General features: G+C 40.2%; 1 protein-coding gene across 2 annotated transcripts; it reads left to right on the top strand.

Annotated features, from left to right (window-relative positions):
* Nucleotides 1–26190: 26190 nt before the first annotated feature.
* LOC136874822 (phenoloxidase-activating factor 2) lies at nt 26191–114490 on the top strand. Of its 2 annotated transcripts, none has more exons than XM_067148500.2 (5): nt 26191–26416; nt 62896–63258; nt 84475–84743; nt 100987–101150; nt 114248–114490. In XM_067148500.2, exons 1-5 carry the CDS (start codon nt 26223–26225, stop codon nt 114440–114442), a joined length of 1185 nt encoding a protein of 394 aa, XP_067004601.2. In that variant the 5' UTR covers nt 26191–26222; the 3' UTR covers nt 114443–114490. The 2 variants fall into 2 exon arrangements, with proteins under 2 accessions (XP_067004601.2, XP_067004600.2); XM_067148499.2 differs by having other exon boundaries at nt 84469–84743.
* Nucleotides 114491–144179: the final 29689 nt, after the last annotated feature.

The following is a 144179-nucleotide window of genomic DNA, read 5'->3' as shown; positions in this document are numbered from 1 at the left end:
CCAGACATAACATGATAAAACGAGAAATACCTTAAAAACCATAAATAACAGGTAATAACCAGAATTAACAGGAAATAACCGAATACAACCAGAAATAACCGAATATTAATAGATACGGTATAACTGAATACAACCAGATAAACCGGAAATAACCAGAAATAAATAAATACACACCGAAATAACTTGAAATAACCGGACTTAACTTGAAATATTCAGGAATAACCAAAATTCAACCAGTGATAAAAGATACAGCCATAAATACACATAAAACACTATTCATAAATGAATACAAACAGAAATAACCGAAAATGATCAGATGCAATCGGAATTGATCGGATATAACAAAGAAATAACCAGCTCCAACCGGAAATAACTTGAAATAAACGGAAAAAACAGAAATAACAAAAATCATAAATGACAGAAATAATCCAAAGTACCGGTATCCACAATTTAAACAGAAATAATCAGATACAACCAGAAATGCAGAATGGAAAAAGAAATAACCAGGAATAACCAGAAATAACCAGATGTCCGACTCATTGGCTGAATGGTAAGCGTTGAGGCATTCGGTTCAGAGGGTCCCGGGTTCGATTCCTGGCCGGGTCTGGGATTTTAATCGACTCTGATCAATTCTTCTGGCCCGGGCCTGGATGTTTGTGTTTGTCCCAACACTTTCATTTTCATACAACGCATTACACTACCAACCATAACAGAAATAAGCAAGAGTTATTACATGCCTCCATATAGGGTTGACATCAGGAAGGGCATCCTGCCGTAAAACAGGGCCAAATTCACATCTGCCATACAGTTCGCACCCGCGACCCCACAGATTGTGAAAAAGCGGTAGAAAATGAAGAAAATCCAGATATTACCAGAAATGATTGAAAATAATCCAAATAACCGAATACAAACAGAAATAACAAGAAAAACAGAAATAACCAAATACGTCCGCATATACCCGGAAAGAAAGAGATACAACCAGTGAGTCACACCTCGTAACCTGCTTGTCTTATTTTCATATTATTCAGGTACCGCATTTTATGCGATGTTTTATGTCAGTATGCCGTGGCTGCTTGGCATCATGTATGCCGTGCCCGATGTGCAATTTATCTCTATGACAGATTGCAGCTCATGCTATGAGGATTGTCAAAGCATTTCTTTCTATCTTATCTGCATGTTGTGTGATGTTTGACAGTCGGACTGTGAGAAAGAAAAAGAAGTTGGAGACGGTGTTTTGTGATGTGGCTTTCGTCCCTTACAGATGGTGTTATAAACGTTTTAAAACGTTATCCTGTACGACTCTCAGAGTTTGGAATCGGAACTATGACTACTTCTTCTTGAGGTAATGTTTGTTCCTATCATTCTCGGTTTGCCATAGTTATATTAGACTGTTTATAAGGAGGTTCCTCGTTTTGTTTGTTATTTCTTTTATATCTCGTTGCAGACTTATTTTCCGTTACCTCCCTTTCTTTAAAGCCTGCTTATGTGTGCTCATTTCGGCTAAGAGCGAAAGGTGGCACCGGCCCTATTGTTCACGTGCGTGGTGGGTTTGCTTGCTGTGTGTGTTTGAAGACCTTAAATTTTTCTTTATCTTCGATGTCTTGGCTCGAGTTCGTGCTCTACATTGTGTTTTGCCGCTGATACTATATGATTCATGTTCGTCTTTCTGCACGATTGCGAGTAAGTTGTTTACGTTATAAGTTGTTTGCCCTTTTGCGGCAATCCAGGTTTCTGATCTGTGCTTTCAGATCGAACTCACGAACCGTTGACCAAAGTATTTTATACTGCACGATTCTCGTCGTTGTGTGTCTTGCCATTTGTACTCTAGTACTTTGTATTTCGTATGCTGGTCTCTAAGTGTGTGCGTGAGTGTGGTGTGATTTCCGGGCCTATGCCACTTTTGAGTGCCTAGTTATTTGTTATTGTTATTATTGTTCCCATTTTGTCTTACTTTCATTTCTGGCCTTCCTAGCCGATTTATCTGTTTGTTTTGGATCTTAACCCCATCTCTGCGTCTTTCTGCCGCGTGTTTGTTTATTTCTTGTAGCTATGGAAACCCTTTCCTTTACTATTTTATGTTCCATGATTGTACTTTTCAGCCGGTCTTGATTTCGCTGGCATCTGCGATTTTATCGGGGATTTAATTTCCGTGGGGATTGTCAAAAAAGAGAGTAGAGATTCTGATAATGTAAAGTGGAATGTAATCTTAAGCACTGTGCTCACTATGTGGTGAGAGTAATATTATATGGCAAAACAGATTCCTCCTCGTGCTTTCTAAAGGTATGCAAAGGAATTATGAGATTGAAAAACACTCCCTTGGCATGGACCGTTGTTGAACAACATGTATGCGAGTAACTGACATTCATGTCCCTAATTATTTGTTCTTTTATGCCAGTCCTGGACTGATTTCTTCCAGGTTTGTGTTAATGAATGTTTTTCATTTAAATTAACCCCAGATCTGCGTTATTTTGTTATTATTTTTGTGACGTGACTCTTTCACTATAAGTCTAAGAAGCCTGGATTCAGCTCCTGGCGATTTTCTTAGTCATTGTCGGCCTATCCAGTGAAAATATGTAGTAGTAAGTTTGTTCATGCTAAGCAGAGCGTGGTTGGTCGAAATGTTTCACTATAAATTTGAATTTTTGTAAGGCAGAGCTGAATTCGTTCGTAACCCAGAATTCTCTCGCGTTGTATCTGCGCGTCGTCATCTGCTATTTACATACTTCTAACTGCTATCGTCTCTCTGTTGTTATTTTGTTACATCCTAGGCGTAAACTTCGTGTGCCCTTACTTTTAGTTTCTTTTATTGTTTTGTCAGATTTCCCTTGTGTTGCCACGCTTATTCTAACTGTGAATTATGGAGAATGAAAGTGGAACTGTGCCGAGTACTCCTCCCAGTGTTGAATTATGTAAGAATGATGATATGTCATCCAGTATAAATCGCAGTGATGCTGATATTAGAGTTAACTATGACTGTAATGAACTCATCCCCGATTCGCATAATAAGGCAATTGTCACAGAACAATACTTACCCATGACAGAATTCAAAGTGGAAGGGAGAAGCCCACTCCAAAAGTAGAATCATTAAAAGGCCAGGAACAAATTCTTACCTAAAGCTTTAACCCTCCTTACCATGTCATGTGAAATGAGCCACAACATTAAGGTTAAAATTTTTTAATTAATGCATTTATGCCTACAGATGCAGTTAAATTTTACTAAGTAAATGAAGAACTTATTATTATCACAATTATTATTGAAGTGTGAACCGTATCTGGAACCTCAAAATTAGACCAGGCCTTGGTTAACTAGGCAGGGAATACAGTTAATAATAAAAAATAATTTTGGTACTTGACATGCACAATCAACTGGCAATACCAACAAATTGACTAGCACGAATAATTCAATAAAAGGGATATCCACATTTAACTGACTAGCTAGCAGAATAAATGACATAGTCATTAAGCACAATTACAACCATCAGAGACATTCGAAGACAGTCATCTATCTCTCAACAACAGAGAGGGCAAAAGAACAAATCATCATCAAACAAACTCGTAACCGGGCAACCAGCCATAATAATAGGCAAGGCAATAAGCTTAGAGAAATCTAGCCTTACGGCCACTAATAATTTTGAGGTTTCGTTTACATTAGAGAAGAATGCCTCGAAATGCGGTTTTAAATTTTTAGGCCTACACTCGGTATGCGATGTTCACATAACACCTTGAACAAACCTTAACCACGGATTAGAACCATAATATAGTCTTGAAAACTTACTAGAAGGGTAGATTACTAATTTAGATTATCATTTTTCCATATTAAGGATTTTAACCAGGATAATTTGAATAACAGGTGCAGTTCATTTGCCAATCATACGGCTACCAGAATCAGATACACATATAATTTAGATTTACAGCATCCTAAAGAGTTACATATATATATATATTGCACCGATCCTCGGAGAATCATTTTCTTGAACCATGTTGGGCGATCAGTCAAATACTCCGGCTTTTCCCCTCCTTCGACTATCATGTCATTGGATCAGTTGAATAGATCAATGCAATAAAGTAAGTGATGCTAAATGTCGGTAGCTATAAATGATTCCCTAAATCATAGAGTGGTTAACTCACTACGCCAAAATAGTTTTCAGCTGACGCAATTTACTCTATTTTACATCTCACTGTAATCGTCGAAATACTTTTCAAGTTGCTACGCGACATCTCTCAGGACTACTTAATATGCATCAATAACAAAAAAAAAAATAAAAAAAAAATAATAAAAAAAAAATGTTTACGTGAGTCCAACTGGGAACCCTCATTTCTTTCCGTAAAGTTTACAAGCAACGTTACTCATCTGTCAATAACGGTTCTAAATTATCGTCCAGGATCACCCATTCAAGATACATATTTTCCATACGAGTCCAATATACACTTATCTGCTATGATTAAGTAAATTAATCTCAATAATATTAATTGTATAAATCCCTGATTTATTCATGAACATTAATTAATAAAATAAAATGCAAAGTTCAATAACATCATTCGTCATGCCATTCTTGAAATATAAACCATAATCGCCTTTTTAATGGATTCTATCTGTCTTCTTGCTGGATAAATATCTTATTCGCCTCATAAGAACAAAGAAAAGTTTGCATAAATTTGAAAAAGTGGTACGAGGGCTGGAACGGGGACCACTCAGGCTCGGGAGGTCAACTGAGTAGAGGTGGGTTCGATTCCCATCTCAGCCATCCTGGAAGTGGTTTCCCGTGGTTTCTCACTTCTCCTCCAGGCAAATGCCGGAATGGTACCTAACTTCAGGCCACGGCCGCTTCCTTCCCTCTTCCTTGTCTATCCCTTCCAGTCTTCCCATCCCCCCACAAGGCCCCTGTTCAGCATAGCAGGTGAGGCCGCCTGGGCGAGGTACTGGTCATTCTCTCCAGTTGTATCCTCGACCCACTGTCTCATGCTCCAGGACACTGCCCTTGAGGCGGTAGAGGAGGGATCCCTCGCCGAGTCCGAGGGAAAAGCCAACCCTGGAGGGTAAACAGATTAAGAAGAATAAATAAATAAATAAATAAATAAATAAATAAATAAATAAATAAATAAATAAATAAATAAATAAATAAATAAATAAATAATAATGAGTCGAAAAAGTAGAAAAGCCGAATTAAATTATGGCTCCATGATTGCCAAACAAGTCTCACAAGTGGCTGCTAAAATCACATTTTCCCTGGAGCTGAGTTCCTAGTTTACCTGTATGTTGAAATCGCCAGTCGCGTGGAAGTACAGTACGAGGAAAGTGGCTTTCTTCTTCAAATGATTTCCTCACAATCTTCTAGTTCCTTGTATATTCAAACTAATCTCTATGATGTGACTGTAAGCCTAGTGTTCAAAGGAAGTGCAAGATGTAAAGGAAAATTGTTAAAGCCACCTAAATCATAGGTAATATCTACATTGACGTCTAAACCATAGGCGAAATGAAAATAAAATGACCCGAAAGAAATGTTTCTAACAGGTCAGCCAATTACTTGCTAGCTCGAAACGATCTTGCAACGGAATTGTTTGGTTGAACTAGATCGACTCCATTGGAACTTGGTATGATGATCATTTAAGACATCCGATAATCCCTGAACGCCTGTCATTGTTACATAGGCTGTCCGTAACATGACAAAATGAGTTATTCTGAACAGCAATCCGACACTCTCATCGTTTGTGCTAATAAAAATAACAGTACTGTATTGAAATGACAAACATGCTTTGAACATCCAGATACGTCATTATAACAGGAAAGATGACGACGGTAACACGTATCTAACTACGTCGGTACAGCATGTTTGTGTTTAAAATGTGCGCTCGCACGTCTCATGCATTGTTCATAACGGTCCTGTAGCTACTACTACTATAAACGTTTTCATTCCTCCCCTGAAGGGGGAGGCGGGCCTCTTTGACGGTTACGCCGTCTCTTAGGCCGGGGTATTTGTTGCGGTGAAGGAGATGTGCGGAGAAGGTGAGGGGGTGGGCGGCCTACACTACGAACTATCCCGGCATTCGCCTTAGTGCAGGAGAATGGAAAACCACGGAAAACCATTCTCAGGACAGCCGACGGGTGGGGCGAGGCGTGAAGTCCAGCCCTGTGCCCCAGGCCCGTCTCCCGAATGCAGAGGCGTAGAGCCACGGGAGAGCCGTGGCCAACTTTCCTCTGCTCGGTTGGCCGGTCAGAGTACAGAGCTGCTGGACCACGGACAAGCCGTGGTCTCTTAAGGGACGAAACCCACTCTGCATCCACCGACCCGGTCCTGTAGATTGTTTTGAGCATGTTGGTGAACACAGGTTGCTAAAAGGTCATACAAATAACTGTATCTTCTCTTGTAATTCGGAACTATTCCTAGGTGGGTCATCTGACTGAAAAACAGATTCATTCAGCATGCGCCGCACTTAGGTGTCTGGGGGTGTGAGATCTGCGGAGTGGGAAGGGTACGGGAATTTAAGCGATCTCCAAAGTGTGGCTCCATCTTGCGGCATCCATTGTTCTTGCAATGAGAGGTTTGTGGCAACATGTTTGATGTTCAGAGTATGTTTTTAATTTAAGCACAGATTGTTTTGTAGCATGCATGTGCATTCATAGATGACAAACATATACTTCATAATATTTTAGCTTCCATCGTAAACGATACAGAGGTATTAAAACCCTAATATTTTGATATATTCATAAACTGTACCTGTTTAGTAAAATATGTTTGTAGAGTGTGAAATTCCGTTCTTGTCAACAAAATCTCATTTTCGGTACCTATACAGTTGTTATTTAACTTTAAATCTAATTATTGGTATATTTCTACAGTGCATACGCAAGATGGCTTACACCCAGTTGTTCCACAGCAATTAATTATAACACTACAGTTTATTTACGGCAAATTGATTATAATAATTAAATGTACGATATATTCATCGATAATTCACCTAGGTTTTATTGAAATCGGACTGGTCCAACCCATACAGTTCCCTTGTACTGTAAGTCAAATGATTAAGCAAAAATGTGATAGATTAAACGCTGAACGAAGATTAAGAAAATGCATGAATATCGCTTCCTCTCTCTTCCACGTCAACAGAGAAGAGAAAAATAAACAACGTGATACACACATATATTATTACGACTTACTAAAGGTGTAACAATAATATCTATAATTATAACACCCCATCAACTGCAATAGATTTTAAGAGATTACCGGATGTTCAATTTTTTCTCCTTTAAGATCTTTGACGTGCTGGAAGCCAACGAAACGGGGTTTTCACATTTGTACACCTTCATCTTCAGCCAGGTTTAAATCTGCAATCTTGGGAAAGATTAGCAAAACTAACTAATTACGCCAATGGGGTTGGCAGCACGAAGTGTGGAGTTCGGATCGTCTACAAACTCTCTTCTACTAAGTCCTGCTAGCTGGTTCGTTACTACTTTCGTCTGATACCTACTCTATTTAAGTAAAATATTGATATTACGATTTCATTATACTGAGCTGGAGATTAAAATTAAACATTTTGATCAGAATATTTTATATGTCTACAAATATGTACCAATTATATTTGAGATAGCATATTAAATTAAAAACAAACGAAAATCGGCTTCTTTCTGTCTTTCTTCCATTTTTCTTGGAATTGAGACTTCATGTAGATTTGGCCTAGTTTTACGGCCGGATACTATTTCTGAAGCCAATCCTTCGAGATAGGAAGTATTCTCTATTATGTGTTTCTGTGGTAGTTGATAGTGTGGTGTCTTGGGCGTAACTGAACAGATATTGTGTATTGAGACAAACAAAACCAGTCTGTCCCTGCGTCCATAACAATTCACAGTTAAAATCCCTGTCTCTGCCTGGAATAGAACCTGGGGCCAACTGAACCGACGGCCTCTATGCTGACCATTTGACCAAGGAGCCGAACCAAACCCACATTTATGTCACATTTATCGCCTACGTTAATGTAAAACTAAACCGCAACGATACCTACACCCATCTATGTAAATAAAGCATATTATTTTATCTGTACATTTAATATGTTTGCACCATACTTCGTTTATGTCAAGGTTAGGTATATAAAATTCTGAAATAGGTTCATTTTAATAAATGTTTATTCGTTCGTTCGATTGTTCGTTCGTTTTTTGTTTAGTTTGTGGCGACATCACGGGAAAACGGCTGATCAGAATTTCTTGAAACTTCATATTTAAGTTGAGGGAGAGCCGGGTTGTGCACTACGTTATAAATTAATTGATTAGCATACAGTGGCGTAACAGTATTAAAAGGACCACGTAGGAAATAATCAAATTTCTCTGTTAATATTAGCTGTATCGAAGAAAATGTACAGTCGCTCAAGCAAACGGACGAGTTCGTAGAACTGTGTGCTCCCCGAATTTAATATTTTATAAGACATAATTTTAAGTAATCTTATTATCAAAACATAATTCACATCCAGTGTAAATAAAGACCCTGTGTATACTCCGTGATAGTACATATATCACCCTCACACTATATTCAGAAGTGAGAGATATTATTGTCAGTATTCAATTTATTATTATCATTATTATTATCATTACTTTGTTATTAATTTTATTCTTCATATCTTATGCTGGAAGTTCTCTGTACGTGGTATGAATAATTTGTTTTGTTCAACGGCTGGGAAAACATTGCTATTGTCAACTCGGGAACTTTGCGCGAGTCATGCAGGTATAGCCCAGAGTCTGATGAGGTGGACATGATGTAGTCGGGAAGTTCTATGACTCATGTGAAACACCCCAGAGTCTGTTGATGTTGTTATTGTCATGTGATCCGGGAGAGGTTCAGGGCGTGGTCTTGACAAGAGGACCTACTCATGATTGGCTGGCCAGGATGAATTTCGACGTATCATGTGAGAGCTGAGGTCTATATATGCATCTGATCAAACGGCGAAAAAAGACACACGGGAATGAACTTCTAAACACACTGGACTGGACTTCAAACGTTTGTGGAACGTAGTATTATTATGTTTGTGGAAAGTGGCTGACCTACTAATTGTGGAGTGCTTAGGCACTGGGTATTGTATCACTTGTGGCGGCTTGGTATTATATGTTGGTGAAAGCTATCTCAGACTTTCCATAATTTATGTTCAGGAACGACAAGCATGTGTTGCTCAAGTGAATGTGTCTTTGAAGTAAGTGTCAGAGTCAGTGAACACAGTATTATAAAGGTGCAGTATCTGTGTGATATAATGAAGTGCCAATTATGAGAATCTGTAAGCCGTATTAATACAGAGACAGTGAAGGATACTTATCTATGCGCATTGTTCAACGGACTAACTGCAAATGGTAGCTTGGTCCTTGCTTTTGTTTCCCACTGTTCGTTGTTGTTGTTGTTGTTGTTGTTGTTGTTGTTGTTGTTGTAAATATGGAGTCTTCCAGCGGTAGTTTGTGAGTGTATTTTATGTATATTTTTGTGTGTTGATGAAGTGCTCATGCGCGGATGTTATTCAAAATATAGTCAGTTATTTTGGAATCAGTGGAGTTATTGATGAGCCTAGCTATCTCAGCTATCTACCTATTTAGTCGTTTTCAGAAGGTTAGGTAAGGCCTGAAGAAGATGTACCAGTACGCAGCTTTTATGTACACGAACTGGTAGAGAAAGATTTATTATCATGCTCTACCAAAATTCGAGGGATCCATCCTGGTGAACTCTGGTGCTCATACTACGTATATTTCGAAAAATTATTTTTATTAATTTATTTCGATTATTTGATTAAGTTTTGAGTAATTTCTTTTTATTCATATTTGATTATTTTAATCATATTGCAATGGTTATTAATTATGATATTATTATTGGTATTCAGATATATATTACAACCCACAACAAGCATTGTGTTTATAGGTTCAATTGATTTTGAGAGACGTTTACCATGCACTCATTTTTTCTTTGAGCGACTGTGAATAATAAAAGTTCTGTGAAAATATAATTTACGGTCTCGTATTCTTCATGCGTTTTGCCGTATGACATCGCGATTACCACACTCAAGAAGTCCATCATGATCTTCAAGAACCATGCTTGCGGACCTCAAATAAATGTTTGACATGCCTCACTCGATTGCCTACATTTAACATCATACGACCACATTATCTATTGTATCCACATCTATTATTGTTGTTAAGGTACTCTTTGTTTTTGGGCAACCTGCAGCTGTTGCAGGAAGATTGTATAATAATATATAAAACATAGATATTTCTGATTATTACATTTCTCACAAACTTCGAAATATCGTCGTAAGTTTTAGTTCTAATTAATTCTAGTTACTCAAGGCAGTCATATATCCCCTTGTCTGTTAAATCTGGCTATTTATAATACGTCGAAGGAACTTTCTGAGCAATGTGCTCCATTAACTAAACTCAAACATAACTTTTTGGAAGTTGATAAGCTGTTAAAAGACACAGTCAAATAAATTATTGGTCTCCCTCATGGCTGTCCAGATGGAATGATCTATGCTCCAACACATTTCCGAGGCTTAAGTCATAAGCGAAGCAAGTGAGAACCTCTTATACACAACTTCAATACCTGCAGCCGTCTTCTTCTTCTTAGAGATAATCACCGTTTACGCTATCAGAGACTTACGGGGAAAAAAGTGAGCATTGGAGAAGTTAGATATTTATGAAACTAATAATCCATTGACTGGTCGGCGAATTCGTAAACTATTACGAGAACAAAGCTTCCTCACTTGGACTCTGTAGTCTTTAAGAGGAAAAGGCGTTGAAGTTCATGCCGATCACCCTAAAGCAAACTTGTGGATAAGTAACCGAAAACTCCGAATGGGCAAACGCGCTCAAAATGTCGAGCAGTTCCTGGTAGATGTCCTGGTACAATCCGCTGTCATCATGCAGATTGTGGCGAGAATGACACTTTTGGTCATGTGTTAAGATATTGCCCAGAAGAGAATTATTGCTAAGGAACACGCGTCATCACAGAGGGAGCGCAACCTTAGCCTCTGCACTGAGAAATTTGAAGTGGAGTGTTTATGAAGAAGTACGCTGTAGGCCTATCTGTTCCACGAGATCCAACAGAAGAACAGATATTATTGCCATCCACCAGCAGACTTGAACAACTGTTATTTTTGATCCAACCATCCGGTTCGAAATAGAGTTATCCCGGGCCATCGAAGTTGATCAGGAAAAGAAGAGCATTTATGAACCGTGCATCCCATATCTGAGTGAGAGACATAACATTCGCTCAGAAAACTGGTCCGTGAGGGGTCTGCTATTTGGGAGTGTACCTAAACATACGTGGGAAATATTGAAAAAGCTTGGAATTCAGCACACGACTTTGGAGAAAATTGTAGTGGACATTTTAAAATATTCGGTGGCAATTTTCAATCATCACTTACACTACTCCTAAATGATAAATCGTTTAGTGTTTTCTTTCTGTACAACAGTTTTAATATTTTCGGCTATCATCGTCTAAATTATAAAAATTCAGGATCCTTGTGGTCATTCACGGTTTGTGAACTGATGATTTTTGAAAAAATATAGGCCTCTAGCAAAAATTACAGAAAATCCAATTTCCATTATTTTACATCAGATATACTTTTACCACATGTCTGATGGCTCCTTGGCTGAATGGTAAGCGTTGAAGCTTGCGGTTAAGAGGATCCCGGGTTTGACTCCCGGCCGGGTCGGTTAATTCTTCTGGCTTGGGGACTGGGTGTTTGTGTTTGTACCAACACTCTCCTCTTCATATTCAGACAACACGCCACACTACCAACCACCACATAAATACGCGATAGTGATTACATCCCTCCATATAGGGTTGTGTCGGGAAGGGCAGTCGGTCGTAAAACAGGGCGAAATCTACATATGCGACACAGTTAAATGAGTCAAACCGCGCAGCCACTCGCTTGATCTGGTCCACCAGTGTTGGTGACTCTCAGGCATATGGTCCAGAGTATTCATCCACTAAGCTTAAAAACTGACTCACCTCGATTCCTGGAACTCATTAAACAAAATGCAAATGCATATAGTATAGTGAATGCATCTGTGGTTGTTGAGTCATATTAGTGTAAAGTTAATTCAACTTCCACTATAACAACCTTCTCAGATAATATTCTATATCCTCACATTTTAAAAAGTCAGAGGGAATATTTAGTCTTAACTAGGGTGACCAACCGTCCCGCATTTTTATGTACCGTATTATGTAAAAGGTTCCGCGCGGAACGTCATTTGTCCCGCAATTGTCCCGTTTACTGTCTCAACAAGTGTTCGTGTTATTGTCATCGGTACGAATTGATTTTCACAGTACGCAACTGTCCTGCCATCTAGCTTCAACTAAACATAGCGTAACCGTTTCCAGAAGTATGATCACTGAAAGTGCAAAGAAGCAGATTATAGCGCCTTTGGAGAAGTATTCCGGATCTACTGAATGGCAAAGAAATTTTGGCTTGTGCAAGAAGTGCGGATAAATACAGTCTCAAGCAAGAAAAATGACGAAATAGTTGGTTACGGTACACAAGTCGGCCATAGCCCATTTACTTGTAGACACCGAAGTGCTGTTAGAAAGCATTTCATACATTCATACGTTCATACGTACATACATACAACTTCGACATCCTTCGCCGTCCGACTGCTTGCAACACCGAACGCAGCCACGGAGGTTTATTGCTTCTTAAAAATTGTGGACTAGCCAGGTGGACGAACGCAAACCAGTGAGGTCTCACGTCAGGACGTGCCCATAGCACTGCACAATAGGAGAATCGTCAGCAGCTTAGCCTTCATCCGTGTCTAGCAATTCTTTCTTATTTACATCGCTCCGGGGTCTGAAGTAAATCACAATCATATACCCCTACAAGCCATATTCTCCTGCTACTACCACAGCTGCCAGCTGAACCACCATCACTTCCATCTCCAGCTTCAGACAATTCGCCATAGACACCGCCGCCGTAGCCTTCCACACGGCTCTCATGTCCAGCTACGCAAATCCGAATTACGACGCACGCTTTCTGCCAGCAAATCCAGCTACGCATCCGGACAACCTGCGAACTCAGTACCAGAGGATGACGCATCAACCGGCCCTCGAGGGAGCGCATGCTCCGCATTGCCTGGCAGTGGACTCGGCACCTGTGCCACAGACGCCTACAGCAGCCGTAACATCTCTTCCAATAGACACCACTATACAGCATATATCCCCATCTACTACCACCACTACCCCCACCTCCTCTCGACTCGAATATTCCTCCACTTCTGGCACTAGACGACCCATCAACCGTCTCCGTTTTCTCCAGCAAACCCCTTCCGGCACACATGCATTTCTCCACCTTAACCCTTCTCCAGATTTTCTGACACCTCAAGCCATCTTCTGCACGCTTCTTCCCTACAACATGCGCCGAGAGGACATCGCTGTTATCAGGAAGACTTCAAAAGGAATCATCATTCAAATCAACGGGGAAATAGCAGCAAACCAAATCGCCACCACAATCGGGTCAACTCCGTTCGGATCAGCTATCCCTCTTCAGCACCTCTCACCACCACCCACTCCTCCACCACCAAGTTGTAATCTCCTAAGTTGCGTCATCCGTGGTGTGGATCCTTCACAATCAGAAGAGACGATTCTCGCCGAGCTCAGTGCGGAGGGAGTGCCTGCTCGGAAGGCCTTTCGCATCCGGAATGCGGAGGGTCCAACATTGCGGGTGCGGATTCTTCTGCCAACACCAGCCGACGTGGACAGACTGCTTGCCAGTGGTGTATCGATACACCGCCACCATCACAAAGTCGAACCTTCTCGTGCTCCACTTCCACAGTCAATCAGATGTGAAAGATGCCTCCTCTATAACAATCACGGCACAGTGCAAAGCAAATCATCCAATCTGCGGTCATTGCACTCAGCATCATGTCACCACCAAGTGCCCCAACACCCTACACCCCACCCGCTGTAACACTTGCGGGGCCAGCCATCCAGTCTATTCTCGCCGCTGTCGAGGACGTCCGACACCTCCCTCAAATCACCCAGAATTCATAGCCCGGATTCGCACTATTGACCCACCAACCAGCCCACCTGTTCACTTTTTCCCCACCCTACAATTGAAGATCTTGTCAGATTTGTTACAATCTCCTTGCTAAACATCCATCCATACAATAAACACCTGGTTCTCACACACCTCCAGCCTGCAGCTAATCAGACACTCAATCTCCATTTTCTCGCTACTCATTCAGGCTTAAATACTCATTCTAACTTTACACTCCTAGAAACTCTAGTAAAATCCCCCTCAACCTCCTCTCAGCATCAAGAAATGGACAATAGCATAATATCTTAATGACGCATTGTAATGCACAAGATTCAGAATCACTTCACAACGGTATGCTATTAGAACCACCTAATTCTTGCATTGCAAACGTCCTTGTACTTAGATGTATTTATAGCACAATATTTTTGTATATCATTTGGCGTAGGAGGAAAAAAAATACAGAAAAAAGTAAAAGAAAAAGAAACAAAAAATACACCCTTCTTATGTTATCGTGTGATACTCTTTAAAATTATCTAATAATGAAAGTATTGTTTATATTTATAAATTCTTCTCTGTAAGTAACTTTTGGAAATGCACATTCAATAAAGTTTAGTAAAGAGGCCCAACCCCCTACCATCTCCTCTATTTCTCACATCCTCCTACCCACCTCCCTCATCCATCAAACCTCCCCAACCCGCCCGCATCTCTTGGCCAGAGAGAGGGCGTTATCCTCTATTATTCTCTACGATTCTACCAGTGGAAGCTTCCAGTATGAGTCAGCAAGGTTCTCCTCCACCACTTCGTGACATGGACTCTGAAACGGTGAAACAGGCCTGGACAATCACTCCTGAACATTCCGGCGACAGAAGAAACTCTGTGCTGGAGAACAGTCTTCCCCACCACCATCACCAGGACCTTGCTGCACATCTCCGAGATCCCTTCTTCGTCAAGCTTCGCCGACCTCGGCATTTCTCCGCTGATAAAGCTGAACGATGCCAACATCGTGGCACCTTTCCATCTGCCACATCGGTCGCCGTCCGCTAGTACTCCATATATGCCTACCAATGTGCGCAGCTACGCTGCAGCGGCGAAAAATCCAGCTTTACATCCTACTATTCGTCAGTGGAGTGTTATCAGCCCAGCAGCGTTGCCACCAGCGCCTTTCTACGTCATTAAACTCATGCACGTCGATCCTCACAAGGCCAATACTCGCTCCATTTACACCATTCTCTCTAGATTCACGCCAGACTTCAGCTCCTATCATCTCGAACTTCAACGAACCCGGGACGGCTATTTTCATCAAAACTTCCAAGCCATATTTTAATCATCTCATCATTATCATCGGCTTGGCATACTTTGGGAGGCACGCTGCTACTGCCAACATCACGCAGCAAACACCCGCTCGACGTTCTGCTCCTCCATCTCGCCCTACGCCTATCCTCTCTGTAGTCACCTTCAGGATGGACAGAGACTGGACGGATGACGAAATCACGGCCCAAATCCAGCTTGAGGGTTATTCCATCTACAAGGTCGCCCGCATTCGCAACGCCCAGGGTCCCACCTCCCTCATCAGAGTGCTGTCGAGGGACGTAGATACACTGGACGCCCTGCTTCGAGACGGCGTCGTCATCGGGTCGAACCGCTGCTCTGCACCACCCCAACAGATCAAATGTGAGCGGTGTCACCGGTACAACCATGCCCCAGATGCTCCCTGTGTGAATGATGAGGTATGTGGTATCTGTAGCCAGGAGCATCCTACTTCTCAGTGTACTAATAAGGCTTCTCCAAAGTGTGTAAACTGTGAACAACCCCACCCTTCCCATTCGTACAAGTATCTTTCCCGCCCTGCACCTGATCCTACTCAACCTGACCGTTTCATCCCTGTCATTTCACAAGATCTTTCCACACCTGCCGCTTCCTCTTCCCTTCCCACATCCTGTTCTGAGAACATAATCCGGTTTCTTACCATGGTTCTTCAGAACATTCTCCCATTCAACCGACCCCATATCCTCTCCCAAGTCCAGTTGGCAGCGCGGTTGGTTTTCAGTACTCATATGAATGTCGCGTATTCGAGGAATAAGATGCATTTCGCATTTTCCCCTTAACGCGGATCCCCTAATGAGATAATATGTTTCAGGTATATTTTGTTAATCTTCAACCTCTCAAACCAGCCGTGCTCTCCTGGACTCCTGTTTATATTAACGAAACTCTTTTGACTTACAAACAACAGCCACATTTTCCGACATACAGTTTTTATCATGCTGATAGGCTTTATAAACCTCGAGGTGACGTGGCTGTTGGAGTAAAACACGGTATTACTATCAAACGTCATTATTTTACTTTCAATAACAACTTCTCTGTATACCTTATTCTTGAAACGTTTCTCCCGAACAATTCTTCTATTACTTTCATTACTCTTTACCTTCCTCCTTAAAGAACTGGACACCCTACCGCACGTAAACTCCGGCTCAGGAACACCTCTGGGGAGGTTCGGACCTGCCTTCAGGCAGAATAACCCTTACCTTAGCGAACGGCCTTAGCCGTGTTGAAACACCGGATCCCGTGAGATCTCCGAAGTTAAGCAACAATGGGTGTGGTCAGGAGTTGGATGGTTTGCCACGCGCTGTTGGTGGGGGCCGGGGGGTAAGGGAATGGAGGAGCGGAAAGGAACTGGCCACCCTACCGCACGTAAACTCCGGCTCAGGAACACCTCTGCGGAGGTTCGGACCTACCTTCGGGCAGAATAACCCTTACCTTACCTTCCTCCTCGTACTCCTCCTCCTATCGACCTCATTCGATATATCTATATCACTTTCTCCCATTACATTTTTGTAGCTGATATCAATGTTACTTCGTATACTGCAATTGAACTCAATACCTTTAATACGCTGCTTACTGAAATCGGGGGCGTGCAGATTCCTTTCCCTTTTCCCACCCGCCCAATTTCCAAATCTACCCCTGATGCCCTCATAGTTTCCCCTTCCCTTACTACCCTCACCACTGATAAGCTTCTCCCTATCAATTCCGATCTTAAACCAGCCCTTATTACGGTCCCTCACTTTTCATATGCTACTCGTCCTCTCCCTCCTCGCCCTCCCCCTACCCATCGTTTTTTCCAGACAAACTGGACTAACTATCGTACGACATTCACTGACTTACTTCAGGATTCCCCTCCCCTACCTCCTTTCCTAATCTTCTTGCCTTAATCTCCCAAGTAGAACATGCCCTTTATGTCGCTGATCAACTTCATATTCCTCGCCATTCTTATCACCCCTCCAAACCTCCCATCCCCTACCCCTCCCCAAAGCTCTATCCTTACTTCAACTTGCCCATGACTATTACCGTTCCTATTTACGTACTCGTGACCCTGTGACTTTACGTAATCATCGACGTCATTTATGCACGCCCGGTCTTACATTAAAGCACTTAAAAAGCGACAATGGATGACAGCTTGTACTAACCTCAAAGACGTACACGAGCCTCATAAATTCTGGACAACTTTTCGCCGTTTTACTCAAACGAAAAAATCTCTCCCTACTTATCCTCTTCATTTTGGTCCTTCCCCATCTATTACTGACAAAGATAAAGCAGATGTTTTTGCCGATCACTATTCACGTCCTTTCTCCACTCCTTCCCTCCCACACTATTCCCATCCTGACGAGCCGCTTATATTACAATATGCTAACCCCGATCAACAACATTTGCAACCTTACTTTTTACACTTTCGAGATATTGATCTTTCCCATCCTCTTAATTCTCCTATTATCCCTACTGAAATCCTGAACTTCTTCCGATACAAACGAAACACCCCTCCTGGACATGATCACCTCACCTACCGTCATATCCGCGAAGCCCCTCTACTTCTCTTTCATCTCCTTTGCTCAATATATAATACAATGCCATATACCGGTCTGTATCCCACGCACTGGGGCCATGCTATTATTCTTCTCTTCCTCAAACCACATAAACTTCCCTCTGGTATTAAATCCTATTGCCCTATCTCCCTCCTCACCGTCCTCTCTAAAATCTTTAAAGGCATACTTTGCAAACGCCTATCCCGTTATTTACACCCCCTTAATCTCTTACCTTCTTCCCAAGCCGGTTTCCGTTCCCATATTTCATATTACTGCTTCTCTGTCCACTTATTTAAAATCCCATAAACCTGCCGCCTTAATTTGCCTCGACGTAGATAAAGCTTTCGATTCTGTTTGGTATGCCGGCCTACTATTTAAACTCAGTCATCTTCTTATCCCCACCACTTTCATTCGACTCCTTTCCAACTATCTCCACTCTCGGACTGCAACTATCAATATTCGTGGTACCAATTCCTATACCTTCCCTATCACCTCTGGCCTTGCTCAAGGTTCCTCCCTTTCTCCGCTCCAGTATATTCTTTTTACACATGATATTCCCCACCCCTAGCCTCCGTCTCTACCAATATGCTGATGACCTCACTTTTCTCGCTTTCAGACCCACCCACACTACACTTACCCGGCGCACACAACACTACCTCAATACTCTTGAATCCTGGTTGAATAAATGGCATCTTTCTGTTATTCCCACCAAAACCCAGTTCGTCGTCTTCCGTGCTAAATCCCGCATCTGTCCCCTACGTCATAAAATCCACCTCACAATGTATAACACCCCCTTTCCCCGAAACTCAAATATTAACTTATCTCGGGATTCAAATCCAAAATAATTTACGCTGGAATCACCACTTAACAACCCTTTATAAAAAAGCCTTACAGCGCTTCCGAGCCCTTCGATTCCTGACCAGTTCCACGTGGGGTCTTTCTCCCGCTCAGATACTCCATCTTCACAAGTCCTTTATTCGACCTCTTATTACATATACCTCATTGACTTGGATCGATGTCCACCCAACTGAGTACTCGCGACTGACTCGACTAGACAGACATGCAAATCGTAGAGCCTATCATCTCCCCTATAACACTCCCTCCGCCCACTTCCGTCCTTATTACAGTTTTCCTGGCCTTTTCACTCATCTCCATACTCTCCGCCTCCAATACCTCACTCGTGCTATTTCACATCGAAATCCTGTCGTCACTGAAGCCCTTACCTTATCCCCTTTAGCCACCGTCATTCTTACCGATACTCGAACATCTCAATATTCCCATCTCTTTCCACCCCCCCCCCCCTATTACTTAGCTTCCACTTCCTTTCCAGTCTTACCGCCCCACCTCAATACTACTACTACTACTACTACTACTACTACTACTACTACTACTACTACTACTACTACTACTACTAACAAAAAATTAAATGGCTTATGGCTTTTAGTGCCGGGAGTCTCGGAGGACAAGTTCGGCTCGCCAGGTGCAGGTCTTTTGATATGACTCCCGTAGGCGACCTGCGCGTCGTGATGATGATGATGATGATGATGATGATGATGCATGATGATGAAGACCATACATACACCCAGCCCCCGCCCGTGTCAGCGAAATTAACCAATTATGGTTAAAATTCCCAACCCTGCTGGGAATCTAACCCGGGACTCCTGTCACCAAAGGTCAGCATGCTAACCATTTAGCCATGGAGCCGGTCTAATAATAATAATAATAATAATAATAATAATAATAATAATAATAATAATAATAATAATAATGTTTAGTTATTCACGATGCTCCTGGTTGTGGTACTGCCCCTCCTGTCCACCACCGACGATCTGGTGCCTCAATCGCCCTCGCTTATTGTTCTCCGTGTGAAGTGAAGTGAAGTGAAGTTCACGCATGTTTCCTTCCTTCCATATGATTGCTCGCTTTTAGTTACGTCTCTTAGGTTTCTTTCAGTGTAACTCAATTCCCTTATCATGTATCTCTGTGTGTATCTTATGTTCTCACGTAATCACTGAGTTCTTTCTTACCGCACTCGCTATACAAGTACTCTGTAAGACATTTGAACATTTTCTTCCTAGTGTCACTCACGTTTTTCTGTATTTTGTGTCTCCTTTATTATGATTTTTACTTTGTATTCTTCTTTGTTTATTCTTTCCAATACCTGTGTCAAATGTTTTACATAGCAGCGCAAGATGAGCTGCAGAACAGTTCTGGGGCCTGTTCCACGAACGAACTTCGCAACTTTTCACTTTGCACTTTGTACTTTTCAGTTCAGATTTTGTTCCACCATCACTTTTCAGATTTAGCTTGCAGAGTGAAAAGTTAGGAATCTTTTCATTTTTCAAGCCTGTTATGTTCCTCCATTGGTACAGAAGTGCAAAGTGCAAAGAAATGAAGTGAAAAGTTTTCATAAATCTTGCAAAGAGATGATTCCCTTTTCGTATGTTAATTAACAAGTATGTACACTAGTTTCTTGGCGTAGAATTTGGTTTAGTGATATAAACACGTTACGACGTGATATTTTGTTAACATCAAGTAAGGACAGTGATGAGGAATCCGATATGAGAACGTACAAAGACAGGATTAATTTTCATAATCTCACTTCGACGGAATTTCGCGAGTGATTTCATATTATCCCAATAGAGGCTGACTATATTCTTGAAATGATCGGTCATTTATTGAAACATAAAGAAGTAAATTCCTTTCCGAAAAAAGAACAAATTCATATAAGCTTACATTGGTTAGTAAATGGTGCCCAGCTGTACTGTGTAGCAGCAATGCATGGGGCATCAAAATCAATTATTTGCAGAACTGTTTCCAAAGTCGTAGGTGTTATAGTAAATGTAATATTTCCTAACAGTACGCTGGCCTGATAATCCACTTAATATAGCGACGGGATTTCTAATGAAGGGTGAATTTCCTTCTCTCGTTAACATTAATGTGTGTCATCACTTGAGAGGTTATCTTTAAAGTTGTAAAAAAAGGATGCCACGTTTCTCCTTGACAACTTCCAGCACAGCCAGCTTCTTGTAATAACCTTTCTTTCCCATGATACAAACTTTAACGGTACGACAATTATACCGCCAAGTTCGCCGCGAAAAGTAAAGCATTAAAATCATAGAGTATTAGGCCTATACAGTTTGCTCATGGAATAAACTCGATCGGATCACTCATTCGCAAAGACTTTTCACTTTGCGAAGTAATTGAAAAGTACAACCTACTGTAGTTCATGGTGAAACAGAAAGACTTTGCACTTTGCAAGAACTGAAAAGTGAAAAGTGCAAAGTTGAAAAGTTGCAAAGTTCGTTCGTGGAACAGGCCCCTGTTGCTATTTTTGTCTTGTTATTGATTGCGCAGTGTAAGAAGCGCTGCAGGACTTCCACTTGTTTTCTTTCTGTTCCAATATAAATACTGCTAGGTTGCACCAAAGACTTTCTTATCACAGTGTACGTACGAGGTACATCTTGCACATATGATTGTAACTCATTGTAACACCGTGTATCTTTTTCTGAAAATAAACGTGGTCTAGCGGGGGTTGACTATGGGGAGGGGGCTGGTGCGATGCGGGTCTCTCTCCTGTGGGCCTCTTGTGACCGCGGTATCCCCTGCGCGAGGAAATTCTATAAATAACCCTACGTATGTGCAATACATACCCGCCAGTTTCTCTATCTCTCTCTCTTTTTTCTCCTCTAGGGGCCGATGACCTTCGATGTTAGGCCCCTTAAAACAACAAGCATCATCATCATCTTCTCCTCTATTTCACAAGGCCTAAGAGCCGTTTGTTCGGCTGACGGCCCGCCCGCCGCACTCGCGGTGGGAATGAAATAACTTATATTATGTTGTACAACATCATTATAGACCGTTATGCCTTTCAGCGTTCAGTCTGTGAGCCTCCGTGAATTTACTAAATGTCGCCACAATCCTATACTTATAACTAGTGCTGTGGCCTCATTTAGTTCTATAGCTCTTATCTTTAAATCGTTAGGAACTAAGTCTAACCATCGTCGTCTTGGTCTCCCTCTACTTCTCTTACCCTCCATAACAGACTCCAGTATCCTCCTCCATTCGCCTCACATGACCACACCACCTAAGACGGGTTATGCGCACAGCTTCATCCATCGAATTAATTACTAACTTAGCCTTAATCTCATTCCGAGTACCCTCCTGCCATTGTTCCCACCTGTTTGTACTAGCAATCATTCTCGCAACTTTCATGTCTGTTACTTCTAACTTATGAATAAGATATCCTGAGTCCACCCAGCTTTCGTTCCCGTAAAGCAAAGTTGGTCTGAAAACAGACCAATGTAAAAATAGTTTCGTCCGGCAGCTGAGTTCCTTCTTACAGAGTACTGTTGATCGCAACTGTGAGCTCAATGCATTAGCTTTACTACACATTAATTCAATCTCACTATATTACCATCCTGGGAGAATGAAAATGAAAACCTACAACCTGTTTTCCAGTCATTGACCGGGTCAGGGATGTAGCCTAATGAATGAATCATATATAGGCGGTTTGTACGATGGGGTCGCCACTCCCAAAGTGATTTATTCATGACTGATAGATGCTATGAAATGAGAATGGAGAGTGTTGCTGGAATGAATGATGACAGGGAAAACCGGAGTACCCGGAGAAAAACCTGTCCCGCCTTTGCTTTGTCCAGCACAAATCTCACATGGAGTGACCGGGGTTTGAACCACGGTATCAAGTGGTGAGAGGCCGACGCGCTGCCGTCTGAGCCACGGAGGCTCACCATCTTGGGAGAATACACATCCTAAATACTTGAAATTATCTACCTGTTCCAGCTTTGTATCACCAATCAGATTTCTTACCTACTGACATCAATTTAGTTTTCGAAAGGCTAATTTTCACCATTCTCATTGCACCTATTTTCGAGATCCTAGATATTAGACTGCAGACTTTCGGCACAATCTGCCATTAAGACCAAGTCGTCAGCATAGGCCAGACTGCTTACTACATTTCCACCTAACTGAATCCCTCCCTGCCATTTTATACCTTTCAGCAGATGATCCATGTAAACTACGAACAGCAAAGGTGAAAGATTACAGCCTTGTCTAACCCCTGTAAGTATCCTGATCCCATTCTACCATCAATTCTCACCGAAGCTCAATTGTCAACATAAATGCCTTTGACCCCCTCACCTTCTCTGCACATCTCCTTCACCGTAACAAATCTGACTGATTTTGATCCCATAGTCCCCAAGTATGGTGAACACCTTTTCCCTCGGTGTCCTCTCATATGCTTTCTCTAGATCTACGAAACATAAATGCAACTGTCTATTCCTCTTGTAGCATTTTTTAATTACCTGGCGCATACTAAAATCTGATCCTGACAGCCTCTCTGTGATCTGAAACCACACTGGTTTTCATCCAACTTCCTCTCAACCACCGACCGCACCCTCCATTCCAAGATGCCAGTGAATACTTTGCCTGGTACACTAATCAATGAGATGCCTCGATAGTTGTTGCGATCCTTCCTGTTCCCTTACTTATAGATAGGTGCAATTACTGCTTTTGTCCCATATAAATGTATCTTACCAACACTCAATGCTAATCTTATTATTCTTATTATTCTGTGAATGCATTTCATCCCTGCCTTTCCACTATACTTCAACATTTCAGGTCTAATTTCATCTATTCCTGTTGCTTTATGACACAGGTCGGTAGATGCAGAGTGGGTTTCGTCCTTTAAGAGGCCACGGCTCTACCGTGGCTCTACGCCTCTGCATTCGGGAGACGGACCTGGGGCACAGTGCTGGACTTCACGCCTCGCCCCACCGTCGGCTGTCCTGAGAATGGTTTTCCGTGGTTTTCCATTCTCCTGCACTAAGGCGAATGCCGGGACAGTTCGTAGTATAGGCCACGGCCGCCCACCCCCTCACCTTCTCCGCACATCTCCTTCACGGTAACAAATCTCCCGGCCTGAGAGACGGCGTAACCGTCTAAGCATAATTTCACCAACATGATTTTCCTCCTTCCCATGAGCTTGGTTGTTCGCGATACCCCCAGGAAGATTTCATTTTACGTTGAGAAGATTTTCAAAATATTCCCTCCACCTGTCCAGTGATTCCCTGGGATCTATTATGAGTTCACCTGAATTACCAAAAACATTGTTCATTTCCTTTTCCCCTCCCTTCCTAAGATTCTTTATTACTGTCTAGAAAGGCTTCCCTGCAGCTTGACCTAGCCTTTCCAGGTTGTTACCAAAATCTTCCCACAACTTCTTTTCGGATTCACCAACTATTGTTTCCCTGTCTGCCTCGGCCCTTGTTTGGAGCCATTTCTGATAAGGCTACTTTTTACATTTACAAGCTGTTCTCACTTAATCATTCCACCAAGCTGTTTCTCTTTTTCCCATCTTTACACACAGTTGTTCCTGGGCATTCCCTTGCTGTTGCTATTACAGCATCCCTGTATGCCAACCATTCTCTTTCTATATCCTGAACCTGCTTACTGTCTACTGTTCGGAACTTCTCACTAATTATATCCATGGTCTTCTGTCTAATTTCCTCGTCCTGGAGATTTTCTACCCTTATTCGTTTGCAGACAGATTTCGCTTTATCTATCCTTGGCCTAGAGATACTTTCACTACAGTTCTGTTTCATCGAAAAATCCCCGAGAAACCCGTACATTCCTGATTCCTAACAGATTTCCTGAATTTCCTTATGCTTGAAGGATGTATTCGTAACTGTTAAACCCATACTAGCAGAGAAGTCCAGCAAACGCTTCCCATTCCCATTAGCTGCTATATCTTCCCTACATTTACCAATCACCCTTTCGTATGCAATTGATAAAACTAAGATGTGCCACGAATATGAAATTTGTCCACTATTTCCAATTCTAAAAACTTGTTATAACATTTAGACTATAAAACGTTGAATATTTATTTTATTATTTCAGAATTTGTTACTTTTACATGTTTTCATTTAGATGAAGGTCTTCAACCCTCAGACTGGAAAACAAATTGTGCAATAAAGACGGGTGAATTGTGTTTGTCTATGTTATTACTTCAGTAAGAGTACTCTAGGTAAAAAGAAACATTCTGAATATGTTAACATTTTTGTCGTTTTAAAACCTTTTGTTTCTTAAATTGTTTGATAGATAGATAGATAGATAGATAGATAGATAGATAGATAGATAGATAGATAGATAGATATATAGATAGATAGATAGATAGATAGATAGATAGATAGATAGATAGATTAGATAGATGGATAGATAAAAGCCTTTATTTTCTGTGGCGAAGTTAGGGCTCTTGGTCCTTTCTTACACTTAACCACACGCATATTATTTGTTAATACAATGACACTGATTAACTTAAAATACTATAAATAACACTAATTTTTAAGACAAAAATATGAATATATACACGCAAACAAGAAAGAAAGGAAAAGGAACTGCCTACATAATACAGATTTGAAAACATACTCATTTCAATACACAACCAAAGGAATACGAACGTAAAAATACTAGTAAGATTAATAAAAATATTAAATGAAATTTAACTAATTGTATCCTTGCAATACTAGATCTAAGTTAAATACTGTAGTTACTACTAGCTATGTTTAGGCTACCCTCCATGGTTGGTTTTTACCTCGGACTCAGCGAGGGGTCCCACCTCTACCTCCTTAAGGGCAGTGTCCTGGAGAGTGAGGCTTTGGTTCGGGGATACAATTGGGGAGGAGGACCATTACCTCGCCCAGGTGGCATCACCTGCTATGCTGAACAGGAGACTTGTGGGGGTATGGGAAGATTGGAAGGGACCGGCAAGGAAGATGGAAGGAAGAGGCCGTAGCCTTAAGTTAGGTACCATCCCGACATTTGCCTGGAGGAGGAGTGGGAATCCACGGAAAACCACTTCGAGGATGACTGAGGTGAGAATCGAACCCACCTCCAACTCAGTTGACCTCCTGAGGCTGAGTGGACCGCGTTCCAGGCCTCGTACCACTTTTCAAATTTTGTGGCAGAGCCGGGAATTGAACCCGGGCCTCCGGGGGGGTGTCAGCTAACAATGTAGCTGCCCACCCAAATTGTGGAATGTCTCCCTTTTTCGACTGTCTTGCCCGCTCATTCCTTCCTTCAACAGTTGGTCACTCTAGTATTAACTCTGTTCCTAGCATTCAAATGTTCACAGCCAACCGTGTCTTCTCTCTCATTTCGGGACACAAACTACCACTGGATAAGCCTGGGTCATGTCAGCGAATTGTTCCCAAGATCTCTGCAGTAACATTTCCGAGACTGTCCACTTGATGGCACTGATGACTCGATCGAGTAACACGGTGACTTAAACGCTAGGAATATACGGTAACCTTCCTCGCTACGTCCTCTAAACCCAGCAGTCCAGTAGCGTCTTGGCACGATGCGGTACCGCCTGTTGTATTCCGTGGTGGTGGTGCTCTTTCAACATGCTGCCAGCCAGGACTTGAGTTTCGACGAAGAAAGTACTTGGCAGTCTTGTGCTTGCAATGAAGAGCCTTGCTCATGTGTGGTGTTCTACTTGTGTGGAAGAGATGGACACATTATCACGACCGGTTTCGAACTTGTAGACGAAAGGTAAGATCTTATATCGTAAGATGAATTTATTGCTTTGTTCTTCGGGTAGAATTGATTCTCGTTACCAAAGGATAATCAACGTTCAAGATACAGCAGAATTGTTTCCAAAAATAATATATAGTTGTTAGTAAAAGAAAGGGTGCTGCCATGCCTAAGAGGTTTTAAAGGCATAATAAGTTCAGCCTGAAGGGCGTAGGTTTGATTCCGCGTCAGGTTATCACAACATTTACAGATGAAACTTTCATTTCTACGGGTTCATATGGCCTTAGGTTTCATTTAACCTACAGTAGAAATGAATACCAGGATAATCCATAGGAGTAAAGGGATCCGGAAAGAGAGCTCATCAAGCAATGTTACGGATGCTATATTACCGACTTTAGAACCCTTTACCTGCAAGACTGCTGGGGTCTATATCACCCAGGGTTGCCAAACTTCCCGGATTTTACGGGAGAGTACAGTTCCTATCCGGGACGGCAATTGTTTCGTATTTTGAACCTCAAGAGAAATACGTCAATATTTCCACCTCTGATAAAAACCAAGAGCTTTCTTTCAAAGAGAATAGATTTCTTCACTCCTTGGTTTCTTTATCTGGTGTGATTTCGTGGATTTTTAGAATTGTTTTTTATTTTATTGTTTGCAATCGTCGGGTTGTCCGTTCTGGTGAATAAGACGCGTAATAGTGCATATCTAGATGTGGTAGTTCGAAGCCACCGCATGTTCGTGTGAAATTGTCATCTGTGAGAAATATTCTATTCTATTGACTTGATTAGGTCTGAGCTGTTCATTCCTGTAAATTTTTCTTCAATTTCTTGCAGAGAATTTTGTGAAATTGCTAAGAATGACAAAACATTGTTTACAGCACTTCAGAGAAATGAAAATATATTGAAATTGAAAGAAATGGTATGAATAAGTAAATAAACGATTTTTCCCCGTTTTTTTACGTCGCACCGACAGAGGCAGATCTTACGGTAACGATGGGGTAGAAAAGGGCTAGGACTGGGATCGACCGTGGCCTTAAGACAGGCTATTGTATGGTGTACAATGGGAAATCTCGGAAGACCATCTGTAAGGCTGCCGACAGTGAGTTCGAACCCATCCTCCCGCGAATACAAGCTCATAGCTACATGATCCAAACCGCGCGGCCAACTTGCTCGGTACTGTAAGTTTCAGTCTGTGTATACATATAAATACATGCGTTAACGAACTGCACTTTTTAAAAAAACGAAGTTTATAACTTGTAGAATACGAGCCCGTTGATTTCCCTAGATCGCACATCTGTCCCGTGTTTTTATTTCAGTTATCTGACAACCCTGATATCACCTGTAGGGATATTGTTTCTGTGAGTAACCTTCTTCGGTGATTATTGTCCATTGGTAACTACAAAACGTTTACGTTTTGGCTGTTCTTTGGTAAATTCTATAGCACTTACTGATACGTCTCATTTAAGGTTGAATTAATGCTATTTTTATTTATTTTACTTGTCTTTAGTCATAGAAACCCGGTCAAGAAAGCCAAGAATAACGGCCGAGAGGATTCGTCGTGCTGACCGCACGACACCTCGCAATCTGCAGGGCTTCGTGCTGAGCAGCGGTCGCTTGGCAGGCCAAGGCCCCTCAAGGACTGTAGTGCCATGGGGTTAGTTTAGTTAGTCATAGAAATGTTACAATTCGCGATCCTCTATTAATTTACCATACTAAAATATTATTATTCTTCTCCTCCTCCTTCGTCTTCTTCTTCTACTTTCCCATCCCTAGCAGGGTCGCTGGTGCGATTTGTTTGGTACTGGCTTACGGCTCGATGTCCTGAGACAACCATATGTGGATTTTATTTATTTAGCTTATGGCTTCTAGTACCGAGAGTGTCGGAGGTCATGTCCGGCTCGCTCGGGGGAAGTCTTCCTAGTTGACGCCCATGAGCGAAATGGCGTCTGGGTGTGAGCTGGTGATGATAATTAGGTAGGGAGAGGTTGAAACCCGGTGTCGACACATAGCCTTCTTCTGTTAAATATCACCAAGAGGTCAGTTCAGAGCTTATCGAATCACCATCAACAGTGTGGTATACCCTCATTCTATATGAACATTGTGGACAGGTTTGGCATTGAACCCAGACTTTCGGCACTCAGCCTAGGGATTAGAAACTGCATACCACCACCTCTCCTAGACCAGCGTTCTGACGGTGAACTATTTCCCCCAACGAGTCTCGAACCGGCTAACAACGCTATCACACCATGCCTTAACGATCATGGTCACCATGCAATCTAACCTATGTATTCACTATTGCGTGTTTCTGTGGAGGTTGGTAGTGTGGTGTGTTGTATGTGCAGTAGAGGGAGATGTGTATGATGACAATCACAAACGCCCAGTACCTGAGCCAGAATAATTGACCATACGCAGTTAAAATCGTCGACCGGGTCGGGAATCGAATCCGGTATCCTGTGAACGGGAGACCAGTGCCCTAACCAATCAACCAAGGAGCCGGAGAATTTTGTAATTATTTTTGTTTATTATTTTTAAAAATATATGCCCTTACTGGCGAGACCTAGTGTTTACAGTGCAGTATGCCTTCTGGTATGGGCTAGAGCATTTTCGTTACTCTCATTGATCTGTCACAGACTTATCCTCGGCTGTGACAATATGAAAGTGACTGAGGTATGAGCGTTGCTAGTAATGCCATTCCTTCTGCAGCCAGTCCCTGCTATGAATGGTGTGAAAATGTTGCTCATAGGATCGTGGTGCATGTATTTCAGTGGGCTTGGCAGACTGATATCTAATCGCAACTTCTGGTTCGGTGAGGAAAGCAACGGGAAACTACCTCACACCTCATTTCCCTAGTACACCTCTTCAGTAATGCCTAGGCCATCTATGACAGCTGATGGTGAAGATGTTGAGGATCCAACCAGCCTTAGGGCTGTGGACTGAACATACATACACAAATCGCCGATCAGAAATCCGTTTCTCTGCCATCTGGTAGAGTAAACTGGAACTCGAAATCGACAAGCAAGCACCTCAAATAGCGTCAAACAAAATGTCTACAAAGAGTAGCTGAGGCCGCATCAATATTATTATTATTATTATTATTATTATTATTATTATTATTATTAGAGTAAACACATTAATTACTTTCAACAGTAGGCATATTATACTACATAAACAACCAATAAGAGAAAATATCGAATATTATATCTCAGAATGGAAATGTTTTTGAATTGTGTATTACGTCACTGCCTTCGTGATATACAGGCCGTACTGTAGCTGGGAGGTGAACAGTTTCCCCCGTCCGATCCGCGTAATGCAAGTCTGTATCTTTTCGAAATATTCCCAAATGTTGAGTTAATATAACGAGTGAGATCATTAACACTGTGATTGTTTGATATCTAGTAAATTAGGCCTATGCAATTTTAGGAGAACTGGGTTTAAAATGTTATCACATCAAAGCGATCAAAGCATAACGATTGTCTTATTCGTTAATGTACCTAACAAATCATAATTATTATGCATTAATAAAATAAGGAGACAACGCACGTACAAACATAAATATACTGCTACTACTACTACTACTACTACTACTACTACTACTACTACTACTAATAATAATAATAATAATAATAATAATAATAATAATAATAACAAAAGCTTTAATTCCATTCTTCTAGATGATCATAAATACTGCAGCTTTCGTGTTATTTTCTTTTTCTTACGACTTCTTGCATTGTATGTATGTTTTGTGATCAGCCCGAAGCCTGGTTGGATCCTCAACAGTTCCACCATGAGCTGTCATAAATGGCCTAGGCATCACTGAAGAGGCGTACTAGGAAAATGGGGAGTGAGGTAGTTTCCCGTTGCTTTCCTCACTGAGCCAGAAGTTGCTATTACATATCAGTCTGCCAAGCCCAATGAAATGCATGCACCAACCGACCCTATGAGCAACAGTTTCACACCATTCATAGCAGGGACTGGCTGCGTAAGGAATTGCGTTACTAGCATCCCTCATACCTCAGTCACTTTCATATTGTCAAAGCCAAGGATAAGACAGAGACAGATGAATGTAAGCAACAAAATTGCTCTAGCCCATACCAGAAGACATAGTGCAGTGTAAACACTAAGTCCCGCCAGCAAAGGCATTCTTGCATTATGCTTCCAATATATTTTTCAGACCCTTTCTTCTTCACAAACATTTAATGAATTTATTTATAGTTGTTTAGGTATAGCCTATGTTTAGCCAAATGTTAATGCACTGGCCAGCAATATCTGTTAGTTTCTTCCCACATTCACGGAAATTACTGCGGAGTTAAGTTGCATTGCTTCTAATACCGTTCCTAAATGTTATCTGCTAGCAACAGTTTAATTTGTAAGAGTGTAAAACGTATAATTATGCCAAATTATTTAACAGAAGATTAAGATTTTTAATCTGAATTTAGTTTTACATTTCAGGCTGTTTTTTTTTTTTTTTTTTTTTTTTTACTTTCACTTCACATTAACTTTCTGGGAGAAAGTCAGCGCGTTCTCAATATTACCTAACCCAAGAAATATCACAAATGGAGGTTCATTTGGTTACTGACCATTTATGTTACTGTTAGTCTTGTTCGAAGTCGACAATAAAACGCACTATTATAAAGACATAGGCCTATACCAAGAAGAAAGTACTGTAAGTAAAAAGCAGAGCTCACCACCAGCACGGGTTGCTCCAGTTTCCTTCGCAATTTTTCTCCATGAAAATAAGAATGTCACTACCACTATTTCGCCGACAGGGCAATGAACTTCGCGGTGTCCTCTTTGATATATCTAAGCAAGGATTTACAGGATTATCCCTTACGTTCATTGGGTGGGGCATCTTGTGCTTGTTCTATTCCGGTTGACTCATTCTTTCTACGCAATTAATTTGCTGCATTATGACAGCTAAATGCACATTTTTCAGTACTTCAATTCCAGAAGGGATCGTAGGAAATAACGTTGGAATTGTTCTCAAAATTCTCAAATATTTCATAAATTTTCACGAACCTAGTCAAATTTTCTCACTAATATTATTACAGATAATGGTTTATTTCGCGTAGACAAAACGAGCGGTAGGCGCCATCACATTGTGGTCCCGAGTTATACTAATCTTATTGCATGCTCCGATTTCTCTACAAAGTGTCCTATACGCGTGCCACTCGCTGTCACGCTAGTTCAGCAGATTTTGGACATCCCACTTTTCAACTCAGTTATTATATTTTTGCTAGCTTTATAGTTCTGCAATCATTGAAGTTAGTCTGATCGACACATTTCTGGGATACATGGATTTTTACCGAGGGACCAGGACTGGAATGACAACGAAATAACATACGTTTTCTACATAAAAAATATTGCAAGTTTTTCGTGATTTCTGAAGTTTCTACAATATTTTATTAATTTGTGCGGGATAATGCAGCAAGTAACTTAATTGATAACGGGTCCCTGACTTGCTAAAGATTGGTGACAGAAAGTTTTATGATAGTGAAAGGAAATAGGAGGGATAATGGATAATTCTCTCGATTAGAGATCTAAATACCAAAACCAGAAAACCATGAATGGTCTTGGCCTATCAAGCGACGGCTGCTCAACCCAAAGGCCTTGAATATTATGAGATGTCGTGTGGTCAGCACAATGTGCCCCTCGGCCGTTATTCTTGGCTTTTTGGATCGGAGCCGCTATATCCTCAATTGTAATGATGTAGGCTGAGTGAACCTCGAACCAACCCTCAGATCCAGGTAAGAATCATTAACCTGGCCGGGAATCGAACCCAGGGCTTCCAGGTAAGAGGCAGGCACCCTAATCCTTCACCACGGGGCCGGCGATCTAAACATCAAGACAGCTAAATACATATTTTTCAGTTGTTCATTTCCAGAAGGGATCGTTGTTTGTAAGAGAGTGATATACCTACATATTGCCTTATGGCTATCGCAGTCGGATGCAGCCCTTGTAAGGCAGATCCTCCTGTGAGGGTATGAGGCGAGTCATGTGTGGGAAGCTGGGTGTTATTGTGGTATATGAGTTGCAAGGATATCGGGTACAAATACTCAATCCCCTAGATAATAGAATTCATCGTTTAGATAGAAGTTCCAAACCAGGAATCGAACCTGGGGACCTTAGGTCCGAAGGCCAAGACGCTAACTACTCAGCCATGGAGCCCGACTGTAATAGCGGTGGTGAGTAGTTCCCGGATCTTTAAGCACTAAATATGCTACAAATGTGTATGCTATTATGCAATAAAAAGTTGAGAGTTTGCACAAAAAAAAAACAATAATAATAATGTTTATTTTACGTCCAATTACCTTTTACGGTATTCGTAGCCGCCCCGAGGTGCCGAAAATTTGTCCCGCAGGAGTTTTTTTCATGATGGAAAATATACCGCACTTGAGTGCCCTCAAATAACACCGGACTGAGATGGAATTGAACCTGCCAACTTTAGCTAAGAAGACCAGCGCTCTAACGCCTCGGCTGCTCAACCCGGAGAAGAAAATGCAGTTAAAATCGTATAATTTTATTTTCTCACCTGTTTACATGTAAGTACCATTTGCTGCAAAACAAAGTTTCATAATAGACAACCCGAACGAGTGGGCCGTGTGGCTAGGGTGCGCAGTTGCGAGCTTACATTCGGGAGATAGTGCGTTCGAACCTCACTGTTGGCAGCTCTGAAGGTGGTTTTCTGTGATATCCCATTTTCACAGCTGGCGCTGTACCTTAATTTAAGACCACGTAAACAAGTTGTAAAAGTCAATCAAAATCAATTTAAAGGTTGAGAATGATCTTTCTATTGAATCGTACAGGCGGTAGGGCTCACTACATCAACTGATGTGACTGGACAGTATTTATACGCTGTTTTCGTTTTTGTCACATATATTGAACACACTTGACAGGACACATCGGGTCGGCGCCATCTGGTTGAACGGTTACTCTTACTTCGACATCCACTGAATTAATAAATAGGCCTATTTCATGCTATTCTTTTGTATGGACATTTTCACCAAATTAACATTTAAAAGTAAAATGAAGACTACCGAAGTAAGAAGTAACACATTAAATGAAGCGACTCCTCGTATGAATGATCCTTTGACGTGGTGAAAGGAATACAGGAAAGTTCACCCCTTCTTTTCTCTCTAGCTCTCTGCTTGTAAAGTATGTAGTCAAAGGAATGTAACACTGCTCAGATTTGAAAATTCAGGCAAGAGATGTCAAAAAGGTGGTTAAACCGATTTTGTTCAAGATTATTGAAATTAACATTAATTTCAGACGTATTTCTTAAAATAGGTTATGTTTAAAATTTGCAATAACGCAAAAAAACCTCGGAATATGCATCAGCTATATAATTATGTGCATATGCATTTTCAGAAAGTTTCAGCACTAGTGATGAGTGTATAATAGCAAGAGAAAAACACGAATCTCATGCAAGAATTTATGGCTTGCTTCCTGCTTCGTTCGTTGAATGTTTACTTGGTTATAGTATGTTGAAGTTGCTGAGGAATGCGGTGTTTTCTTTCATGGAAGGGAAAGTGCCTGCAGATATTTGGAAATAATAATGATATTTTCTTGAGAACATTCAATTGCTGTGCAATTAAAGAGAAGTCTGGGTGTCAGAAATGTGTCCCTTAGGAATTCTTTAAGGTATGAGAAATTGATGAACCGGCTGCTTCACTTCGAAACACCGTCTACTACCACTGATCTGAAACAAGGGCGAACTTGTAATCTTGGCAAATGAAGACATTTCGTGAGTGATGCTAGAGTGATCTACAACATATCGACATGTATTTAATAATTGCACGTACAATGAGTACCTGTTATGAATGGTGTGAAAGTGTCACTTGCAGGATCCGTTGGTGTGTAAATTTCATTGGGATTGGAAAACTGACATGTAATAGGTCTTTCTGGCTCTGAGAGAAAAGCAACGGGATACTAACTCAATCTTCATTTCCATGTAAACCTGATTGACGACACTTAGGCTGTCGGTGCCAGTTGATGACGGAGGTCTTTGAGGAACAAGCAGCTTTCGGTATGAGAAATCAACAAACAAACATACAAACAAACAAACAAACAAACAAACAAACAAACAATCAAACAATCAAACAAACAAACAAACAAGCAAGCAAGCAAAATCTACTCTGTTGAAGGTCCTGGTCGATACAGTGTACTTGTCACTAACTGCAGAAAAAGAAAATTGTTGTGTACAGTGCATGTTGGTGAACGTAAACTCTGTCAGTCACCACTAATCTACATTTAAGAATGTCGCTCAGATGGCAGATTTCCTAACAGTTGTTTACCTAGTCTATTCTTTAATGATATCAAAGAAGTTGGAAATTTATCAAACATCTTCCTTGGTAAATTATTCCAATCATTATTCCTGTTTCTAAAAATGATTATTTGCCTGAATTTGTCCTCTCGAATTCCAGTTTAATCATCTTTCCTACTTTTAGAATAACCTACTAAGGTCATTCCACACCATCTCTCCACTGACAGATTTATTTATTTATTTATTTATTTATTTATTTATTTATTTATTTACTTTATTGTGAACATAACAGGTCATTAGTCCCAATTACAATGTTCACGAAAATTGTTATTCAGACGTTAAAAATACAAATTAAAAACTAAAACACTGCATAGCTAGAGTAATCTTAAAACTTGATTCCTCTGACACACAAGTCACATTACTAAAAAAAAAAAAAAAAAAAAAAAAAAAAACGGTTAATGTACCTAACATTACATTACAGTACTAATACATTCTAATTAAAATTAGTATAATATTTAGAGTCCGCCTCTGTGGTGTAGTGGTTAGCGTGATTAGCTGCCACCCCCGGAGGCCCGGGTTCGATTCCCGGCTCTGCCACGAAATTTGAAAAGTGGTATGAGGGCTGGAACGGGGTCCACTCAGCCTCGGGAGGTCAACTGAGTAGAGGTGGGTTCGATTCCCACCTCAGCCATCCTGGAAGTGGTTTTCCGTGGTTTCCCACTTCTCCTCTAGGCGAATGCCGGGATGGTACCTAACATAAGGCCACGGCCGCTTCCTTCCCTCTTCCTTGCCTATCCCTTCCAATCTTCCCATCCCTCCACCAGGCCCCTGTTGAGCATAACAGGTGAGGCCGCCTGGGCGAGGTACTGGTCATTCTCCCCAGTTGTATCCCCGACCAAGAGTCTGAAGCTCCAGGACACTGCCCTTGAGGCGGTAGAGGTGGGATCCCTCGCTGCGTCCGAGGGAAAAGCCGACCCTGGAGGGTAAACAGATGATGATGATGATAATATTTAGAACAATTACTTTTAACAGGATTTCCACATGGAATGTAATACATTTAAAAACATGGTTTACAACATTTATACTAGTTTATACTAGTTTTCCTTTAAAAAAATCATAATCTATTAATTATGTTCAGAAGTACAGTGTTACATGTCGAAATGAATGTAGCTTCAGTCATACTAAAAATGTCAACATAGGGATGAATATTATTATAGTCTCTCATTGCTCTGTTAATTGAGGAGTTCTTATGCATTTCAGTCTTAGCCTTTGATAGAAAGAATATATTTCCAGGACGACTTAGTTTATGTGGCACATGAAATGTTATTGACTTCAATATGTTTGAGTCATCAATTACAGAATTAATTATTTTATACAGGAAAGTCAAATCTTTGCAACTTCGTCTGTGGCGCAAGCTATTCACACCATGTTCCTTCAGTATACCTGAATAATTTATGAAGGTTGGGTAATTTCCTGTGATTTTATAAGTCATGAATTTTGAAAACTTGTTTTGAGTACTCTCGATAAGATTGGTACTTTTTGTGGTCATTGGGAACATTCCGCTCAGTCGAGCTGTCCCAAATCTTTCCAGTCCGAAGTTTGCAACAATTTCGTGATACTACTATTTTATCGGAAATCACGCAGAACAAATCCGTTGATTTCCTCTGGATCTTTTTCACTTCTCGAATCAAGTAATCCTGGTGAGGGTTACATACATTGGAACCATTGACAGTGGAGGAGGAAAGGAAATGCTTTCCCTGTCCCATTTACTTCTTCTACTTCTTGCAGTGTCTTATCCGCTCCGAATGTTGTCCTTCATCATGGTGATCTCACACTTGTTAGTGGCGATAGGAACAGTTCTGTTGAAGACATTTGGTATCTCAATGATAGATTCCTCAAGCATAATGTCTGTTGGCGTCCTCGACGTCTCTCTTAGAATAACGAATACTACCATAGGTACCATTCATTCTTGAGGACAAGTCCAGAGTACTCCAGTTTCAGTTGCTTAATGGTGTTAGGTAGCTCTTTATTCTATCATTTCGGCTGAGTGCTTTTTGGTTAGTCACAGCCGTCAATGAATCATACCTTTCAATACTTTGGTCAATGACCAAACTGAATTCCATACATCGTTTGGTTCATTATTCTATTTTCCTTCAAAGACCGTTTTCCTTGACTGCTCCAAATATATACTTCTTAATATCCTCCTTTCAAGTGTACAAAGTGCCCTCTCATGATTGTACACATTCCCTAAAATACCATTTTCCTTGACTGCTCCAAGTATGTGCTTCTTAATATCCTCCTTTCACATGTATTAAGAACCATCTATTTTTACTAAGATGCAAGTTTCACAAAAACATTTGCGAATTTTCTGGCGGGTATTTACTTTATCTCTCGTAAATAAGCATACATGATCCACTAAATGGCAGTAATGCAAGTTATAGCTGAACATACTGACTCATTCATGTTTACGCAATCAACAAAATCTCTTCGTAATTCCGGATAAACACATATGCGTAACAACCATTCCATCTGGTGCAACTTCCCTTGTTACCAAGCTCGATAGCTGCGGTCGCTTAAGTGCGGCCAGTATCCAGTATTCGGAAGATAGTGAGTTCGAACCCCACTGTCGGCAGCCCTGAAAATGATTTTCCGTGGTTTTCCATTTTTACATCAGGTAAATGCTCCGGCTGTATCTCAATTAAGGCCACGGTCGCTTCCTTCCCATTCCTAGCCCCTTCCTGTCCCATCGTCGCCATGAGGCCTGTCTGTGTCGGTGCGACGTATTTTTTTTATTTTAAAAAGTGCTATTTATTCGGGGCTTCGACCTAAGATCTTTTGTCCCTACTTTGCACCATATGTTGTGAACCTGCGTGTATTTTGGAAATGGCGGAAGTGTAAAGTGTTGAATGTGAGGAAAGGAACATTAAGGACGACACAAACACCCCGTCCCTAGGCCAGGGATATTCATCATTTACAATTAAAAAGCCCTGACCCGGCCGGCCGGGGCCGCCGGGTGACAGGCGGACGCGTTGCCCCCTACACCTCGGTGCCGGACTCCATGCGACGTAAAGCAACTTAAAAAAAAACTTCCCTTGTTCAACCTTCGAATGTGTACGTCAATGGAAGAAGTTCAGCAAACGTTTTCGTGAGCGAGTTTTACTCTACAACATTAATAATAATGTTATTCGCTTTACGTCCCACTAACTACTTTTTAAGGTCTGCGGAGACGCCGAGGTGCCGGAATTTAGTCCCGCAGGAGTTCTTTTACGTGCCAGTAAATCTACCGACACGGGGCTGTCGTATTTGAGCACCTTCAAATACCGCCGGTCTGAGCCAGGATCGAACCTGCCAAGTTGGGATTAGAAGGCCAGCGCCTTAACCGTCTGAGCCACTCAGCCCGGCACTCTACAACATTGATATGACCTCGAAAGTGGTAATGCGCTTCTCTACAGGCTGGTCGGAAACAACGTGAACCGGTTATGTGAGCGCTAGAGTGTTGGTCATACTGATAATCAATTTGAAAAAGTAATTCGATATCTCGCACCGTCGTCGTTTTTGTCAGCTGCTGAAGTCAACCAATCAGATCGCTTCGAGGGTGAATTTAACTGGGCTCTGTGAGGCGGTGTCGCTAAATCTGCACGTGACTTGAGACTGGCACGAGAGAAATCAGCATCAGACACAAACACATCGTGGGTTTCACCGTAGCGCACTTGCTGTGGCGCGATCGTGTCAGCTCGGAGGTCCGCGTTTACCGGGGCGAAGTTTTATATTTTCGTTTGGTGCTACACCGCCTCACAAAGCCCATTTGAATTCACTCACGAAGCGATCTGGTTGGCTAACCTGAACAGCTGATAAAATGAGAACGGCATGTGATATCGAATTACTTTTTAAAAATTATTTATCAGTATGACCAACCCTCTAACGTGGATATACCCGGCTCTCGTTGCTTCCATATAATCAGTTGTTACTCCATATTCAATAATATGGTTAAGCATGTCTGGAAGAAAACTGCATTTCCACCTCAAAGTCGTATTTTGTTGCTAAGAAAACTAATACTTTGTAGTATAAATTATACGTGAGAGCAGAATTAGCATACATACATACATACATACATACATACATACATACATACATACATACATACATACATACATACATACATTATCATTATAGACTGTTATGCCTTTCAGCGTTCAGTCTGCAGGCCTCTGTGAATTTACTAAACGTCGCTAGAATCCTCGATTTACAACTAGTGTTGTGGCCTCATTTAGTTCCATACCTCTTATCTTTAAATCGTTAGAAACAGAGTCTAGCCATCGTCGTCTTGGTCTACCTCTACTTCTCTTACCCTCCATAACAAAGTCCATTATTCTCCTAGTTAAGCTATCCTCCTCCATTCGCCTCACATGACCCCACCACCGAAGCCGGTTTATGCGTACAGCTTCATCCATAGAGTTCATGCCTAAATTAGCCTTTATATTTTCATTCCGAGTACCCTCCTGCCATTGTTCCCACTTGTTTGTACCAGCAATCATTCTTGCTACTTTCATGTCTGTTACTTCTAACTTATGAATAAGATATCCTGAGTCCACCCAGCTTTCACTCCCGTAAAGCAAAGTTGGTCTGAAAACAGACCGATGTAAAGGTAGTTTCGTCTGGGATGTTGCTAAAAAAAAAAACACTCGACTGATAATGGTATAAAATCAAATATATCGAAAGTTCAGATGTAATCAGTGCTTATTGTGCCAATTTAGCTGCGCATGGCGTTACTTTTACATTTTCAAATTCAAAATCAAATCAAAATCACTTTATTTTGCAAATAAGGTGTCCACCTCGGTGGCAAATGATACACAAAAATACATTGTTCATAAGCACTAAATTTTAAATTAACAACAAAGAAGACGTTTTCCTAAAATACAATAGTATACAATTTACATTAACAATTGTTCTATTAAACACATAGCTCGTCCTTTGTTGCTCCTCGTAATGTTATCGTTGAGTTTCTCAATTTCAAACATTAACCCAATGTTTATATTGTCATTTGCATTTGTACGTAACAGATTTCTACATCATGAGCCACTATGTATGGCAGCTAAAATTACTGGAATAATAATTATTTATCGCTAAATTTCCTGTCGTATTCATTATTATACCTATATCTATCAAGACTCATGGCGGAAGTATTTGTTCCTTTTCCAAAATCTGTACAGATATTCAAGAAAAGAATAAACAGCAACAGAGAAAAGAAATGTTAGAGAACATTCGACCTGTGCAGGTTATTGTAAATAAAGAATTTTTGTAAATAAATTAATTCCATCCCCTTGTCTATGGAGATTGGACAGCTGAAGTAGGGGACTGCCTGTAGGGGTGAAATACAGTGGGGACTTCGAGGGCCCTGGGGCCACTACGGTAGCCGTGAAGACCCTTTAGGAACTCTGAAGAGCGGTGGCAAAAGGGGCGCTGGCTAAGACGCAGCAGGTCGTTGTGCACGTTAAGTGCCAAAATGCATATATATAATAAAAAAGCAATGTAAATTTAAATATCATAACAGTTGTATAGTATTATTTGAAGTGATTCCACATACTGTACACGAGTTGATTATCTGTGTAGTACAGAAGATATTATGAGGAGAATTTTGTAAATAATGTAAATTTATTAAGGATGAGCTATGTGTTTAATAAAAAAAATGTTAATGTAAATTGTATTAATACTGTATTTAGGAAAATGTATTCTTTTCTTTTTAATTTAAAATTTAGTGCTTGAGAACAATGCATTTTTGTGTATCATTTGCCACCGATGTGGAGACCTTATTTGCAAAATGAAATGATTTTGATTTGATTTTCATTTTCAAAATGTAAAAGTAACGCCATGTGCAGCTAAATTGAAACAATAAGCACTGATTACATCTGAACTTTCGATCGTATTTGATTTTATACTATTATCAGTCGATTGTTTCTTTTCAGCAATATATGCTAATTCTGCTCCCACGTATAATTCGTACTACAAAGTTTTAAATTTCTTAGCAACAAAATATGACTTGAGGTGAATCCTGAGTCCATGGGAGCATTTATTTGTTGACATAATACGTCTTTGAATTTCAGTACTAATATTATTTACCACGTGAGTAGGCTGCGTGGTTCGGGCTTTGTAGCTGTTAGCTTGCATTCGGAAGATAATGGGTTCGAACCCTACTATCGCAGCCTTGAAAACGGATTTTTTGTGGTTTCTTATTTTCTCACAAAGCTATACTTTGTACTTTGGATACACGGCGCAGCCGCTACCTTCCCAGTCCTAGCTCTTTACTATCACAACGTTTCCAAATAACCTATCAGCGTTGGCGTGGCACTCAATCCCTAGCAATAAATAAATAAATAAATAAATAAATAAATAAATAAATAAATAAATAAATAAATAAATAAATAAATAAATAAATAAATAATATTGCTTCTGCAGTTAACCTCAGATTTCAAATATGTAGAACTGGATATAAATACATTGAGAATGTCGACTGTCGAAATGGCTGAAATATACTCAATGTCAGACAAGAGTGGCTATGGATGAAATACATAAAAATACCACAAATCCCATGGCACATCTGTCCCGAAGGGCCACGACCTACCAACCAACTGCTGCTCTGACCGAAGGCCAGCAGATTACGAGGTGTCGTGTGGTCAGCACGACGAATTCTCTCGGCCGTTATTCTTGGTTTTCTAGACCGGGGCCACCTCTCACCGTCAGATAGCTCCTCAATGGTAATCACGCAGGCTGAGTGGACCTGGAAACAGCCCTCAGATAAGGTAAAAATCCCTGACCTGGCCGGGAATCGAACTCGAGGCCTCCGGATAAGAGACAGGCACGCTACCCCTTCACCGCGGGGCTGGCTGGTCAAACACGTAGGTTGGTTAAACAGTAATGGCAACGGTGCTATAATTTATACCATGTATTATTGGCAGAAAGAATAACGGCCGAGATGATTCGTCGTGTTGACCACACGTCACCTCGTAATTTGAAGACCTTCGGGCTGAGCAGCGGTCGCTTTGTAAACCATGGCCCTTCGGTGCTGTTGTACCATGGGGTTTGGGTTTTATTATTGGCAGAAGAAACCCTAGTTTCACTGTGCTTTCCCCGCTCCCGTGTCTACCGTCTTCTGCCACACGCGTAGAAGACGTCGTGCCCCGCAGTCATCACCCTACGTCACGAATGATGGTTTCTCTTATATCATAATGCTTCCGGCGAACAGGCTCTTTAATATGAAAAAGAGGACCGATGACCTTAGATGTTATTCTCCTTTAAACAACAAGCATCATCATCATCAATATGAAAATGTGGTAATCGCAAGGACTCACTCATATCGGGTGAATACAGCGACCGAAAGTGTGCCCTCCATACGGTGGTGGTGTGAGGCCATGTTCACTGTGGCTTAAGACATTCATAGGGTCATACTACACTATGCTACGCCTCTCTAGAAGACGGTCGATGAAACGTACTTATCGATATTGCACCTAGAAGAACGGCTATGTGATAATATTTCAGCTTAGAACTCTGACCAGAAGGTTCTTTCTGTATTCTAAGGCTCAGTACGGCATGAACTACGTGAACGAATTTTCCTGTTTTACATGTGCTGCGGGTCAGTATTTCCCCCTCAACATTGTCAAATAGCGGTATTTCGAGGCGTAACGACGTTGTGTTATTCTTAGAACACCGCCTTCGTCCAGTACTCAGGAGAAATAAACGGCAGTAACTGTCCAGTATTCCCATCAGTCTTCAGGACAATGCACGGTTTGACTCTGCTAACGTCATCATTAGGGCCCGGATTCGTATGCACTAAAAACTCCGAAAATATGCATGCTCATATGCACTAAAAATGTTTTAAATATGCACGAAAATCATCATCATCATCATCATCTGTTTACCCTCCAGGTTCGGTTTTTCCCTCGGACTTAGCGAGGGATCCCACCTCTACCGCCTCAAGGGCAGTGTCCTGGAGCTTCAGACTCTTGGTCAGGAGATACAACTGGGGAGTATGACCAGTACCTCGCCCAGGCGGCCTCACCTGCTATGCTGAACAGGGGCCTTGTGGAGGGATGGGAAGATTGGAAGGGATAGGCAAGGAAGAGGGAAGGAAGCGGCCGTGGCCTTAAGTTAGGAACCATCCCGGCATTCGCCTGGAGGAGAAGTGGGAAACCACGGAAAACCACTTCCAGGATGGCTGAGGTGGGAATCGAACCCACCTCTACTCAGTTGACCTCCCGAGGCTGAGTGGACCCCGTTCCAGCCCTCGTACCACTTTTCAAATTTCGTGGCAGAGCCGGGAATCGAACCCGGACCTCCGGGGGTGGCAGCTAATCACGCTAACCACTACACCACAGAGGCGGACATGCACGAAAATATGCACTAAAAATAAAATAAAATACAATTACCAGACACATTATTTAATTTTAACTCTGTGTTAAGTTGATAAACATGTTTTAATTCCTTGCAAAATGATGCATGTCAGTAAGTTCCAACAGTTTTTCAATGTTTTCAGGAGTCAATAAATTTCTGTTGTCGGCCAGAATTAATTTACGCTGAAAATTATCGTTCTACGTCGACGGACGTAAATGGGTAATACTTGAGCATTGGCACTGATTGCTCAGAACATTCTTCTGGTAAAAATTTGGGCATTTTTACAGTTTGATCAGGTGAAACACTGCAGCAGACGAAGAGCAAGTTAACAGATGAACGCACTTGTTTAAGCAAATCTCGGGTGGCTACTGTAAGGAGAAGGAAAGAGTAATGTCAGAAAGAAGGAAATAGCTATTGTGAAAAGCGTCATTATCCGTCTACCAGCTTGTATTGCGACACTGAAAGCGTTTTCCTTGATCAGGGAAGGCTTCTCATGTTGTCAAAGGATGTACAACATACAAAGGTTTTTCAATTTTTCATTTCTTTCAGAAATCTTAGGTAATCGAGCACACATAAGAGAAAAATATGTCCGTATATGTACTGACGCTCAAAATATGCAGTAACGTTCGAAATATGCATTTGCATATGCGCATATGCATTTTTTTAATCTGGGCCCTAGTCATCATAGATCTCCTGCGTGACTGGCAATGGAAGCTACTGGAATTATAACCGTGTTGCCATTTTTTTGTATCGACCGGCTCCTTATTTGAATGGTCTGCAGTGAAACTTTCGGCTCAGAGGGTCCCGGGTTCAATATACGGCCGGGTTGGTAATTTTAATTGCGTCTGGTTAATTCCTTTGATTCAGTGACTGTGTACTTTTCTCAACACACTTCTCTTCACGATACAAAAATGGTGAGGATCTGAAAGAGATTAGGTGAGTGTCACAGGTATTTTAGAGGATGCAAGATGTTATATTGCGATATGAATTATTGCTATATTCTCTGGTATAATATTGATATTCCCATTTCGTCAATCTTGAGGTAGAAAGTTGAAGCTTATTAGTTACTGCGTCATTACTTTCATCATGCGCACTCTCTTATGTTACTCATAGTAGTTCCTGGTCAGATATTTAAACGCAGTGACGTCATTAATTTGTATCCAGTATTTTACACTGTTGAACCTGATTGTCCACCCAAACTAATTTGGATTTTTAAAACGTAGTATTTAATCGTTCAGCATAGGCACAAGCTATCTCAGATTAATGTTGACAAAAAAAAAAACACAATCGAATGAATCTAGTTACCTAAAATACAGGAGAAAATAAATTCTTCCTAGTGACGTGATTTGAAATAAACCTCCTACACGCCGTTCTCTAACGATACACGAGGACACAGTTTAGGAACAGAAAATAGCTGAAAAAAGATAGAAAAAGTCCATTGTTCACATGCACGAACAGAAACAATATCGAATTTCCAGTTTCTGGTTAACCGATTTCCTGTAATACTTGTTATCTTGAATAAATTATTAATATGGTATTTAATAATAATGTTATGGGCTTGATGTCCCACTAACTACTTGAAAGGTTTTCGTAGACTCCAAAGTGTCGGAATTTAGTCCCACAGGAGTTCTTTTGCGTGCCAGTAAATCTACCAAAATGAGGCTGCTAGTATCCAGTATTGGGGAGATAGTGGGTTCGAACCCCACTGTCGGCAGCCCTGAAGATGGTTTTCCGTGGTTTCCCATTTTCACACCAGTCAAATGCTGGGGCTGTTTGTTAATTAAGGCCACGGCCGCTTCCTTCCCACTCCTAGCCATTTCCTGTCCCATCGTCGCCTAAGACCTATTTGTGTCGGTGCAACTTGTGAGAAAACACGAGGCTAACGTATTTAAGCACCTTCAAATACCACCGGACCGAGCCAGGATCGAGCCTGCCAAGTTGGGGGCAGAAGACCAGTGCCTCAACCGTCTGAGCCACTCAGCCCGGCTTAATATCGTATTTAACCTGGCAGTTGATTAAATGAATCGCTAAGCAATAGCACACGAGTTCAAATACATAAACTGATTTACAAGAACATTCACTGATCTTTCGATTCTTCCCTTGGAGGAAGTCAAGTATCTTGTAAAAGAGACTTTTAATCCGGCGTGGAAGTAATGACCGTTTCTCAAGGGCGAAGAACACAGCACCAGGCACTTTGTTTAGCTTCTTGAAGAACGTCTTGTCCTACGTCGTGATCACGAGTTTCCGTGTGAGGTAATTATTTACTTCGAACGTGACGATACGGAGAAATTTATGTTGGAATGATTGTGGTCGTCTAATAGTGGTTCGAGTCACCCCTCCCGAGACTGGGGAGGCGTAGGTGAATAAAGAACGTATTCCAGATTAAAGTTTGAGGGACGATTTCCTGTTTTAGGAGTGGATATAGTTTTGCTAGTATTGCGTAACATACATGTAGTTTCTGATTTATGCGGTACTTCCATGTTAAACGATGGTCAAGGAATACTCCCGGATACTTCACTGCCTTCGTATTAGGTGTGGCTGTTCTATTTAGAATTATTGGTGGTGTAAGTAGTGGACGTTGAATGGTAAATATCATGGTTTCAGAGTTCGGTTCATTCAGTGAAATTCTCCAGTCCTCTAACCAAGCTGGTATTGTTTGCAGGGATTCTTGCAGGCGGCGAGTGGTAGTTAAGATGTCATAGGGTGATGTGAAAAATTATAAATGTATTCTTTATGTAATTTCTTTACGTCGCATCGACAAAGATATGTGTTAACGGCGACGATGCGATAGGAGAGGGGATGAAGGGGCAGTGGCTTTAATTAAGGTACAGCCTCAGCATTTTCCTGTTGTAAAAATGAACAATCACTGAACCGATAATGGGGTTCGAACCCACTACCTCCAGAATGTAAGCTGATAGCTACATGACCCAATCCAGGCGGCCGCTTGCTCGGTGATGCGAAAACAGCTGTGTCATCTGCATACATTGCGATGTTGATGAATGGAGGCGATAGAATGCCGTATGTATAAATGTTGAAGAGTGTTCAATTTGGAAATTTAACACGTGTTCACCCCTTGGAAACCACCGTAACTAATTAGTTTCTTTAGACTGTTCTACATTGAGGAACAAATAATGGACTTGGCAACGTTGCACAGTACCTACACGTGGCGGTGTTGTAAGCAAAAAGCAAATGCGCGCGTGTAGTGTGTAAGCCATTTGCTGGCTTCTTGTGCATTTGCGTGGTGTGAAAATGGGAAACCGACTGTGGGATTCGAACTCGCCATCTCCCGAATGCAAGTTCACAACTACGCGACCCTAACCGTACGATCGTTATTAGTATTACATGTGCAATTACTTTTCCAAGTTTTTTTCTATTGGCCATAACTTAATTTCTGAATTTACTTTGCTCTTTTTTTCCATTCTTCTTTATTGCAGAAATACTCGTATTGCTGCATTAGTAGGACGTATAGTCACTTGCCCAAACGAATACTTTTCGTCAGTTTCTTTGTTGCAACACTTTGTCACATTCCGTAGTATTACGCTATGAATGGTAGACCCCCGCCCCACATTCTTCCTGAAGCTGTTATCGTCACTTCACTTGCAACACGTATCACTGATCTCACAATCAGTAATACGTAGAATGTAATAATAACTCTGATACCTTTAACTACAACCGCCACGAGTCCGATCACAAGTTGGAGCGGGGCTAATGATTGCGTGCGAGGAAAGTAATGTAGCCTATATCCTACGCGTGCACACGAGCGATCATCAGGTCTCCGACTCAACTCTTAAAAGCTGCGTTTACACTAGCGAAACTCCTTCGCGGAAGTCGCTCGGGCGAAACTTACTCGCTTCGAGTGAAATTTCGCACTACCCAAAACAGAGCGCAATTCATAGCGAAAAATAGCGCGAGTGGGGCGAGCCGCCTTCGACAAGCCTGAAAGCTTCAGTTCTGGTTTTGCAGCCAACATGGAAACTTGTTTTGTCCCTACAGCTGCTACATTATTTCATCATCATCATCATATAGTAGATTAGTGTCATGAAAGTGTCATAAAGTTAAAATAAATTTCAGTTTTTCTAAGAAATTGAAGTGTTGCGTTATTCGTGCCGGTCAGTGTAAGTTCTTCACAATGACCCAAGAATGCTTCAAAATAGGTACCGGTAGGCTCAAAAAAGTAATGAAATGACACAATTTTGCATTTTAAACCAATAGTAATTGCTTACCTGATCCAGTGACTCTGCTCTTATTTTCTTTCGATCTTTCGCTTCGATATGATCCCAGTAGAGCTTTCATCTTCCCTTTCACTGTAGAAATAAGAAAGTTTAGTTGGGAATTAATTTCCTTCCACGCATCTTCTCTTTTATTGCGATTGAAATAGTTTTCGTTTTTCGGATTCCACATAAAATCTCGATTTTTATAGAGCTCGATGAGCTGCAAGCCCTGTTCTTGATTAATCCCACGAGCAACTTTGGGGACCACGTTTACACTAAGCGAAATTCGATGAGCGAAACCGTTTGATGCGCGGACAAAAACCGACAAGGCTCCGGCTCGCAGCGAGGGCCTTCACTCCGTAATTACTCAGGGGTGAGGGAGCGTCTACACTACGCTCAATTCCCTCGCGAAATTGCGCTTAGTGTAAACGCAGCTTTAAGTTTGGACAGAAACGCAGCAGTGTTATTATACAGTAGAACCCCGTTTATCCGAAATAAAGGGGGCGGAGCAATTTCGGTTAACGCGTTTTTCCGGATGACACATGGCAAATATTTTTGAAAGTTAAATGTCGAAATAAAAATTCATGAACTCTGTTAAGGAACATTAAAATGTTTGCATAATGTCACTCATTGTATAAAATCAGTGATTTTCTTCTGAATTTTCTTGGTGCAGCGCTGTCGTGCAGCTATATCGCGCCACCGTTTAACCAACAATACATCAACTGGTGCAGATTTATTGCTTTGTTCAACAAAGCTCAAAGCGATCTGAAATAATGAAACATATTTTTGTTACTTCTGAACTGAATACTGTACACAGTAGTTTTATTACAGTAGTGTAATTAAAGCGTGTGGTACTGTATTTTAATAAAAATTCGAAGTGCATTAAATCCATCATCTGCTGCAACTCGATTCTCAGAACTGCTATTATCAAAGTCGGAGTCGTCTGCATAATATTCTTGACGAATAATACAGTAATAATAATAATAATAATAATAATAATAATAATAATAATAATAATAATAATAATAATAATAATAATTCCTGCTTGTTCAAGAAAAAATGTATCATGGAACGAACTAGGGGGTAAGAAACTTTTTTTGTTTTATGCTACATGTGCATTCTGGCATAAGTCATAATATATAAAAATAGAGTTTGCCTAGTAGCTCTCAAGACGTTTAACAAGATAATTACTGACATCGACGGCTAAGAACGGGAGGGTAAAAATAAAATATTAAAATACAGTTTTGCCAGAGCATTTCGGTTAATCCGGGTTTCGGTTAAGTGAAGATCGGTTAAGCGGGGTTCTCCTGTAGTTAAAAAGTCTTCTTTTCATCCGGGAACTGTTGTAAATTATATGCTGATCTGAAGTTGCATACGTCACAATGTTTTATCTTTTTAAAGTATAATGCAGTGTGTAGTGTTTACCCTCTGTTTAGGCAACTGAAATATGCCAGTATGTCGAATTTTCCTCTCGCGGTTGATCTTTAACTTTTCGGAAGTCAGTGAAACGGAGGTTTTGCATTTTGGTCAGACAAACACTGGGACGTAGGCTACACCCGTAGGGCAAAACAGAACCTCCGCACACAATAAATAAATAAATAAATAAATAAATAAATAAATAAATAAATAAATAAATAAATAAATAAATAAATAAATAAATAAATAAATAAATAAATAAATAAATAAATAAAAAACATACACATCTGTGAAACGCAGTGCAGTGTTCCCTTTGGAGAGAGCTGGTGGTATCGTTCTGGTATCGTGGCTGTGTCGTTCGATCTCAGCTCCGAATCTGATTGGGATGTAGATATGGATTTGGACTTATGGTTATTGTACCTTGAATCGAAAAAGAAAACGAAGTCGTTTTGGAAAAGCAATTACACGGAGAGGATAGAAATTACCGTCGTTGATTCGAAGTACAGATTAACTGCTTTGACGGAGGGTCAATGAGAAGATTTAACGAGATCCTACTCGAGAAATAGTGTTACGAAGATTTATAAAAGTCAAGTATTTAATTACAGACTGTCGCGAGCATGACGACCCGCTGAGTGCGCTTTTGGTACACACGATTCCATGTGTGCAGGAAACCATTTGAAAATAAAATTGATAGCGTTGTCGATGTAATGAAAGCAGTGTGTGTGTTGCACAATTATTTGAGAAGTATCGCAAGAACAAGTAATGCTGAATATGACGCTGTTGAATACGTGACGCCAATGCGTAGGTTCCTTTCTTTCAGCCGGACCAATACTAGCAATGCCCTCAGAGAAGCTCACTAAGTACTTCCGCTCAGGAGGACGTGTGGTATGGCAAGCCCAAAGCGTTAAAAGAAGAACACATTAGACAACTAATGAAGATTCATTTACAATAAGCCAAGTTATTTCCTGGTAAGCTGAGGGTACTGAACGAGAGGAGATAAAGACGTAACCAAACCATTGTGATCTGTGAATTGTGAGGAAATGGACAGACTTCGCTGTTCTCGGAACACTTTTGATACGAAACAAGTCTTTAGAATTGTTCGAAACAATTTGTCCTACTTAATTTCCGGGCAAATGCCGGCATGGTACCTAACTTAAGGCCACGGCCGCTTCTTCCCTCTTCCTTGCCTATCCCTTCCAATCTTCCCATCCCCCAAAGGCCTCTATTCAGCACAGCAGGTGATGGCACCTGGACGAGGTACTGGTCCTCTTCCCTAGCTGTATCCCCGACCCAATATCTCGCGCTCCAGGACACTGCCTTCAGGCGCTAGTAGTGGGATTTCGTGCTGAATCCGGAGAAAAACCAATCCTCGGGGGTAAACGGATTAAATAAATAAATAAATAAATAAATAAATAAATAAATAAATAAATAAATAAATAAATAAATAAATAAATAAATCAAATAAATCAAATAATAGCACTTGATTGTAGTAACTAGTCGCGTTACTGCATTTCCCATTTAAATAGTGTATTATAACGGTTATACCCGAAATTGTAGGGAAGCGGGTTAAAAACTGTCCTGTTTTCGTGATCAGCAGGTTTTTGAACAGCCCCATATTTCTAACCGATTTTAATGATGTTTTCACGTCAAAAATGTGGAATATTCGGAACAGGATTGTTAAACAGCCCAAGGTAGGTCTTTGTGAAGAAAAAAAGTATTGCAACAAATTTAGTGTAGAACTACGTCCTTGAGGAGGAATGGCATAAGTTGACGTCGCGTTTTCTATCACTTGTGGTACTTGGTGACTTTACAAGAATAGAACACTCCCGCTAGATCCGGATCACCAGAAACAAAGAGGAAACCTAGTATTCGCTTAATGTAATCCAAATATACTGTACATGCACATTACATAATCCTTAGTACAGCCAGTTTGCCTGTACGTTAGGCTCCTTCGTTGAATGGTCAGTGTTTAAGCCTTCGGATTAGCGGGCCCCGGTTTCGATTCCCCGTCGGGTCAGAGATTTTAACAGCGTCTGGTTAATTCCTCTGACTCAGGGACTGGGTATTTTAATTTGACTCAACAAACGTCTCTTCATATTCACACAACACACTACTACCAATCACCACAAAAACAGGCAATAGTAAATACACATAGGGTTGACGTGATGAAGGGCATCTGACCGTAAAACAAAGCCAAATGCACATATGCAGCGATCCCACAAGAATGTGGTGGAAAAGGCAGTAGGAAAACAAAGACAGTTTGCCTCTAACTACATTTTATACCCGCCTCCGTAGCGTAACGGTTAGCGTTATTAGCTGCCGTCCTCGGGGGCCCGGGTTCGATTCCCAGTACTGCCAGAAATTTAAGAATGGCAGGAGGGCTGGTGTGTGGTTGAAATGGTACATGCAGCTCGCCTCCATTGGGGGTGTGTCTGAAAAGAGCTGCATCACCTCGGGATGAGGATACGAGTTTGCTTACTTACCCATTATTATTAGGGAGCGGATTTTTATGTAATTACATATTTTTTTTGCGTAAGTTTTAACGCAAGTTACGAAGTTCATTATTCCTATTGTGCATCCCCAAGTGTAAAAACTGAATCTTATTTCACATAAAAACACATATTTTCACATTTTTAAAATGTAAATACATATTTTAAGAAAATCTATAATAAGCACATAAATCGGCAATATTTGTTGATCAATAAAATTTAAAATGCTTCTGTGTTATAAAACAATGCTCATATTTTCATTTTACGATTACGGTATTGTTTTTAACAGTGTATTTAACATAATGTATCTGAATGTTTCGGCTATTTATGGACTTCCCTCCATAAGTTCTAAAACTTGCTGGTCACTGGTTACGTCGTTACATTTAGACAGCGATTTGATTTGCTGCACAAGATGTTTCTTTGCATGATGTCATTCCAACTCTTTATGAGTCAGCCCTCTCGGGTTTTGTTTATAGAATATCAGCGAAAGGCAATCACGGAGAGATAAGGTGACGTAATTTCGTTACGACATGGGAGACTCGGAAGAATATTGCCCCACCATTAGGTAGTGGAATTTCATCACTCCTAAGAGTAAGGTTAGCTGTTCGGGTCCATATATCATTCCCGTAGTCGTGTGATTTTGTATGGATTTATAAGAAATATTTCCTTCAGTGTCCGCTGCTATTCTTTTTATTGAAACAGTGATTCACCGTAAATGCGTGTGTCGTAAACTGAAAAATAATGCCAAAAGAGAAGTCGAGTACAAGGTCGCATCTTCAACAATATGTAGTGGAATTTAAAAGCATTTTCACTACCGATGGAAAAGTATTTATTTTGCCAACCTTGTGGCAAAACAGTACGTGAAGATCAACGTTCTCAAGTAATCCAGCATTTGTCTGGAAATAAGCATACTGCGACTGCTTCACGTGTGCGTTAGCGACAATTACTAATAGCTGAACCAGCTACTTCAAATGCAGGCCCATCTAAATATTCCCAGTATTATTTAGATGTGTGCAGAGCATTTGTTTGCACCGACATTCCTCTTGGTAAAATAAATAATCCGGGACTGAGAAATTTCCTAACAATGTACATTAATTTTGAGCCTCCAGACGAATCCACATTAAGAAAAACTATCCCCCAAAATGTTACGAAAAACTTTACAAAGAATTCGGGCAGTATGTGATAGCGAAAAACTGTGAGTGAGCATTGACGAAACCACTGATTCAAGTGGCAGAAAAGTAGGAAATGTTGTAGTTGGTGTGTTGAAGAATGACAAAACTGCTTGCGAACATTTTTATTTGCTAGCGTGTAAAGAAATGCTTGTTGCAAACCATGTCACTGTAGCTAGGTTATTCAATGAAGCCATGCACTTACTTTGGCCAAAAGGTATAAAATACGACCATGTATTGCTTTTCCTTACTGACAGTGCAGCTTGCATGAAAAAGGCAGCCGAAGGCCTTTCTGTGAGCTTTCCGAAAATGATACACGTAACTTGCGTTGTTCATGCTCTATACAGGTTATGTGAAACTGTGCGGGCTCAGTATCCTCAAGTGGATAAATTAGTGTCTAATGGCAAAAAAGTCTTCGTAAAAGCACCCTCAAGAATCGATCTCTTTAAAGAGAAAAACCCGGATCTTGCGCTTCCTCCTCTGCCTATTGTTACGCGGTGGGGTACCTGGCTTAGCGCTATGGTATACTACGCAATTTCGAAAGTTTTGCATCCGTTGTGAACGTGCTAGACAAAAACGACGCGTTGTCAATTGAGATTCTTCAAGAGATACTAAAAGACAGCTTTGGCGTTTATATCTGCCAATCTAAGCTTCTTGTGTAAAACTATAGACATACTTGAAAAATCCACTAACCTGTTCTCCGAAACAGTGAAGGAAGTGCGCGCTGTTGAAAATAAATTAGATTCACTCCCGACTTCGCAGGTACAGGGACTGTTAAAGGTCAAATATCAAAATTTGTTCAGGAAAAACAAAGGATTTCAAACAATGTGCCAAATTTCTAATGTATTAGAGGGTGCTCATGTTGGCGAAATTGATGGCGTTATTGTTGGTGACATTCCTCTCTTTAACTATGCTCGTCTGACTTCCTGTGATGTGAAGCGATCGTTTTTGCAGTGTAAGGCGTTCTTTAGAGATAATCTGCATGCATTTGTGATGGACAATTTGGAAATGACCTTTGTTGTTCACTGCAATTCTGAGACTACTTCTAGCAACTAATATTCCAGCGTGTGATGGGTGAGTACGAACTGGTACTATTTTTTTCAAAGATGATAGGTTGCTTTTGCCATATTTAAACAAAACATTACCTTAAAAAAATAACCATTCATAATATCTACTCTGGCATATCAAAAATTAATATACCATACAGCACGTTTCCATACACAGACATCATTTTGCCTTAAGGAGCACGTTTGGTAGCACCATATTCTAATACAAAACATTATACTTATTTACTTCTTGAGCGACTAGTTATGTGATATTTAAAGGAAAATAATTTCAATTTTTTATCACATATTTTAAAGTTTTTCAGCACATAAAAAATAAATATTTTTCACATTTTTAGCACATAAAAGTCCGCTCCCTAATTATTATATACCTTACTGGCAAATGTACCTATGTTTGGCTACGGTATTCTACATTGTACACGGATTTCTACGTAAATTACTGTACACGCAGTGAGTAGGATGTTATTAAATTGTATGCCTCTTAGCGTCCGCCTCTGTGGTGTAGTGGTTAGTGTAATTAGCTGCCACCGCCAGAGGCCCGGGTTCGATTCCCGGCTCTGCCACGAAATTTAAAAGTGGTACGAGGGCTGGAACGGGGTCCACTCAGCCTCGGGAGGTCAACTGAGTAGGGGTAGGTTCGATTCCCACCTCAGCCATCCTGGAAGTGGTTTTCCGTGGTGTCCCACTTCTCCTCCAGGCAAATGCCGGGATGGTACCTAACTTAAGGCCACTGCCGCTTCCTTCTCTCTTCCTTGCCTATCCTTTCCAATCTTCCAATCCCCCATCAAGGTTCTTGTTCAACATAGCAGATGAGGCCGTCTGGGCGAGGTACTGGCCATTCTCCCCAGTTGTATCCCCGACCCAATGTCTCACGCTCCAGGACACTGTCCTTGAGGCGGTAGAAGTAGGATCCCTCGCTGAGTCCGAGGGAGAAACCAACCCTGGAGGGTAAGCGGATTAAGAAAGAAAGAAAGAAAGAATGCCTCTTAGCGTTATCCAAGAAACGCGACGCGGACCTCATACGTTGTTTTTCTTTGTAAAGTGTGAGTTGACGAGTGTTGATTATAGTGCCAGGACCCCTTGCCTACTGCTATTCACCATCGAGTTCGGGAGTTTCTACTATATTGGCAGCTTCACTTGCCCATTGCCATGCATAATCGAGTTGGGGAGTTTTCATTATAATGACAGGCACAAGTGGCGGCTCGTGATCAATTCAGCCAGTGGGGCCCGATATAGAGATTTTGACCATAAATACGGGATTGAGACAGGCATTTTTAAAACATGGGTTTCTATATTGTACTGTACTTTACACTAAATAGTTAAGAATAAAGAAATGAAATTGAAGTCACCAAATGGCACATTACTTATATAACAGTTGAGTACGCCTATTCTTCTGACTGGCAAACATTTCAATGAATCTGTTATTGAAGTTAGGAATTTCACCAGTTTCCTCCTTATGAATTGAACACACAGCGAGTGAATTTAGTCTGTTTTGACCCATAATTATTGACTCTTTTTAATGTGCTGAAACTTCGCTTTGCTTCCGCTGTTGAAACTGGAGTAGTATGTGCAATTTGTAGAATTTTGTGTACCTCAGAGAATGATTCTTTGAAGGAATGTTTCATGAAGAATGTGAACAAATCACAGACTGAAGGAATATCTTCTTTAATGGTATCATTGCGATAAATCACTGAGAGTTCATTTCTCAATTTTTCTTGGGAAATAAACGGACTGTAACTCGTTGAACAAATACTGACTAAATTCGTTGGGAAAATTTCTCTGAACATAGCAAACTTTTTTCGGATCAATCATTTCGAACTACTCATATAAGACTGTTCGAATCGGTATTTCACTTGGTTGATCACTATATGATACACTTCTCTGGCATCTACAGTCAGATTTACATTTAGATTTTTTTGTTGTTGGAGTAGAACATTCATCTTCATTCACTTGATACCTTTCAGTGTTCTCTCTTATTTCAGAAACAGCTGATTCAAAACCTTGTAATGCAGTGGATATGGTAACTGCATTCGCACTCTGCATCCGAACCGTGTTACACAAAATATCAACATGTTTCATCATCTTATAGTCCGCCTCCGTAGCGTAACGATTAGTGTTATTAGTTGCCGTCCTCGGGGGACGGGTTCGATTCCCGGTACTGCCAGAAATTTAAGAATGGCAGGAGGGCTGGTATGTGGATTCCAATGGTACATGCAGCTCACCTCCATTGGGGGTGTGTCTGAAAAGAGCTATACCACCTCGGGATGAGGACACGAGTTTTCTGTCCAACTCGATGGCTGAATGGTCATCCTACTGGCCTTCGGTTCAGAGGGTCCCGAGTTCGATTCCCGGTCGGGTCGGGGATTTTAACCTACATTGGTTAAATCCAGCGGCTCGGGAACTGGGTGTTTGTGCTGTCCCCAACATTCCTGCAACTCACACACCACACATAACACTATCCTCAACCACAATAACACGCAGTTGCCCACACTTGGCAGATGCCGCCCACCCTCATCGGAGGGTCTGTCTTACAAGGGCTGCACTCGGCTAGAAATAGCCACACGAAATTTTAAAAAATATCATAGAAGAATTTCAGAAAAACAAAAATTCTGAATTGTTAAGTAATTTTAAAAACTATATGAGGCCACAACACTAGTTGCAAATCGAGGATTGTGGCGACGTTTAGTAAATTCTCAGAGGCTTGCAGACTGAACGCTGAAAGGCATAACAGTCTATAATGATAATGATAATGTATGTATGTATGTATGTATGTATGTATGTATGTATGTATGTATGTATGTATGTATGTATGTATGTATGTATGTATGTATGTTAAGTAATTTTTTAAACCAAAACACTCCCTTATTGTTACACCATCCCAACCATCCTCGTTCTCAGTCTTCTCAAAACATTCCAATAAATATTTTCATGAACAATACTTACAACCCGAAATTGAACGTTCCATCTTGTTGAAGAAACTGTTGGAATCCCCTTATTGCAAAACTGATCGCAAGACATCACTTCTCTTAGACGATGAAGGGAAAAAGCTAGGGAATCCTGTAATGTTTGCGAAGAACAGCCTAACAGATTTAATGTTCTTGCTACAAGCATTTTGTCTTACCAAATTTAGTTGATGAGCGTAACAGTGAACGTACTTGGCATATGGAAAGTAATTCTGCATCAGAGCCTGAACAACTCCCTCACTCCCTTGCATCACTGCGGCTGAGCTATGAGTTTTCTCTCAACATTGAAAGATTCAAGCCATTTCTTCAGAACCTCGCTGAGACCATAGGTTGTCCTATTAGTAACATTCGCTCGTCGGTGTCTAACCGGCATGGTCCGTGAGACATTCGGCCGGTGGTGGCGAGTCGAAAGCGCGCGGCCGCCGTGGTTATCCGCGTGCGGTTCCTGCGCGCCGTAGGCGGGACCCGATGAAATCCTACCGTGGTGCTCTTCATCGAGTGTCGAGGTGGGCCGGCACGTTTACTGCGCCTGAATACTGTGTGCATGGAATAATGGAATAGGACCTCAGTTCTATTTTATTGATTTTCGAAACCCGAGGTAATGATTAATGGGGACAGGCGGGGGCATTCGTATTGCGGCGTTAGAGGTGAAATTCTTGGATCGTCACAAGACGGACCAAAGCGAAAGCATTTGCCAAGTATGTTTTCATTAATCAAGAACGAAAGTTAGAGGTTCGAAGGCGATCAGATACCGCCCTAGTTCTAACCATAAACAATGCCAGCTAGCGATCCGCCGAAGTTCCTCCGATGACTCGGCGGGCAGCTCCCGGGAAACCAAAGCTTTTGGGTTCAGGGGGAAGTATGGTTGCAAAGCTGAAACTTAAAGGAATTGACGGAAGGGCACCGCCAGGAGTGGAGCCTGCTGCTTAATTTGACTCAACACAGGAAACCTCACAAGGCCCGGACACCGGAAGGATTGACAGATTGAGATCTCTTTCTTGATTCGGTGGGTGGTGGTGCATGGCCGTCCTTAGTTGGTGGAGCGATTTGTCTGGTTAATTCCGATAACGAACGAGACTCCATCCCGCTAAATAGTCGCAATCCGGTATCCGTTCGTACTACCGGCGACAGCACATCTTCTTAGGCCCGGTTTCACAGTTTTAGTTTAAGCCAAAGCTTTAGTAAGCCACGCACGCCGCTTAAGCAAGGCTTACTCTTTGGCTTAAACACTACGAGTTTCACAGTAGGGGGACCATGTGCAGCTTTACTAAGCTGAACATCTCCGAAGTTGGTAATGCTTGCGCATGCGCAGTGATTCAATTATCATCTTTGTTTACATCCGTAGCCTATGATTGATTGACTTGTAGGTTATACATCGTTTCTAGAGGGCAAACGGTTGGAAATAGGTATATACCATCGCGGACTTTTTTGTAGAGGTTTCTATGCTCTACAATTCGTACACTTACACTTGGGGTCTATCGTTGATGGTTCACGCAGCGTAAGCCAAGAAAGCAAGTGACCGACCGACATTTTTGTCTCTTGAGCCTCGAAATATATTCAGAAATATAAGTTATTTATTAATGTTATTGGTTTTACGTCCCACTAACTATGAATTTGAGCACCTTCACCACAGGACTGAGACAGGATCGAACCTGCCAAGTTGGGCTATAAGAGGGCCAGCGCTCTACCATCTGATCTGAATCCTTAGCTTAAACCACAGTTTCATACAGCTTAAGCCAGTCACAGATAAGCTCGGCTTACCACTTGCACTCCCCACTGTGAAACTCGTCCAGAGTTTAAGCTCCCGCTTAAGCCCGATCCAAGGCTTAAGCGTATACTGTGAAACCGGGCCTTAGAGGGACAGGTGGCTTCTAGCCGCACGAGATTGAGCAATAACAGGTCTGTGATGCCCTTAGGAAAGGAATCTTTCAACAGGCTTATTCTCCTTAATGTACCGCAATATGATAACAACTTGACTTTGGGAGTAATGTCTGTTGCTTCATCTGCCTGCACTGAAACATAAGTTGCAGCGTTGATATCTTTGACCATATCTTCAGTGTACACTTGATACACACAATCTAATAGTTCGTTTTGTGTAATGTGTGACGTATATTTAGAAACTGGTGTTCAAGTGCTGTTCATATCTAACACACTGTCGAGATTACCAAGAAGATATAACAAACCTGATAAATTATCACGGTTTGTTGAGTCCTGTATGGCCCCTCAGTGCTAACTCGTGAGTTCCACAACATTTTAAGCACTCTACTGCTCTATTTAGTATGTGTTTTTTTTGTGACTTTGTGTTTTTGGAATGAAATTTTATAGGCAGTGTCATTTTGTGCACCAATGTTAACAGTCCCAAGTATTTAGTATTTACAGATCTTTTCTAAGTATAGTGCACTTTCCTCATGTTTTTTACTTCGTTCACTTAAATATTTTAGATCCTTACACCCAGTCGTTGACCACAATCTTTCACCACGAAATAAAACACAGCGAAGACAAAACAGACTTTGTTTCTCTTCACTCACTGTTAACCATGACTTTTTCTGACCCATGCATTACAGAAAGTTCTCTTTTTCTTGCCATCAAGTCGAGACAACGTGAAATAATTTGGTTGGTAAGCACCTAAACGTTTAATTTGAATATTTTCTTCTAGACTTAATGAATTGAAAGGAGTTTTCAATAAACAATCCACTCTGTTTATCTTAAATTATAGGTGGGCCGGCAAAAGGTTGCACTTGACAGTTGTAATTCATGTTGGCACAACTACAAAAATGAAATGAAGAACGTCACCCGTCGATCAGAATGACCAACCTACTACTTTTTTATGTAAGATACAGTTACGCATTTTATTCATATTAATTCGTATTTAATTCCGTCCAATGCTTATAATCTTATATTTGCTTACACAAATATGAGCGTTTAAAAATATTATAAGGTTTAAGCGAGCCACAAAATAAATACGAACTATTTTCATTTGAATGTTGTTGGCAATATTTGTAGTATAGTGGTGCCATCTATAACTAGCTTGAATATCATATTTAAGTGTTGCCGTTTTGCCTGTCGCTGCTAGCACGTAGTCAAGTGTGATTCGCGCGTTTATGAAAGTTTTATTTCCTTTGTGAGATAATTGTGGAATTTTATTTTAACGAGTGCCGTGCGATGTCACGGAAACGACAACATAGTCATGAACCGCGAAGTGATAATATTTTGCGGCGCGGAGTGGCCCTTAATAATAGTCAGGCATTAGAAAAAGTTAGCCATGTCGCAACATTCATTAACTCGGCAATGGCAATACATGGCATCATCAGTGACTGTCAGGAGTTGATGATCTGGCTAGACGATGACGACGACAATGACAACGAAGGCGACGGTAGTGATACCCTCCAGTATCGAGTGTGAATCAGGTATGAAAATGTTTCTGAATTTTCGTAAATTTAATACATTTCACTTGAAACCTTTTATGTTAGCAGGGTTATATATTATTGTAACATTTATTGATGTACTTAAAATAAGATTCTTGTCGGCCGATTTCTTCTGTATTTTCCAATATCACGATAATAAGAACTTCGTAGTAGATTTATCTCGTATCATTTTGTGTGATGAAATATTTTATTGTAAACTTAATCGGTGTGTTGAAAGTTCGATTATTGCCGGACGACTTCATTTGTATTGTGTATCATCGCGATGACATTAAAAGCATTTCTGCCATGTTTTTAAAAACTCACGTGTCGTGCAATCAGCTGTTGTTGCGGCGGCAACATTGCTTCGTGCGCCATTGTAGTGCAACCAACATTGTACGCAGCTGTCATGCGCAACCTTACGCCGGCCCACCTATAGACACTCGCTTGTCCACCAAACAATTGAGAATTGCCGTTCCGCAATCAATAATCACACTTCCGCGCACAGCCACATAAAACGAACGTGAAATAAAGCCAGAGCAGTTCAATGGTTGGGGCCAGCAGAGTCTGGCCCGCTCACACGGAACCAAGGCCATTGACGGACTATTAGCGTTGAATACATACTCGCTTCATAGTGTTTGCAATAACAACTACAAATTATAAATTACAAAGGATTACCAAGGTGGGGCCCGACCCCTCTGGCCCTGAAAGTAGATCTGCCCCTGGCAGGCACCTGCCGTAACACCACTCAAAATTGAGTCGTGGTGTTACCATTATAAAGACAGGCCACTTTTCTAGTGGCAGTCACAATCTAGTTCGCGAATATTGTTTATAATGGCCAGCACCCTTGCATACTGCCAGTCACAATCGGATAGGGGAGTTTTGACCAAAATGGCAGGCTCCCTTACCTACTGCCAGTGAAATCGAGTTGGAGATGTTTCATTACAATTACAGCCCCCCTTTCCTAATGCCAGTCACAGTCGAGTGGGGGAGTTTCCATTATCATGGCAGGCCGCCTTTCCTACCGCCAGTCACTGTCGATTTCGGACTTTTCATTACGATTGCAGGCCTTTTCTGCCACCGACAGTCACTACCGATTTGGGGAGTTTATCATTGGATACCTTCATTTCGAGATTTACTGCTGCTAAACGGTACGTCATATCGACAAACGGATTTCGCCATCAGACGCCCTTTTGGTGGTCTACATGGATATTCCTGTGACATGTTCTCGTATGTCATCTATTTATGCGTTTGAATAGGGTGAAATTTGTGCATAGTTTTCACACATTCTTTTATTTTGTGTATACTTATGTGGCAGCTAGAATTATTAAATTTAGTTCTCATATGGCCACTAGTCGTGCCAATGTGTGTGCGAAATTCGATGATTCCATCTTTCCTATAAGTGCGTCAAACTATAAAATATACGTATAAAATGTACAAAATTGTCCTAAAATCGAGAAATGCAGCTCTATTCAACGTATAAGGGATCGAGATACGACTAAAAGCCATAGAACAAAAGTTGTAGATCCCTTCATGCTGGGTGCGAATGTACTGTTTTATGATATGACTTACCGTTTAGCCACCAAATAGCTCAAAACGAAGGTCGGTACGGTAATTAAAATTGCCTCGATATTTCGATATTTTTCGGGGATAAAATGTTAAACATTCGAACATCTTAGATTTTTTCGATCGGCTACAGACTAAAAGATATACTTTTGTCAAATTTCAATTTTCTAGCTCGTCTGGCAGATTGTCTCCACTATCTTGATTTGGGGTGGAAGAGGAGGGGGCGGGGTAAAATTAGTACTTTCAGGAAACTTTTAAGCCCATGAAAACTATAGGTTATCGATTTCGAAAAATATATCCCACTGGGTGAAGGAAATGTTTATACTTGCGAATTTGCGCTGAGCGCCCCAATTTTGAGACTCCCAGTCTCTCTCACCCTACAGCGAATTTTGAGAATTTTCGATTTTATAGGAATCCTGAGGTCGTCAGCTACTCTGGCAGCAAGTTTCAAGTTCCTAAGATGCCTAGATGTGCCTCATTAATTTATGTCTCTTTTCATTTTTATACCTTTAGAGATAACTCCGAACATATTTCCATTTATATATACTGTATAAACTATATTTTGTTTAATTCCGAGACCTGTCTGCGTCTTTTTTCTTGATGAACGCGGTACTTTTGCATCTGTCTCTTGGCACAGACCATAATTCCCGGTTTTCGTTGACTTTAATCTTAAAACCACCGACGAAACTGTCAACTGTATACTCTCACTGCATGTGCAGCTCTGAATATTTGCTGAGTGTAGATTTTGCGTCCGATGTTTATTTGTAACACTTTGACTGTTTAAACAAGGCTGAAATTATTAATGTATCCTTTCCTTTGCCATAGGAACTACTACTACTACTACTACTACTACTACTACTACTACTACTACTAATAACAATAATAATAATATTATCTCAGACATTACAACACGGTGATTAAACCTGAATGTCTCTATGGAAGTGAATGGCTCCGAATCACTGGAAAGGTTGGTTGGTCTTAGAAAAGCTGAGAAGTTTGAGAAGAAGATCCTTCGAAGGATAATGGGCCCAAAGATCGTGGCTGTACAATACAGGTTGCGAGGACGAGAGGAGCTTAATCAGAAAACCGAACGACTGATGGAGTCCATCAAGAAGAGACGACTCAAGTTCTATGGTCACTATTTAGAATGGAAGACAAGCGGTTGACTAAGATTTTGTTTTACTATACTCGATAGTAGACCTAACACATGTGATAAGAGGTTCAGGAAAGTCAGGAAAGATCTTTAAAAAATTGGACTAAATCGTGAAGACATTGCTAACAGAACCAAGTACTGACACCAGATCAAGGGCTTTCGTGAAGAAGAACAGCAGAACAGCGGGTGGACAGCAGAAAGGAGACAGGCCGCCAGAGAGAGAGAGACTTCAACGATGTTGGGCTGCAAAGAAAGCTTCTGAAATGTGTAATTGTTGCGTATTGTGGTCTCTAATGGCCATAACCGTATAATAATAATATTAATAACAACATGTGACTATAAGTTGTGTTCGACGAACTGACCTTCATAATATTACTTGTTCGTATTACTTATTATTGTTGTTCTCTTCCATATTTGGTAGGTTCGGAGTCAAGGAGACGGTGAAGAAATGTCCCGGGCGTCAAGTATGCTGCAAGAATCCAATCGACCCTGATGCTACCGCAGGACCTCCATCATCTTCGTCGCTGAGACCTCCAGTGGAGCCCCCAGTCTCTCCCTGGTTAGGACAAAAAGACAAATCAGCCTGTGGACTAAGAGGGACAGCTTTTGGCCTGGACCAGTCTTGGTCAAGAATAGGTGTTGATAGTGGAAGTACTTCCTTTGCAGAATTCCCGTGGATGTTAGCAGTTCTACGAAGAAGAAATTCTAACGCCAATCCATTTATATGTGGAGCCTCCCTCATACATCCGAGAGTAGTTCTTACTGCTGCTCACTGCGTTCGAAGGTAAGTCCTATTTTATTAGTAGACTTCCTATCTCAAAAATCTAATATCTAAATCATAGATTCGTAACATATTTTCAAAGAACTAGGCCTTTTGCAATATGCTCTATAGTTCAAAAGTACTTTACTCATGAAAAATCTTTTCATAATTGATCTATCATGTCTTAATGAGAATTAATATAGTTTTCTTGTACCTACCAGATTGTCCATTTCCTTGGCCAAATGATCAGCGTTTCGTCTTTCGGTTTAGAGGGTCTCGGGTTTAATTCCTGGCCTGGCTGGGGATTTTAATCGCGTCTGGTTAATTCCTCTGACTTGGAGACTGGGCGTCATTGCTTGTTCCAACTCACTCTTCTTCATATTCATACAACACACCACACTACCACCCACCACATGAACATATTCATTTTATAACGTCGTAAGGTGGCAATCTGGGATGCAACTCCGACATGACTGATGATGCACTCTAGGCGAAGTCGCTGCAGAACATTCTGACAATGGCTTATTAGTCTTAGAACACCTTCAGTAAAATGCATTTGAATGTTTTCATTACAAAGTGAATGGATTCGTGCGTTACAAGACTGATCAACAGCGTAGGAAAGGGAAACGTAAAGTGGAGGATAAGAAGGAGGTGGAACAGAGTAGTGAGAGGGAGAGAAGGGAGAAGGAGAAGGTTCTGCAGGAGTGAGGGAAGTTAATGGAGACCAGCAGAGGAGGGGATCTAATGAGGAGGGACGGGTTGAGGCTTTGGTCATGGGTGATTCCATTGGTAGGCACGTGGGGAATGTGTGCATGGAGGAAAAGGAGCCAGGGTAGAGTGTTATCCAGGAATTAGGTTAAGGCAGATGTTGAGGAACATAGAACAGAAGGAGGAGGTGGTAATTTTTACGTTGCTACCAATAACATAAGACAAGCAGTAATAGGTACAAACATAGTTTGAGATGTTTGGGATCTGGTTACGGCAGCACGGAAGGAGTTTAAGGAGGCAGAGAGTGTTATCAGTGGAATGACGTGTAGGAAGGATACTGACTGGAGGGAGATTGGGTTTTAAATGAGACATCGAATGAGCTTGGGGGAAATTGAGAGTGAGATTTGTAAATTCTAATTGGTGGGTAGGAAATAGGGATGTACGTTCAGATGGCCTTCACTTGGACCGAAATACTGTAGTACATATAAGTTAGGGAGTTTATTATTTTAGAAGAGTTATAGGGAGGTACATTCAGGGAAACAGGGAGGACTAGGGAGCGGTGATGAAGTATAGAACGCAGAAAGTTAAGAAAAAGTGACATACAATACTTGTATTAGTGTTAAACTGTAGAAGTATTTTAAAGGAAGGAATAATATCAAATCATTTAATAGACATATATTTACCAGGTAATGTAATAGAAATTGAATCCTGGCTGAGAAGTGATATTATAGATGCAAATTTTTCTCACAAAACTGGAGTGTTTACCGTAGAGACAGGTTAGGAACAATAGGAGGGAGAGTATCCTTACTGGTGAAAGAAGAATTTGCAAGCTACAAAAAGATTAAGGATGATAAACATGAAATTCTATGTGTAAGACTTATCTCTAACGATAGTAAGAAACTTGACTTTTTGGGGCGTACAGACCAGGCAAGGCTGACACTGACGCTGATGCGAAAGTATTGTATACGATAATCAGGTATGTGAGGAACGACACAGAAAGGAACATTATTGTAGCGGGTGATCTCAATTTACCGAATGTTAACTGAAAATGGAATGCGAACGACGGAAAGCATGACCAACAAGTAGTGAATAGATTAATATGGGAAGGACAACTGAATCAGAAAGTAACGTGGTGCTGATAAAACTAGATGAACTCTATAAAGAAACTGAAGTGATAGATGGTATAAATGATCATGAAGCGTTTTTGTCGTAGTTAAAAATAAATGATATAAATAAGTTGTAAAAATAGAACTTTTAGGCAGTACCACATGGTTGATAAGAGAGGCATGGGGAAATTTAAAAATGGAACTGTCATCAATGGAAAGTGTAAACAGCCTCTGGAGTGGGTTTAAAACAATTGTTGAGGGGCATGAAAAGAGTAATGGCGAGGATCCATTATAATGGTCGCGGGAGTAAGGAAAGATCGAAGTAAATTACTAGGAAATTTAATTTAGCAAAAATGCTCAGGATAACATGATAGCAAACATAATTGGCAGCCATGTAACTTTTAGACAGCTATGGAAGGATTTATATAGATACTTTAAGGCAGAAAACAAGTTCCTGGAAGGACATTCCAGGGATCATTAATTAAAAAGGAGAACGTATATGTGAGGACTTATAAAAGAAAGAAGTATTCAGTGTTAGCAGTATGTAGAATATAAGCTGAAGATACGGATAATGCCCAGACGCAGGAGGCGACTAATAGTGGTGAATTACTGACATTTACCTATGACAATGAAGACATTTACTGCACCGCTCCCGCGTCCAGGTGGGGATACACGAGTTCCAGACTAGCTCTTAATAACGATTCCATCTACCTAATATTGCTGGGTTGTGAGTTCCGCGTGAGAAAGTACACCGATGGCCTATGGTAAATCCCAACCTACGTAGAAGGACGTCTCCAACACGCTATCAGTCGGATACCATACTTGCATGTTGCCGAAATTTTTATCTCAAAATCCAGGTTATTACAGCTTGTCAAGAAATTCGTATATGTCATCATCAAAATCGCAATCAGAAGTAGTCATTATAGGCTTATATCTAGCACTTATTCTAAGTAGGCATTAAAAGAAATTTTAATATTTTCACTACTCAGCTTTTATTACCAAATCAGTCTAAGTATGATTTGAAGATCACGTAGAGTATCTTGAGAAAATATTTTATACAATGTGGCTGGTTTCATACGCAATCAGCATCGCTAAGTGCCGTAGCTATGTTGCATTGACAGAAAATAGGTTTGGAAAACCTCTAACAAATAAATGAAATCAGGCCTCATTCATCGATATGCTAATCCTGGCCTATCGAAAAATTATATTGTAATTAAATAACATCCGTGAAAATTAAATGAAAAGGAAAAATTAAATTATACCTAATTAAGTGAAAAATTATTCAATATAGTTGTAATAATCAGATGCATCCAATTGGTTTAAGTAAAACAAAACTATACTCCCTACTATATACAATATTTCAAATTGGGGTTTCAATTGAAAATGTGAAAACGCAATGAAGGTGGCCAATAATTAATTAATTAATTAATTAAGATTTGGAATCTTTCCTTATTGAGCTGGATTGCTCCTCAAAATTACCAAAAGATTCAATCATTTGAACCTAAATTCACATGTGACTTGAGAAATGCACATCACTTGGCTTAAAACTTCACATCAATGCCCGTGCATAGTAGGAAAATCGTGTGAGAAAATAATGTTTGTTCTTAAGTCGTAAGTAATCTCAAATTAATTCTATCGTAAGGCTTCTGTGGCTAAAATCATTCAATTATTATTTTAATCCATGGTTGAAATTCAGTTAAAGTGCGTATATGGCTTTATATAGCATTACCAAGTGTATTTAACTAACCTTCCAACGAATAATACCATAGGTGGAAAAATTGACACATTAGAAGACTCTATCTTTATCTCAAATTAACATATGAAAGACTAAGTTACCAGTGATGTGTCAAACTGCTCCCATAAAACCATAAATTAAGTTGCTGTATGTGATAATACATGAAAACGATCGTAGATATGTCAGTGAAGGCCTAAATATTGACGTTAGTGGCCTCTCGGCTCCTCTGATGATCCTACATACTCAATTAATTCTATACTGATGGCATTGAGATCGTATCCTAATCTATATTATATATTAGGGAATTAAAAATAGCAATTGAAAACAGTACGTTTCAACATATACCTTAGCATGTGCAATTTACACATACTACCATCTCTCGAAGAATACTATGACCAACTTCCTAAATAACAATAACTATCACCATCACAATCTACTATCAACTCATATGATTATTTCATTCACCATTTATCACTTCAATTATCGCGTAGTATTCATATTAGTGCGTCTCAAGGCACTCGTTCCATCAAATACGCAGCATATGTGCCATAACCTACACATATTAAACCATTATCATTACTGTCATAGTATCAAAGATCAGCACATCACAACGTTAAACTGTGCAACTATATTTTGTCGTAAACATCCCCTAAATACGATCTTTACGCTTGTTATTTTGTTAAAGCCATCACGCATGTATATTAGCTTCCACTTAATACTCTAACACTTCACTGACATCGATTAAAAAAAAAAATCAATCACTTCTCATATCACACCATATTGATAAACTTGCGAACGGCATTCACTGGTATTTTACACCTATGTATGGGATTTACGGTAACTTCAGATGAATACCTATTTCCTTGTAACTACACTTGTATATTAATTACGCACACACAATGTCATAATGCACATCACATATTAACCAAAAGAATAAAGGTTTCTACTTACGACACGACTCATAGGGGACTTAACTTTGCTTATTGGGTAGTGACTTCCATCTCGCTGTTGTTCGTCGGGAATGGTAGGCCTCGCTCCATGGTTCGGCTTAGGTAATCGGGTCCATCTCGTCCTCTCAGCTGATTACCGCCCTCCTGGGTCATCAATCTCGTGAAGCGCCACCATAGCCGGAGTAGTCTCTGCCTCAGCTTCTTAGAACATCATAGTGGTCTTCATTGCGTCAGGGACAGAATAACACAAGGCATTAGTTGATTTATACATGCTGTAACCTGTTTCGTAGTGCTAATGAGAAAAGAATATATGTATTCTGGTCCGTCTAATTTGCTTATAACAGCTCTAAATGTCCTCTTATTTTCAACTGCCTTGCTCGCCGAACAGATGTAAATTTTATGTGCTTTTAGAATTGCACTTTATATCCCGTTGAATTCTGCTTTCTTCACGTTGTGCAGTATCGAGCAAATATAATGTTCCGAGCCCAATCGTGACGTAGTACAGAACCAACTTGACGTTTTCTTACAGCTGGTCTATAATCTCACGTATATGTGTCAACCTACAGCTGACGTTAAGCGGGCTGTCGCAGATTTAATCTCTTCTTCAATAATTGATTAAAGAATCCGATAAGTAACTGGTTTCTTTACACGACTCCGTCCTTTCTTCGATGCAGTGCTGGATTGAGATTTCGTTCTAATGGAAGTCTTTTTTCAATAATCGGTTTTAAATAATCCGCTCTCGTCATTCTTTCGCACCGCCTTCTAAGAGTGGTTCTTTCCGTGATTGCCGGTTGAAATTATTATCTTCTCGGCTCGTACCGCTGTTATTTGCTTTATATTGATCCATTAATAGCTGGAACGCCATTTTGTTCCTAATACTGAAACTATAGAACGGTGAAATGGCACATTTACTCCTCCCACTTGATTTAAATATATGGCTTGCTATATATTTATCTCATCTATTTCTAATATCATAATGGGACCTTTCACTGTTCTTAGTCAGAACTTTGAGCGCGTTATTGTAAATTTTAACAGATCAATTGGTTCGTTATTGTCATAGTCCATTTCAGTTCTCATTCCTTGTTTAACTGCGATGTTGGATAGACTCTAATCCCTTTGTTCCTTGAAGTATAACTTAATATTTGCGGCGTTGTGTACTCCTTTACTTTTACCATTCAAGTCGTGAACTTCGTATGCGTTGTTCCCAAATGATCGATGTATAACGAATGGTCCATCGAATAAATGTACGAACTTTGCAAATACTTTAGTGGATACATTCGAGATTGCTGGCTTCTTTACTAATATTAGGTCTGATTTCTTCAATTCGGGATGGAACTTCTTGTGTTGTACCCTCTTCAGTCTCCTCTGGGATTGTTTATACATCCTCTCTCGAACTAGTTGGTTCAGTTTATCTTGGTCTAAGCTTGGTTCGGTAGGTAGCTGAATTATTTTGTCCCATGGTCTCTCAGGTCTAATATTGTAGTGAATAACTTTTGGAATTTGGCCGCTGGATTCGTGGATAGTGTTATTAATGCTTTCTTCAATTTTCTCAAGTACATCTATCCACTTCCAGTGCTGCTTGGAACAGTATATCCGGCAAAATTTAGCTATTTCTTTCATATATCTTTCGACTGGGTTGGATGCTGGATGTCTTATTGAACATAGAACATGTTTAATTCCCATCTCTTCCATAGCCTCTTTAAATTGAAGTGATGTAAACTGGGTTCCTCTGTCGGACAACAATCTTTCGGGTTTTCCCATGCTAGGCAATATGTGTTTAACTAGACGTCGTATTACTTGCTTTGAATTAGCACGCTGTACTGGTTGAAGTGATACGTACTTCGAGAAAACGTCCATAACTACCACGATGAATTTATTTCCTTTTTTAGCCGTCGGAAGCTTACCAAATATATCAATAGCATATAGCTCTCTGGCTTTGTGTGGTAATATGGCCCTTGGTTCATGCCTTATTAGACAATTACCTTGTTTAACCTTCTGGCAAATATCACAAGTCCTTATTATACTCCTTATAGTCCTTCTAATTCCTTACCAAGTGAACTTCTCTAGGATGACTTGAGTCACTTTCTCCATACCGCCATGTCCTGTGATTCTATGTACGTGCCAGATTACTTCTCTATACAATACTGAAGGTAATACGATGCGTACTTTCTCTTGATCTTTGCCTGTCTTAGCCATGAGCATACCCCGTTCGATGCTGTATACCCTTGTTATTTTCGACCTTGCTTCAGAACCACAATCTCTATTTTCTAGCTTGTCTATGATATTCTTCAACTTCTCATCCTGACGTTGCAACTGTACAATATTCCGTAGTTTTTCTAGAATATCCTCATCTTCTGGAACTAGCTCTATTTTATGGACCTCCTCCGTGTTGTCCACGGGGTTTCGACTTAGAGCATCGGCTAGGATATTTTCCTTTCCACTACAGTATTCGATCTTTATCTGGAATTGTTGGGTGAACAACATCCATCTTGTTATCCTTTCGTTAGTCATCGCTGCTTTAAGTCCGAAAGTCAATGCTTTGTGGTCTGATCTGACCGTTATCGGATATCCATAGATGGTCTTTTTCCATTGCTGTAAAGCATAGACTATCGCTAGTAGCTCTTGTTCTGTAGTAGTGTAATGAATTTCATGACTCCTCAACTTTCGACTGGTGAAGGCTAAATATATTCTTTTAGGAGGTGTTCCCTCTTCTTCTTGATATAAACACGCACCTATACCGACATTCGAGGCATCTGACTGGATAATAAATTCCTTTTCGTAATTAGGATAGCCTAACTTTATACTTCTGGTCAGCAAAGTTTTCAATTCTTGGAATGCCCTTTCTGCTTTCTCATCCCACTTCCATCTGTTATTTGTCTTCAACAGATCCTGTAGAGGTGCTGCAGTTTGAGTGTAGCCTTTACAGTGGTTAGAAAAGAATTGGGCCATTCCGAGGAATTGTCGTACATGTTTAATGCGTTTTGGTCGAGGAAAGTCACATATCGCCTGGATTTTTACTGGGTTTGGTCGTACCCCTGTGCCATCTATCATGTGACCGACGAATAATACTTCTTCCTGACAAAACTTGGACTTGGCTATGTTGATCTTGAATCCAGCTGTCCTTAGATTCCGAAATAACTTCTCCAGCTTATCACAATGATCATCGAATGTCTTGGTTGCCAAAATGAGGTCGTCTACATAACAAGTTAGAAATTCCTTCACTTCTGGAGTTAAATTCCTATCCAGGGCTCTCAACTAAACGGCACAACTGTTCTTCAAACCGAAAGGCAGTGGACAGTAGACATAAGTCTGACTGTCAAACATGAATCCCGTTAGCAGTCGAGACTTTTCTTCAAGGACAATATGATGATAGGAAGACGTGAAGTCCATCGTCGAAAAATACCTCATGTCTCGGAATTTTTGTACAATATCCTTAATCTTCGGTACAGTATTGTATTCAGGAATTAGTCGGGTATTTAAGCATCGCGTGTCTAGGCAAATTCTCAGTTTCCCGTTGCTTTTCACTACTATTACTAATGGGTTCAGGTATGGACTGGATGTTTTCATGATGATTCCATCATCCTCCATGCCTTTTATAATTTCTTTGACTTCTGAGAAATATTTCTCCGGTACCCCATATAGTTTCCCTTTAAAAGGTGTCCAATCATTTACCAACAACTTGTACCTGAAATTGGGAATCTGTCCTGGCTTGTTCCTGAATAAATCTGAATATTCCTGCAAGACTCCGTGAAGTTTGGATTTTTCAAGAGGTGAAATCTTGGCATTTGCAACTGCCTCTGAGATGTTTGGCATATTTTCTTCCTCCATTGTAATCATGACCTTCTCAATACTCTCTAGTATATTCTCACATGACATTGACATCTCATTCCCTTCTGTCTGCAATTTCGGATTCCTTTCTGACTGTGAGTTCTCCCCTTCTTCCTCGACTTTCACACTATTAACTACACCAACGTCCTCATTGATCTTAATTCTTTCCTGTTTTTCTTCAGTATTCTCATCGCAAATAGGAAACCTTATCTCTTGTTTCTCCATGTCAATGGTCATTCCTGTGACTGTCATAAAATCTATTCCTAGTATGATGTTATATTTGATTCGGTTCATGACTACGAATGGGTGTTCAAAATTTCTGTTTCCTATATTGATCTCCAGATATGTTTGTACGTTACACTCCACTGTCTTGTCAGGTACTATACCCCGTATCTTAATTTTTGACACTGGTATTGTTAGTAGTTTCATTCTTTTATTCATGTCTTGAAAAAGCTCTTTGGATAGCACACTAATACTGGCTCCAGAATCCACGAGGCAATGTACTTTAAGTTCTCCTACCCTTGCTACAATAATAGGTAAATTATATCTTTTCTTCATATGATGCTGTGTCAGGTCCCTTACCAATTCTTCAGAATCAATCTCCCACGAATCTACTTGCGTTATAAAATAACTGTTAATTTTGAAATTCCCTGCGTTTTCAACATTCTCAATTTCGCCCTCTAATCTGAAATCGGCGTTTTTTTTTGCTTGTTGGCCTTTCGCTCTCTCTCCTACACTCGAATTCCTTTGTGTTGGGATTGAGCGTCTGTTCTTCCTGTCTCCTTTTCTTAAATCTTTGTAGTTCAAGACTTTCGGCTCCTTCCACGTCAGTATTTACGTCTTGATCTCTTATAGCCTTTTCCCATTTAATTTTATCATTTCGAGCCTCATTCCGTTCCTGAATGTACCTCCTATTGTAACTTTCCTTTTCTTGACTATCCCTAACATTCCTTCTTTCGTATCGGGGTCTCTCTCTGAAGTTGTTTCTTCCTCTACCTTCTCGATACTGGTTTCTAAGTCGTAAATTTGGCCTGTATCTACTATTTCCCATATATGTTCTTTGACCATAGGATCCCTTTCTGCAATGGCATTTTTCTTCCTCCTTTCTTACATTTTCTGGGTTACCCCATTGTCTTTTTCTGTTTGAGTTCCTACGCTCTTCCAGGGTATTTCTGCTTGTGTCATCATGCGTAAGTATGTTAACAGTTTCTTCAGCGTAACTGTTCCTAACTACCCTGTGGGGATGTGGTACAGTAGTCATGTCAATCTGCCTTAGCGTTGTCTCCATTTGTACTGCGGTTAACGGGTTAGCAGTAGCTAATAATCGTTGAACGTCTAGTGGAAATTGACGTTGTATGGTCTTAATTGCTTCAAGTTCGCTGGGTGGTGAGTCTAGGTCCTGAAAACGGTGAAATTGGTACGCGAAATAGTCACTGTACCCTGTTTGACCATTTGAAGCATATTTACGGGAATAGAGTTCTAACCGTAGATTCTGCTGAACGTCTGGATTCCAAAAGCGCTGTAAGAATGCTGTTTTAAAGTCGTTATACTCATGAAAGGTGTACTTGAATGCTTGGAACCACAAACTAGGATTTGCGTCCAAGTGTTTTTCTACTACTTTCAGTCTTTTCTCCTCTGGAATACCATGCTCTTTAAAATAGTCATCCATTTCTCGAAGGAAACGTTTTGGCGAAATACTCGTTGTGTTATTAAAATGTTTAGGCCTATCGTCGAATGTCTTTATTACATTTATTATAGTGGGACTCCCACTGCTTCCATTCTCTGTATTCATTTCCACAATACTGTGATTCGAACGCGTAACCGGTATAGATGTAGCCTATCTCTCATTCATCTGGAATTCCACGTTCTTACGACGCTCGCCGTTGGATATCGTAACGGTTCTTCCCTGTTCTTCATCTCGGATCTCTCGTATTTGAGCTTGTATCTGCCGAAGTCCTTCCTCGGATTTACTCATCCTCTGATTTAGTTCTTCTTTGTTGTGCTCAATCTCGTCTCTTATTTCTGTTATCTTATTCCCGATCTGATCTGCAGCTTGTTCATATTTCCTTTCCAAATCGGTATTCGTTGTCTGTATTTCGTCGCTTAACTTCCCAATCTTCTCCTCACATTGTTTCCATTTCTCTTGGGAATCTATATGCAGTCTCTCCATATTGTCTGTCAGGTTCTTTATCTCATTCTTCTTTAGAGATTGCAGATAGTTATTGTTCCCTATCATCTCTTTCTTGATATCATTTATTTCTTCTTGTATTTTCTGGTTCTGCTCTTCCATATTTCCGCTAATTTCTGCTTTCCATTCCTCCATATGGCTCTTGATTTTGTCCATATCTGATCCTATTTTCAGGATCTCCTCCTTCATTTCCTGCTTCATCTCCTCCATCATCTGCCTCTGCTTCTCTTCCTGTTTACAAGTGATTTCTTCCATCATTTTCTTTGTTGCCTGTTGCCACTCTTCTTTCTTCTCTTCATTCGCGCTTTCCATTCTCTTTTCCAATTCTCTGATCATCTCCTGTCGATCTTCTTTCCTTTCCTTCCTCATTTCCTCCACGAGTCTTTGATATTTCTCTTCCCATTCTCGCTTCTCTTTCTTCCTCTCTTCTTCTTGCCTCTTCTCCCTTTCTTCCAGTTCTGCCTTTTTTTCTCTCTCTCTCTCCTCCTGTTCTTCCTTCTGTTTCCTCTCTTTCTCTTCCTGTTTTTCCTTCTGTTTCCTCTCTTTCTCTTCCTGTTCTTCCTTCTGTTTCCTCTCTTTCTCTTCCTGCTTCTTCTCATTCTCGTCCTGTTTCCTATTCATTTCCTCCATCATTTGTTTTATGGCTTGCAATATTCCCTGTTGTTCTTCTTTCTGTCTCCTCTCCTTCTCTTCTTGCCTCTTCTCCTTCTCTTCTCGCTCTTTCTGATATTTCTCTTGCTTCTCTTCCTGTTCTTTCCAATATTTCTCTTGCTTCTCTTCCTGTTCTTTCCGATATTTCTCCTGCTCATTCTGGTATTTTTCTTGCTTCTCCTCCTGTACCTTCTGGTACTCTTCAAATTGTGCTTTTAATTGGCTTAACGTCGACATCTTTACTTTTACGTATTATTTCCGAACTCTCTATTATTTCTGGTAATACTCTAATTCTGCCCTAACTTCTCTATAATTCAATATTCTCCAATATTCTTATCCTTAACTCACTCAACTGTACTTGTACTATGCTTAAATATAGGCTTAACTACTCTGACTAGGCTTTGCTTACGAGGTTGACCCAATTACACCATGAAATATGAAACATTTACCCTAATGACTAAGATTCCAAACCTTAATTCTGGCATGAATAATTAAAAAGGTTCAAATAACTTAATTTCTTACCATCTACTTCCTATATCTAAGTTATTTCATAATAAATTGTGACTAACATATTAACAACATTCCTTAAATTCACTTCCAACTATTTATATTTACAATTATAAAGTCTTCATATTCTACCTCAGCTTCCTCTAGACAGAAATTCGATTATTTCCAGTCGTCCTCAGATATTTTCTTCATCTCATCCATCCATTTCTCCTCTTAGCTCTGATTATTATTATTATTATTATTATTGGGCACCTACTCGACTTCACAGTCCATTGTCCTCCTGTGTTTTCTTCAATCCCAATATAAAAATGTATCTGGTCAAACGACGACTTCTTTTACCAGATACAACTAAGTTTTGCACGATATTCCCATTTTCATTCAATCATCTCGTCCGTACGTTCAAAATCCTCTGTCAATCAACTCCTAAAATACCTTTCCTTCTTATCAAGGTTTCCTCAGTAAAATTTTTCTCAGACTGCCACACGTTTGCGTAATTCTACAAGACTCGACAACTCTATCTCTTGACCTTAATGCCTTTCCCTTCATTATGAATATGTCGTGGTATCAAATGTACATGGTTTGATGACCAACTTCTCTCTCCCACGGTGTTTTTCTCAAATTTCCACGGGTATGAGCGACAAAATTACATGCCATTGGAAACCATTCCAGTATCTTTCTCAAAATTGCCACACAATTGGGCACCAAAAATTACATGCTTTTGGCAACTCTACGGTTCTTGACCTCGGTGTCTTTCTCCTAAATTGCCCCACGTTGGGCGCCCAAAACTACATGCACCGCTCCCGCGTCCAGGGAGGGATACACGAGTTACAGACTAGCTCTTAATAACGATTCCATCTACCTAATATTGCTGGGTTGTGAGTTCCGCGTGAGAAAGTACACCGATGGCCTATGGTAAATCCCAACCTACGTAGAAGGACGTCTCCAACACGCTATCAGTCGGATACCATACTTGCATGTTGCCGAAATTTTTATCTCAAAATCCAGGTTATTACAGCTTGTCAAGAAATTCGTATATGTCATCATCAAAATCGCAATCAGAAGTAGTCATTATAGGCTTATATCTAGCACTTATTCTAAGTAGGCATTAAAAGAAATTTTAATATTTTCACTACTCAGCTTTTATTACCAAATCAGTCTAAGTATGATTTGAAGATCACGTAGAGTATCTTGAGAAAATATTTTATACAATGTGGCTGGTTTCATACGCAATCAGCATCGCTAAGTGCCGTAGCTATGTTGCATTGACAGAAAATAGGTTTGGAAAACCTCTAACAAATAAATGAAATCAGGCCTCATTCATCGATATGCTAATCCTGGCCTATCGAAAAATTATATTGTAATTAAATAACATCCGTGAAAATTAAATGAAAAGGAAAAATTAAATTATACCTAATTAAGTGAAAAATTATTCAATATAGTTGTAATAATCAGATGCATCCAATTGGTTTAAGTAAAACAAAACTATACTCCCTACTATATACAATATTTCAAATTGGGGTTTCAATTGAAAATGTGAAAACGCAATGAAGGTGGCCAATAATTAATCAATTAATTAATTAATTAAGATTTTTAATCTTTCCTTATTGAGCTGGATTGCTTCTCAAAATTACCAAAAGATTCAATCATTTGAACCTAAATTCACATGTGACTTGAGAAATGCACATCACTTGGCTTAAAACTTCACATCAATGCCCGTGCATAGTAGGAAAATCGTGTGAGAAAATAATGTTTGTTCTTAAGGATTTTCACTAGTTGAGGATTTCAAGTTTTCATAATGTTTCATATTTCATATTAACTGACCTCCATATAAGCAAATCTAAGTCCACTTTAAGTCGTAAGTAATCTCAAATTAATTCTATCGTAAGGCTTCTGTGGCTAAAATCATTCAATTATTATTTTAATCCATGGTTGAAATTCAGTTAAAGTGCGTATATGGCTTAATATAGCATTACCAAGTGTATTTAACTAACCTTCCAACGAATAATACCATAGGTGGAAATATTGACACATTAGAAGACTCTATCTTCATCTAAAATTCACATATGAAAGACTAAGTTACCAGTGATGTGTCAAACTGCTCCCATAAAACCATAAATTAAGTTGCCGTATGTGAGAATACATGAAAACGATCGTAGATATGTCAGTGAAGGCCTAAATATTGACGTTAGTGGCCTCTCGGCTCCTCTGATGATCCTACATACTCAATTAATTCTATACTGATGGCATTGAGATCGTATCCTAATCTATATTATATATTAGGGAATTAAAAATAGCAATTGAAAACAGTACGTTTCAACATATACCCTAGCATGTGCAATTTACACATACTACCATCTCTCGAAGAATACTATGACCAACTTCCTAAATAACAATAACTATCACCATCATAATCTACTATCAACTCATATGATTATTTCATTCACCATTTATCACTTCAGTTATCGCGTAGTATTCATATTAGTGCGTCTCAAGGCACTCGTTCCATCAAATACGCAGCATATGTGCCATAACCTACACATATTAAACCATTATCATTACTGTCATAGTATCAAAGATCAGCACATCACAACGTTAAACTGTGCAACTATATTTTGTCGTAAACATCCCCTAAATACGATCTTTACGCTTGTTATTTTGTTAAAGCCATCACGCATGTATATTAGCTTTCACTTAATACTCTAACACTTCACTGACATCGATTAAAAAAAAAAAATCAATCACTTCTCATATCACACCATATTGATAAACTTGCGAACGGCATTCACTGGTATTTTACACCTATGTATGGGATTTACGGTAACTTCAGATGAATACCTATTTCCTTGTAACTACACTTGTATATTAATTACGCACACACAATGTCATAATGCACATCACATATTAACCAAAAGAATAAAGGTTTCTACTTACGACACGACTCATAGGGGACTTAACTTTGCTTATTGGGTAGTGACTTCCATCTCGCTGTTGTTCGTCGGGAATGGTAGGCCTCGCTTCATGGTTCGGCTTAGGTAATCGGGTCCATCTCGTCCTCTCAGCTGATTACCGCCCTCCTGGGTCATCAATCTCGTGAAGCGCCACCATAGCCGGAGTAGTCTCTGCCTCAGCTTCTTAGAACATCATAGTAGTCTTCATTGCGTCAGGGACAGAATAACACAAGGCATTAGTTGATTTATACATGCTGTAACCTGTTTCGTAGTGCTAATGAGAAAAGAATATATGTATTCTGGTCCGTCTAATTTGCTTATAACAGCTCTAAATGTCCTCTTATTTTCAACTGCCTTGCTCGCCGAACAGATGTAAATTTTATGTGCTTTTAGAATTGCACTTTATATCCCGTTGAATTCTGCTTTCTTCACGTTGTGCAGTATCGAGCAAATATAATGTTCCGAGCCCAATCGTGACGTAGTACAGAACCAACTTGACGTTTTCTTACAGCTGGTCTATAATCTCACGTATATGTGTCAACCTACAGCTGACGTTAAGCGGGCTGTCGCAGATTTAATCTCTTCTTCAATAATTGATTAAAGAATCCGATAAGTAACTGGTTTCTTTACACGACTCCGTCCTTTCTTCGATGCAGTGCTGGATTGAGATTTCGTTCTAATGGAAGTCTTTTTTCAATAATCGGTTTTAAATAATCCGCTCTCGTCATTCTTTCGCACCGCCTTCTAAGAGTGGTTCTTTTCCGTGATTGCCGGTTGAAATTATTATCTTCTCGGCTCGTACCGCTGTTATTTGCTTTATATTGATCCATTAATAGCTGGAACGCCATTTTTGTTCCTGATACTGAAACTATAGAACGGTGAAATGGCACATTACTAATAGATACAAAAGTTGAACGCTAGAAAAGGAGACTGTGTTTGATACGATTTCTGAGAATGTACTAAAGGCAACGGGTTGGTATATAGTGTAATATATGAAATACATATTTGTTTATTGTTTACATGAAGGAGTGAGAGCAAATGAATGGAGAGGTGTATAGTATCCCCAGTGACAAGGGGAATGGATAAACATAGAGCAGATAATTACTGGCCAGCGAGGGTTTCCTGTAAGCTCTGGGAAAGCATTTTATTTGATTATATTAGACACGTTTCTGAAATAAATAACTGGATTGATAGAAGGCATTTGTGTTTAGGAAAGGTTATTCCAGTGAACCTGAACTTACAGGAGTCCAGAAAGATATAGCAGACATTTTAAATTCAGGAGATCAAGTGGACTGTATCGCAATTGAGTTACTCATGGCTTTTGATAGGGTAGATCATGGGAGATTACTCACTAAAATCAGGGCTAGGCAAAAGAATGGTTGAAAGGGTGGCTACATTTCTAGAAAATAGAACTCAGAGAATTAGAGTAGGCGAAGTGTTATCTGATCGTGTAATGAATACGAAGGGGTCCTACAGAGCAGTATTATTGGACATTTATATTTTCTTATATACTTAAATTATATGAGTGAAAAGTAGAATCACAGATTAGGGCTGTTTGTGAATTACCGTATTTACGCGAATAATCCCCACCGCCGAATAATCCCCGCACCTTAGTTTTAGGAAGGCTCATTTTGAAAAAAAAATGTTGAATGAACTAAAATTCCTTCCATTGAAAGAGTAACATAGTCATAAAGAAACATTTCGTATCACTCCGCAAGGTCCACGTGATCTTTACGCAAATATGAACGTGTAAATTTACGGATATAGCTGCTTTGTCTGAACATATTTGAGAAATACATTATCACTGCTATAAAATATATTTGCCATGAAAATTATCAAGTAGCCCTAGGCATTTCATTAATCTGAACTTGCAGTAGGCTGGATTCACTGTAGATCGCAAGATTCGTTGTCTCTTGCATCACCAGAATCCTCTCCTAAATTACTTACAAATTCGTTACATTCCACGTCTAAAACACTTTTCACGCGCGGTCTTTCCTTTACGCGGATATTAACACGACCGGTGGCGGATAATTCTTTTTCGTGCAATGTAAACAGTTGAAACGGACACACCGGCGAGCTCGGATGTTAGTTTTGAGATATGGTAAAACTTCGTCAACTCGAAGTTGTTGGGACGCAGAAATCGGACTTCGAATTACGTGTAAGTACCTAGGTAATGAAATGAAATGGTGTATGGCTTTTAATGCTGGGATGTGTCTGAAGACTTCGGCTTGCCAGGTGCAGGTCTTTTGACATGACTCCCGCAGGTGACTTGCACGTCTTGATGAGGATGAAATGATGATGAAGATGAGACATACACCCAGTCCCCGTGCCAGGGGAATTAGCCAATTAGGGTCAAAACCCTGCCGGGACCCCTGTGACCAAAGGCCAGCACGCTAACCATTCAGCCATGGAGCCGAACAGTACCGTACCTAGGTGTTAATATACGGAGTGATCTTCATTGGGTAATCACATTAACGAGGTTGCAAAGAAATGTTACAGATCTTGTCACATGGTTATGAGGGTATTTGGAGGTTGTAGTAAGGATGTAAAGGAGAGAGCGTATACGTCTCTGGTAAGACCCCAATAAGAGTATGGTTCCATTGTATGTGACCCACACCAGGACGACTTGATACGAGAACTGGAAAAGATCCAAAGGAAAGCAGCACCCTTTATTCTTGGCAGTTTAAGATAAAAGAATAGTGTTATGAAAATGTTGCAAACTTTGACGTGGGCAGACTTGGAAGTAAGCGGAGTAGCTGTTCGACTAAGCGGTATGTTTCGATATGTCATTTGAGATATAGTCTGGAATGACATTAGTAGAGGAGTAATCTTGAATGGAGTTTTAAAAGTAGGAAAGATCATAATATGATAAATTTGGAATTCAAAAGGAAAAATTGGGCAACTGTTCTTTTATAGGAGGATGAGTAGGGGGTTGGATTAATTTATGAAGGAAAATAATCGATAAATTTCCAAGTTCATTGAAATCATTTAAGAAAAGAGTAGGTAAACAACCTGAACTACAGCTCTAAATGCAGGTCATTGATTGATTGATTGATTGATTGATTGATTGATTGATTGATTGATTCTTAAAGTACGTATCTGCTGGAAAAGTTACGAGGGAATTTCGTGAGCCCTTTCCCAGCGTGCTAGTATAATCGTTTGGTTGAATTCTAAAAAATATGAATAAATTTAATTTTCAGGTTCATTGCTAAGTAAAGAGCGTTGAATACAACCTTGTTGGGCTGATTGGTTCAGGAAGTTGAGTGCTGGGTCTCTGATCTCAAGTTGGTGGCTTCGATCTCTATATCAAACTAAGGGAATTTTAAGGTGTTCATATAAGACAGATAATCTACCGACACGGAACAGAACCCCTGCGTAATATACTTCCAACATTACGGCGCCTCCGATAATACTAGACTAAATGTGGTTAGTGGGTCGTAAAACCAATAACATTATTATTAGCGGACTAAAAATTTCCATAAGTATTTCACCTATTGCCTGTCATATTTTTACGGGTACAGACCTCGAGATTGGCACGAGATTCCCATCAATGTGATATACCGGTAATTGTTTACAAACGTTACCACTGCCAGATGTACTCTAATACCATAAGATTCAAATATCTCATGAAGGAGAAGTCTCTATCTCTAATACCAAAAATGGTGTGGAAAAAGAGGGACGAGAGTAGAGGTAAATCTCAAGATGAATCCCCTTGCAGACCCTGCACGGAGTTTGAGCTTAGGGTAACATCCCATATAGTTCAGTTAGTGCCCCCTCTCGCCGGGATGGGCCTTATTTGATACCAGTACCGGTGCGCTTAACTGCGCTCCTCTGCTGACCTGTTCAGGAAAATAAGTATAAGAATAATAAGTTTATAGTTGCTGATAATAATAATACTCATCATCATCATCATCTGTTTACCCTCCAGGTTCGGCTTGGCCCTCGGACTCAGCGAGGGATCCCACCTCTACCGCCTCAAGGGCAGTGTCCTGGAGAATAATAATAATAATAATAATAATAATAATAATAATAATAATAATAAATATTTTGAAGGTAATTATCTGTATCGTAATTTGCGGTAAAGTGGAAACAGGATTAAGAGTAACCTGCGCGTTGTGTGGCATATGGCTGTATTAGGAGTATTATGAATCATTTCTAAAATTGTTTCGAACCAGCGTCAAGGGCCGAGCCTGGTTGGTGACCCATCCAAACTCTGACTACGCGTGATGTTGCTTAACTATATCGGGCCCTGTCGCTGGATTGTTTACCGGAATATATGTAATTAGATCATATATTCGGGTGTGTCGATGTCAGTGACACGGTTTTGAATTTAGAAAAATAACAGCGTGTGGATTCGCAGCATTTGTGTTCATCCCGCCTAGGCGTCCTGCCGGTTTCCAGGGCTTCGATTGCGGTGGTTATGATTACTGTTTAATGTGGTTGTGTGGAATCATTAGTGGATTATTGACTGTGTTGGGGTGGACATTAAGATGATGTGAGGCTATAGGCTGTTTTGGAAAGAAGTGAGAACTTTCTTGGGTTTTAAGCTTGGCTTGGCTGGGGTTGTTTTAGCTTGGGGTAGCATGGTGTTGCGGGGGTGGTGGGATTGATAGGCTGAGTAACGGGGGTGGTTGTGTGGTTGGATTTGAGTATCGGGATTGTCTGTAGTGTGCTTTTATTGAGCTGTTAATGAATGGGCAGCCGGGAAACGAGGCGGCATGACTGCTTTGGCAGTTGGAACACCTCGCCTGGTTCCGTGGTACCTTACAATCTGCGTGGCGGTGAGGACCACCACACCTATTGCAGCGGGCGGATTTATCGTGAAAAATCGTATATATACCCCATTATGGTAATCCACACCGCATACGAGTGTTAAGCTATTAGCCCCAATTAAAAAATGCTGGTAGATCTAAAACACTGAACGTAAGTTGAACATTAAAGCTTGAAAATGTCTTCACCAAACGAAAACAAAAAATAATTCATGCAGTAAAGGGTTACATTTTATAAATGTTTATATACTTATCTAAGCTGCTAATCGATCGTCTGTTACCTTCAGCAACTGCGTCTGGACTACGGTCAGTATCCTTGCCCAGGCTCGGTCGCTAAGTAGAGGGTGAGTGGAAAATTCTGTGAGCAATGAATTATGATCCTTGGACGAGGGAGGGGGAAGGGAAAGTATGAGGATTAGTAGGAATGTTGTGGATCGTTATTCTGTTCATTGAAGAGTGGAGGGAAGGTTGCTTCTTCATGTTATACTATACTTTTATGTATTAGGGAGTAAATGCAAGTTAATGATTTTGATGAAATGAAAGTATGGAACTGAATTAAATATTATCTGGTAAGACATTATTTTTAGTGATTAAATAATAAGCTAAAAACCGTCTCTAGTAGCTGAAGACACTGTGTAAATTCAGAGAATTCACTAAAGATAAGAATATCCTAAACCACTTTCCAGACATTTAAGTCAGAGTAGCCTCGTGTAGGATTCATTAAGCGCTGATTCGAAAAGTGTAAAATGTTCAGAAGTTACATTGCGAACTACAGGAAGACGACATATCGACACCTAAGAGCGAAAAGTCGACATTTTTCTGAAATTGAGTTGTTTGTAATAATGCGTATTTCTTCTTCTTCTTCTTCTTAATCTGTTTACCCTCCAGGGTTGGTTTTTCCTCGGACTCAGCGAGGGATCCCACCTCTACCGCCTCAAGGGTAGTGTCCTGGAGCTCCAGACTCTGGGTCGGGGATACAACTGGGGAGAATGACCAAACTCTCGCCCAGGTGGCCTCACCTGCTATGCTGAACAGGGGCCTTGTGGGGCGGATGGGAAGATTGGAAGGGATAGGCAAGGAAGAGGGAAGGAAGTGGCCGTGGCCTTAAGTTAGGTACCATCCCAGCATTTACCTGGAGAGGAGAAGTGGGAAACCACGGAAAACCACTTCCAGGATGGCTGAGGTGGGAATCGAACCCACCTCTACACATTTGATTTCCTGAGGCTGAGTGGACCCCATTCCGGCCCTCGTACCACTTTTCAAATTTCGTGGCAGAGCCGGGAATCGAACCCGGGCCTCTTGGGGTGGCAGCTAATCACACTAACCACTACACCACGGAGGCGGACAATAATGCGTATTTAATAATATAAAACAAATAATTAAAGATCGAGTTGTCAAATTAGCTGTTGCAGTCATCTAAGTAATATGTTCAAGTAAGAATTAAATTGATACCACCTTTCACGCAATACGAGTTCCACTAGTGTCCCTAAAATGTATTGCAATATTGCAATAACTTTTAACCAAGAAAGTGTATATGAAGCACTCGTATTTCAGATAATGGCCGTACAATGTAAACATTTTGTAAGTGTCAGTACATGCATGTTTCTAGGATGTTATGCAACATAACTATGAAAATGCTTGTTGAGAGCGATTTTGAAATCTATAGAAATCTGATTTTTGTTCTGTAAAATTAGTTAAATCAAACATAAGGAGTTTCCATTCTTAGGAGTCGATATACCACAAGCCAATTGGCCAAATTTCCGCCATATGTTCTGCACGTGTTTTTGTTTACAGCTACTTTGAAGGTAAGAAAAACATACTTCCAGTAACATTGTTTGTGATAGTTACAGAAAGACCACAGATAATCTAATTATTCGAGCTGGTGAATGGAACACAACGAGTAATGACGAGCCACTTCCACATCAAGACAGACTTGTCACTGATATCATCATGCACCCCAAGTTCGACAATGGTGCACTCTTCAACGATATTGCGTTGCTTGTGGTGGATCAGCCTTTCCAAGATGCCGACAACGTGGGGATTGTGTGCCTCCCAGAACTAGGAGCAATATTTAACTCGCAACGGTGTCTAGCAACAGGCTGGGGGCGTGATTCCTATGGTAAGAAAAATAATATTGTAGTATTTACCCTTTCCAGTCCAATGATATTTTTGACTGATGCCTCAACCAGAGGAAGACCTTGAAAATGTAATTATTTAGCGTGAGAGGAGGCTCCACCATACTCCCATTCATTTATGCGTGATAACCTTAATGACGGCCTGGACTGGCTGTGATGCTTACAATAATTCATTCTTCTTCTCTCATGTGGCCTCCCATGTCACCTGTCATAAACCCAGACAATGTCTTTTTATCAAGTTACAGCAAAGAAAATGTGTTCGTGCTCTCTATGTCACCCGGGCTTTGCAGTAGTTCCAAACAAAGTCATGCATACAGTAGCGATTTCAACAGTAAGTTGCCGAATCATATGGTATGAATTAGACCACAGGATAATAATAATAATAATAATAATAATAATAATAATAATAATAATAATAATAATACAGAAGTTATTTCGAAATAATTATTCCTCCAACTATAGGCTGTCGTGTACAAAGTATACCAAAAGAATCCAAGGATACAGAAATTAAAGACATTTAAAAGAAGAGTAAATGACGAAAGGACTTTTTTAAAACATAACCTAAACCACATAACACGATAAATAGAGTGCCTGAGTAAGAGAATGGGTTAACCCACAAATATAAAGTTTCGAGATAAATAAGATTTTATTAGATTACACAAAACACACAACTTAATTGAAAATGTAAATATCAATTTATAGTCTTTATACTAATTACATATCAGTGTAACTCAGAAAATTAAGATTAGAATAATATTTTAAGTTTAATCGTTAATAAAACGATATTAGTTTTAAAATAATTCTGTATGCAAAGAAGATAATACTGTAAATTAGGATTTTCCCCCTTCTTGGTTTTCAGTGTCAAGATTTTCATTCGCTTTCTTAGTAGTTGGTTTGATGCTTAAATGTAGTCCGTGATGCACTGCTGGAATGTATGGCAGTAGACGCAGCAAATCTCTGTGTTTTAAGTAATTACTATCTCTTCCTGATGGGTACAGGGAAATCAGGGTTTCCAGTGCTTGTTTGAACACTTCGTTTGTAAGCAACACTTTCATCTTTATTTTTCTTGACCTCCCAGGTTGTTTTCGGAAAATATTAACTTATGTCTATGCCTGTGAATGTGAGTATGAGAACTTAAGGAACAGGAAAACTGGCTAGATTTTTGTTACTTTTATTGTTGTTATTTCTCTACGCAGTACTTTTATGCCATGAACACTTAGTTTGTCCTTCAATAGATTGTTTAAGAGTGTTTCTAAATCCTCACATTAAAACCAATGTTTGTGCCACCACAAGACATTTTACTCACACTAACACTACTATTGGTACCATCATAAGACATTACTCGCCCCTCCGCTCCAGTTGACTGAGGTATGTGGGTTTTACCCCTCCTCTTACTAACTGTACAGCTGATTCCCAAGGTTCTCAGATTTCTGTGTGTATTGGGCAGACAAGGAACTATCCCGAAAGAACAAGTGGTGCATAGGATTGTTAAGAGACACAGCACTATAGAAAAACACGATAAAACGAATTTCTGAATTTTTGTGGGTTAGCCCCTTCTCTTACTCAGACACTCAATTACGATCTCGCCTACTGAGTTTCACACAGATGTTTTTTCAGAATTCGAAGTCATCCTCTGAGAGTACACAGAACCACTCACTTGATGAACGAATACTCTAATTAATACTCCCTACTGAATTTTACGAACAAACTAGGAATTGTTCCTCGGGCTCCGGTCATATGTCCAACTACCTTGATGTTTTGTACCGTACCCTAGGAGCAAGGACCACCTAGGACGATGCCTCCATTTCTGTCTGAAGCATCCGACTAAGCTCAAGTGGGTAGAGAGGGGTAGGTTGTCGTGGGTAGAAATATAGCCGAAGTTCAAATTTATATCTAAGTATAATGACAGGAAGAATGGAGGTTTGTCGAATGAGAAATACATTTAAGGGGTAAGACAGATTTATTACAGAAAATAAACGATCCAAACTAATATTTAAAAATCAAAACAGAAATATAAATGGCCTCAAATCGGCTCCAAAATAATAATCCGCACAAGATGACATTATAAAATGAATCAAAATAATTACAAATCAAACAGACTCGGAACACGTTCCAAAAGATTAAAACATTAAATGAAAATGAGAACATCATCTCTTATCAAATATGTAGTAAATCAGAGTTCTTGGGTTACATGGAGTCAAGATGAAAACAAAACTAGGTTTACGGTGTAATTCGGTTGTAAACATGCATCCGTTAAATTGCAATGACGAGTGGCCGAACCACGATTGAGTGTGCTTAACATGAATTTACGATATACGATCAAATGCTGGTGAAGTTCAACCATCTTATATATACATCCGTAAGTACGGTAATGAGAATCAAATAATATACACTGGAACAAGGTTGGTAAACTACGACTTATCCAATAAGACAGATTCTACAAGTGAAATCCGGTTCATAGCAAAAATCTAGACAGAACTAGAAAACCATCAATCATCAAAACAGTTTACGGGCTGTATCCCCAATTTAACCACAAGAAAACATAAATTTCAGCACATAAATAAACAATCCTGAAAATAAAAACAAGGAAAAAGTAACACACTTCACAATAAGAAGGCAACGCGCAATATTCCCGTCTCATCCAACTGCATATAGGCGTAATACAACGCACACCGCCGTCTCTGCATATCACGCCACCTGCTGGGATAACAACTGTAAATGTCAAAACTACTCTATAGACTTGGTTAGCTGCTTGAGAGATGGCCATAGCTACGGAAGCGACCTTTCATTTCACACCAGGGCTAATATTTCTCTAAACTGATTACATGGATCGCCAGCGCGCTGATCCATCAAGAGCCTCTCTCGTGGACTCGTATTAATACACACATATTACGGCGAGACTAAAATCTTTATCAAATACCCTCTCATTGCCTGATAAATCATTCACGGCTTCCTTTCGCATTTCAATAATATCTATCCCGTTCAAATACTGGGCTCACTCTAGCCTCTTATATTTAATACCACATTGTCAAACGTGCACTGCGCACGTGCCTTTTAATTCACATATAAATTATCATGCATTTCATTCTTATCCAACGTGCACTATCATAAGCCCTTCAATAACGATCCACGGTTCGACTTCCTGCTCGACCTTTTCCCAAACCAACCGCCAATCCATTTCAATGACCCTGGTAAAAAAAAAACAAAAAAAAAAACAAAAAAAAAAAAACGCGCATGCAACACCTTCCTTCTTGTAGACACTGAAAACGCATGCAACAAAGCATCCTAGCTGAATCTATCTTCTGTAATTACTAACTGAAATTAATATCAACGCAGAAAGTATGTTACTCTTAAATATTCTGATAATTGCGAAACTCATCACTCGTAGAACAAAGGAATAAAATACATAGCCATGCACAAAAACACACATAACATATACAAAATGAACGTACAATTCCCTCGATTCCCAACTATCTAGCTATATACAGAAAATAATAAAGAAAATATGCATACCAAGCCTGTCCATATTTACAGTTAATAAGATGCAAAATAATCAAATGCCATCTGGCTGAAAACTACATCAAAAACCCTAACCTAATTCTCACTAGCATTTAATGTATATCATAAATCATGCAATTAAAGAGGCATCGTGCCACTTAACTTCTGCAGGTCACATTACGCCGCTAGCGACTTACATTGTCGCTGTGTCACGACTCCTTACTCCATGATCATCACACGTGGCACACGTAGATCGGTCCTTGATTCTTCTCTGGGTTTAGCCATCTTCTTCAAACACGTTCCTGTAGCACTGCAAATATAAATATAGTTAGTTCTTCTTCACCGCTAAGCGTGTTCGGTGCACAGCATTGAACCGATACAATCTGTAAGTAGCAAAGCCTATGTGCAAAATTTAATATACGCACATTGTTAAATTTAAAATGTCTTTAGATTCAACGCTTGTCCAGGGTAGCGGTACACGCACTCGAACAGTTTATCACGCGTTCGCGACCCGACCGATTATAATATATAAAAGCGTCTCTCGCGCTTTATTATCCGTTTGCGGTGTCCGGCTCCGTGGCTAAATGGTTAACGTGCGGGCCTTTAGTCACAGGGGTCCCAGGTTCGATTCCCGGCAGGGTCGAGAATTTTAACCTTAATTGGTTAATTTCCCCGGCACGGAGGCTGGGTGTATGTGTTGTCATCATCATCATTTTCATCCTCATCACGACGCGCAGGTCGCCTAGGGGAGTCACATCTAAAAGACCTGCAACTGGCGAGCCGAACCCGTCCTGGGATCTCCCGGCAATAAAAACCATACCGTACGCTATTTCATTTCATTTCATCCGTTTGTGGTAAACAGTTAATTGTTTATACAGTTATTACAAGAAATAGTGCCATCCCGCACTTGGCAAATGAAAGCAATTACTTTTAAATAATTCATAGTTCAGTCGTGGAAATTATACTGTTACTGGTCTGTCTGACCACACAAAGAAAGTTCTGCCCACGTGGCAGCCGACTCTCGCGTCGCGTACACTTCTCACAGCACAAACAGGTAGCAAAAGGAGAACACTTCATCTGGCGGTGAGCTTAAATATCCTTCCTGAGGTCGTTAGCTCAAGGGGGATACCCCTAGCGTTTGAACAAACAACCAATCAGAGGTCTAGCCCTAATTAACGACTCTGTATTTCAATTAAATAATTATAAAAAACACTCAAGACTTCAATTTAGATAGTTGGATTTCATAATTTTCTCCCAAATATTTGTCATACTCAGACCTGTGGAATAACTACAAATAACGGATTTAAATATCACATTACGATGATCACAGCACTGTCACAATGAAGTTGGTCATTCTGGATTCACCGGGCGAGTTGGCCGTGCGCGTAGAGGCGCGCGGCTGTGAGCTTGCATCCGGGAGATAGTAGGTTCGAATCCCACTATCGGCAGCCCTGAAGATGGTTTTCCGTGGTTTCCCATTTTCACACCAGGCAAATGCTGGGGCTGTACCTTAATTAAGGCCACGGCCGCTTCCTTCCAACTCCTAGGCCTTTCCTATCCCATCGTCGCCATAAGACCTATCTGTGTCGGTGCGACGTAAAGCCCCTAGCATTCTGGATTCATCGCCTCGTGCTTCCCAACATTCAAATCAGCCACACCCCTGGCTTCTCATTGGCTAGATTCAACTGGTGGTGTGATGTTCCCTTACACGTGCGTTCGATGCTGGCTTGCTCCAAAATTTGTAGCTTCATGCGGCCGGTGGAAAATTACTGGCTAGTCTCTCTCACACTCATCACTCCGTTCGACTTCCGGTCTCAACTCTAACTCGCTACGTTTGAACCATCAGACTGCAGTTCACGTTAAATATATGATTAAATGTACTAAATGAGCCGTCTGGGCACGGCGCAGTTTGGTATCTGACAGTTCTCTTGATAACAGGAAACGGTTGGTTCCTAAATGCTGCACTTTTCTTTGTGGACTTCTATCTACTGTTTCTCATTATTTTCCCATCTGGGAGTTGGATCCATAATGGTGGAAGACGCTTAGCCAGATTGTATTGATAAGATATTGATTCTGCTGTGCGATCCGTTATCAGAAACACCGTGTACCTCATCGGGCACCCGGTATTGTTTTTCCAGGAGAAGTTTCAGCTATCAAGGAACGCACTGCATGATGCCTGCTGTTTCTCAGGGTATTGCCAAAAGGACAGGCCCCAAGGACAAGAGCAAATGTTTCAATCTCATTGTCACAACGACGGCAGTGGCGACTGGCCACTGGGCATACATTCGCTGCCAATTTCAGTGCTTCTTTTCATTCTCTGCTACTAACCCCTTCTGGTCGATGACCGCAGTTGCTAGCGGGGCTGAACTGTTTGTGCAGGGTCACACCATTTCCTTTCTGGGGATGTGTACACCATGAATGAAATTCTGTCGACTCTTCTCAAAATTCGCACGCTGATGCTACTCGGAGTAGATCCTTAGATGGCTAGGTTGAGTTTATGTGAACACGTATCTATCTCACCAGAAATATCATAAGTGGTGATTACAAATATGTTTTCAGAAGACCGAGTTTTCTGGTACGCTGCAAGTAAGCTTCCCAGCAAGTTCGAAGGTATGACAAAAACTTGGAGAAATTTTATATCTTTATGAGTCATTCTGCTTTGTGTCGTTTTCTTGTAGGGCTATCAAACTCTGAAGCACTGGATGAAATTATGAATACGAATAACCCTGGATACTTGCATCTGGAAATGTAACTTCTTCTTCTTCTTCTACCGCCTTTTCCCATACCCGTGGAGTAGCAGGTTCGAAATGTGTCGCACATGGGGATTTGGCCCTGTTATACGTCTGGATGCCCTTCCTGACGCAAACCCTATGGGGAGGAATATAATCACTATTGCGTGCATCTGTGGTGGCTGGTAGTGTGGTGTGCTGTCTGAATATGAAGAGCGAATGCTTGGACACAAACAAACACCAACCACGACATAATTCTGGTACCTAGAGGTCTTAAAATGTCGTAAAAGTGGTTAGTAGGACATATAATAATAATAATAATAATAATAATAATAATAATAATAATAATAATAATAATATAAATAATAATTCCGCATGCAGTACCTACTGGGTGGATTGAGTAGCTCAGCAGTTGCTGTAGCCGGTCCCAAGCCCAGGGAAAGGAGGAGGGTTGGCCCAATACCGTAAAATGACAGCCAGAGAACATCTTGAGGCAACCTCTAAGGCTCAGTACCTTAGTTATAACATTGAGGTTGATCACAATCAGTCTCCCAAATACCTTCAACCTATTAGCATGATGTGGTTTTTCAACGATGCACCTACTCTAGGTACTAGTAGACATACTAGTTTTTCTCGGTCATCGGATTCTGGGGGACCAAGAACATCATGCGGGAATGTATCGGAGCTTCCCAAATCTCTTCGCCCAAAATGTAAGACTTTCATTGGCAGTCCAAACAGTAGCCCACTTCCCATCACTTCAGGAATCCACGGATGAAAATAATTTTGACTCTGGAATTATAGAATATACAAAGGCAAGCCAGCAATCTCCCTTTATAGGAAGCCATTACAATTTGACACTGGATTCGCTGTAAGAAGAAACATTATTAACTCAATATTTAACTTTCCTTCATCTTCTGAAAGAATTTCAACATTACCCATTAAATCAGGAAACAAAGGTTATACATTGATTAATGCGCATGCTCCCATCAATAACTACAATCGAAACGACCCACAAATGATGGAAGACTTCTGGGAATTGCTAGAAGGAACTACAGCACAATTCCAAAACATCACATAACATTTCTATTGGGAGATTTTAATACCGAAATTGGTAGAGAAAATAAATTCAGGACCATTGTAGGACTATAGTCCGCCTCTGTGGTGTAGTGGTTAGCGTGATTAGCTGCCACCCCCGGAGGCCCGGGTTCGATTCCCGGCTCTGCCATGAAATTTGAAAAGTGGTACGAGGGCTGGAACGGGGTCCACTCAGCCTCGGGAGGTCAACAGAGTAGAGGTGGGTTCGATTCTCACCTCAACCATTCTGGAAGTGGTTTTCCGTGGTTTCCCACTTCTCCTCCAGGCGAATGCCCGGATGGTACCTAACTTAAGGCCACGGCCGCTTCCTTCCCTCTTCCTCGCCTATCCCTCCCAATCTTCCCATCCCTCCACAAGGCCCCTGTTCAGCATAGCAGGTGAGGCCGCCTGGGCGAGGTACTGGTCATACTCCCCAGTTGTATCCCCCGACCAAGAGTCTGAAGCTCCAGGACACTGCCCTTGAGGCGGTAGAGGTGGGATCCCTCGCTAAGTCCGAGGGAAAAACCGAACCTGGAGGGTAAACAGATGATGATGATGATGATGATGATGATGATGATGTAGGACTATAACCAACGCACAATAGGACTAGTAGAAATGGAGAAAGATTAATTGACTTCTGCAAAAATTTTGATCTCAAATTAATGTCAACACTTTTCCGGGCGCTTCCACACAAGAAAAAACCTGGAGATCCCCAAATTTTCACTTAGGATAATTTCAAATAGATCATGTGGCTATTTCCAAAAACAATCAAAAGGAAATTATGAATGTTAAAGTTAAGAAAGTAATCATTAACTACCGAGTTCGATAGCTGCAGTCGCTTAAGTGCGGCCAGTATCGAGTATTCGGGAGATAGTGGGTTCGAACCCCACTGTCGGCAGTCCTGAAGATTGTTTCCCGTGGTTTCCCATTTTCACATCAGGCAAATGCTGGGGATGTACCTTAATTAAGACCACGGCCGCTTTCCTCCCATTCCTAGCCCTTTCCTGTCCCATCGGCGCCATGAGACCTATCTGTGTCGGTGCGACGTAAAGCAACTGTCAAGAAAAAGAATCATTAACTCTGACCACTACCTATCCTTAATCAAGGTAAAATTTCAACCAAAGAGGTCCAAACCAAGAATAACAAAAACCCTGCGCGTCGATCCGGAATTTCTTAACCAGAACACCAGTACTTTCATTGAGAGTATCCCTACTCACAATCCTTTGAACTGGGTAGAACTCAAAGACATACTTTTGAAGGCTTCTCAAAATGTTGGTATACCACCCAGGAAACGCAAACGTAGGTGGAGGAATGAATGACAAGGCCATAAACTTTAGAATTAATGCCTGGCAGAAATGGAATTATCATAAAACTGAACTAACCTGGCGAGAATTCACCAAAACACAGAAACAAACATAAAAAGTCATCAGATCTGAGAACGCAAATAAATTATCACTGCAGATTGGCAGAAATTGAACAAGATTTTACAAAAAAATACACGTCATTTCTACAAAACTTTCCGAGAAGAATGATCAAATCATCAGGCACCTGGTCTTTTCTTCAAACGCCCGGATGGAACATTAGAAACGAATAATCAAGAAAATTGCAAACTTCTAGCAGTGTATTTCAAGGATCTTTTAAAACAGTGAATCCCCTAAAGAACAACTCACCTTCCAAAAACTCTTATCTAATCAAGATTCAGAACCCTCAACATTGGAAGAAGTCAAAGAAATAATCCCTGGTCTCAAAAATAACAAAGCCCGAGGGGAAGATGGCATAACTGCCGAAATGCTGAAGATAGGAGGTGAAAGCGTAGCCCGGAAAATCCACTCGATTCTTGAAAACATATGGATCGCTGAAGAACTCCCTGAAGATTGGAACTGTGCGCTAATCCATCCTCTACACAAGAAAGGGGATAACACCAACATCAATAATTATATAGGAATTAGCTTGATACCAGTTGCTTACAAGTTTTTTTTCCAAAGCCCTGCTTACTAGACTTGAGAAACAAACCATCTAATTGGTGAATACCAGGAAGGTTTCCTAAAAGGAAGATCTTGTACAGAACAAATCCTTAATCTTAAAACTATCCTACAAATACGCAAAACCAGACAAACTGTCATTAATTTTGTAGATTTCAAAAAAGCATATTACTCTAGAAGAATTTCAATTGGATAAAAAAAAGAAGCATTAATCAGACAAACATTAACTGGCACTACTTCAAAAGTTAAATTTCTAGGCGAAATATCTGAGCCTTTTACTATTAACACCGGGGTCCGTCAAGGAGACGGATTATCTCCGTTACTGTTCAATCTCGTACTTGAGAAAGTAATCAGGACCTGTCAAAAGGAAATTAAAGGAATAACCCCGGGCAGACTACTTAAAGATAGAATTCATTTGCACTGTCTGGCCTTTGCGGATGAAATACCGGTAGCAATCCTTTCCAATAACAGGCAAGAAGCAATTCATTCTATTGAAAAATTACATGAAATTGCCATCAAAACGGGACTTCAGATCTCGCATGAAAAAACTCAATACATGGAAGGAGTTTCACGATACTTAGTAGATGGACAACCTATGATAACTAAGTTCGGCAAAATCTTTCAGGTGAACCAATTCAAATATTTGGGAGGAATTATTCAGCCCTCTGGTTTAAACCGCGAAGCAAATAAATAAATAATTTCCAAATTACGAAAAGCTTACAGGATCACTTGGAACAGGTACAATAAAACAATCTCGGAAAGCAAAACTTAGACACTATAATACAGTAATCAAACCTGAAGCGTTATATGCTTCAGAAACAATCATTGGTGACGGATCTCTAACCAAAGACATAGAAAAACAGGAAAGGAAACTTAAAAAAAAAAAAAAAAATTGGCCCAGTTTGTATAGAAGGAATATGGAGGAAAAAATCATCCCAGGAAATATATTGTTATTCTGAAAAATAATTCACACTTTTCGAAAAAGACGATTGAAATTTTATGGACACATTATCAGAATGAACAGCTACAGACTAAATAAAATAAACCTGGCCCTTTCATCTAAAACCAAGAACAGCTGGCTTCACGAAATTGAAACAGATCTGCAGGAAATCAACATCTCGGAAGACATTGTACAGGGCAGATATAAATTCAAATCCAAAATCAACAATCACCAGTTTGAAGTCAAACCCAACACCAAAGCCACTATGACATGGACAGAAGAACGAAGGAAGAAGCTTAGTGAGAGGTTGAAGACATTTTGGGAGGAGAAGAAGGACAACACATCAGCTAAGTTGGTTCAATCGAGCACCTAAGTAGTGCATAACGATGTTAAAAAGTAAATAATTATTAAAATTTTTATTATTTTTATTATTAATTAATTAATGTATGTTTAGTCCTCAGCCCGAAGGCTGGTTGGATCCTCAACAGCTCCGCCATCAGCCGTTATAGATGGCCTAGGCATCACTGAAGAGGCGTATTAGTGAAATGAGGAGTGAGGTAGTTTCCCGTTGCTTTCCTCACCGAGTCAGAAGTTGCTATTACATACCAGTCTGCCAAACCCACTGAAATGCACACACTAACTGACCCTATGAGCAACATTTTCACACCATTCATAGCAGGGACTGGCTGCATAAGGATGGCATTACTAGCATCGCCCATACCTCAGTCATTTTCATTTTGTCAAAGCCAAGGACAAGACAGAGACAGATCAATGAAAGTAACAGTATTGCTCTAGCCCATACCAGAAGACATAGTGCACTGTAAACACTAGGTCCCGCCAGCAAAGGCACAATTAATAATATCAATAACTTTTAATGACATTATTATTATTATTATTATTATTATTATTATTATTATTATTATTATTATTATTATTATTATTATTATTATTATTATTATTATTATTATTATTATATATAATTCGCTGGGGCCATCAAGGACCACGTTAAGTCTTGTTGCATTTGACACTGAACTTGGCCTTCTTTAGAGCCCAAATTTCCCTCATTCTTTGTGAGTGGGCCTGCTTACGCTCCTCTGTCCAAGGTGCACCGTGTCCTCTCTTCGGTTGCTCGTCTCGGTTTAGCCCGTTCGTCAATATTTTCTTGCGGAAGAGATCTCTGTTAAGGGCGTCTTCAGCTGAGATATGTAGCATTTGCAGGTCTTCTTTGGTATTTCTAAACCAGGGAATTGTGGTTTTGGGGTTTGAATAAAAAAAGTGAAAGATTTTTTAGTTATTATTATTATTATTATTATTATTATTATTATTATTATTATTATTATTATTATTCAACAGATCCACCATGAACTACCCTAGGTAGTCTAGACGTCACTGAAGATGCTTGTGAAATGATATGTGGTCATTTTCTATTTCCACAGAACCAGAATGTACTATTGCACATCAGCCTGTGAAGCCCACTGAAATGTAAAAATAAACCGACCCTGTTAGCACAATTTCACACTGTGCATAACAGGGAGTGGATGAATAAGGTAAATTTATTGTACAACTGGTATCGCTCATACCACATACTGCCAAAGCCAAGGATGAGACTGAGACGATCGTGCGAGTTGGCCGTGCGGATAGAGGCGCGCGCTGTGAACTTGCAGCCGGGAGATAGTGGGTTCGAATCCCACTGTTGGCAGCCCTGAAGATGGTTTTCCGTGGTTTCCTATTTTCACACCAGGCAAATTCTGGGGTTGTACCTTAATTAAGGCCTCGGCCGCTTCCTTCCAACTCCTAGGCCTTTCCTATCCCATCGTCGCCATGAAACCTACCTGTGTCGGTGCGACGTAAAACAACTACTGTAACAAAAAAAAAAAGGACTGAGACGGGTCAATGAATGTAATAAAATTGACCTAGACCATGCAGTTCATTTGTAAATACTATTACTCCCAGGATCGAATCTGGACAAAATTTGATGTAGGATTTTTCAACTATGTTTCTATTTCATGGAATTGGATTTCCTTCCAGGAGGACTTGAACTCTGTCCATCCAATGATGTCGCATGGTCTCGGGCTTCATGGCTAAATGGTTAGCGTACTGGCCTTTGGTCCAGTGGGTCCTCGGTTCGATTCCTGGCCGGGTCGGGAATTTTAACCTTTATTAATTCCGATGGCTCCGTCGGGGGGACGTCTTCATTATTAGAATTCATCATAGGTAAGGCCCCATTCTAACTGACGCGCAGGTCGCTTACACGGCGTCAGTTTGAAAGATCTGCACCAGGCCTCTTCGGAGACCACACGCCATTGTATTGTAGCGTAAAGATGTAGAAATAAGTAAATTACTGGTAGCTTCGGGTTCGCGGCGTGCAACTTGAAGGGAGACTAAACACTTGTGATTCACCAATTTGTATTATTTTGATTGTGTAGAACAGAGGTGCTCAGCTGGGCGCCTGTTGAGGCTAGCCCAGTGCGGCCGGGCTGGCCTGACGTAAATGCGGACAGCTTACGTGACAAGCATACGACCGGGTGAGTTGGCCGTGCGCTTAGAGGAGCGCGGCTGTGAGCTTGCATCCAGGAGACAGTGGGTTCGAATCCCACTGTCGGCATCCCTGAAGATGGTTTTCCGTGGTTTCCCATTTTCACACCGGGCAAATGCTGAGGCTGTACCTTAATTAAGGCCACGGCCGCTTATTTCCAACTCCTAGACCTTTCCTATCACATGGTCGCCATAAGACCTATCTGTGTCGGCGCGACGTAAAGCCACTAGCAAAATAAATGGGAAATCACGGAAAACCATCTTCAGGGGTGGGGAGAACTGAAGAAAGTCGAAATCTTAGACGAAGTGTTGGCATCTTTTACTTTGTTTTTGTGACCTACAAGAAACCACAAGAAGTTAACTTAGAAAGGCCAACTTACTTAATTCGAATAGTAAGTGAGCTTCATAAACTGTTTGACAGTTTAAGAGAATGCCCTAAGAAGTTCTGCAATTATTCTTTAAATTCTTGTCTGAATAATATTTCGATTTAATATTATATATGATTGGTCGTCTCCGTGGTGTAGGGATAGCGTGCCTGCCTCTTACCCGGAGGCCCGTGTTCGATTCCCGGCCAGGATAGGGATTTATTCCTGGACCTGAGGGCTGGTTCGAGGTCCACTCAGCCTACGTGATTAGAATTGAGGAGTTATTGACGGTGAGATAGTGGCCCCGGTCTCGAAAGCCAAGAATAATGGCCGAGAGGAATCGTCGTGCTGACCACACGACACCTCGCAATCTGCAGACCTTCGGGCTCAACAGCGGTCGCTTGGTAGGTCAAGGCCTTTCAAGGGCTGTAGTTCTATGGGATTTGGGTTTTGGTCGTCTCCGATAATAACTGCTGCATCGAAGAACTATTCATAACTAACTCTATAAAGAATACCGTTTCCGATCCTGTCGGTCGGTAACAATGTAAACAGGATACATGAGCTTTCGAGGGAATTTGAAATAAAAAAATAAAATAAAAATTTGATATCTCGCGCAGTTGTCATTGTATCAGCTTTTGAAGTTAGCCAATCAGATCACTTTGCAGGGGAATTCAAATGGTCTTTGTGCGGCAATCAGCTAAATCAGCACTTGGCTTAACACCGGTTTGACAACACCAGTAGAAGAAAAAGAAAACTTCTCCAGAGGAGAGAGAGATTTGAACCGCCTCGCAACGCCCTTTTGAATTCACCCACGAAGCGATCCAATTGGCTAAAATGGAATTATTTTTTTAAAAGGGATTTGTTCGTCTGACCAATCCTCCAACGCTCATATACCCGATTCACGCTGTTGCCGATCTCGCAGTATTTAGATTTTTGTTGCCAAGTCCAGCAACGGCGAGCATTTGTGGCATGGAAGTAATATTCAGATATCACGGTAACTAGTTAATTAGAATTATCTGTGGTGTAGTGGTTAGTGTGATTAGCTGCCATGTCCGGAGCCATGGGTTCGATTCCCGGTTCTGTTACGAAATTTGAAAAGTGGTACGAGGGCTGGAACGGGGTCCACTCAGCCTCGGGAGGTCAACTGGGTAGAGAGGGGTTCGATTCCCTCCTCAGCCATCCTCGAAGTGGTTTTCCATGGCTTCTCAATTCTCCTCCAGGCAAATGCCGGGATGGTACCTAACTTAAGGCCATGGCCGCTTCCTCCCTTCTTCCTTCTCTATCCCTTCCAATCTTCCCATCCCCTACCAAGGCCCCTGTTCAGCATAGCAGATGAGGCCGCCTGGGCGAGGTACTGGTCCTGTTTCCCAGTTGTATCGCCCAACCCAAAGTCTCACGCTCGAGGCCACTGCCTTTGAAGCGGTACAGGAGGGGTCCCTCGCTCAGTCCGAGGGGAAAACCAACTCTGGAGGGTAAATGGATTAAGAGAGAAGGAAATGAATTACTTCCTATACCTCGGCTGCCGTAACACGGCCTGCCCGCAAAAAATCGGAGTCAGTGTCCTAAATCGCACCGACACAGATAGTTATTATGGCGACGATGGGTTAGGAAAGGACTAGGAGTTGGAAGGTAGCGACCGTGGCGTTAATGAAGGTACAGTCCCAGTATTTTCCTGATGTAAAAATGAGAAACCACGAAAACACATCTTCAGGGCTGCCGACAGTGGAGTTCGAACCCTCCATTTTCCGAATTCAAGCTCACAACTCCGCGTCCCTTACCGCACGGCCAACTAGCTCGGTGTATGTAATATTACAATGACTGACTGTTCTTATTTGAAGTGCACTTTGTCTCTTTTTCCTGACACTCATCTCCACCAGGTGGCATCACTGTTGCAAACCGTATAAATATTAACCCTCAACAATGGGCACAATAGTTAGTCAATAGTAATGCTTTTTTTTTTGCTAGGGGCTTTACGTCTCACAGACACAGATAGGTCTTATGGCGACGATGGGATAGGAAAGGCCTAGGAGTTGGAAGGAAGCAGCCGTGGCCTTAATAAGGTACAGCCCCAGCATTTGCCTGGTGTGAAAATGGGAAACCACGGAAAACCATCTTCAGGGCTGCCGATAGTGGGATTCGAACCTACTATCTCCCGGATGCAAAAATGCTTTTTTCAAATATATCTTCCATTGCTATTGATTACAGACGCTGGGGTGTAGAAGATTGTTCTTGCAGGAGCTTTTAACTTACCAGAAGCCAAACGATAATGTTACTGACCTTAGCTGGGATCAAACCCACCATCTTGGGAACAGGACGGCGATTAGCTGAATGCACCATTAAGCTCGTCAAAATCATCATCATCATCATCATCATCATCATCATCATCATCATCATCATCATGATTAAGATAAATTGATAAAAATGTGCAATATATGTGATTTGTGAATATTTACGGCCTCCCGCGTACTCGCAACTTTATATCGCTGCTTGCTCACAGTTTTTTAATTGTTAAAAATGGAATGTATTGTCTTGTATAGAAAACCATAAACTAGTGATTTATTAATTGGGACAACTTAAAAATAACCTTAGGCTTTATTCTGAGGGTGAAGAAACTGTACACGGTAATCATTACTTGCATGCTCAAGCCTGTCGGCGCGTACAGTACAGTCGCTTGTTACTCGTAGACTAGTGTTGTAGAGTCAGGTGTCTTCATCAGTGCAATTGATAGACGACCAGTCATATATAATATTAAAACGAAATATTATTCAGACAAGAATTTAAAGAATAATTGTAGAACTTCTTATGGCATTCTCTTAAGCTGTTAAAAGTTTATAAAGCTCGCCCACTATTGGATGGACCCAGAAGTGTTTTCTTTTTGCTTGCTTTTAAGCCATAGAGTGAGAGCATAGAAACACGCTATTTCAGCGAAATCCATCTTATTGCAGTAGAGACCCAGCTCACGGCAACGTTTTAGTTGCCGGTGTGCGCGTACTAGAAGACAGGAGCAAATTCTAAGCGACCGTGTGCAGAAAAAAATGCCAGTACGCGGGTAGCCTAACTTTGTGTAATGTGGATAATAAGATGTTATTCTGTTTCTTTTTAAGGCAAACTAGGACGCATGCACACTACTCTTAGAAGTGTTGATGTGCCCATAATTGATCATACTTCGTGTCAAGAGCGGCTGAGGAAAACTCGTCTCGGTATCTTCTTCAAACTTGACAAGACCTTCATGTGTGCAGGGGGAGAACGTGATAAGGATACATGTCAGGTAAGAATTTCAGATACTGGCTATAATCACAATATTAAGACTCATCTAAAACAACCATAAACTTGCTTATTTGCTAGAATTTCAGATCATCTAGAGTGACGGGGATCACAGTTTGTGAGAATATAAATGAGTATGGCATTACTTATTTCTACTTGCACATTCGAGCGAACGACATCTTGCCGATATAGGAACAGTGGTTTATGTTGGTAATGGAATGTTACAACACCTCTGCGCTGCTATTTGGTTGTAGAATTTTCCTTATATTGATTGGCAGCCTGCCCTTACGCTTGGTTAACATAGTCTGACGAGGTCAAGATAGCTAAATGATCATGTTATAACAATTTCACAGGATGGAAACCTTAACCAGTATTCAGCATATATTTTTATTTAACCGTATGACCAGTGATTTTCTAGAAAATGAGTTGAAAGCGAATATTTCAATCCCTTCCCTGTAGTACAAAATATTGTGCTTATTTTTCGTCGAGACGAACAAGAAAATACAGGTTCATTAAATTTAGTTTCATTACAATTAAGTTATTCCTGTTAGTTAGTTTAGTTAGTTTTCGAAGAAATACTTCTTTTTTTTTTTGCTAGTGGTTTTACGTCGCACCGACACAGATAGGTCTTATGGTGACGATGGGATAGGAAAGGCCTAGGAGTTGGAAGTAAGCGGCCGTGGCCTTAATTAAGGTGCAGCCCCAGCATTTGCCTGGTGTGAAAATGGGAAACCACGGAAAACCATCTTCAGGGCTGCCGACAGTGGGATTCGAACCCGCTACCTCCCGGATGCAAGCTCACAACCGCGCGCCTCTAACCACATGGCCAACTCGCCCGGTATTCGAAGAAATAGAATTTAGATAAGAAATCATAACTATTTAATCTTATATGAAGAAAATATATGTAAGTAATATGAGTATATGGTAGGAGTATCACCGAGTGGTTCAGCTGCAGGGGATGCCTCTTTCCACGACTTCGGAGCTCTAATTCCACTGGTCTAAGCACACTTCACAACGCAGTGTGTTTCAATCATTCGGGCTCACTTTCCTCTCTACTCCTCCCATTTCACCTCTCACCTAGAACTGACCTTTGTTCACAGGTTAGTGTTTGTGAACCAATAAGAGACTGGCTCATTAAGGCGATGGTGTAGCCTACAAATGATAAGGAGGTTGTGCCACTATTAGCTAAGAGGAAACACTATTGGAAACTATATCCATCGGCACGATCCCGTGCTCTGGACTGTACTTGTCTATTTTATCTCATTTTCCCGATATCTTCTACGAACCCACTGAATAAAATTGGCAGGACCTCCTCTTTCTTTACAAAATATTGTCTTACTATGAGCAGTCGGAGCACTGTTTTTTCCTTTTGTAGCCGTGGACTGGTGACCTCGATGTTGATCTCTCTTAAAATTAACTAAGAACAACAACAAATACTGTGACAACCAGAGTGCGAATCAAGTTTCTAGTTGAGGGGTAGAACATCTAGTCATTTTATTCTGTATAAACGTGGTTCGGGCATTGAAATTTGAGAAAAGATCATGCTAAACTAAGATACACATTTCTGAATAGAGAGAAAATCTTCGAGGGATAGCTGCCCTTAGCCATGAGTTACCATGAAGTACAGCCCAATAATTAATTTGAAGTTAAACTAATCATTCATTAAGAAATGGTCACCGAGCTCGATAGCTGCAGGCGCTTAAGTGCGGACAGTATCCAGTATTCGGGAGATAGTAGGTTCGTACCCCACTGTCGGCAGCCCTGAAAATGGTTTTCCGTGGTTTCCCATTTTCACACCAGGCAAATGCTGGGGCTGTACCTTAATTAAGGCCACGGCCGCTTCCTTCCCACTCCTAGCCCTTTCCTGTCCCATCGTCGCCGTAAGACCTATCTGTGTCGGTGCGACGTAAAACAACTAGCAAAAAAAAAAAAAAAAAAAAAGAAATGGTCAATGTAAATGATAAATTTTAATTCAGAAGAAGTGCTTTAATTTATTTTTCGGTGAAACCATACATGTGCAGAGAGACCCATAACTCATTTGACTATTTCTTTACTGTAGATGCATGTATTTTCAAACTACAATCTCAGACAGTAATTGGCAGAAAACCTAGGGGGTCAGGTTCCGGCTTTTGAAGTTTAGGGCGTCATCTATATAACTTCATTTTTACGCAAAACCTTCGCATATTATATTACTTTCCTTCAAGAACTCCAAAATTAATGTTTAAAATATGTACTCTGTAGAAAATACTAAGTAATACATGCAATAAATACAAATTATTTAACAAACAGTTTTGAATAATGAGCAGTTACAAAAGCGTTAAGAGAGAATTGATACAAAATAAAAAATAATGTGAGAATAACGTATATGCACACTCTAGTGGTTACATTCAGAAATTGGATAATGCCCTCAGAAATAACAGTAGGTATCATTGTTTTGTAACATCCCGAGTGCTACAATAATTTTATGACCAAAACTGCTCATGGCCATAGCAGTTTCCTGACACTCGATAGCTGTGCGATACAAGGTTTGCCTTGTCAAATCTGGAGCTATCTTTAACAACATTATCTTCTCAGAATAGTCTCTCTAGTCTTAAAACTTAGCCTGAACAATAGTCAATTAATCGGGATGTTGTCACCTTCAGGAATATTCAATATGTTCTCATTGTCTATATAACCACCTGAAATAACAAATGTCACTATAATAATTTAACCATTTATTTCGAACAAAATTCAACAAATGCACATTGTTAAATAGGAGAAGAAAAGACTTTTAATGATCAGCTGAATTGGGAACACAAGTATTTAGGATGCTGCCACTTAATAGCTCATACATTTTCCTATTGATTAGGAGAAATAAAATCCATTCTTTATTTTGAGAACATCTGCTGTTAGCTTCAGTAGTGTCTCAGCATTCGTGCTTTTCACTGGGAAGGGACCTATCCCAGCATTGCAGCTAGAATGTATGGATGAAACCGCGTAATGTTGGCTGCTCCAAGCTTCGACCCATCGTCAGCAATCCCTTTTAATTTTTCTGCTTTATAAGTAAGCTTGACATTAACGTAAATTTCATCCATCAAAACTGCAATAAACTTATCTTCGTCATGTTTTGAGAAGATACAGTACCACAGCCTTACGAACATCTTGTACGTAATGACAACCAAAGATATACATAATGAGGTAGAGTAATTTTTTTTTTTTTTTTTTTTTTGCTGGTGGCTTTACGTCACTCCGACACAGATAGGTCTTATGGCGAAGAGTCATAATTTTAGTTCTTCGAGTTGATTGATAGACTACTCGATGTAAGAAATTTTAGCAGCCCATGTCAGAAGCTCTGGTGAAAATCGCACATAAACTGAAAGTGACAATTCCAATAATATTTCAAATAAATTTTATTTTCCTGTGCCTTACTAGATCCATATCACTATCAAGAATCAAGGCATCCTAAAATATATAAATCATCACAGGTGGAAAGATGTTCATAGTGGTAGTTCGAAAGATGACTTGCCAAACTCTACAGGTCATCCCACCTCTTACACTTAAGATGTTCTTTTCATTCACACTGCAGTATCCTTTTAAACGTCTCGGTAGGCATATAAGTAAATTTTTAATGAAGCACTTTCACACCCAAGGGACTCTGCACCTTAAGACACGCATTTATTGACGGATATCATCTAATCTACCCCTAATAATCTATCTTAAAAAAAAGGAACACTAGCATCCTTCATTACGAGGGCAAACGGTACACAATAGGCCAATATCTGAGACACATAGTTACACTGAGCCCAATGGAGTTCGATATTTATCCGACAGTAGGTATTTGTCGTGTTAGTCAGTTGAACATATCTTGTAAGATCGGTGGTAAATGAAATGGCGTATGGCTTTTAGTGCCGGGAGTGTCCGAGGACATGTTCGGCTCGCCAGGTGTAGGTCTTTCGATTTGACACCCTTAGGCGACCTGCGCGTCATGATGAGGATGAAATGGTGATGAAGACGACACATACACCCAACCCCCGTGTCAGAGAAATTAACCAATGGTGGTTAAAATTCCCGACCCTGCCGGGAATCGAACCCGGGACCCCTGTGACAGATCGGTGGTGGATAGACAGCACGCGTAGGACTAAGGTAAAATGGTACGACTACCGAGTGCATTCGAATTGTGACATTGGTGCAAGAAGGATGGGGTCAAGTGGATGTCGCCGCTCGTGTTGGAGTGAGTCAGAATGATGTCTCCAGAGTTTAGAAAAAGTTCAGGGAGACAGAAATGGTTGCTGGTCAACAAATAACGGGGCGACCAAGCAACAACTCGCACGGGGGATCGGTATTTGTTGCTTTCAGCACGTCGTAGGTCCAATTCCCGGCCGGATTGGGGATTTTAACCTTCATTGATTAATTCCAATGGCTTGGGGGCTGGGTGTTTGTGCTATCCCCAACATCCCTGCAACTCACACAAACACATAACACTATCCTCCACCACAATAACACGAAGTTACCAACATATGGCACAGGCCGCCCACCCTCATCGGAGGGTCTGCCTTACAAGGGCTGCACCCGGCTAGAAATAGCCACACGAAATTAAAACCAAAAACTTCACTGAAGTGAATGTGTCAGATCAGACAGTACAAAATCGGTTGCATGACGGAGGACTGATAGCAATTAAGCCTGTGTACAAAGCTCCACTTAAACCTCACCATAGGGCAGCTCATGTGAGATGGTAACGACTCATAGTCCATAGTTCAGAAAGAGTGGAAGCGTCCGCTTTTTTGTCATGAGGTTACCGCAAACTTACATTAATAAAACGAGAGCTTTCGAGTCTGGAGACGATTCAGTGATTGTTGGAACGAGCCCCTCATTCAGGAGCACCATCAGGAGGAGCGAGGTGCGCCACACTTTAAGGTTTGAACGTATGCCTCTAATTCCTATTCGCAGCGTGGTGTTGTTCATACTGTCAGCTGTGTCCGTGTCTTCCCATACCACTTTCTCCTGCAGAAAAAGTATAACAGTCACCGACTACTGAAGCATTTTAACGTCTGTATGCAACTCCCTTGTTTTAGCAGGAAACGTTGAATTACATGAGATTACCGTATTCATGCGAGACTGATCATGATTAGAACTTAAATGGGTCGAGGTGCTGTGTGCTATTCTATATTGCTATTGCCGAGGACATTTTACTAGCCAAATTAGAAACGATGAAATTTTCTAATAATGTATTATGCTGGGTACGTTCCTATCTTGGCGGACGTAAACAATGTGTGTCAGTGGGAGACAATATGTCTAGATGGCTAAATACTGAGATGGGGGTAGCACAGGGTGGAGTGTTATCACCGCTTCTGTTCTCCCTATACATGAATGACCTATCAGAACAAGTGACGAACTGTAAATATCACTTTTATGCTGACGATATCCAATTGTATATTCATACCAAGCCGAATGACATACAAGAAGCAACCATGAAATTAAACGAAGACCTATTTAACATTAACGAATGGACTAGCAGCCACTGCCTGAAGGTAAACCCATTAAAATCGCAAGCCATCATAATAGGATCTAAAAAGGCGCATGCCAAGTTAGAAAGTATCTATATACCGGTTATCAAGATCAATGAAACACCTATAACACTGAAAGACTCCGTTAAGAACCTTGGAATAATTTTTGATAAGTATTTAAGTTGGACAGAGCACGTAACAAAAATTTGTCAACGTGTATTCGGTTCATTACACTCACTGCACAAACTGAGGGACTTTCTTCCTGTCAAAACCAGGAAACTGCTCGTTCAAGGATTAATTCTACCAATATTTGATTATGGTGACGTAGTCTATAATAACATAAGTTATTCACTTGGTTCCAAACTTCAACGGGCGCATAATGCCTGCATTCGATTCATTCTAAATGTTCCGCTCCATTTCCACATCAGCCCATTCCTCCATCAGCTGTCTTGGTTAAGATTATGCTATAGACGCAAGCACCATGCTGTTTCTCTTCTGCACAAAATACTGCGAACAGGTAATCCAGACTACCTGAGAATAGATTTCAGCTACCTCTCTCCCTCACGCAGAACACCCGCAAGGTCATCCACACGATCCCTGTAGTCCATCCCCATTCACCACAGTAGGATGTATAACAACTCATTTGTACCGAGGACCATACGTTCCTGAAATTCCCTCCCGGCTGAAATTAGAGACATAAGCAACCCAAAGGTATTCAAAAGAATGTGCTGGAACTTTTATCTACAATCAGAATAATTTACTCCAAGAAGTACCCTCAAATGTTAGATTAAGTCAAATGAATAAAATGTAAATGTAAGATTGGTAACATTGAAAATTTTCGAGGTATAGTTTTAATAATAGTAAATACTATAAATTCCTTTTAAAATGTTAAAAACAAATTATTAAATCACATTTCACGTTAATTTTAAATTATATTAAACTTATTTTTAATTTTAAGTAGTTATAATGTTCTGTTTACACAGGTGTACAATTATATGGTTTGGCATAATAGCAGGCTTCATAGCCTGAGCCCCGCCATGTACAGAAAGACATTAATAAATAAATAAATAAAACATATATTACAGGTCCAGAAGTTATTCACATAGGAAAACGTGCTAAGTAGTTCAGTCTTTTATTTTATTTTATTTTCACAAACTGCCATGTAGTATAAAATATTCCTTCTTATTATGATCGTTATTTCCACTTTTATAAAGCCGTTGAATTTTAAATAACTGCTGAATTTATTTCACGTATGGTGTATTATTATCTATACTAATATTATAAAGAGGAAAAATTTGTGTATTTGTTTGTAACGGACAGACTCAAAAACTATTAAACCGATTTTAGAAATTACTTCACCTATAGAAAGCTACATTGCCGATGAGTATGGGCTGTGTTTTATTTTCAAAACAATTCGAGGCGAGGGGCGACGGGGGGAGATAAAAATATAAAAATAATAGGCTAAGATAGGCGAAATCGAATTTTTCGTACAAGAACGAGACAAAGCTCATTTTAAGCCCCTTGACGCAAAGAAAAAAGCTCGGTAAGCCGCACGGGCCCGAAAACCATGTTTTAAGGCCCTAAAATTAACCGTTTTGGAGATATTGGCACCACACTACCCTGCTCTAGGAATAGGATCAAGTAATGAACTGCCGTAACCATGGCAACGTCAGCTCCAGTATTCTTACAGCAGCGAGATTATCTATAATATATCACAAAAACCTAACATGTTACAGACTTGAAAATTGGTATTTAGAATCTCCTTTAAAAATAAAAGAACACAAATGTTTGTTTCCAGAAAATCCACTTAAGGGGCGAGGGAGGGGGGGTGAAAAGAAGTGAGGAAGGAGCTGAATTCTTTATATGAGGATACATATATATAACAAACTGAAAATATTACAGACGTTAAAACTGGTACTTGGAATCTCCTTTAAAAATAAACGAACACACTTTTTTTTGGAAAATCCATTTAAGGTGATGAAATAACAAAAAGAAGCGGGTGAATTTTTAAAATGAGTATCTTCTTCTTCTACCGCTTTTCCCACACCTGTGGGGTCGTTGGTGCGAACTGTGTCGCTCATGTGGATTTGACCCTGTTTTACGGCTGGATGCCCTTCCTGACGCCAGCCCCCCCGTGTGTAGAGATATCATTACTATTGCGTGTTCCTGTTGTGGTTGGTAATGTGGTGTGTTGAGTGAATATGAAGAGGAGAGTGTTAGGATAAACACAAACAATCTGTCCCCGAACCAGATGAATTAATCACATGCGATTAAAATCCCTGACCCAGCCCGAAATCGAACCCTGAACCCTGTGAACCGAAGGCCTCAACGCTGACCACTCAGTCAAGGAGTGGGGCAGTTTTTAAAATGAGTATATCTACAGTATATCTCATAAACTTAACATGTTACAGTCCGGCTCCATGGATAAATGGTTAGCGTGCTGGCCTTTGGTCACAGGGGTCCCGGGTTCGATTCCCGGCAGGGTAGGGAATTTTAACCATAATTGGTTAATTTCGCTGGCACGGGGGCTGGGTGAATGTGTCGTCTTCATCATCATTTCATCCTCATCACGACGCGCAGGTCGCCTACGGGAGTCAACTCAAGAGGCCTGCATCTGGCGAGCCGAACTTGTCCTCGGACACTCCCGGCATTAAAAGCCATACGCCATTTCATTTCAACATGTCACAGACGTGAAAATTGGTATTTTAATCCCCTTTAAAAATAAAGAAACGCGTACATTTTGTTTTCGTAAAATCAACTTAAGCTGGAGATCGAAAATAAGTGAAGAAGGAGTTGAATTCTCTTGACGAGGATACTTATATCTCAAAAACTAAGATGTTAGAGACGTGAAAATCGGTATTTAGACTCTCCTTTAGAAATAAAGAAGCCTTTTTTTTTTTTTTTTTTTTTTTTTTTTTTTTGCGATTTACAATAGGACTGTGCCTCACGCGTAGAGTTCCATGTCGCATGTTCCAGATTTAGCTCTGCCAGGAGCCTGGTCATCTTAGCCCTAAAATGCAATGCCACAAACGTGGTTTACAAAGAGGTTCTGGGGTAAATGAAATGCAACTTTTCGGTGAGTTTTTATACTTTAGGGATTTTCAGATAATGTCTCAATGCATTACCGAGGAACAATTTTATTTTCATCAACTTACCAAATCCTCGCGAGGGAAGCCTTGGGTAACAGCTAGTTGATAATAATATCATATTTTATCGTCAACAACCAAAGTAAAAATAACCTGGCATTAAATAATTATGATAATCAGAGAAGCAAGAGTGTTTGAAAAACTGTTCCTGTGGAGTTATTGTCAGCGCCGATCACTCAATTAAATGTCATACGTATTGCGCCGATCCTGCGTCCAGGGCGGGTCGCGAAGAAATCTAGACTAGCTCGCTCAGGTCCAGTTTCCAATCGAAGTTTGTCTTCTTCTCGTGGATTCGAAGAAATTGCGAAGGATATTGTGACCAACGAATATTTCCTCTATCGTTAATGCCGATGGACGTCTCCACCGCACCAACTATCATTTCTTGTTAAAATGATTCCGAAAATCTCAACTTAAGGATAACTATGTGACTACAATGCTTATGCTAAAACATGAACATAAATACCAATAACGTTTCACTACATATATTTATTTTAAATATAAAAAATCAAAGTAAATAATGAAATATGCTTGAAAAGAATTAGTATCTTCATTTAAAATTCATTATCTTCCATTATTGGATCAAAGATATTTGATTATGTTGACATATTAACAATTATGTACAACAGAAAATACGAAATTGGAATAATTCTGTAAAGTTCAACTCATGTAAATGAAATCGCATTGTTATGTCATTAATTATCTGTGTGAAAGAAAATATCCCTACTTTAGGTAAAGTTTCTCAAAAATATTTACATATCTTCCTGGGAAATCATACATTTCAGCATCAATTACTTTTCGTCTTGTACTTATATAATCGTTTAATTATTTAGTTATTTAGGTCTTTAGGATATTTAGTTATTTAGGATGAGGATAAAATTTATTACTCAGGAATTCTGGTTCGCGGATGCATAAGGAAAAAGATAAGTATTATGTCAATGACATCATGCGCTCAAATGGATATTATTCATCTCATAAATCTTACAAGTTAGATTAATGATATAAATGTGTTTCACGAAATTTGTCATCAGGTAACTAATTAAATCCCAACACCTCACATACTATGATTTATAAAAGTAGGTATAGAGTATTATTCATGAAGACCCTATCAATCATTACCTTCTGGAATTATACACGAAAAAACTTGTCATTCTTGTGCATAGGATTTAATAAGTGCCATGTACTTGTTCAGCAAATAATCATCATGATGGTAGAGATCTGCGTTAATTTGTGATTAATATCCTACTCAACTTTCCCTACAGTGGATTATCTCGATGATTTACTAGTGCCTTAACTATATAGACCTCCTAATACGTTTTCATACATGTTGGATATGGATTACCTATCAACTATCACACATTATGGTATCAAGTACAATACTAAGTCTGGATTGCGTCAACCTTCTTATTTTTATCTCCACAACAAATTATTTTCTTCCTTACCGACGAAACAATACATATCACATTCATTATTCTTCATATTCAATATTCACATATCACTTTCTTCATATCTCAATATCATATTTCTTCTTTCTCTGGCAAATAACCTTCATATATACCTTAACTTGACGCGTAGAATTGTATAACCATCATTTATCCACTTGATTATCTGGATCCATGGCTAAATGGTTAGCGTGCTGGCCTTTGGTCACAGGGGTCCCGGGTTCGATTCCCGGCAGGGTCTGGAATTTTAACCATCATTGGTTAATTTCTCTGGCACGGGGGCTGGGTGTATGTGTTGTTTTAATCATCATTTAATCCTCATCACGACGCGCAGGTCGCCTACGGTGTCAAATCAAAAGACCTGCACCTGGGCCGAATCTGTCCTGGAATCTCCCGGCACTAAAAGCCATACGCCATTTTATTTCATCCACTTGATTAATCCATTTCTTCTCAATGAATCTCTTTTTCACTTCATATTATTCTCATGTCCTCATATAATCCAATTATAATCTTCATATGGCACTGTACGATCTCCATTTTACAAGATATTAACTTTTACTCACTTATAATCTTAACTATTATATCCTTATAGATCTTATAATTCATATATAATAACCTCATCATTTGACTAAATATCACTGCGATAGCACTTACATGTTATACATTTCACACATATTCTAGCCAAGGATCGGTTATGTTATACAAATGACTACCTATCATCCCTGCATTTTGACACAAATATATCATTAATTAGCGAGAATCTACCATATCTGAGCTAATTTGAAGATCACAACGCCTCACTATTTATTCACCAACAAAATAATATATCATTGAATTCCGTAAGGTTTAATTTACTTACTGCGCTAATAAATAAGACATTTTTTTCCATCCGCTCCAACGGGATTCCATTAGATGCTCCAGGACATATATAGATCAGGCACGGCAACTACATCCTCTCGCTGGTCATTAGGATGCTCTGGGATAAGTAAAGTTCCTTTGCCATCACCTGAGATTAGTCTCCTCCGGACATCGGGCCATCGTCTTCTTAGAACATCTTGCCAGCCATATCTTGCGCAAATACAACAGAAATAAATACAGATGAAGTCAATTTCGGCATGATAGGCATTCCATAGCCTTCTAACATGGTAACTTCAATATCAAGTCTGACGTTTTAACTTTAATTCTAATAACGCTTGTAGACTACCAAAATGTCTGCTCTTGTTTCAGCTATTTGTTGTATAATTGCTGTTTTATATGCCAATTTAGTTTATTTCCAGTATCCTCAATATTTCTTTCCTGGTAACTGTATCAATGGTTATTCCTTGCCGATTTGAAGTTGCGATGTATGTCTATCTCAATACGATCGTTGCCTCGGTTTGCTGTTTCAATTTGCAGTTTTTTAAAAATAGTGGTGTTGTAACAATTCTAAGCTTTTTCTTATCTTATTCACTGCCGCCTTGACCTTTGCTGCCTCGATCACGCCATTTTATTAAATTTTATTGACATAGATGATTGAGTTTATGTACCGTAGTTACTTATGTCATAGCAATTGCGTCCATTTTAGTTCCAATACTATCAATTTCGGACAGTGAAATGGCACAGCATTGGGGCGGGATTAATTATTTATTTATCTGTCATAAGCCTGTACCGAGTTATCACTCACACTGAAGAGACACTATGCGTAAATTGAATAAATGAATGGTTGCATGAATGAATGAATGAATGACTGACTGACTGACTGAATGAATGAATGAGTTGTATGCTTATTCTGAATTGTATTCATGTATGCATGAATTAATAAACACTTCTCTGCCAGTCACGGATAACCAACTGGAGAGAGAACATTCCCAATTGAATGAGTCGATGGATGAATTTATGGATGAATGCATGCATGAATGCTACGTGATTAGAACTGAGGAGCTCTCTGACGGTGAGATAGCGGCCCCGGTCTAGAAAGCCAAGAATAACGGCCGAGAGGATTCGTTGTGCTGACCACACATCACCTCTTAATCTGCAGGCCTTCGGGCTGAGCAGCGGTCGCTTGGTAGGCCAAGGTCCTTCGAGGGCTGTAGTGCCATGGAGTTTGGTTTTTTTGGCATGCATGAATGGATAAATTAAATGCACTTGACCTTTAGCTACGAAACTCCAGCAGCTACGGAGAGAATATCCAATTCTGAATGAATGAATGCAAGAATGATTGAATGAATGAACAGAATTTATGGAAGCATGAAAAGCAAAGGAAACTCTTCACTCCCAGTCACGGACAACCAAATTGGGGCGGGATTATATTGTGCACATGTCTTCACAATTAAATTACAGTTAGTTAATTGTTTTCCTTGATTAGGAAACGCCAGTATAGCCAGAATGTTTAACCATACAAACATCTTAATCAGTTCCCGAGAAAATGGGTTTGGAAGTAACCTCTGGGTACGTAACGTCACACGCCACACCTCCTGGAAGACCGACACATACGACGTTGCCTCGCTTGCTTCTCCTTCATCCTCAGGGTTGGCCAAAATCTACGTTCAAACGTTATCTGTTTTCCTTTCCATCCGGAATTCTTCTGATCAAGAGTGTACATATTATTCTACTCTATTCTTATCCTATTTGATAATGCCTCACAGTCGATTTATTTATATATGTATTCATTTATTCATTTCTGTATTTTCAAATGGAGGATTTGCATCTCAGTGAACGTGCTGTTGTAACCGGTAAGACCCGTATTCCATAATAATAATAATAATAATAATAATAATAATAATAATAATAATAATAATAATAATAATAATAATAATAATAATAATGTGCATAAATGAATTAACATCTCCGTGTGCTTACTGCAAGTACCGCCAGTGCATGCATGAATCCTGTCCACTGTTCGTCTCTCCCTCGGCAGCCAGCCGTCACGAGCAAGAAATACTTGCTCCCTTGAGCAAGGAGTGATGTTCTATGTTAATTAGTATACTTCACTATCAAACTGATGTGTGGCACTTAATCTATTGTTCTATTTAAACTCTTCCTAAATTGTTTCAGGGTGACGGTGGAGGTCCTCTGATGTGCCAGTCTCAAGTTAATCCGGAGCGATACATACAAGTTGGTATTGTTTCGTGGGGTATTGGCTGCAAAGACAGCAATGTACCTGCTGTGTACACCAGTCTCGTAGCTCTGAAGCCATGGATAGACAATAAATTTTCAGAACTTGGAATTAATGTCGTTACCCAGATATGAATGGGATCAGCAGAAATGAGACTAATAAAGAGATGGAATATTCAATTACGTTTAGCTGTTGTGTACTTACATTGGTTCCAGTCTACGTACAGTTCCTCGAATTGAGACACCTAAAGGAAATATGATTGAGATTCCACACTACTGCCTGCACTGTGCCGCGTACTGTCTTTATTTTTTTTTACCCTTGACGTCCGCCCCTTACTTTACTCAATATCCTTATTCTTCCTGTTCCTGGGATACCGTGGTGAACAGAGGTGAAAGAAGGTGCGGGCATGAATGGGTCAATAAACGGTAATCAGAAAATGGATTTAAAACTTTAAAATTAAGGTTATGTTCCCTTCTCCTTTTTTTTGGTTTCTTTTCAAAGTTAGACTTTACAATTTCAGGTATCAGCATTTTGCTTACAAGTTAGGTGACAACGTTTAGAAAAACAGAACAATCAACTAATGACAAATTTGCAAACTTGAGCTTGCAGCTCTCTAATTACCAACGTTACATGAGCACCACTGCTCCCATTAACAAACAGTGAAAGAGACGAGTCTCCCAAATTCTTTTACATCAAAATCAGAGCATCTTTGCTCTACAAGTTAATCTAGGAGATTACTCTCCGAACCTTATGACATTAAACCTTCCAAAGGCACCATTCAACAGTTAATTAATTTCGTGTGGCTATTTCTAGCCGGGTGCAGCCCTTGTAAGGCAGACCCTGCAATGAGGGTGGGCCGCATCTGCCATGTGTAGGTAACTGCGTGTTATTGTGGTGAGGATAGTGTTATGTGTGGTGTGTGAGTTGCAGGGATGTTGGGGACAGCACAAACACCCAGCCCCCGGGCCACTGGAATTAACCAATTAAGGTTAAAATCCCCGACCCGACCGGGAATCGAACCCGGGACCCTCTGAACCGAAGGCCAGTATGCTGACCATTCAGCCAACGAGTCGGACATTCAACAGTTATATTACTAGAAAGAGTGTTCTGTAAAACTTAGGAATCTATTTCCAGAAATTTCCAGGCCTATCAAAGGCAGTTCAAGCAGTACGCACTGTCTTATGTGCTCAACAGCCTACCTCTTTTCATAAAAGAAATGACACAGAGGTATCAAGTACCCATTCTACTAGGCCTTTGTGTGAAAAACAACAGGTTAAGTTACTGGCCCAAAAATCAAAATGGAGAGGAGGCGGACATTTGTGCGCCTTGAAAATCGAAATGAAAGTTTAAAACCCTATTTGGGCTTATGGCCCGAGTTACAGAGGCTAAGCCTATACTACTGAGGTGACTAGGCGGACAAGATATTTAAATTACAAGTACTACAAACTGAAAAATGTTACAAAATCATAGTCACCTCAAAATCAAGTTGATAGGGAACCCGAGAGGGTATCACAGTCTCTATTCCCTGATTACGTTGAAGTTCCTTTGACTTGTTTGAAATTTACATTTGAACCTGGAATTTGCACTTCAGAAAATTAAGGTTACATAGTTAAAAATCGGAAACCTTTCCCTCGAGCTAGCTTTCAAAGACTATCACTTAATAAAATCCGGACTACCATTTCCTTGAGCTGATCGACTACTCGGTGATGAACGAGGCACCCTGCTTCCTTAATAAACACACACACACTAGACTGGAGCGATGAATAAGACAACCTGGTCGAAAAATGTGCCAGCTTTTATTCCCGAGAGGAAAGATCCAGAAAACTCTGGGCTAAGGCCCAACACACCCGCAATTTTGATTGAGTAATTAAATAGATACAAGACAGATCTAATTGGCTGAAGAAATAATATACAAAATTCCTATTGGCCAGCATCTGAAGTCGGCGGGAAGGGATAGAAGTGTTGCAAACTTTTACACACCAAAAACAAAGAATATACAATTCAGTTTAGTAAACCTTAAAATAACAAATTACTTTGCAATCTTAATAGACCCCCCACACACCAGAGGGCACAACATAAGTTTTTTGGAAGAGAAATCTGTAGAGAAAAGTCCAAACTTCTTGTATTAGTTGTTGCAACTTTAGGATGGCAGATGACGTTCTTCCAGGCGCTTGATTTAAATGAACGGGGCAGGTGTACCTCCCGGAACACTTCCAAGATCGGAGGTCGTCTTCTTCCTTCGGTCAGTGTTCTCAGAGTTTTGTTTTCCTAGCGGTTTAGTACCGCACCAATGCTGATAGCTTTTCAGCGACGCTAAGCTAGGCAAAAAGTGGCCGGCGCCCTAATTAAGGTACAGGGTCAATATTTGCCTGGACTGAAAATGAGAAGCCGTGGAAAACTATTTCAGGGATGTAAACAATTGGATTCGAACTAATCATCTCCCGAATGCAAGCTTACAGCTATATGGCCAATAATACGTAGCCAACTCGCCAGTTCCGCATTAATTACTTAAATTTATGTATTTTAGTTCTTTACTGGCAAATGCCAGCGGCCGTAGCTGTGTTGAAACACCGGATCCCGTGAGATCTTCGAAGTTAAGCAACATTGGGCGTGGTCAGGAGTTGGATGGGTTGCCACGCGCTGTTGGTGGGGGTAAGGGAATGGAGGAGCGGAAAGGAACTGGCCACCCTACCGCACGTAAACTCCGGCTCAGGAATACCTCTGCGGAGGTTCGGACCTGCCTTCGGGCAGAATAACCCTTACCTACTAGCAAATGTACCCGTGCTTCGCTACGGTATTCTACTTTGTATGCGCATTTCTACGTAAATAGCTGTACACGCAGTGGGTAAGAATAAATTAAATTGCATGTCCCATAGCGCTATCCGAGGGCCTCAGAAATTGTTTCCGACATAAGGTGCGCGTTCGGGACTTTGATGGTAATGGCAGGATATTTCCTAATGCCATTCACAATCGAGTTCGGGAGTTTCTACTATAACGACAGGCTCACTTGCCTACTGTCATTAACAATCGAGATCTGGGGTTTTCATTATAAACCTCTATACTGCTGACTTACCAGCAACTACGTCCAGGAAATTTATTTACGCAGATGATATACTACTGGTTAGCCAAACACCAAGTTTTCCAGAAGCTGAACAAATTCTTACAGCAGATCTAAAAAAGCTAGATACATACTTCCAAAAGTGGTGTCTCCGTCCAAATCTCCAAAAGACTGTTGTATCTGTGTTTCATCTCAGAAATAAATTTGCCAACTACAAGCCTTCAATAACATTCAGAAATCAATCCTTACAACACTGTCCCTTCCCAAAATATTTAGGTGTCACATTAGACAGATCCCTAACATATAAACATCATATTAACAATACAGCCGCCAAGATTAAAAGTCGGGATAATATTCTTCAAAAATTAGCCGGCACATCTTGGGGCGCAAACAACCAAGTGTTGAGATCTACTGCTCTAGCTCTTTGCTATTCAGTTGCCGAATACTGCGCTTCAACTTGGCTGAACAGTGCTCATACTGCGAAGATTGATGCTCAACTAAATCAATCAATGCGCATTATAACTGGTTGTATTCGCTCTATAAACGTGCCCTGGCTGCCTACACTCAGTAATATTCCACCGCCTTGCTTAAGAAGGTGTGAAGCTCTTCTAAAACCATGGAAGAAGACCAGCCAGGACTCCAACCTTCCCGTTCACCAGGATATTACTCAATCTGCCCCTCCACGACTTAAGTCTAGATCTCCACCCTGGCGCACTGCACTTACACTGGAAGAATCTGGGTTCTCCATCACGAACGCCTGGTTACATCAATGGCAGCAGTCTTCTGTTCCCAATCAACATCTTGTGACTCTACCTCATGTTCATCCTCCCGGATTCCATCTACCCAGACGTCAATGGAGAACTCTAAACAGGATAACAGTCAATCAAGGAAGATGCGGCTATACTCTTTATAAATGGGGCTGGCAGAAGTCTTCTGGGTGTGATTGTGGAGCTACCTCACAGACCATCCACCACGTAATTGCCGAGTGTCCACAGAGAGCATTTCAAGGTCCTTTGGAGGACATTCATAACGCAACTGAGGAGGCCTTAAAATGGATCAATGGACTTGATTTGGAACTATAGGCTTCTGCTTGTATATATTGTGTATATATTGTATACTTATTTATATAATCTATCTGTACTCATCATACGATAAATAAATAAATTATAAACACAGGCCCCTTTTCCTAATGACATGCACAATCGAGTTGGAGTGATTTGATTATAATCGAGAAATGCAGCTCTGTCTACAGTAACAGTATCGAGATAGACAAAAAGTCATAGGACCAAAGTTGTAGATCTTTCCAAACTGAGCGACGATTGTGCTGTCTGTTTTGTGATACGACTTACCATTCAGCCATCAATTTCTTCGAAACGAAGATCTGCACCGTCGTTAAAATTGCCACCATATTTCGATATTTTTCGGGGCCAAAAGTTAGACATTTGAACAGCATGGAATTGTTCCCCAAAGGAAAGACTGTCCAGGTTTCTTGACTAGCACTCGCATATATACGGAGAAATAAGGAAGAAACTGTTACAGGTAAGAAACTGAGGACCGCCGGATAAGACAAATATGTAATTACCACGTGGATGTATTGGAAGAATGAAATGCCTCTCACTAAATTGTGATGATACGAGTTACGGATTTAGGAAAGCGATAACAGGGGCGAAATTTATGCGCATAAATTCTTAGGTAAACGAAAAAGTTGATGACTTATGGTGTTATTACTTAAGACTAAAGAAGCAAGCCAGAGACAAGATTTTAAAGCACGAAACAGAAGTAGAAGAGAAATACAGCTAAACTTATAGCGTAGGCCAGAGAATGCCTTACGGTGTGAAGCAATGAGCTATACTCCGCGGCATTGTTGAAATATTAACAGCCACCCTTACTGCTATTCGAGGACAATTGTAATCTCCAACGGTATTCCGCAAATATCCCGCTGAATGGCAACTTGACGTCTCTCTCTTCTTCTACCCAAGGAACAACTATACGTTTACAGGAATTGTGACAAAAATGGCATTACGCTACTTCCCTGCTGGCAAGCAGCCAGAGACGTTGCCTTGGTAACCGGTAGGTCTGCGAGGGTGTCCGTCATCCAAGGTAGAAAATGGCTTCATCATTTGAAGAGTAAGCGAAATTATGTACATAACAAACGTTGTTTAAAGTGAGGGGATGTTTCACATATAGTCCACGGATTTTACAGAAAATCAATAGCATAAGAGAATATTGAAAACCTATTCTAGTTTTCCTATAAACCCTCAGTCTATTCAGTGATTTTTAAATAATATGCTTATCTAAGCCTGCTCCTGGATAATTATTCTCTAAATATGAAGTTTGGTCGAGATTTCTCCTGGCGTTTTGCCGTGATGGTGTAACAGACGGACAGACACGAAAGCTAAAAACCATTGATACGATTTCGAGGTGACCATAAACGGATAAATATCTGAAAAATTGTCAAAACAAAAAGTGAAATTACAGACAGCGATCCCCTTGCAACTTTATTTATTTATTTATTTATTTATTTATTTATTTATTTATTTATTTATTTATTTATTTATTTATTTATTTATTTATTGATTTATTTATTTATTTATGTTTTCATGAATTCGTGAAGTTAGAGTTCTTAAATCTCTAAAAGGCACGCGGTTTGTGAATCGCTGACTGCATTATTTTAAATATCATATTAATGAACGTGTAAGTTAAACAGGAAGTTAGTGCTGCCAAACTTATTTATAATTGGGCCACCAAAACGTGTGTGACATGAGAACCCAGCTCAGAAGTCACTAAACAATCCAAGTTTGCTGAATAAAATATAATTGGTACATTCTATCTCAGTTTACTTCTGTAACAGTCAAATCGGCAAAAATCCTATCATGGATCGTCTTCTCCTACTAGATGAATTAGCAGTGGATCCCAGCTCCGCGAATCGACTGCAGCAACTGATTGGACCATTGGCTGAGGAAATTTGAACCTTTCGAACGTAAATTTTACGGAGCAGCAAAAGAGGTAAATTTATTCATTATATAAACTAGTCCGATACATATACAGAGATGATAGTGATCCTAAGGAATATTTATAATAAGCCCTAAAGTGAAATTTATGCACGTCATAAACTAGCTAAACGTAGACAAATGACTAGCGAATATGTTGATCTATATTTACGAGATCTGAAACGTTTAGGTAAAGACTGCACCTTTCAAACTGCCACAGCAGAGCAGAGCCAAAACGAATACACCTGAAACTCTTCAAATAGTAGTTTGTGTGATAATAAAATTCGTCAGCGGCTTTTAGAAAGTATTATTCTTAATCTGGATGGAATATATGAGCTAGTTCATGCTATGGGGATGGCCCTCATTCATTCAAGTTCATTCCACGTAGTAAATTTAAACGCTTTCCCTGAAAACACTTCAGAAAAAAGTCCTCCCATTAGTGCACGAATTGCGAGGACGTGTTACTTCTGTGGGCGACCACGTAATGTCTGTCTTGTAAGAGATGCAATGAGCATCTGTATGTCTTTCATCTTGTAGGTCAACTAGTAATTGCTCTAAAACAGCTGCAAACATTAATGCAGATTCTCCTGTTGCAACTGTAATTTTGCCAGGATTCTATTGGTGCATCAACAGGAATTCAAAATCTACTATTTTGACCGCGGTTAATAAACACCTGGCATCTGCGCTCATGGCCAGATAAAGTTTATCAAGTTTCATCAGCGAATCATTCGCGTATGAGATTAATATGAAGTTTATTCCTGACCACAGCAACGCTTTAAGTGCATCCCTGTCTCTTATGTGAAAAATTAACCGTAGCTTCTATTTATTAAGCTGAAGATATTTAATAACAAGTACAATTCTGTTAAAGTATAGGTTCTTCCTCGTGCGTGTGTAGTTATCATCATAGAAAGTTATATTTTGAAGCTTCATAAGTCAGTTAATATAAATTTGATGGTCCAATGCCACCAATCAATATCTGTCAGCTGGCTGTAGTTACAGTCCTAAGAGCTTGTCCCTTTCGTCATCCTGATCCCAGTGTTAAACCTGGAACAGTAAATTTCCGACGTTTTTCGTCCAGCCTTCATTGATAGTGAGGTGCAAAAAATGTTAGCCGAAGGAATAACTGAAGCCAGTCATTCGCCATGGAAATCCAACTTCAACAGATATTCACAACGATCGAATGTGTGTTGACTATTCACAAAATCTACACAGCTCGACGTGTACCCTCAGCTTCATATCGAAGATCTAGTAAACAAAACGAAGTTGCTGAGCAGCGTAAATTTACGATCGGATTACCATCAGATCCCAATCCACAAGATAATTACTATTCTAAGAGTACAGTGTTAATTGTGTACACATATGTAAATATTCAGTAGAGTTTATATAAACATACATGTGGGGATGGAGGCACTTCCGTGTATGTGGGGCTTGCCCTTTCTTCATCTACCACCCCTAGATTGTACATGTACAATTTAAGGAAAATAAATAAATAAATAAATAAATAAATAAATAAATAAATAAATAAATAAATAAATAAATAAATAAATAATAATAATAATAATAATCCGCGGTGAAGACAAACAATATACTGAGTTCGAGGTAACGAAAATTATCCAGTTTCGGTGTAACTCCTTCGGTTGATTTCCAATGGTACATTGACAAGATTATAGAGGACGAACATTTGGAAGGTACTTGTGCCTTGTGTACTTTCAAAACACCATAAAGAGCTCACCCGCTCTCAATCCTTCAAGCCTATTAAATGCAATACAATGCTTTACAATCACTTGCCATCGAGGCGCAACTTACAAGAATTAAACAGGGGTATCTTATACCCAGCCTACAGGGCCTTAAAAGAAAAATAATAGGTTAATTAAATGGCCCAATATGAATGGAGGCGTAGCTTGCGCTCCTATATGAAACCTTATAAAACCTAAGGGGCACTAGGCCGCTGACACAGGGGCTATTCCCAAACTAGGGAGGTGACTCGTATAAGAAAATTTTATTACATTAAGAGTAGAAAATCGGTTGTGAAAACGTAGTCACCTAAAATCAAAATGAAGGGGAGCTCGAGAGGGTAAAGCACTCTCTATCCCCGATTTACAGTTAAAGTAATAAGAAACTTTTACATAAGCCGGCACTAAGTTACATTTTAGAAAGGTAGGTTACATTGAAATGGATTCGGACTTCCCCGAGGGCTAAACTGCTGAGCTAGCAAGAAATAAAGATGTTAAAAGGCCATTACCTTGTAGAAGAGCTGCTGGCGGATGAAAGAGGTGCTTCCCGCCTCCTGCTATACTTCCATACACTAAGCTAGGTGTTGTACGAGTGACCGAGAGCCAGAAAAATCAGCAGTTTTTATACTCTCGGGGAAGATTCGAGACCTTTCATGAATGATTAAGACACAACCACGGTCGTTTATTGGGTAGCTTACAGTTACACATCAACATTGGGGAAGAAAGACGCCATTGGCTGAAAATTAATGACAGAAATTTACGAGTGGCTAATTTCAAAACTAGCGGAAAGGAAGATTAATATTGCCAACCCACAAATGAAAGAACAACATTTAGTAAATAACAAACTTATGAATACAAAATATCTTCAAGGAAAGTTCCTTCACTTCGCACCAGGATGCATGATCATAGTTTTTGGTAGAGACATCTGTGAGAGAATGTCCACACTTCTTGATAATTAGTAAACAAAAACAATTCGAAATTAACACAGTGACATCTTCTGATAAACGGTTGAATTAATTTTGTTTTAAAGTTCAGAGTTTCAGCTGTAGAGGAGTACTTTAAGGCGGAAAATTCAAATGTGCGGCGTATAGGTGTACCAACCGGTACAATTATTATTATTATTATTATTATTATTATTATTATTATTATTATTATTATTATTATCATCATCATCATCATCATCTGTTTACCCTCCAGGTTCGGCTTTTCCCTCGGACTGAGCGAGGGATCCCACCTCTACCGCCTCAAGAGCAGTGTCCTGGAGCTTCAGACTCTTGGTCGGGGGATACAACTGGGGAGTATGACCAGTACCTCGCCCAGGCGGCCTCACCTGCTATAGTGAACAGGGGCCTAGTAGGGGGATGGGAAGATTGGAAGGGATAGGCAAGGATGAGGGAAGGAAGCGGCCGTGGCCTTAAGATAGGTACCATCCCGGCATTTGCCTGGAGGTGAAGTGGGAAACCACGGAAAACCACTTCGAGGATGGCTGAGGTGGGAATCGAACCCGCCTCTACTCAGTTGACCTCCCGAGGCTGAGTGGACCCCGTTCCAGCCCTCGTACCACTTTTCAAATTTCGTGGCAGAGCCGGGAATCGAACCCGGACCTCCGGGGGTGGCAGCTAATCACGCTAACCACTACACCACAGAGGCGGCTTATTATTATTATTATTATTATTATTATTATTATTATTATTATTATTATTATTATTATTATTATTATCATCATCATCCTCTTCTTTAAGTAATGTCCACAGCTCAGGACTGAATTCAGAAAGACATGATTAGAAGAAAGAGGAAACAAGTTTCTTTGATCTGTGGAAGGTTTTTTTGTTTTTGCTATTTGTTTTACGTCGCACCGACACAGATAGGTCTTATGGCGACGATGGGACAGGAAAGGCCTAGGAATGGGAAGGAAGCGGCCGTGGTTTTAAGTAAGGTACAGCCCCAATATTTTCCTGGTGTAAAAATGGGAAACCACGGAAAACCATCTTCAGGGCTGCCGACAGTGGGGTTCGAACCCACTATCTCACGGATGCGAGCTCTCAGCTGCGCGCTTCTAACCGCACGGCCAACTCGCCCGCTAACTGTGGAAGGTGGCTTGGTGTAGTGAAGTTCTGCATTAAGTGTTGTGATGAAAATAAATTTAAGGAGCGTATATCCAGTGTTCTGAAATAGTATAATATAGTATTGTGTATCACTCTGTATGTAATAATACAACACAGTAATAATACTCGACAAATCAGCGTACTACAGTACCACGTACATCAATCTGGAAAGCCGAGCGTCATGCGTAGGCAGATACAGGTAATCCCCAATCCAATCCCCATAGCACTACAGCTCTTGAAGGGCCTTGGCCTACCAAGCGACCGCTGCTCAGCCCGAAGGCCTGCAGATTACGAGGTGTCGTGTAGTCAGCACGACGATTCCTCTCGGCCGTTATTCTTGGCTTTCTAGACCGAGATACAGGTAAGTCCTAAATAATATTTAAAATTACTGTTTACTGTTTTAAGGCAAAAAATACGATGGTTTTCGTAATGCAGAAACTTGTCTAATTTGGAAAAAAGATTGGCCCCTTGAGAATCCACTTTGAGCAAGTTTTACTGTATTTAGACATGTCCATTTCTCTATAGGACACACTTGACAGATGCGCACTAGCGATATTTCATATAGTACATTCAGTCTTTAACTTAACTTTCGGTGATTAAACTTCTTCTTCGGAAGCTCGTTAGATTAAATGACGTATTCCTGGCATGAACTTCTGAACGAAACACTGGGCACAAATTTTCCGTCTTGACGACATAATAGGGTGAACTACTTCTACCTTGCGTTCACAATACCTTTTTAGCTAATCCTAAAGATCCGTCCAAGTATGTTCTTCTTCAAGGGAACCACTGAATTCAAAAATATTATTCTTGATCAGTTCCTCACGAACCCAGTTTACTTCAATATCATTTATGTACGTACAATGAATGAGTGTTATAATCTCACCGGACAAAAATATTAGTCACCCTAGTGCGCATGCACAGATGGATCGTTAAGCCAGTACATATGGCGCAGCAAACGAGTCTCGTGCTCTGCCTCTACGTGACCATAAGGCAGTGGCAATCAGTGATGTTTCAAACGGACAGTGTACGTCAAGATGGGTAGATGTAAGGATGTGACAGAGTGGAATCGTGTTTGGCCGTGCCCGTGGTCATACGGTGTGTGATGTTGCTGGATTTGTTGGTGATTCATAGCGGACTGCTTAATGTGTCTGCAAGCAGTGATGTACAACACGTGGCTACGAAACACGACGTCAGAATTGTGGTCAGATAAAGAATGGCTGAGTCCAAGTGTAGGAACTGTGAGTGTAGCGAGGCACTGAGGGGTATGAGGGAGGAGTTGGAGAGTTTGAGGGAGATAATTAGGATTTTCACAGAAGACAAGAAGGAAGGTAGGCCTCTCTCAAACAATGTACAGGTTACAGCAGGTGTAAAAGAGAGATGGGAAGGAAAGGTGGGAATTGTAGAAGGCAGGTGATCTAATGTTCTACGGGGAAGGAGATTGCAGGCTAAAGGGTCTATTCAGGATAAGAATTTAGGATAGGTGTCTGTGAGAAATCGGTACGAGTCACTGCAGGTAGAACAACCGAAAGAAGATGAGGAACAGGGAACTGTTGTTGAGATGTGTGGAAGTAGGAGGAAGGGAAAAATAGGAAAGGGACATGTAGAGTAGAAGACAGGAAAAGACAGGTGGAACAGGGCCATCGAGGGGAGAAAAGGGAGGAGAAAGTAGCTTCTGCAGCTAATAGGAAAGATAGGGATGACCAGGAGGGGACGGGATCAAATGAGGTGGGTAGGGTTGAGGCTCTGGTCATGGAGGATTCCATCGTTAGATAAGTGAGGAAAGTGTGTGGAGTAAAGGGTACCAGGGTGGAGTGTTATCCAGGAATTAGGTTGAGGCAGATATTGAGAAAAGTAGAAGAAAAAGAGGAGGGAAAGGAGAAGGTGGTAGTGTTTCACACTGGTACCAATAACGTAAGGCAAGCAGGTATAAGTACCAACATAGTTGGGATGTATTGGATCAGGTAAATGCAGCACAGGGTGAAGTTTAAGGAAGCGGAGATTGTTAACAGTGGAATACTGTGTAGGAGGGATACTGACTGAAGGGTGATTGGGGATTTGAATGAAACTATGGAGTGGGTAAGTGGGAAACTGGGAGTGAAATTTCTAGATCCTAATGGGTGGGTAGGAGATAGGAATCTGCGCTCAGATGGCCTTCACTTAAACCGCAGTGGTACGTATGTTAGGAAATTTGTTTGGAGGGGTAATAGGGAGGTAATTCAGGGAAAAGGAGTTGTCTAGGGAGCGGTGATAAGGGTACAGAGATCTGGAAGTCAAGTAGGGATGACATAAAAATGTTAGTGTTGAACTATATAAGTATTGTAAAGAAAGGAATAGAATTAATTTAACAGATATATATTTACCAGATATTGTAATAGGAGTTGAATCATGGCTGAGAAATGATATGATGGATGTAGAAATTTCCTCACGGAACTGGAGAGTGTATCTTAGAGATAGGATAGAAATGGTGGGAGGGGGAGAATTCACTCTGGAGAAAGAAGAATTTGTAAGCTACGAACAAGTTAAAGATGACAAACATGAAATTTTAGGCGTAAGGCTCATTTCTAAAGGTAATAGGCAACTTGATGCCTTTGGAGTGTATAGACCGGGAAAGGGTAGCACTGACACGGATTCAAAATGATTTGATAAGATATCAGCTATGTGGGAATCGGCAAGGAAATGAATGTGATTGTAGTGGAAGACCAGAATTTACCAAATGTCAGTTGCGAAGGAAATGCGAACGACAGGAAGCATGACCAACCAATAGCAAATAAGCTAATATGGTGAGGACAGCTGATTCAGAAAGTGACAGAAACAACTTTAGGAGAAAATATCCTGGGCGTGGTGCTGATAAAACCAGATGAGCTCTATAGAGAAACCGAAGTAATAGATGGTATTAGTGTTCAAATAAAGTAAATGTGATAGAAAGGGAGGTTTTAAAAATAGGACTAAGAGGCAGTACCATATGGCTGATAAAGCAGGTATGAGTCAGTTTTTAAAATGTAAATATGATCGGTGGAAAACGGTAATTAAGAATGTAAACAGACTCTTTAAAGTTTAAAGAAATTGTTCAGGAATGTGAAAACATGTTTGTACCTTTAAAGGTGGTAAGGAATGGCAAAGACCCACCTTATTATAACAGAGAAGTAAGGAGACTAAGAAGGAGGTGCAGATTGGAAAGAAATAGAGTTAGAAATGGCTGTGGAAGTAGGGAGAAATTGAAGGAACCTACTAGGAAATTGAATCTAGCAAAGAAGGCATCTAAGGATAACATGATGGCAAACATAATTGGCAATCATACATATAGTGGAAAATGGAAGGGTATGTATAGGTATTTTAAGGCAGAAACAGGTTCCAAGAAGGACATTCCAGAAATAATTAATGAACAAGGGGAGTGTGTATGTGAGGATCTTCAAAAGGCAGAAGTATTCAGTCAACAGTGTGTAAAGATTGTTGGTTACAAGGATAATGTCCAGATAGAGAAGGAAACTAATGCTAAAGAAGTGTTAAAATTTACATATGATAACAATGACATTTACAATAAGATACAAAAGTTGAAAATTAGAAAATCGCATGGAATTGATAAGACTTCTGGGGACATATTAAAGACAATGGGTTGGGATATAGTACCATATCTGAAGTACTTATTTGATGATTGTTTGGTTGAAGGAGGTATACGAAATGAATGGAGTGTTGCTATAGTAGCCCTTGTGCATAAATGAAATGGTGATAAACATAAAGTTGAAAATTACAGGCCAGTCAGTTTGACATGCATTGCATGTAAGATTTGGGAAGGCATTCTTTCATGTTACATTAGGCATGTTTGCAAAATTAATAACTGGTTCGATAGAAGGCAGTTCGGTTTTAGGAAAGGTTATTCCACTAAAACTCAACTTGTAGGATTCCAGCAAGGTATAGCAGATATTTTCGCTTCAAGAGGTGAATAGTACTGTATCGCTATTGACCTTTGACATTTGATAGGGTAGATCATGGGAGACTAATGGCAAAAATGAGTGCAACTGGACTAGGCACAAGAGTGACTGAATGGGTTGCTATATTTCTAGAAAATAGATCTCGGAGAATTAGAGTAGATGAAGCTTTAACTGACCCTGTAATATATAAGAGGGGAATTCCTCAAGGCAGTATTGTTGGACCTTTATGTTATCTTATATATAAATGATATGAGTAAAGGAGTGGAATCAGAGATAAGGCTTTTTGCAGATGATGTTATTCTGTATAGAGTAATAAATAAGTTACAAAATTGTGAGCAACTGCAAAATGACCTCGATAATGTTGTGAGATTGAAAGTAGGCAATGGTATGATGATAAACGGGGCTAAAAGTCAGGTTGTGAAGTTCACAAATAGGAAAAGTCCTCACAGTTTTAATTACTGCGTTGATGGGGTTAAAGTTCCTTTTGGGGATCATTGTAAGTATCTAGGTGTTAATGTAAGGAAAGATCTTCACTGGGGTAATCACATAAATGATTGTAAATAAAGGGTACAGATCTCTGCACATGGTTATGAGAGTATTTAGGGGTTGTAGTAAGGATGTAAAGGAGAGAGCATATTTGTCTCTGGTGAGACCTCAACTTGAGTATGGTTCCAGTGTATGGGACCCTTACCAGGATTACTTGATTCAGGAACTGGAAATAATCCAAAGAACAGCAGCTCGATTTGTTCTGGGCGATTTCCTACAAAAGAGTAGCGTTACAAAAATGTTGCAAAGTTTGGGCTGGGAAGACTTGGTAGAAAGGAGACGAGCTGCTCGACTAAGTGGTATGTTGCGAGCTGTCAGTGGAGAGATGGCGTAGGAGGACATCAGTAGACGAATAAGTTTGGATGGTGTCTTTAAAAGTAGGAAAGATCACAATATGAAGATAAAGTTGGAATTCAAGAGGACAAATTGGGGCAAATATTCGTTTATAGGAAGGGGAGTTAGGGATTGGAATAACTTACCAAGGGAGATGTTCAATAAATTTCCAATTTATTTGCAATCATTTAAGAAAAGGCTAGGAAAACAACAGATAGGGAATCTGCCACCTGAGCGACTGCTCTAAATGCAGATCAGTATTGATTGATTGATTGATTGATTGATTGATCCCGACTGAGAGGGATCGAAGACGCGTTTCACGGCTTGTGAATCAAAATCGCTTCCAAACCCGACAGGAATTGCTGCAGTCAGTGAATGAAGGTCCATCCCAACCTGTTAGCCAGACAACATTGCGACAGGAACTGCATACAATGAACATTTGGAGTCGGTCACCTCGCTAGAGGCCATTGCTCACACAGGCACTTAAAGCTGTGCGTCTTCGATGGCCCAGAAATCATTGAACGTGGACAGTAGCTGACTGGCGGAACGTAATGTAATCTGACGCATCATATTTTTGCCTTTATTCCAATGAAGCACGTCGTCGAGTGCACCGAAGGCCAAATCAAGCATTTAATCCTGGATGTACGCAATGTCTGGTTCAAGTCGGAGGTGTGTCTGTGATATTTTGGGGGTGTTTTTTGTTTCATGTATTGGGCCCGCTCGTTGAGGTGACCACTAACATTTACCAGCATGTTTATTTAAATATTCTGAAGGATCAGGCGTTGCCTTTCAGTCAACATCTGCACCATGAGTATGCCATTCATACCCCAACTTTTCAAGATGACAAGAGCAAAGTTCATCGGGCTGGACACATATGTGTCTGGTTTTATGAACACTTCCCCACCCTATTACTTCTCGATTGGCCTGCAAAAAGTCTCCTGACTTGAACCCCATTGTACATTTGTGGGACATGTTGGAACAGCGGATAAAACGCCGAGATCATAATCCGCACAATTTGGTGGAATTGCGTGATCAAATTTTCAGCGAGTGTTTACCCTGGATGCAAAGTTCCTGCACAACCTTGTGGACTCGCTTCCTAACCGAATCTGCGCGGTTATCAAGTCCAGAGGCGGAGATATACGGTACTATGATTTCTCCAGGGGTGACTAACTATTTTGTCCGGTAAGCTTTGTATCGATACGACACTTCTACAGTCATAGCTGACCCAACAGTTAAATCAACCCATTGCGACATCCGTAATATTAACGTCAACGACAACGAAGACGCAATAGAATGCGAGTACTGTAAAAGACGGCAACACTTCGAATGTAGTGGGTTAACGAAAAGTGAATTTGACGTTATGAAAAAGAAAAAACTGCAATCTTACATGGATGTGTTTAGATTGCAAAATGAAACTGCTAAAACTGACATGGAAGAAAGAGTAACAGAAAAGCCATCAATTCAAATGCAAGTTATAATGGAATCCATGATAGGCAGAACCCAAGATGCAATAAAAGAAGGATTCAAGACAATTATCGAAAACATCCCCAGGCTAAACGTCCCCCATCCATTCTAGAACTAATGAAAACAAAAGAGGTCAAAGAAAACAGCACATTAAATACACTGAATGCAAATCAAAGCCTCATTGAAGAGAGTCCAGATCACGGATATACAAATCGAAATGAAGATCAGCATCACGATTAAAATACCACAATGTGGACAAAGCTAGTAAACGAAGATAACATAATAGGTACAAACAGCGATGCAAATTTGAAAGCAGCTCCCAGGAAAGCATGGATATACATAGGAAGACTGCACGAGGAGGCTAAAGCTTGAGAACTTCCTAACTGTCTGACTATATTTACAAACATATGTAAATCTGGATTTTACTTGAAAAATCTGAATATCTGCATTTATAATGGAAAATCTGAAAATTAACATTCATTAAATAAAATACACACTCGTCGAACCCTGTACTCACACTTACTCGTTACCTGCTTACTTACACATACGTTATTTGAAGGGCGCCAGCTGTCACTCAGTACAGAAATAATAGAATGAGACTCTTGACCATCTCTAGGGTGTGGGGTAATAAGCTTACTTTAGACAACATACCATATAAGTTCTGGGAAAAGGAGATTGGCGTTCGGTTTCCCCATTAATTTTGAGGTTAAGATACTTTACTGTCAATGAAATGAAACTCTGAATTCGTTTGATAGAACAATATATATTCTTTAAATAATATATCAAAAAATAGTGAGTCTTGTTGCGATAAAACAGATGAGAATATGAAATTATGACATTGCAACTGAAAGAAACTAGGCATGAATTTGAATTCTTCTTGACCGGACATTTAACAATTTATACGAAATATTTCCCTCACTGATTCACTTGACTGTACCTTCAACACTTTGAGTGTAATTACGACGTAATCTATTGCTCTGGTGTTTACTGTAGATGTGTCACGCCTAACGTGGTGATACATCCTTGCGACTGCTTCTTCTCCATATCATCTGACTTCTTTGTAAGTCAATATGGTATGACCTCTTGGCAGGTCCAGGGTTGCCCTCTCTGACTCCTTGGTAAGCCTTGCGTCCGCGTCTTCCACTAAGTGACGGACCAACCATTTGGTCTCACTCTCTCAATGACCAATAATGGCTCACTGAGTCTTCACCATCTCTCGTTCACACTGGTTGGCTGACCACTTAAGGCCTCTTGATCTAGTAGACTACTTCACTGTACTGCATCCGTATAAGTAATGACTGACGCTACAATGTGCACCCACCTTATATAGACTTTGGTTGACACAGCTACGTAATCTCCAAAAATAACAATGACATACTCCCACCTACGCGACAGATATTACATACAGTGGTGAAATAGCCCCGCGGCGACGAGTCCGTGCGCGCATATTCTAAATAAATACAATGACGTAGCCATGGCTTGGCGATGACTTGGCAGAATCGCCAACAATATTGCACAATGCACCAACGTCACATCCGATCTCTGATATATACAACAATTCTCACTGTACAGGTATTGAGTGTTATACTACACATACGTATATATGTATACATCTAAGTGCAATCTTGCAAGCAACAGGCAATTGCAAAATTGAATAAAACGGATAATTACAATAATAGTACAATATCACAGATAACATAATAATAATAATACTGACATAATAATAATAATAATAATAATAATAATAATAATAATAATAATAATAATAATAAACAAATAAAATCATACAATAATAAAAATACAGATATCATCTTGTAACGGGATTTGAACCGTTACAATTCGCCTCCCTCATAAATAAATCGAAGAACAAAGAATCGATTGATTTATGAACAAAATTATATATATATAACACTGACACAGATAAACACTTTAAATGAGTATACAACAATAATTTTCTTTTTCAACATCCATACATTTTATAAAATATCACACATGAGAATTTTTCTCGCACATTGCCATCGTAGATAACTGTTCAGTGTCCCATTCTCTTTTTCTCTCATACAAATCACAAGAGTACAGCACTCAATTTAACACACACAAATAATTTTAAATCAATATACAACATTCTTCTTTTTTTTTTAACATATCAAAATATTTTGTGAAATATCACTTATATGAGAACTTTTCTCGCATATGGTTATCGCAGATAACTGTCCAATGTCCTGTTCTCAGTTTTGTCACACAGAACATGACAATGTAGCACTTATTCTTCCAATGCACCAATACGACACTTGGTTCACACGCAAATCGCAGATGTTAGTTTTATTTTGCCAGTTTCTCACAAAATTTAATCATCTTACTCTTATTTCAACAAATCTCACGTGAAATACTTCTTTACATATATAATACTACAAATACCGACAATATCCCCTTCCTGATCTTTTAAGGAATATGCACACTTCCCGATACGGCTCACAATAGTGAAATACCCCTGATACAAAATAATAACTTCAACATATTTCCCGCCTCTGCAGATGATGAAATGGAACTCTGAGTAGCACTCTGTCACGCAAACTGAATCAATTTTGCCCTCATTGACTTACATATATCAAAAAACCACATCCTCCTTGGCAACAATAATTAAAGAATCAATACTATGGCTACAAGATGGTTCAATTATTCCGTAATCCAGCATAATGTTTATTTGTTCTTAGACTTCACTAGCATTTTTAAGTTGAATGGGGTACTTACCTCCCACAAACGATCTATGGTCATGTACTACAAATTTATGTTCATATACGTGTTCTTCCTCACTTACCACTAAATACCTCTCGATGCTTACCTAACATCGAGCACAATTACTCCTCCTGTAATTCACTCAAATTACCTCACGTCACTGCCTCATACCGACTATCCCTCGGATACTGGTCGTACAGACACGTAACACACCTCAACACATTTCCTCTCACTAGGAACAACTTCACTTACCTCTCATATATTTCAAAGAACACACGTCACCAACACACTTACCTCAGACCATCATAATTAATACGTACTTCTTTGCTAGATTACTCCCAGAACAAACACACACTACCTAAATTAAAGTCTATTCTACTTTCATGATTTGCAACCAAGTCAGCTCCCATAATAACTGAATACACAAGATCTGCTACAAGGCATAGTTGAAACTTACAATCATCTTCTATCGTGATTACTACCGCTATCATATTTACTCACTGTGACTTACCCAACGGCTGTTATAAGATCTGATAGTACCTTCTTCATATCACAATTTCCATAATCGGAGTTACTACCTCACTACTTACATCACATTCTCGGCATTATAAGTACTTACATCACTTACCAGAACACTTCTTACGTCTAACTTACTGCTACCATTAATTACTGCATGATCTACGACTACGGCACTACTTAAATATCTCACTTAACATTACTTAGGTCACACTCACACTATACTCTTAAATCTACTTTTACTACATAACTTCTTATACTAAATACCTGTTCATCTTCTACCTTCGACCTGTCCACTTAACTTACCCGATTCCCAGTGAATCTGAAATACTCTGGCTCGATAACGACACCTGGATAACATTCATATTAAGACTATCATAGTCTCTCTGATAACTCAAATCCGTACGCCTCCCATCTTCCGATTCTCTCTGATTACTCCTCTGACCTTCTCTCTCATAACTCAGATACATACGCCTCCCATCTTCCGATTCTCTCTGATTACTCTTCTGACCTTCTCTCTCATAACTCAAATACATATGCCTCCCATCTTCCGATTCTCTCTGATTACTCTTCTGATCCTCTCTCTCATTACTCAAATACATACGCCTCCCATCTCCCGATTCTCTCTGATTACTCTTCCGACCACTATCACCTTCAACATAACTCTTAATCCTCTGCTCATCAGGATTACTACTTCTCTGATACACGGCTACCATTTTTCCCCTTCTCTCTACTATACTACTTTTACCAGACATCATGCGTTCTCTCTCACACGCGCGCCCTAGCACACATTCCTCCCAAAGCCTATCAATGAACACTTTAATCTCTTCTAAATTGGACCTATTATCCCAGTACACTCGAAACCATATTTTACTTTCACCGATAAAAACATTCGACAAGATTTCCACCACGTATTCCCATTCATTAATATTATTCCTCGACTTACTTGCAAATCTTTTCTCAACTACTTTTACAAATTCTACAGAACTGAACTGTTCTCCAGAAAACTTGGTTAAATCACGATCCCTACTGAACAAACCACTCACCACTATCATTTCTCCCGTCATCTCACCTGCAAATTCAAATTCCTGCCGAATCAATCCCTGGCAGTTCACAACTTCTTCTTCTTCTTCTTCTTCTTCTTCTTCCGCTGCTCTCTCAGAATTCTCTTCCACTATTCTCACGTCTTCCTGCAATTCTTCCTCTCTCTCTCTCACCTGCTGTGATAGCATTTCCTGTTCGTTTCGTAGTTCACTGACTTCCACAAGTTTGCTTTCAATTTGTTCAATTCTACTAATCTGTTCCCTCGTATCTTCCCTAACTGCATTGTAAATTTTGTCCAATCTTTTCTCGACTACCTTATGAATTTCTTCCTGATTACTCGAAATTTTATTACTTAACAGTACGATCTTGTTGGTACATGTTCCTTTGACATGCTCAATTTGAGTATGAAGCTCGCTCCGATTCAACTCCATTTCTTCTCTAAGGTCAACACACTCTTTGTTTAACTTATTTTCTAACTTGCATATTTGACTAGTTACCTCTACTATCTTAGTATCTATTTTATAATTTAGTGATTCATTTAACCCATCTATTTTATCATTAATCCCATTAAAATTCTCTTTATTACTACCAATTAATTCTTCCATTTGTTTCTTATTATTTTCATTACTAATATCAATCATTTGTTCCATTTTATTACTTAAAGAGTTAATCTGTTTATTACAATTTTCATTATTAGTACTAATTAATTCTTTCATCTCTTCCTTACTATTTTCGTTACTAATACCAATCATTTCTTCCATTTTATTACTTATCTCTTTCTTACTATTTTCACTACTCGTATCAATCTTTTCCTCCATACGTTTCTGAATATTTCCACTACTAGTATCAATCTTTTCCTCCATATGTTCCATATGTTTCTTGAGCCCGGTCATTTCGGCCATGAACAAATTAAAAAAATCTTAGTTCATTCCCCCCGCGATTTCTTTTTGAGTTTCAGTGTGCTTCTCAATTTCTGCACTTTTCTGAATTACCTCAGAAGTTTCCATTGTATTCACCTGTTCCCTACTCTGAATTTCACCTTGGATGTCCGCAGAAGCAATGACCTCGTCCTCACATGACTTGTTATTGTCTTCCTTGTCCATCTTTGGTTCACTAGTGATAGTACGCGATCTCAAATTAATTTCCCTCTTCAAATCCCTTGACATATCCCCAAAATACAAATATATATCACAAAATTACACTCTTGACATTTACCGGTAATAATTTCCGTTGGCTTAAATGCGCACACTCCTCCCAAAATGAACTTATAATATGCTGTCATTCAGAACAAATTCTGAATTTATTCGAGTCCCACGTTGCGGGGCCAAAATGAGAACTTCCTAACTGTCTGACTATATTTACAAACATATGTAAATCTGGATTTTACTTGAAAAATCTGAATATCTGCATTTATAATGGAAAATCTGAAAATTAACATTCATTAAATAAAATACACACTCGTCGAACCCTGTACTCACACTTACTCGTTACCTGCTTACTTACACATACGTTATTTGAAGGGCGCCAGCTGTCACTCAGTACAGAAATAATAGAATGAGACTCTTGACCATCTCTAGGGTGTGGGGTAATAAGCTTACTTTAGACAACATACCATATAAGTTCTGGGAAAAGGAGATTGGCGTTCGGTTTCCCCATTAATTTTGAGGTTAAGATACTTTACTGTCAATGAAATGAAACTCTGAATTCGTTTGATAGAACAATATATATTCTTTAAATAATATATCAAAAAATAGTGAGTCTTGTTGCGATAAAACAGATGAGAATATGAAATTATGACATTGCAACTGAAAGAAACTAGGCATGAATTTGAATTCTTCTTGACCGGACATTTAACAATTTATACGAAATATTTCCCTCACTGATTCACTTGACTGTACCTTCAACACTTTGAGTGTAATTACGACGTAATCTATTGCTCTGGTGTTTACTGTAGATGTGTCACGCCTAACGTGGTGATACATCCTTGCGACTGCTTCTTCTCCATATCATCTGACTTCTTTGTAAGTCAATATGGTATGACCTCTTGGCAGGTCCAGGGTTGCCCTCTCTGACTCCTTGGTAAGCCTTGCGTCCGCGTCTTCCACTAAGTGACGGACCAACCATTTGGTCTCACTCTCTCAATGACCAATAATGGCTCACTGAGTCTTCACCATCTCTCGTTCACACTGGTTGGCTGACCACTTAAGGCCTCTTGATCTAGTAGACTACTTCACTGTACTGCATCCGTATAAGTAATGACTGACGCTACAATGTGCACCCACCTTATATAGACTTTGGTTGACACAGCTACGTAATCTCCAAAAATAACAATGACATACTCCCACCTACGCGACAGATATTACATACAGTGGTGAAATAGCCCCGCGGCGACGAGTCCGTGCGCGCATATTCTAAATAAATACAATGACGTAGCCATGGCTTGGCGATGACTTGGCAGAATCGCCAACAATATTGCACAATGCACCAACGTCACATCCGATCTCTGATATATACAACAATTCTCACTGTACAGGTATTGAGTGTTATACTACACATACGTATATATGTATACATCTAAGTGCAATCTTGCAAGCAACAGGCAATTGCAAAATTGAATAAAACGGATAATTACAATAATAGTACAATATCACAGATAACATAATAATAATAATACTGACATAATAATAATAATAATAATAATAATAATAATAATAATAAACAGATAAAATCATACAATAATAAAAATACAGATATCATCTTGTAACGGGATTTGAACCGTTACAAGCTGAAGATATTATTGTGCACCTACAGGGAAATGGGATTAGAGAAGAAATGATCTGTGAAATCAGAGAAACTAAGGATTGTAACAAAGCATTTAAGGTAGAATTTAACTTTGCTGATCTCGAAAAAGCAAATGATCCAAACCTATGGCCTAGAAATTTAATAGTACGAAGGTATAAATTCCCAAGATTAGAACCAGAACTCTTACCAACAACAAGACTAAGTAATAACTCACAATGACATCGTAGCCCCACAACACCACAGGAAAAGACAACAATGACCAAGATCCTCCTCTGGAACACTGAAGGAATAAGGAACGCCTTAATACACACGCTTCCAAAAACATTCGAACATTTTGACATCATGATAGCAACGGAAACGTTTCCACTACAACCAATAGACATACCAAAATTTTATGGGTACCACACATATACAACCCCAACAGGGGGCAGGCTGGCAGGAGGAGTCTCCTGTTTCCTCAAACCGACGGTTGGGACAATAAAGGAAGTTCATATTTAAGACCAGTGACCTGACAATAATAAGAATATACATTGCACCGGGCAAACCAACAGATGACGTCGTTGAAACATTGATCGACGCAGTAGAGAAAGTAAACACCGATCGCGGGAGACATCGATTCCAGGATATTCAAGCCGAACATAAAATCGGAAATAGATACCCAAGTTCTGAGAGAAGAAGGCTTCATAATGGTAAACAGAAAAGAGCTTAAAACTTACTTCGCCCCAAATGGCGCCGGCGCAATTGACCTCATATTCTACAGAGGAGTAATATTTTCAATTAAGAAACAAGAAGGGCTATGGTCCTCAGGCTCAAATCCAATCAGAAAACATATACCTATCTACATAGAATTTGAACGTAGAGAGAAATGGAAGCCACGACCCCCCAATGACAAGGAAGTACCACCTTCAAGAAAACTTGATACAACGAAAATGCAAAACCAATCGATACTGATGATGATGCTTGTTGTTTAAAGGGACCTAAAATCTAAGTCATCGTCCCCTAACGGTACGAAATGTAATTACAAATTAAAAGTTCAAAATCATCCACTGACCAGAATAAGAAATGCGATGAATGAATGGATATGAATTTAAAACAATCAGTGGATCCGACTCAGAAACTATCATTAACCATAGTATTACTGACCAAGAAGCACAAACCTGAATCGAGGATGCTTGTTGTCTAAAGGGGTCCGAAATCAAGGTCAACGGCCCCTCATAATGGTACTTATCGCTAGGAAAGTAGAACCATGGTATTTGTCATGTTGCGGTACTAATCAAGAGTAGCGTAGATTCGCGGTATTCCACACATTATGGCACTACTCACAGGTAATGATACTCGCACATGTAATACAGACCTATGGTGTTTCGCACATTGCGGCGCCATTTACAGGCAACGCAAACCTATGGTGTTCATCACAGAAGTGCACTAACCACAGGGACTCGTACTATCCCGTGGTGTTCCTCATATAGTGGTTACTAATCATAGGCAAGCCAGAACCATGGTGTTGCTCAGCCATGGTGTCGCTCATATAGTGTTACTAATCACATGTACTGTAAAAGCCGGAAGCGAACTCTGTTGCTACTAATCACAAACCTAATCGGTACCTAACATAATAGTACTACGCGCAAGTAAAAGCGACCCATGGTGTTCCCCGCGTAGTGGTACTAATTACAAGTAGCCTCGTGGTTCTAATTCGATCATCCCTTGGTCGCCGCTTTTAGTCGCCTCTTATGACAGGCAGGGGATACCGTGGGTGTAAGACCAATCGAAAATACAGAAAGCAAGAGCCCTTGTCACTTAAGGGCACCTAAATGAAGCAGTGGAGATAGCTACAAACCTAATACAGGAAGCCACTCTACCAACGAAGAAAAGGCGAGCACAAAAGTGGTTCGACAGCTAGTGTTACATTGCACGCAAAGACACTCTACGCGCACTCCAGACAGCGAGAACAACGGCGACTTCTGAACACTTAGAAACATACGCCACTAAAAGAAGGAAATACAATAAACTCCTAAAAGAGAGCTAAATACTTGGAGGAAGAAACCATAAAGCTAATAGCCGATACCGAGAAAGACCCTTTTACCATTCTCAGAAAGAAACAAACGTGCAGATCGAGGGATATAGCCTTGGAAACATGGGAAAACACTTCACAACGCTTCTGAACAAAGACAACAAGGAAACATGCAACACCGCAAACCCCTATGGCGACCAAGTACACGAAATTGGACGTGTTGTAAGCGAAGTACAGAAGGCAATCGGTAAAGGCAAGGTGGGGAAGGCGACAGGTCCAGACAACATCTACATAGAGTACTTGAAAATCTCACAAAACTACTTACTGCAACGTTGGACAGATCTATTCACCCAGTGTCTAAATTCAGTTAAAATCCCAGAAACTTGGAGAATAACAACGCTAAAGATATTCTACAAAGGAAAAGGAGATACTGAAAACCCCGACTCGTGTAGAGGCATAGCGCTCGAAAGCAACCTATATAAAACTTTCGTAACCATTCTAGCAAAAAACCTGACCAAAGAAGTACACCCGTTCATACCAGAATGCCAACTAGGCTTCCGTACATGAAGAAGCCGCAGCATACTTAAAGGAGAAAGTAGAAGAGGCATTGAGACACCCTAAGGGGAAATACTATATCATCTTTGTGGATTACAGAAAAGCCTTTGACCTTACAGACAGAGATATCCTGACAGGAAAGCTAAAGCAAATGATTGGTGACCACCCACTCACGAGAATCATCGCGTCCATCATAGATTGCAACGCAATCAAAGTCGACAATGGAGTAACTACATCAGGAAAGGTAACTCAGACCAACGAGACCTCCTTAGCCCACCGTTATTCAACATAGCAACGGCAGACATCACTCGAATAACGATGGACTCTATCACTGTACGCTAACGATAGACGGAACTTCAGAAGATGTAAATTATCACGATTATTGTTCATAATCTTTATTAACGAAGTTTTGGATCATAAATGGAGGGAGGATAGGACAAGCCCATGTCTGAATAACAGAGAAATTCCTTGCCTGGTTTTCGCAGACGATATCCTTCTGCTCTCTTTAACATCAGTTGGTATGCAAAACAGTATCAAGAAAACTGATTAATATTGCAGAAAATGAAATTTCAAGATTAACATTAAGAAAACAAAAGTAATGGTATCAATGATGTAGAACTTGAAGTGGTCACTAAAAATAGGAATTATAATAAATCAAATGGGATGTAGAATCAACAAATAAGACGAGGTAAAATGAAAGGGATGGCCGCTCTATCTATGATCTGGGTAAGAAATATATAACAAAAATATAAAGAGAGAAATAACTGTATACAATTTTAAAATTATTAAACGAAGAATGGATTACACCGGGGAGAATAGCAATTTCTTTCTATGTTCTAAAAATATGTAAAGCAAAGCAAAGTTACCTCCGTACAGGCCATGAAGGCCGTTGGAGGAGTGGAAGGTAAAGGCTTCACCATTGTTAACCTCGGCACGTGATGAGCTAGAGTGATTAGCTCTACGAGCGGCCACCTTTGCCCCCAGGAATTAGCATGGTACTCATTTTTGGTGTAGGCTGAGTGAACCTCAGGGCCATATGCACCTCTGGAAGTGGAAATCTCATTTCTTAAATTTTATGACTTCCTGACGGAGATTCGGGCCCACGTCCTTATGGATGAACCGATCACGCCTTTACCACATCGGCCAGGCAGCCCCTTCTAAAAATATGTGGTAAAAGGAAATAAGGAAAAATAAAATAAGCACTAACGAAAATAATGAAGGGTGAGATGCACGTTTGTCCTGGAATATGTAACATTGTATTATATCTAGGAAAAAGAAAAGAAAAAAACGAGTGATAATATGTGGAATGGACAGAATTACTATTAGGATTAAGTATAATATTTAATGTAGTAATAGACAAATAGTTTAAACAAATATAAGATCCTCGGGATGTTTACAGTGGTCTGGCTTGTGTAACCGGTGTAGATATCTCAGTGCAGCGCATGGATGATGTGTCGTGTCGAATCACTTAAAGTACAGTGATTGCTGTCAATTATTGTAATTAGAAGCGCTGATTCTCATGTTAGTTGGTTGTCGTAACCAAGGTTGTGGTAACTACGTGATGACGTTTTATCATTACTGGCGTATTTTCTCCTTGTCGAAGACATTCGTTCTCCTTAGACTTTAGGATGGATTCCAGTTCAGACTTTAGCGTATTCAAGCTTTCCTCGCTAAGCAGTAGACTTTTTCAAGGTAGGAATAATTATCTGAAAGTTCACTGTACAATATGTTCGATTCTTTGAAGAATAGGGATATCGACGGAAGAAAGGGAATGCCCACACGGCTTGACTATAAAATTCAGAGTTCGCAAACTACGTGGCCAACGCCTTAACCATGTTGCCAGCGACACTAAAACGAGTCAACTACTTATTTTGCGGGTGGTTTAACGTCGCACTAACACATAAAAGGATTATGGCGACGCAAGTATGGGAAATTGTTAGGGTTGGGGTGGTAGCGGCCGTAGTCTTAATTAAGATACAACCCCCCACCCCCCCGCATTTGTCTGGTGTGAAAATGGGAAACCACAGAAAACCATCTTCAGGGCTGCCAACGGCAGGATTCGAACCAACCATTTCACGAATGCAAAGTCACAGCTCCGCCACCCTAACCGAACGGCCAGCTTGCTTGGTACGAGAAAAGTTAAGAATAAAAGAGAACGATGAATAAATTACTCATTGTCAATGGCTGAGACAGGAAGGAGTTTACAGAGAGACACTCCACCGACCACAGTCAGTGGAACCCTCCAACGCAATGTTGTAATGTTGACACTATCGTCAGCTCCCAAAGAGATTACTAAACTGTTGACGCTACAGCAAACTATTAAACCACTATTGTACTAATGAATGTTATACTGTATTACATTAGATTATATTCTACTAGAGAAATAAATATTAGATCTAACAAAATAAAATAAAAACAAATTACTAAATGCAAAAGATTGCGATCCGTACCGAATATCATATATGCTGAGCGAGACAGCTTAACCGCGTGATGAATGTAGGCTACACAATGGAGTTGAAAAAAAAATGAAATGGCGTATAGCCTTTAGTGCCGGGAGTGTCCAAGGACAAGTTCGGCTCGCCAGTGGCAGGTCTTTTGATTTGACTCACGTAGGCGACCTGCGCGTCGTGATGATGAAATAATTATGATGACACAGACACCCAGCCCCCATGCCAGCGAAATTAACCAATGATGGATAAAATTCCCGACCCTGCCGGGAATCGAACCCGGGACTCCTGTGACCAAAGGCCAGCACGCTAACCATTTAGCTATGGAGCCGAACACAATGGAATTGACCAATTGACAACCAGGTTTTGAGATCGCGCTCAACATATATACAGTAAATAACAGCTTGAGATTGGCTGGATACCTGTGTTTTCGCGGAAAAAAAAAAAAAAATTTTTTTGGAATCTATAATGTTCAGCTTCACAAACCTAATACCAAGTCGACAAGAAGAAGAGTTGGCCCAGGAAACATGGATGTGGAGGAGACTTGTAAAAGTAAATGGAAGTGGCCTCAAACTAACTCACATCTCCAAGGGAGCCTGTGGTAAACCGACCCTTTTAACCGTCTCTTAAGACAAACAAGGAATATTTTGAATATATTCTATTGCATATACCCCAGCCACAGGGGGCTTGCTTTTCCCCTGTTTGATTCGGCTTTTGCCCTTGGAAATCCTCAGCGTATTTATGACAGCAATTACGTCACCGTAGTTCACGCACTTCCTGTGTGAGCCTAGACACTCTCTTTGTGTATGTATATAGCGTACACCTCAATAACAAAATCCCTCCGTGGATCAGTGGTAGACTGTTGGCCTCTGGATCCTAAGATCGCGAGTTCAAACCTGTTAGACGTAGTCGGATGTTTGAAGGGCGGAGAAAAGTCCATTCGACAATCCATGTTGTACGATGTCCAGTTGTAAAGGATCTATGGTGACACATTTAGTGTTTGTTTACACGACATGTTATTAAATAGCTCAGCCGTAGATCATCTAACAGAGATATATATTTTAATCTTTCATCCGCTCGAGTTAAACGGAACCGTGAAATTGACAAGTCATATAGACAGCCTAAATGGCGTCAAACTACAATGCCTTCATACAGTAGCTGATGTATAATTATTATTTTTTTTTTGCTAGGGGCTTTACGTCGCACCGACACAGATAGGTCTTATGGCGACGATGGGATAGGAAAGGCCGAGGAGTTGGAAGGAATCGGCCGTGGCCTTAATTAAGGTACAGCCCCAGCATTTGCCTGGTGTGAAAATGGGAAACCACGGAAAACCATCTTCAGGACTGCCGATAGTGGGATTCGAACCTACTATCTCCCGGATGCAAGCTCACAGCCGCACGCCTCTACGCGCACGGCCAACTCGCCCGGTGTATTATTATTACTGTTATTGTTATTATTATTATTGTTGTTGTTTATGACTTCGGTGACGATGTTAGACATTATCTATCTAAATTATCTTCTCAAGCACGAGTTTAAGTGTAATTGGTGATAGGAAATATTTCTGCCGTAGCCCACTTTCTACCTTGAATGTTTATCACC

This window comes from Anabrus simplex, chromosome 5, assembly GCF_040414725.1.
Source record: "Anabrus simplex isolate iqAnaSimp1 chromosome 5, ASM4041472v1, whole genome shotgun sequence".
Lineage (NCBI taxonomy): Eukaryota > Metazoa > Arthropoda > Insecta > Orthoptera > Tettigoniidae > Anabrus > Anabrus simplex.
This window is presented reverse-complemented; position numbering and strand designations above follow the sequence as displayed.

Bases quoted from the DNA above. Each gene is read 5' to 3' on its own strand.
- LOC136874822 (XM_067148499.2), top strand. From the start codon at position 26,223: ATGCGGTACCGCCTGTTGTATTCCGTGGTGGTGGTGCTCTTTCAACAT. The intron at 26,417-62,895 runs GTAAGATCTTAT...CATATTTGGTAG, and splicing joins TTCGAACTTGTAGACGAAAG to GTTCGGAGTCAAGGAGACGG. The intron at 84,744-100,986 runs GTAAGAAAAATA...TTTCTTTTTAAG, and splicing joins CTGGGGGCGTGATTCCTATG to GCAAACTAGGACGCATGCAC.